This window comes from Eleutherodactylus coqui, chromosome 1, assembly GCF_035609145.1.
Source record: "Eleutherodactylus coqui strain aEleCoq1 chromosome 1, aEleCoq1.hap1, whole genome shotgun sequence".
NCBI classification, from domain to species: Eukaryota; Metazoa; Chordata; class Amphibia; order Anura; family Eleutherodactylidae; genus Eleutherodactylus; species Eleutherodactylus coqui.
The window spans coordinates 496035263-496161793 of NC_089837.1; the positions used below are offsets into that span (position 1 = coordinate 496035263).

The following is a 126531-nucleotide window of genomic DNA, read 5'->3' on the forward strand; positions in this document are numbered from 1 at the left end:
TGAGGTACCTCCATCTGATGTGAAGATGGAGTAGTGTGATTCGTCACTCTGTCCAATGATGATGCTCCTTGCACCATTGTAGACAGGCTTGATACATCTTCTTTGAGAGAACTTGCCAGATATTTGTAGGATGAATGGAGGGAAATACCAACTGAAGTGTATCCGATATTAGTGGAAAGTATGCCATGGGGAATATGCAATGTCATTAGGGCCAAAGGAGGCCCCACTATGTATTAAATACTACTTTTGATTCTTGCTCAATTGTGCAAATACTTTTGGTAGGATAGTGCAAGATTATCTCATATAATTATATGAAATAACGGTAATTATTGCATGTTGCTGTACTATGTGACATAATGGAGGTGAAAACATCAATACAATATACAAAACACAGATAAGCAATAACAGACCTAATATTAACGGATACAATAAGACAGGGCCCTGGCCAAACTCATACTCTATAGAGACCAGAAATAGAGGCAGTTAATGGGGGAGGGGGTGTAAACTATATAAAGAAATAATGATGTGGCAGTGACATATATCAGCTTGTCTAAACAGGTGGTTCAGGTTTTAGTTGAGGAGTAGAAGCAGTATCTGATATTTTGTGGTAGAGAATTCCAGAGGAGGGGAGAAGCACAGGAGAAGTTGGAGGTTAAAGTGAGAGATAAGCAAAGAGAAGGTTGTGTGTGGTGCAGCAAGGGTTTTGCTTGGAATGGTATTTGGAATATAGCGCAGAGATGTATCTATGAGCCATATTGCAGATTTCCAAAATTGTGATCCCTGGGTGAATGAGAATCAATGAAGGGTGAAGGAAAGGAGGATGTGCTGCTTTTATGGGAAAAAATAGTTCCCTGGTTAACTAGGAAAGTAGTCCCTTCACTTGCCATTTTTTACAATAGTTTTTCTCATAATTTCAGCCCATACAATACAGCTATAGAGCAGAAAAATAATACTGGCATATACATCACAGCATTAGTGACTATGATGAGGGAATTTTAGGACACAATACAGCTTTAGATCATCAGTGACTGTGATGAAGGTGAGTTGGAAGTGAGCCAAGTGGTTGATAGATGGTTTCTTGATTGTAGGCGTTATGGTGTGTGACATATTGGGATGAGATGAAGACTGTCTACTTCACGTATATGAATGTAACAGATACGAGTTTCCCATTTAGCTTCCCTAGAACCATTAACCACATTTAAATGAGTTGTATAGAATTAGTAAAAGGTCTAATCTTGCAGAAACAGTGCCACACCTGTTCACAGATTTTTGTGGAATTTGTAACTCAATTCAACCACATCGACAGGTGTAGTGTCATTTTTGGAAAAAGGCTGCCATGTTTTACTTATCCTCTACAACCCCTTTATACATAGTTTACAACTGGACAACCCCTTTAGTATATCTGGTATTAGTGTACTATGTCTCCACTGGAAGTATGGGTTGGCCAGGCTCACCTAAAGGTAACGCCCAGAGCTGTCAAAAATGCCATACTACACTAGTACCACTCAGTACTAGCAGGTGGCTCCCAGCTCCGGCATTACTACAGCCAGGAAGCTCCTTGACACTTATCCCGACCGATGCCAGCCTGTATCACCTGCTGTCACCATCCCTCGTGATCTCCCGTCTCTGACTTTATTACCTGTGCCCACTCGAGCGGGCGCTGTGCTGCCCAGAGCCGCCACACTTGTCCCCCTGCTTGCTCCCCGGCTGCAGTGATGAGGGTAGGTCCCGCTGTGTACCACGTGAGGTGAGCCGACATGAGGGACGGATTCTCGGGGCTGATCGCTCAGAGGAGCTTGGGAATCTGTGAAGGTGTGTGTGGGAGCTTTTAGCAGCTTTGGGCGTTAATTGGACGTTACCTGTAGGTGAGCCCGGCCAACCCATACTTCAGGTGGACACATACTACACTAATACAGGCTTGTCCTTAGGATAGGTCATCAACAGTAGATTGATTGAAGTGTGCTGCCAGGGTACCCTGACGATCAGCTATGTGTCGAGCCACTGCGTTCATGTAGTGAGCTGATTTTTGCAGGAAACAGACAGCTCTGTCCTCACTGCAGTGACTAGCTTTGGTATTAAAGATCATTCACTTTAGTGGGAACTTTGCCTGTAATACCAAGCCTGGCCACTGTAGTGAGAATAGAGCTGTCTGCTTCCTGCATAATGAATCAGCTCCGTGCATAAACACACCAGCCAGGGGTCCAGTGAAGGAGACCCCTGCTGATCAATAGTTTACAAATAGACAATCCCTTTAAGGGTATGTTCACATAGTGAAATACGACGTGGATTTTTCTGTGTGGACTCGGCCTCTAAAAACCATATCAGAAATCTGTCGCTGAGTTGCAGTTTTCTGCCTCAGATATGGCCACAATTCTTCACACAGATTTAGCTCTTTTCACTTAGCAAATCTGCAGGTAAATTGATGCGGTTTCTGTGCGAATACGGTGGCGAATCCACAGCATGAATTGAAATGTCACTTTTTTTTTTTCTATCTGTGGATTAAGAAGCTGCCGAAAAAACCTGCGCTGTATAGACTGCAGCGTGGATCCCTATTGAAGGTAACGGGATGCAGATTTGCTGCAGAATAGACACAGGCTCTACACGGATTCTGCATCAAACTACTGCAAAATTGAGCCAAGTGAACCCACCCTAAAACTAGCTACTTTCCCAAGTGGTTACAGCTAATCATAGGGGGTTATCGCTTCTCTTTGGGGGTGTGGGAGGGAAGGAGTACAGGGTTACAAATAGATGGGGTTGCTTTTTTGAACAAATGTTAGGATAAAGATGGGGAATAAGATGGGATGGAATGTGATCAAGCGAGCGAGTAGTGAGGTGAACCCTAAAGGAGCATTCCAGTAATATCAAATTACCCCTCATATATAGGATAGGGGATGACGATCTGATTAATTGGGGTCAGACCACTGGGCCCTCCATCGATCTCCAAAACAGGGGTCTCATGTCCCTTTGTGTGAAGGAATAGAGGAGCAGAAGTGTACATGCTTGGACACAGTTCCATTCATTAAAATGAAGCACTTCAAGGACTCTGCAACTCCATTAACCCTTTCCAATCCAATTTGCATCCTGGTTTTCCTAGGGGGCTTACTCTTTTTCTGCCGTTATACAATGGCGCTATATGCTGGCTAAAGCCAGTACTGCATGAGGTGACATGTTGGATAGGCTCCGACAGCAGAGAGGCTGGCAATATACAGTAAGAGAATGCAGACGGACGTCTTCCAACATCAGAGCTGTACAACCTTAAATCATAATGTCTTAAGACGTCAGACAGTGGATTGGAAAGGGTTAAAGTACGTACTGCCACTTCATTCATTGCCCGTCACACAGGTAGACATGGGGCCCTATTCTGGCATTCAGTGGGGGTTCCAGCGGTTGGACCCCAACTAATCAGTTGGATACCCCTTCTCCTGTATATTGGGATAACTTGATACAAGCAGAATGCCCCTTTAAATACACACAAAAAATTAATTGCAGGTTTTGTTAAAGGGATTGTTCAAGATTCAAGTAAGATGGCTGTTTTCTTCCAAAAACAGCACCACTCCAGTCCACAGGTTGTGTGTGGGATTGCAGCCAAGCTCCGTTCATTTCGATGTAGTTTAGCTCTAATACTAAACACAACCTGTGGACAGAAGCGGCACTGTTTTAGAAAAAAAAGCAGCCATATTGTTCTTATCCTCGATATCCCTTTTAAATCTTACAAATTATGTTTCTTGCCTCTGCTTTAGTAATAAGGAGAACAAATACCATCTAAGACCCAGTACATAATCTGTCATACAGCCAACCAGAGCCCTCCTCCAGCAACAACTCCGAAACACTTCAGTATCTGCCGTTGGCTGATAACACCAGTCAGGGTTCAACGCTCTGACATTGATTTATAGGGTTCTTCTTCTGGAGGAGAGCCATTTTGCATAAAAAGTCCAAGTTACAATCTAAAGTTCTTTAGAATGAGTTAAATCAACAGCGCCACCTGTAGGAACTAGTTCTAACTGCAGATGAAAGTTCTTCACAATGAACTAAAGTAATAGTGCCACCTGTAGGTACCATACAAAAATACATCACTATCATAAAATGTTTTCGGACTAGTGCAGATACATTCAAATACTTATAAAATGTCTTTTTTTGTTTGTGCAGTCCCATAAAATAATAAAGCTCAGATAATAATGGTAAAATAGGCTCAAGTTCTTTGTCCCTTCTACATTCATCAGTGAAGAGTCACCTCCTCAAGAACTTCCGGCCTTCTCAGTACATAATCAAGTCTTCTCCTTGATCCGGGGGCTCCGACCCTCTCCAGTGTAAGAGATATTGTGCTTGTAAACATAGAACTGTAAAGTGCAAATGCACACTCGATCCCAAGGCACTTCTTGAGGTACCAGAGATGCCAGTGATCTTCTCATATGCTGTTCATTGGGATGGAACCATTGTTGATTGTGCTATAATTCATTTTGTTCTTTCGGCAATTGAGAATAAAAAGGACTATGACCAGAACTAAGAGAAGGACCACGCCAATGCCCAACAGGGAGTGTAGGGCGGTATGTGCCTGGCTGACCGTAAGGACTCTTCCTAGGAAGCTCACTCCAATATGGCCATCGACATCTACAAACAAGATAAGTAATGAAAATGTGGAGGCCAGAAAGAAAATAGTAATATACAGTATTTTTGACTTGAAGGACTCTTACCTGGTGGAACACGGTCTTCTCCTTGGTCTAAAAATGAAAGAAGATATATAAAATACAGTAAGTTATATGCAGCACATAGGAGTTCATCTTTACTAGGACCTTCACTGCTTTGAAGGGGTAATGATAGACGAGACATAGGTCCTTTGATCACTGGACGAAGGGGGGATGATGTAATCCAGCAGAGATGAGGAGCCTCATTTTGCTATTCTTGTAGAGGACTCACCATTCCATGGTTCTCCTCCACATAAATAGCTGAGCACTGAATGGCTATCTAGTAGCACATCGGCCCTCCATTAGCCTTCAGAACTGCAACAATTCATCGTGGCATAGATTCCACTAGCTATTGAAATCATTCTGCAGGAATATTGGCCCCTGCGGACAGGAAGCTTTTTGTAAGTAGCTGGAGGTGCTGACATGTTCTGACCAGCTACAGAAACAATCTCTTGCAGCACTCAATTCGTATGCAGATCTTGCAGAGGTGAAAATATCAAAGTCCATGCAAAGCCACTATCACTGAGACCACGGACCTCCAGTCTCATCCAAAGTCTACCAAGAAACGTGGCAGCATCAAAGGTGTTTTTAAAAGAACAGATTTCTTTATTGCTCCATGTTAGTAAACGGACAGGCAACGTTTCGACACTCCAGTCTTTGTCAACCTAGTCAGAGACCAGAAGAGCTGGTCTTAAATACAGACATTCATCAAGTCATGCCCAATCAAAACATTCGAAAACATATACTCCCCTTCCAGAATCAGCATTAAAACCCCTCAGCTGGCATGCATAAAAGGATCCAGGTGCGGTCCATGCGTCATCCAGCTTCAGCTCCATGTCACCCTTAGCGTCCTAGACCTATAGCACCGGTTGGCGTCCTGTGTCAGCAACTGCGCATGCGCGAGATAACTTCAATTCCCACAAGATCACTCTCGTCATACAGGCGCTGAGGGGCCATACACAAGATGGCGTCCGCCAGCCTTATCATGAACATGCGCAGTCTGTAAAAATGGATCAGACTGCAAACCTAAGACAACCACAAGATCGCCACGCCAACCATTAACCCGCATGCGTCCAACCAATATGCATTGTTACCACTATAAAAGCGTCCATCCAGACAACTATAGTTATTCTAAGTAGGCGCAATAGGTATTAAGACACTTATTATAGGGGCCAAGCGGGATATCCATGATCTCGGCTGGCATCAATCATCAATCTACCAGACCCGCATAACTCAAATCCAAAGAAAGTATAAAACAATAATATATACTTAAATTCTATCATAAATACATTAAATAGATAAATGTTAATTCATGGAGACCCCCATTAACCCCTACCGTGCTAACGTATATGATAACCTAGATGGCTATTACTAAAAAAATGCAAATCCATCATATTAATATATTTTATTGTGCAAAACTTTGTTGTAATTTTTTTTTTCTTAAAAACATCCTTCTAAATTATTTACCACCTGACATAAATATAAAAAAAAAGGTTTACAGAAAAATATTTACCGATAAAAATCACCATAAATACATCAATGCCGATAAAATCACCATAAATACATCAGTGCCGATACATATTATCCCAAACTGCATCCCTTACAAAACGGAATAAAAATATTTTTTATATATATTTTTTTAAAACCAAATCCCACTAACCATTTCCACATATATATATTTTATAAACAAACCAAAAAATTCATCAAATAATCAAAAATATTTTATGTAAATATCATACAGTGATATCGTTAACCCCTCTGGCACGTCCTGTAATATTTTACTGAAGAAAGTCTTATTTTTGCAAGAAAAGGGGGATTTTTTATGTCAATAATTCATGATAGCAGCCATTATGTATAAATACACGTAAGGTATCAGCGACATGGCGGATGAGGATGGACCAGGCATCGGACCTAAAAACAACAAAAACATAACAAAAATTAATTAAAAGCCTAATGACAAAGAATACTATAAACAAGAAGAACAGCCGATATGGGTTACATGAACGGCAGATAATTGTACTCCATATTCAATCCATGGGGATACATAGTATTAGGGTGAAGATCCAGTGCAGCCCCCCGTTTTTTAAGGAGAGCCTCCCTGTCTCCCCCTTTCCCCAATGGTGGCACCCCGCAGCATAGTGACCAACAGCGGCCAACCCCTCCTAGTGTTGAATAGAGGTGTGGAATGACACCACATCAAACGGTGCAAGTATGACCTGACCTGTCACGCTCACCTGTTAAAGTTTCTGCAAAAAATCGCCGGTATCACGGATGTACGAGGCCGCCCCCTCCGCAAAGGGGCGAAACAACCTATCAAGGAATTTAGCAGCATTGCTAAATATTGAATCGAGAAGTTTTTCTTTGTGCTACGAGCAGTGGCAGGGCACCGCCATGGGGTCCAATGTCGCGCCTACGTATGCAAATATAGTTATGCATCTTTTTGAGGACACTCATGTGTACCCCTCTGCATATTGGGCTGATTTAGGAGTCTGGTTTTGTTTTATTGACGACATTTTCATCTTGTGGAAACGCTCCGAGGCTGGCTTAGTGGAGTTTCAGCAATTCTTGAATACACGGTGTACCGGGCTACAGTTCACCTTGAATTCGTCTATCCAGAGTATTCAATTTTTGGACACTCTAGTTTTCCGTGATGGTGACAATTTAAATATATTGTGTTGATTTATACACCAAGGTGACCAATAGAAACAGCATCCTCCACTACAGCAGCCAACATCCGAGGAGCATTGTTAACTCCTTGCCCTGGAGTCAATTCCTACTGGTGAGGAGAATTACACATGAACCTTTTGTGGATACGAGACTTGATCAAATGGCCTCTAGGTTCTTATCTAGAGGATACCCTGCGCCCCTCGTATTTGAGGCAGCCAATAAGGCTCGCACACTTGATCGGGATGCACTGTTGACCCCTAAGACAATGACATTTGAATCTAAAAGAATTCCGTTTATAGCATATAGCACATATAGTGGGAAGGCATCATCTATCATTAATAGGCATTGGCTTGTATTGTCTAGGGGGATCAATAGTGTACCCAAGTTCAAGGAACGCCTGATGATGGCATATAGGAGGCCACCGAACCTACGAGACAGGTTGGTGAAATCCTATATTCCTGTTAAAAAATCAACACAGAGACTTCTGGCAACATTGAGGCTTGGGAATAGCCCATGCCTGGATTGTTCCTGTTGCGGAAATTTGGCGAAAGGAGATTCTTTTTCTCATCCATCTACGGGCAAGAGGTATAAGATCAAAAGGCACTACACATCTTCTTCCACCCATGTTGTTTATTTGGTTACTTGCCCATGCGGATTGTGCTATGTGGGCGAGACAATTATGGAGATCAGGAGCCGCATTACAAAACATAAGAGCACAAGACCAACAAAATGTCTTGATTTGCCGATCCCAAAGCATTTTCACGAGAGAAAACACAATATTAGTCAACTGCATTTTCGTGTCATTGATGATGTGTCACCATTGGGGAGAGGGGGAGACAGAGGGAGGCTCTCCTTAAAAAACGAGAGCTCCACTGGATCTTCACCCTAATACTATGTATCCCCATGGATTGAATATGGAGTACAATTATCTGCCATTTATGTACCCATATCACCGGTTCTTCTTGTTTATAGTATTCTTTGTCATTATGCTTTTAATTAATTTTTGCTATGTTTTTGTTGTTTTTAGGTCCGATGCCTGGTCCATCCTCATCCGCCATGTCGCTGATACCTTACGTGTATTTATACATAATGGCTGCTATCATGAATTATTGACAGAAAAAATCCCCTTTTTCTTGCAAAAATAAGCCTTTCTTCAGTAAAATATTACGGGACGAGCCAGAGGGGTTAACAAGAACATTTTTTTGAAAGAATCAAATATTGTTGTTTATGTTCCTTCATTGTATTTTAGTTACATAAAATATTTTCGATCATTTGATGAATTTTTTGGTTTGTTTATAAAATATATAAATGTGGAAATAGTGGGATTTTGTTTTGTAAGGGATGCAGTTTGGGATGATGTGTATCGGTATTGATGTATTTATGGTGATTTTATCGGTATTGATGTATTTATGGTGATTTTATCGGGATTGATGTATTTATGGTGATTTTTATCGGTAAATATTTTTCTGTAAACCTTTTTTTGATATTTATGTCAGGTGGTAAATAATTTAGAAGGTTGTTTTTGCGAAAAAAAATTTTACAACAAAGTTTTGCACAATAAAATATATTAATATGATGGATTTGCATTTTTTTAGTAGTAGACATCAGTATAGGTTAGCACGGTAGGGGTTAATGGGGATCTGTATGAATTACCATTTATCTATTTAATGTATTTATGATAGAATTTAAGTATATGTCATTGTTTTATACTTTCTTTGGATTTGAGTTCTGCGGGTTTGGTAGATTGATGATTGATGCCAGCCGGGTGTTGATCATCATGGATATCCCGCTTGGCCCCTATAATAAGTGTCTTAATACCTATTGCACCTACTTAGAATAACTATAGTTGTCTGGATGGACGCTTTTATAGTGGTAACAATGCATATTGGTTGGACGCATGCGGGTTAATGGTTGGCGTGGCCATCTAGTGGTTGTCTTAGGTTTGCAGTCTGATCCATTTTTACAGACTGCGCATGTTCATGATAAGGCTGGCGGACGCCATCTTGTGTATGGCCCCTCAGCGCCTGTATGACGAGAGTGATCTTGTGGGAATTGAAGTTATCTCGCGCATGCGCAGTTGCTGACACAGGACGCCAACCGGTGCTATAGGTCTAGGACGCTAAGGGTGACATGGAGCTGAAGCTGGATGACGCATGGACCGCACCTGGATCCTTTTATGCATGCCAGCTGAGGGGTTTTAATGCTGATTCTGGAAGGGGAGTATATGTTTTCGAATGTTTTGATTGGGCATGACTTGATGAATGTCTGTATTTAAGACCAGCTCTTCTGGTCTCTGACTAGGTTGACAAAGACTGGAGTGTCGAAACGTTGCCTGTCCGTTTACTAACATGGAGCAATAAAGAAGTCTGTTCTTTTAAAAACACCTTTGATGCTGCCACGTTTCTCTATTACTTGGTGGACGTTCTGCCCAGCTGACAGGAAGGGGTCATGGATTCATGCTGCTTGTGCCAAACCCTGAGCCTCCCATCAGTATCATAAATCTAAATTCAGTCGACCAGGTGATGTTTTTCCACTGCTCAGGGATACAATTTTTGCACTTCTTTGCTCATTCTGTTTTTCTTAGACTGCCATGACGCTGGAACTGGTCATCTGCTGTCATAGTCCATTTGTGCTGTGGAACAACGCGTTGTGCATTCAGATATGTTAGTTGGAGAGCCAGCATTGAATTTGGCTGCAATTTCCATGACTGTGCAGCACCTGTTCGCAGGAACAATTCTTGACATCCTCCTCTGACCCCTTTCGGCAATGAGTTGTTTATGTCCACATGATCCCCTTTCGCTAGATGTTCTTCCTTGATCATGCCATTCTCGGCATACTCTCCACACCAATGCATGAGTAAACCTCACTGGGCTGGCAGTGAAATCCATCCGGGTCCAGTTCGTCTATCACCGATGACCCAGCCTCGTTGGAAGTCGCTCAGATCGCTGCATTTTCCCATCTAATGTGGATTCACACTGAAACTGACCCACGGAAATCTTGTCACATGATTTTATGCTGCACTCTGGGGTCACGGTTCTAATTCCTATACAGGGAACGTCCAATTGTGAAAGGGGCCATTCAGTATATATACATTGTTAATGGGGTTGTCTGGTTTAGAAAACCCATGTTCAAATACTCTATTAGGAAATTCTGAACTACTAAATTGGATCGCCCTTCGGAATGCTTATCGAGCAGCCAGAAGAAAAAAAAAAAGCTACAAAGAGTATCTCTCGTTGTGGAGGACCCAACACGACCATTCAATACATAGACAGTCCATTGATTTAAACGTACACTGTGTAATACCTCATTCCCCCTGTGGTGGTGCTGCAGGAGAACTGAACATGTGCTGTCAGGTTTCTCCACAGATTACAGCTGATCAATTGAGTTTCAGTGATCAACTTTTAACAGAGAAGCATTATGTGAAGCAGACAATCCCTTTATCTGCTTCCACCCATTCATCGAATATCCTCAGTAATCTATCAATTCGACTAACACTCTACTGGGATACTACCAAACATCTACTGCCTCCTAGTGCAACTGAAACATTGGCAGTAGGGCTGCGGAGGTTGTTGCAGTCATGCCCAGGCCCTAGTGGGGCCCAAACACCCCTCTGTCATATAAAGGCCCAGGGGCGTAACTATAGAGGGTGCAGGGGATGCGGTTGCACCCGGGCCCAGGAGCCTTAGGGGGTCCATAAGGCCTCTCTTCATAGAGGGAGCCTAGTACTATGAATAAAGCATTATAGTTGGGGGCCCTGTTACAGGTTTTGCATTGGGGCCCAGAAGCTTCAAGCTATGTCTCTGTGCAGCATGGTTTAGGTATGGGTACGGGTACAGATAGAGGGGGTGGGGGCCCCAGCTCACATTTTGCATCAGGGCCCCTGAGCCTTTAGTTACACCCCTGTAAAGGCCCACAACATTTACACTTCTACAATGCTTACCAGATTTCTTCTTCACAGTAAAAGTTGTCTCCATGCCAGCATGAATGTGATCTGACACGTGACAGTGGAGCAACCAGGTCCCGGGATTACCAGCAACCAGTTCTATTGTCTGAAACGTCCCAGGAAAAAGGTCAAAAACATCCGCTCGGTGGGTCTTGTCTTTCTAAAAAGCAAAAATTTAATATATTAGGGAGCGAGTTTGACTACGCTGCTCCATTGGAAAACATTGAAAATGGTATTAAGATAGAACCCCTGCATGGAACCATCCACTTGCATTAGTCAAACAGATGCTTAGGATTCCATTTGCTTCTATCATAATTGGAGTATAGAACAGAACAGTCAAGTACAGCCAAGACAGTGGTGCACTTATGGAAAAAGGAACCTTTGGGCTGGTCAATCATGCTTGGCTTAAATGGTTACCACACTTTGAGTTAATATGATAGCCAATGAGAGAACTAGCAGAAGTGCAAGCAATTTTCTTTATCATGACATATATGTGCTGAAAATGCCCACTAAAAGTTTTCTCTCCTTCTAACTTTCTGTCCACTCCTTGTTATTAAGTCCATCTCTAGTAATAGACACCGGGATGAATAACAGGAAGTGTGGTGGGTGTTCTCTCATGCTATCCATAGAAGTCTACGGAGAGAAGAGGAGGATGAAAATATTTAGCTGCTGCTAAAAGTGAGTTATTTGCTCGGTCAAAGCTACAAGAATCACATCTACACTGCACAGTACTGCTGTATAATGTCCTTCATGTTGCTTTTCTTTCTGTGTTTGTGTTACAGAGAGTCAGGGCTCAGAATTTGCTGATTTCTCCACGTGCAGTGTATGGAGGCTTCATACAGATATAGCATCATCAACACAAACCTTTGTGCCACCAAAAATGTATTTGGCATGGCGAATGTACATATGTAATTTGTGTAGCATGACCACTGCTATTCAGTTCGATTGTCTAGACCCGCTATACAAATAGCGTAGCCGTGCCATGCTATCACTGTAGCGCAAAATACGTTGGTAGCAGCAGTCTCCTCCCAGCTGCTCAAAGACACAGGTGAGCAGGATCTTTTCTCTGTATGCAGTATGTGGGAGACATCATAGCAGCTAGTCTCCACCACCAGCTCAGGGCAAACTGAGAATTAGAGATGAAACCTCCAGAGGGGAAATCTGGTGATAAATGCCAGATAGAAGTCATAGAATGGCCAGATATAGCGTTATTCCTCATGTACACACAGCAGCTTATTCTGAGAAGTCATCTGAAAGAGCAGGTATGCTTTCAATATATATTCAAGATGGTAGCGATTATACCAGTAATACCATTTTGTGATAATTAGCAAAGGATTTAGTAATATTTCTCCAATTCACTTCTTAATAAAGCATGATAGGTTCTCTGTAAGGGCACACACAACAAAATAACCCGCATTGTATCCCCCGCACAGCAGATCACTGCTGCAGGCTACATAAAGTCAGTTCACAAATTCCTTGTATGTCCAATCTGTACAAACTGGTAAAACAGGTAAACCAGGAATAAAGGAGACGTGACCTGAACTCACTCATAACCTTAAACTGCCTCATGTAATAATTAAATGCAGATCACTACAAGTTGAGAAAACATGGACATTAACCCCTTAACACCACAGGATGTAAGTTTATGTCCTAGGAGCATGGTACTTAATGAAACCGCATGTAAACGTACAACCTGTGGGTTGCACAGGCTCAGAAGTGAGCCCATGTCATCCCATAGTGGGGGCAAGCTGTAACTAACAGCTGGCCTCCCGCTGCAACAGCGAGGATCGGTGAGAACACAAAACCCTATGGTTAACTCCTTACACACTGTGATCAACGTAGATAGCAGTAGGTAAAAGGAATGTGGCATGGTCTCAGTCCGTTGGTTGTAGTGACAAGAACCATGAACACGGAGGTGACCCTGACATACTAGACAATAATGTGCTGCCGACAATGTGACAATACTCTGGGAATGGTCGGTCATACTTCCGACAAGGCAACGCATTGTCACAAATCCAACACTGTTTTATATTGGTTTGAGGATATAGATGTTCCATGATTGGACCGGCTGCACAGAGTCCCGACCTGAACCCTACTGAACATTTCAGGGATGTCGGGTCAGAAATTATGAACAGTGTCCACCTTTTTTGAGAGAACTCATCAGACGTTTGCAGGATGAATGAAGGGAAATACTAGCTGAAGTTCATCAGACATTAGCAGAAAGTATATCATGGAGAGTATTTAATGTCATTGGGGCCAAAGGAGCCCAACTAAGTGTTAATATATGGAAATAAATACTACTTGTGATTCTTATAAATCATATAAAAATGTCAGTGCTGGTGATTATGATGCTGGAGCTGACAACGAGTGAACAATGGGGTTATACCATTGTGATTGGAGCTCTCTCTATTCAGCTGTTAGGCCATATTCACATCGCTGTGTGTAAATTGTGCATTTAAGAAACGAGCGCAAAAACATCCCACTGCACACGGACATTGACCCTTTGCTACGTGGTGTTCACAGACGCCATTTGCAGCATGCAGTACTCTCTGCCATGAAAACAGATGAGACTAGGACATAAATAGCCTAATTGGAGATTACGGATCCTTGTGCTGCTCATGGATCGTGTGAATGGGCCACTACCCTGGGTATGTGACTAGTAATCATAGCCATTCTCATGTGGAGCATTTGGGAACAGAGGTCTGTAGCAATACCATTTAGTAATTTTTAGGGGTCATTGAGGTGTGTACAGGGTGCATAAGACTGTATGTACCTTATCACTATATGAGAGTAGATTAGAAAGGCACTCACCTTATAAAGGAAGCTCTGAGCATGGAAATGAACTGTATGCATGTCAATTTCATTCCCCATTCCCAGAAGATACCAGTTGGTCTTTTCACCTTCAACCATTGTCAGGCCATGGAGATTTCCATAGATCTTCCCGTTTATAGCTGGAATACCACAAATGTATAAGTAGCAAAAAAGTAATACATGATTTGTGAAAACACTGAACATGCAACAGATGTTATTAACGCTGAATAGTGAGTACAGCTCTGGAGTATAATACAGGATGTAACTCAGGAGCAGTACAGTATAAGTAATGTATGTACACAATGCCTCCACCAGCAGAATAGTGAGTGCAGCTCTGGAGTAAGGTGTGGTGTGTTGGAGCTCCTCAGAGAACCAGGGTGGGGTTGCAGTCCCAGCTGGAAGCTTGTTTTGGATCCCAGGATTAGAGCACATAGCTAGGCTTCCTTTTCTATGGAGTCCTGCAACTCCCCCCCCCCCCCCCACTCTGCGCTTCGGTCGGAGGGGGGAAGTGCTGTGAAGGCAGCGTCAACACCATCAGCGGCGCTGGCGGCATACGTGGTTTCAGCAGCAACAACCAGGAAAGCCGGAGGAGCTAGTAAAGCTGCGAAGAGAGAGGGTCCGGGTCGCAGGCGCAGTGACATGGCCCAGCAGGTTGGTGCAGCCGCATCTGACAGCACCGGAAGCGAGAGGATGACCCGCAGTCAAACTCGCAGCCAAATGCTCGGCAAAGGAGGTAACCACAGTGGAGTGATCGTCGGAAAGGGGAGTCTGTGGTAGAGCTGGCCTCACGTCTAGCCACGAACATGGCGGATTATGAGCGTGCAGGGAGAGAAATCCTCCTGCAGAAGGAGAAGCTGCGGTCAGCCAGGTCACTGAAGGACCAGACCGCCGCTAAAGGGAAAAGAGATGCAATCAGCAAGTCCATACAGGACTGTAAAGACTGCATACAAAGGTGCACGGAAGAGAGGGACAGGATTTTGGAGCAAAGTGGTCCCTTTAAGGAAAAGTTACTTAACAGTGATAGATTTTCCAAAATGGCGGGAGGACACAGTGGTCACAAGGAGGCGGATCACTCCAGCGATGGAGACAGCAGTGGTGACTGTTCTGATGAGGACACCTACCAGGACAGTCTGAGGGAGCAGCCCGTCTGCTCAGGAGAGCAGACCCAGAGTGGCACTACAACCACCAGCAGCCTCCGCCTGGAGCAGGTTGCGCTGCCTGCAACTTCCGGGGGTTCGGATGCGGAGGAAGATAAAAGCGATGGGGGTGCTTTGATAATGCAGCAGATACGGCTGTTGGAATCCCCCCCTAATATGAGCGGTCTTCAGTTTGGTGGTGATTTACCAGAGGAGCATGTGAAGATCAAGGGAAAAAAAAAGAATTTGGTGCAGGAGAAATATGTGTATGTGACGGGGGGCGCTGGTTTGGCTGCAAAGTCGGATCGGGGCACCCCCACCCTGAGAACCCCGGTTTCTGACTCTGCAGTGGGTTTTGAACATGGAAACAGGGATAAAGGAGTTAAACTGGCCGGGTCCTCTGTCCCTGTTTCAGTTAGTGTAGTGACAGAAACAGCCAGCAGGGCGGCCAGCACAGGACAAGGCAAGGTGGCAAAAGAGTTTGACAGTGGCGGAACTGCCAGCGCCAGTAAGGCCAGTGATGCGGAGGGTGCTGCGGGGTCGGGATCGGGGGTCCCTCAGTCTAGGTCCCAGTCTAGGTCCCAGACACCCAGTGATGTGGAGGCTGCTGGCAAAAGTAAAGGAAAAAGCAAAAATAAAAATACTAATAGTGCCGGAATACAGAGTGCTGACCATGGGGGGGTCATTACGGTGGTTGCAGCTGCACAAGATGGGGCAGCAGTGCCACCCCCTAGGTCTACCAAGGCCCAAAATAAAAAAGCTGCTTCTAACCCCAAGTCTGGTCCAGAGGGTCTTGGTATGAAAGGTGTGGATGTGGCTGGTGCGGCCCGTGTGTCTGATACTCCGACGCACTCGGAGGCACGGGCTGCAGCTACTGTTCCCAGCACAGGGGCACCTACTGTAAATATAGGCACAGGTTCTGGGGATAGTCAGGGTGTATCACAGGTTCCAGTCGCCCCTCCGGCAGCGACCACAGCTGGTAGGAGTTATGCCAGTGTCGTCGCTGGAGGGGAGGGGTCCTTCTTGTCTCCAGGCTCTAGAGAGGGCGTATTGCAACAGCGCCTCCTGGGGGCTCTACGGAAGGGGGAGAGTTCAATCACAGTTGGAGGAAGAGAGGTGAACCTATATCTTTGGACAGAGAGACACGGCTTAGGAGCCTTCCGAGAGCAAAGGAGGGAGACCGTATGGTCCCTACAAACACCCGGGCAGGACGCAGGTCGTGGGAATGCGGTCCGTCTTCGTTGGAGGGGCAATGATACATGCTCCCCGAGGGCGAGGGTAGTGGAGCTTCTACTGAAGATGGGCTTTAGGGCGGTTGACATCTTTGCCCTGATCCATCCCTTCGGCACGTCTGAGTTTGACATCAGTTTCGTTCGCCCAGAGGGTCTAGAACTCTTCTGGGGGAATTACGAGCTGATGAGAAGTGAGCCCGGCTGGCAAAACTTTGCCGTCCAGGTGGTGTCTCGCCAGAATGAAGTCAAGAAGGTGACCGTTTTGACTCGTAACGAGTCGCTTTCTTGTTTTGATATAATGACGTGGCTCGGTCGATACGGAGAGGTGACAGACATGCCCAGAAAGAATAGGGACGAGCACGGCATCTGGTCCGGGGCCTGGACGTTTATGGTCAAGCTTAAGCGTTCAGGAAACTCAGTAGCACACATACCATCTGCAGCCTTCCTCGGCAGGGATCGTCTCCTGGCCTTTTACCAGGAGCAGCCGAAGCTCTGCCACAGGTGCGGCGACCCCTCACACTTGAGCGCCGCTTGTAAGACCTTGAAGTGCGCTCTGTGTGGGGGTGTGGGTCATCTAGCTGCCTCCTGTGCGGAGATTAGGTGTAACCTGTGTGGTGATCTCGGTCACCCATTCAGTCGCTGTCCACGCTCCTTTGCCAATGCGGTGTCAGCCCCTACGGATGGGGGCCATGGTGCGGCCTCCGCTGGTGAGGGGACTAGCAGAGGTAGAGGAGCTCAGGAGCAAGGAAAGAACCAGCAAAAGACGCCTGCTGAGCAGAGGCGTCAGGACAATCGCAGACGGAGCAGGGAGCTGACAGGAGCGCCCACAGCAGGTGGGTCAATGGTGGCCTGTGTTCCTGAAGCAAATTTTGCGGCTGAGGCCTTGAGGGACAGCGAAGTAGATGAAGAGGACAGGAGGATCCAGAGGGAGGAGGGAAAGACCAACTCTTCAGATTCCTCCCACTATGAGAGTGTGGATGAGGAAGGAAATAGGTGGTTAGAGAAATGGCGTAATCTAGGTGCCACTAGGAGAAAGCGAAGGGGGAGGATTCAAGATCTTCTCCCACCCCGGGCCAAGTACTGGAAGGAGAAGCCTGCCCGCCTCCAGTTGGACTCTCCAATAGGTACCGGGCCCTTCAAGACATCTCTTCCTCCTCTGAGGGGGAAGCGAAGGGCAAGGTGCCTGGGGCAAAGAAAGGGTCAACGGGGGGCGATGAGTCTCCTCCTCATGGAGGCATAGTTCCTTCCGGGGAGGGGGCTACTCTGGAGCCTGGAAACAAGGACGATGGGGTCGGGGGATCCCCTGCTATGGACACATCTGTGTCCAAAAAAAGAAGCAAGGGGCTTTTCTCCGACCCCGAAGAAGCAGGTGTGAGGAAGAAAGCCATCTAATTGAATCACTCATGATGGTGGCACCCACTCCTCTGACTCTGGCATCAATTAACGTTGCCAGCATTAAATCAGATACAGCTAGATTTGCGGCCTTTGATGTTCTCGGCCGCGTTGAAGCCGACATTTTATTTTTGCAGGAGACCAGGCTGTCTGATTTAGCAGCCATACATAAGGCAAAAAGGGAGTGGAGGTCAGGCCCTTCCTACTGGTCTCTTGCGGCCGAGCCGTATAGTGGAGTGGCGGTACTTTTTACCGCAGCGGTCGAATGCCAACGAGTAATTGAATTAGAAATGGGAAGGTGCCTGCTCTTAGGTGTCCTCATGAAAGGACAAGAATTGAGACTTGTAAACATCTATGGTCCCCAGTCAAAAAAGGACAGGAAGAGTCTCTTTATGAGGATCAAGCCCTACCTTTTTACCAGCCACCAATTTTTCTTTGGAGGTGACTTTAATACAGTCACGAGAGCCCGTGATAGGGGAGGCTCTGGAGACAGGCGGTAGGCTTTTGATGGCGTCGTACTTAATAGTGTAGCTAGCGAGGCTCACCTGGTGGATGTCCACATCCGGCATACCCCAGGCCACGAGGGATTCACCTTTTATAGGGGTCAGAGCAGGTCTAGAATAGACAGGTTTTATTTGAAGGAGGAAGCCATCTCTTCACCAGTGTCCGTTGTTGAGGTGGAATTCTCTGACCACTGTCTGATTTTGTTTTCTCTGAATGTTGCAGAGACCACCCGGATGGGCAGAGGTTTGTGGAGACTAAATTCATCACTCCTGGAGGAAGCAGAGATAAGACAGTCCTTTGAGGATTTTCTGCAGAGCCAGGTACCATTACTGGATCTCTGTAGCAGTAAGTCAGAGTGGTGAGAGATGTTCAAGAGGAGGGCGGCGAGGTTCTTCCGAGAGCTCTCCAACCTCAGATGCCTGGACAGGTACCGCCTGTACAACGGCCTGAGGAGGAAACTCGAACATCTCGTTTCGACTGGAGGTAGCCGCGAGGAGATCTCCAGAGTGAAATCTTTACTCAAGACGTGCCAGTATGACAGACACGCATCCTTGGTTTTTGAGAGGGATTTCGGGAAGTACCACTCGCCCGACCCTTACAGAAACTGTAGGATGTCAGTAAATAGTAAAGTGGTCACTGGACTGATTGACAGTACGGGGTCCCTGAATCGATGCAGATCAGGGATTCTGGAGGTCGTCAGATCCTACTACTCGCAACTCTTGGGAAAGTGGGATCTTGATTCGGAAGTGATGTCGGCTTTCCTGGCTGAAACTGTCCCTGAGCCGGGGGTAGACACCTCTCTTGGCGTTTTGACAGAAGAGATTAGAGAAGAGGAAGTTAGACTGGTGATTGATGGGCTCCGGCTCAAAAAGTCCCCTCTTGACGGAGGTATTCAATGAGTGTCTTTCCTCGGGCACTCTGCCAAAGTCAATGAGGAGGTCGGCCTTGATCATTCTGTCAAAAGGTAAAGACTCGAGCTGTATTGAGAACTGGCATCCCATAGCGCTTCTCAATACAGACAGGAAGGTTCTGGCAAAAGTGCTGTTTAATCGGCTGGTCAAGTTTGCACCCCGGCTCCTCTCGGGGGCCAAGCATTGCTCTATTCCAGGCCGTAGCACCTTTAGCGCTGTTCTCGGTGTCCGGGAGGCAGTGGAGCAGGGTAGGGCTGGTCACTGGGAGGCATACTTGCTGTCCTTAGATCAGGCCAAAGCGTTTGATCGGGTTAAGCACAAGTACCTCTGGTCAGTCCTTGTGAGATATGGCCTGCCAGTGGGTTTTGTTGATTGGCTGCGAACATTGTATGCAGGGGCTGAGACTTTCCCGCTGGTGAACGGTTGGCCCGGCCGCCCTTTTGAGGTGGGGTCCGGCGTCCATCAGGGCTGTCCTCTAAGTCCCCTGTTGTATGCGTTTGCGATAGATCCCTTCCTTAGGAGGGTTGATTGTGGACCTATAGCAGGAGTTGGGATGGACCAGGCGATGCCGGAGGCTACTCTGAGGGCAGTGGCATATGCCGATGTCACGCTCTTCGTGTCCTCGAGAGAGAGAGGAGGCGGAGTTTGTGGTGTCAGAGGTGGACCGCTACTCGGAAGCTTCCGGGTCTATGGCCAACTGGGATAAGTGGAATAAGTGTGAAAGTCTCTGGTTAGGAAGGGGGGATCCTACGTTTGATCTCCCGGACACCCTTCCGGTGCCCCAAACTTCAGTAAAAGTACTTGGCATCAAATTCTGCCAGAGGGGTTACCCCCTGCAAAATTGGGTGGACAGGCTAGATGGTGCAACTCACAAGGTTAATCAGTGGAAGGGTTGGTCTTTGACCCTTCGGGAAAAAATTAGCCTGATCAAAACATACCTGCTCCCGTTATTCATCTACCTTGGCAGCGTATGCATTTTGCCAGAACCTCTCTGGACTCGGGTCTACAACCTGTTCTTCCTAATGTTGTGGGGGAACAGGTTGAACCTGATCAAGAGAGATGTTACATATCGCACGAGGAGACTAGGGGGGTTATCTATGGTCAACCCTGTGGTGTTTCTTGTAAACACCTTTTTTAAGATCAACATAGGCAACCTCTGGCAAGGGAGGGCTCCTCCGTGGGTCTACTCTTGCCGGGGATGGCTTCAGCCTTTCTTCCAGGAATGGGAGACAGGAGGGCGAGTGAAGGACCTTCGCACGCAGCACGGACATCTCCCGGCTTACGCTACCTTGGTTCTGAAGGTGATACGCCGGTGGGGTCTGGGGATGTGGGAGATCAGGACTCTGACGAGGAGGCTCCACGATGAAAGAATCCTGTTGACCCATTTCCAGAAGCCCGTGGCACTCAAGGACTGCCCAAGTCGAGACCTGGAGGGAGGGTTACGTTTACTGAATTCAACCCGGGTCCCCTTGAAGTTTTGGGACTTGACTTGGCGCTGCTTTCACGGGAGACTGTATGTAAGGGGTAACTTGAAGAGCAGGCCTCTGATTGACAGGGGTTGCCCCCGTCAGGAGTGCAGCGACGTGCTGGAAAGCATGGAGCATTTCCTGCTTCAGTGCCCCTTTAATACAGAGGTATACCAACGGGTAGGGGTCTCCATAGGCTGGCATCAGCTGGCACACCTCTCCTATGCAGAGGGGGCTTATGGAGCCTTCAGAGGTCTTGGTGGCAGGGTCCGCTGCACTTTATTTCTAGTTAGCCTAGTGGTCAGGTTCCACATCTGGAGTGCACGGTGTTTAATCTCGACGGAGCTGAAAGTCCTCCCCGTGGATACGGTCTGTAGGAACATCCTGGGTGACCTGGTGAAGGTACGTTCTGTGGAGTATGAGAGGCTGGGCACATCTAAGGCTTCTCTCCTATGGAGAGGGCTTGTATTTCGTTAGGGACATTCTTTTCTTAATCTTCTAGGGGCAGAGTAGGGAGAGAATAGGGACAGGATAGGGAGAGAGGAGGGATAGGGCAGGGACAGTTTTTTATGAAGGGTCAGACTGAGGGGCAGATTGAGGACAGTCTAGGGCAAATTAGGGAGAGAATAGGGAAACCTTTTTTTTTCAAAAATGCAAGGGATAGTACATTATGATATCTGTGCCCGGTTTATCACCTCCAATCCCGGTGGAGGGCTGTGAGTGCACCATAAAGCTTTTTGTTTTGATTTGGGCAAGATGGAGTGAAGTAGGGCTGCAGGTGAGCCGACCTTAGGCTTTCGGGTTATGTTAATATATATCGTGTATGTCATGTATATTGGTTAATGTATGTTTATATGTATATATTCACGTTCTGGGTGGTAGTTAGGTTGGGTGGGGTGTTGGGGGAGTGGTTTCACGCCTTGAGCCGTAGCTTGGCATGTCCTGAACTTTAGAACTCTGGGCACGGACTGGTGGAACAGGCATGGACCCCGAGCTGCACTGGGGACCCAAAAAATAAAAAAAAATTCTTTAGTTATTTTTGTATGCCGGATGGCTTGGTCTTTATTTTCATATTTAGTTAATTATTGGTATCTATGTTATGTTTATGTTATTGCCTAATTTTGTTTATGATGGGGTTTCAGTGCGGTACAGCTGGACCTGGAGTTTTAGTTTTATTTTCTGGATAGCTGGATGTTCTTCTTTTAGGTATATTGTGTTTTGTGTTGAGTGTGGTGCGAGTGTACGGCAGGGGGGACGGGGGAGTACAGACATGGGGTTTTCTTTTGTTTGTGGACCATGGACTCTGGGTGAAGGGCCTTATCTCTGTATACGGTTGTATTATTATTATTTACTATTGTTACAGTTTGCTTTTATTGTTAATGTTTGGTTGTGTTTTATACTTTTATAATAAAAGATCTACAGGATGTAACTCAGGATCAGTACATGATAAGAAATGTATATACACAGTGACTCCACAAGCAGAATAGTGAGTGCAGCTCTGGGGTATAATACAGGATGTAACTCAGGAGCAGTACAGGATAAGTAATGTATGTACACAGTGACTCCAGCAGCAGAACAGTGAGTACAGCTCTGCAGTATAATATAGGATGTAACTCAGGATCAGTACAGGATAAGTAATGTATGTACACAGTGACTCCACCAGCAGAATAGTGAGTGCTGCTCTGGAGTCTAATACAGGATGTATCTCAGGATCAGTACAGGATAAGTAATGTATGTACACAGTGACTCCACCAGCAGAATAGTGAGTGCTGCTCTGGAATATAATTCAGGATGTAACTCAGAAGCAGTACAGGATAAGTAATGTATGTACACAGTAACTCCACCAGCAGAATAGTCAGTGCTGCTCTGGAGTATAATACAGAATGTATCTCAGGATCAGTATAAAATGAATTACTGAACATTTTATGGAGATTCATTGAGTAATTCCGTAAAGTGTAACAAGATTATTTTAAGGTGGAGGACTACCTACCATGCATTTTATTGCTTTCTTCAAATTCCTCTGTCATATTAATAGCAGCATGGTCTTTATGAATATAATTCTTAATATTGTCATCCAAATACCATGAGAGGTTTTCATCAAATATGAAGAACAACAATGCAAATTCCCGGGCCACATCCTTCCTCAGGCCATTCCCATTTAGTACTCCTTTCCTACAAGTCAGCAGTGGGCCCACCAGACCACTGTACATGTCCTGCAGAATGGGAGACACACAACATTATTAATCAAGAAGGCAAAATAAGACCATAAGAAGAGTCCAAAACAGACGTACAGTCCCTGACACGGTCACTGTGCAGCCAAAAACGGCACCAGCCTGCAAGTTGGCGCATTCTTTGAAAGGATTAGTACTATTAGATTGTTGAATGATTGTTGATCGTTAATGGCAATGAACAATCAGGTGCACCTAGGCCGCGATGTGGGAATGTCACCGTGCCTTTAAAGGTACATAACTGTAGATGAGCAACAACAAAAGGTATGAGAAAAGAAATCAAAACTTTGTAAAGTCACCTTCATATAGTCCTGATTGGAATAGTAAGCCCATGTTAAGCAGTCTGGATCATTACTTCCTGGTCCCGATCGTACTGGAACATTCCATTGATAAGTGCTTGTACCTCCTGGGAACAAAAAACACAAAACATAAAATGAATGAAAAAAATAAACTCATTCTTTTATAATCCAGTTTTAGCAATCCTCATTAGGGATCCATATTTGTAATATTTTTTAGTCCCATTGTTCGCAAGGCTAATAGGCAGCCTCTTAAAATGCAGCATAATACAATACCATAGTATTGCATTGCACTGTATAAGCAATCAAACTACCAGAAGTTCAAGTCCCCTATAGGGACTATTAAAAGTAGCAAAAATACGTGAAATACAGGCATGTAATATTTTAGATTTTTTTAAATAATTAATACGGTAGTAAAAACGTTTTCACAGTCGTCACATCCCAAAAAATAAAAAAATGGTATTGCTACAGCCGTAAAAGGTCCAATTTATTAAAATATCCAATTATTAATCCTGTATGGTTAACTCCATCAAAAAGTATTACAAACCCTAAATCCAAACAAGTTGGGACACTGAAATCTAAATAAAAGGTTAAGAAAAAAAAAGGATGCAATGATTTGGAAATCCCATATAACCCTATTTTATTGAAAGGGGGACATTTTTCCATTTCATTTTAAAAAATTAACTCATTTAGAAATTTATGGCAGCAACACATCTCAAAAAAGTTGGGACAGGGTAATAAAAGTCTGTAAAAGTAAGTTGTGCTAAGGAAAAGCAGGGTGAATATGCTACTACATAACATGACTGTGTATAAAAAAAAGTATGTTAGAGAGGGAGGGTTTCTAAGAAGCAAAGGTTGCCAGAGGTTCACCAATCTGTGGAAGAATTTCAAAAAAATGTTCCTCAACATAAAATTGCAAAGACTTTGGATATACCACCATCTACAGTACATAATATCATCAAAAGATTCAGAGAATCTGAGGAAATTAATGTGCACAAGGGCCAGGATTGACGGCCAATATTGGATGCTGGAGATCTACGGACCCTCAGATGTAACTGCATTGATATCAGGCATGATTCTGTAATGCAGATCAGTGTGGGCTCAGGAATACTTCCAGAAATCATTGTCTGTGAACACAGTGTGCTATGCAATCCACAAATGCAAGATAAAGCCGTATCATGCAAAGAAGAGGCCATAGATCAACACAATCCCAAAATATTGGCATCTTCTTTGGGCCAAATGGAAAACTGTTCTGTGGTCAGATGAATCAAAATTTGAAATTCTTTTTGGAAACCACAGATGCCGTGTGCTGTAGACTCAAGAGGAGAGGGACCATCCAGCTTGTCATCAGTGCACAGTTAAGCCTGCATCTCGCATAGTATGGGGTTGTATTAGTGCCTACGGCATGAGCAGCTTACAGATCTTGAAAGGCACTATCAATGCTGAGCAGTATATAGAGGTTGTAGAAGAATATATGTTCCCATAAAGACAACGTCTCTTTCAGGGAAGTCCTTGCCTATTTCAGCAAGACAATACTAAACCACATACTGCATCCATCACAACAGCATGGCTTTATAGAAGAGTCCCGGGACTGAACCGGCCGCCTGCAGTCCAGATCGTCCACCAATAGAGAACATTTGGCACATTATGGAATAAAAAATCCAACAAAGAAGACCAAGGACTGTTGAGCAGCTAGAATCCTACATACCTCTCCCAAAACTCCCAGCAGTTGGTCTCTTAATTTACCAGACATTTACAGACTGTTGTAAAAAGATCAACTTCTAAAAGGAGGGTTTTTTTTGGTTTTATTTCTTTTTTTTGTTTTTTTAGGAAATGGAAACATGTCTCACTTTCCCCTTCTGATATGTGCTCCATGTTATACTGTTAATAAAATATGGTAATAAGAGATTTCCAGAACATTGCATTTTTTTTCTTTATATTTAGTCACATTTTACACAGCATCCCGACTTTTTTGAAATTGGGATGGTACTATATGAAAAATATTAAAATTTAGTATATTGTCCCACACAATAAAGACAACATGTTATTTTTACTGCATTGTGAACACCGGCTTTCATGTGGTTATGTCAAAAAAATCATTACTTTTTCAATTTTCCAGTGAAAGTAGGGATAGGGATACCGAAACTGCGGAATGTGACCTGGATGGCATGTCAATGACCTCTGGTCATGAAAGGGTTGAAGGTGGAAATCTAATGAAAGGGATCTTTTCTTAGGTACACTGTTGATATGGGATTTCAGTCTGCCTCTGATTTCCAGAATCAAAGAGCTCTATAGATTGATCGAACCTCTTTCTCAGTGCTCAGAAATTTCTATTACTGGAAATCTGACACAACATTGTAAGCAAAGAGTCAATGATTTGGATGGAACTTTGCTTAAGTTGGCCTTTTTCAATCCACTGTCTGACATCTGAAGACATTCTGATTGAAGGCTGTACAGCTCCGATGTCAAAAGACGTCCAGCAGGGTATTCTTACTGTATATTACTGGCCGCTCTGTTGTCGGGGGCCTCTCCAGCATGTCCGATACCGCAGTACTGGCTTTAGTCAGCAGATGGCGCCAATGTATAATGGCAGAAAGAGAAAGCCCCCTAGGAAACCCTGAATCCAAAATTGGATTGCAAAGGGTTAATACACTTTAGGTAATTTTCTGCCGAGCTTTGCACTTTTTCATGACCTGAAGGAATGTGACAAATGTTGACAAACAGCAGATATTTGTGGAAAGGTTGGCCTGCCATGTTGTATTTTTTCAGTCGTTGTCACGTATTGTAGTTGAAATGTCATCTCACCTGGAAGGGTATCTTGAATCACATTTCCACCATTAAGATTCGCCACTTGAACACCATGTGCATAGATGGAGTAGGGTCGCGATGCTTTGTTTTTAAATACAATTAGTATACTGTCCCCAACTTCTCCTCTTATGAATGGGCCTACAATAACAATACAGTGTTAATAAAGGGAATGTATCATCAGAAAATGATATAATTAAAGACTGTTTTTTATTATAAACATGATCAATTTTTGTGTGACCCTCTATAAAAATAAAATCTCAGAATATTCCAGTTTTTAGAGTGACCACATTGCCACACATAATAGGCTAAGATTGCTCGTTTTCCGCAATTCATTTGTTAGCTTTGCTGTGTAGAGTGGAGTATTCTTAGCAGAGTCATCTCAATATCATTAGAGGATGAGAGCTTTAACAACAGCTCTGTTGTACTGATGGAGGCCTAAATAAGGCAGAGAAGTAACACTGTACAAAAATACAGCTCTGTATGCTGCTCCTGTGTTACTCTGGGGGTCTCCAAAGGAGGAGGTATATTCCATCACTTCCTGTAGACTATTAACATTCATTTCAGTTGTCATAAACCACACATATGAGCTCTACTGAATATACCAGCGATACAGGTAGGAAGTGCGGGTCCAATATGGTCAGCCCCAGGGAAATTTGTAAAAAGATAATAAACCCAATGGGGCATATTTAGTATACTATCTACAATTTCTGGCATACAAAATTGCAGCTTTTTGGCGTTTACATCAGGCCCCACAGTTTTTTCAAAAAGTGGGTGGGGCCTAGCATCAGGGGTCGTAGCTTGTGCCTTTTATGTCGCACTGATACTGGCACATACAGTATTTTAGTTAGACCAGTGTATGATATGCCAGTCTAAGTACACATGCCCAAGTATATCTCTTTTATACATAAAAACCTAATTAATATAACTAAAATTAAATACTCTTCATGAAACCTTCCCTTTAACACAGGAGAACACATCAATATATTAGATAAACCTATGGATATAGATGTAGAACAGAAAACCTTGCTAAAAGCATTTGCCATTAATCCATTCTCCCATTTAGCTCTATAGATGTGAAGGCATTAATTTTTCCACCTCTAACGTTATTGGGACATTGGGTTTTCCATCTTTTGCTTTTCACATTGAACTCAGTGGGACGATGGATAGAAACAGTCCATTGATGTCTTTGACAGAGAAGACAGATCAGACGATGGATGTCATTAGCAGTGAACAGGAAGAGCCTGCATGTTAATGATATCCATCACTATGCTATTTGGAGACAGATAAAAATGAATCGTACTGGAATCAATGAGATGTGTTTCTGTGTCCATTTGCAAACATCGTTTTGACATAAAATCCAACGTTAATTGATTTTTGGGGGCATTCCTAGTTGGAGATTACAAATAGAGATGAGCGAACGCGTTCGTCCGAGCTTGATATTCGTGCGAATATTAGGGTGTTCGGGATGTTCGTTATTCGTAACGAACACCATGCGGTGTTCTGGTTACTTTCACTTCCTTCCCTGAGACGTTAGCGCGCTTTTCTGGCCAATTGAAAGACAGGGAAGGCATTACAACTTCCCCCTGTGACGTTCAAGCCCTATACCACCCCCCTGCTGTGAGTGGCTGGGAAGATCAGGTGTTCGCCTAATATAAAAGTCGGCCCCTCCCGCGGCTCGCCTCAGATGCCTGGTGAGTTAGATGAGGGACAGTGCTGTTTGTACCGGAGCTGCTGTAGGGAAAGAATTGGTAGTTAGTGTAGGCTTCAAGACCCCCCAAAGGTCCTTATTAGGGCCACTGATAGCTGTGTGTTGGCTGCTGTTAGCAGTGGCATTTTTTTTTCTTCTCAAAATCGGCTCTGCAGAGCGTTGCACCTGGCATTAGGGACAGAAGTGCTGCATAGGCAGGGAGAGTGTTAGGAGTGAGTGTAGCCTTCAAGAACCTCAACGGTCCTTTCTAGGGCCATATTTATCCGTGTGCAGTTCTGTTCAGGCTGCTGTTAGCTGTGCTGCATTTTTTTTGGGCTTCTCAAAATCGCCTCTGCAGAGCATTCCACCCTCCATTGATACTGCAGGGAAAGAATTGTATAGGCAGGGCCACAACACAGTTATTATTCATTGAATATACGCAGTGCTGCCTTTTGCTTGTAAAACAAGTGAAAATAATTCTATTTGTCCTGCCTCTGTCCGTCCTAACGCCTGTGGACACGTGTGAGCTGCGTGAAAAACATTGCTAAATCATACGCACCCAGCTACGCTTTACTGCTGGCTTCGCCATTTGCTTTCCTTAATTGGGAAAAAAAATACCTGCTCTGCCAGAGTTATAATAACTCTGCTACCCTCACGTTCTGTGACACATAAGCAGGGACACAGCACAGTTATTAAACTTCTCATGTTCATTGAATATACGCAGTGCTGCCTTTTGGTGGGAAAAAACTGAAAACAAATCTATTTGTCCAGCCTCTGTCCGTCCTTACGGGCGGTGGACACGTGTGAGCTGCGTGAAAAACATTGCTAAATCATACGCACCCAGCTACGCTTTACTGCTGGCTTCGCCATTTGCTTTCCTTAATTGGGAAAAAAAATACCTGCTCTGCCAGAGTTATAATAACTCTGCTACCCTCACGTTCTGTGACACATAAGCAGGGACACAGCACAGTTATTAAACTTCTCATGTTCATTGAATATACGCGGTGCTGCCTTTTGGTGGGAAAAAACTGAAAACAAATCTATTTGTCCAGCCTCTGTCCGTCCTAACGCCTGTGGACACGTGTGAGCTGCGTGAAAAACATTGCTAAATCATACGCACCCAGCTACGCTTTACTGCTGGCTTCGCCATTTGCTTTCCTTAATTGGGAAAAAAAATACCTGCTCTGCCAGAGTTATAATAACTCTGCTACCCTCACGTTCTGTGACACATAAGCAGGGACACAGCACAGTTATTAAACTTCTCATGTTCATTGAATATACGCAGTGCTGCCTTTTGGTGGGAAAAAACTGAAAACAAATCTATTTGTCCAGCCTCTGTCCGTCCTAACGCCTGTGGACACGTGTGAGCTGCGTGAAATACATTGCTAAATCATACGCACCCAGCTACGCTTTACTGCTGGCTTCGCCATTTGCTTTCCTTAATTGGGAAAAAAAATACCTGCTCTGCCAGAGTTATAATAACTCTGCTACCCTCACGTTCTGTGACACATTAGCAGGGACACAGCACAGTTATTTTTTTAAATTCGTTTTTTTTATTAACATGTGCATTGCAAAATACAGATTACAGAAAAATAATAAGAGCATTGTTAGATACATGGTATAGATATGTAATTCGCTATTAGTACATCAATGCTACTTTATTACTGTATTTCTCAAATTGTATGGATCATTTCAACAGTAAACTTTTAACTTTTTAAACAACTTTGCTCTGTTTTGTTCTTGTTTCGATAAAGGTAGAGTGCAGGACTGTAGGCGCTTCTTATTGAGTGAGAGGAGTGTAAGAAGGGGGAAAGGAAAAGAAGGAGGAGAGGGGGGGGTAGGGAGGGTTTGTGGTTGGTTAGGGGGTGGTGGGGAATGGTTTGTGTAGTGGGGGTTCAGGGTTTACTCCGTTGACAGGGTGGAGTGGGCGTCTAGCCAGTTCCCCCATATTTTGTGAAATTTGGCTGGGCAACCTCGGTTTTGGTAGATTATTTTTTCGTAGGAAATGACGGTGTTCACCAGCTGGATCCAGTGTGGGATCGAAGGGGCCTCTATGGCCATCCATCTCATGGCTATTGCTTTTCGTGCCAGGAATAATGCTTTTTCAAGAAAGCTACGAATGTAGTGCGGCCACATCTCCTCTTCCAACAGGCCGAACAATGCTACTTTGGGGTCTAGGTCGACAGCTAATGGAGACGGTAATAGTGAATTTATAAAGTCGGTTATTTTTGACCAGTAGTCGTTGACTAGTGGGCATTCCCAAATTAAGTGCCAGAAGTTCGCCTCAGGTTGGCGGCATCTGTGACAGGAGCTTGAGGATGTATTGCCCATTTGGTGTAGACGACTGGGGGTGAGATAGGCTTGGTGGATTATATATAGCTGAATTAATTTATTGTTTATAGCTGGGGAAACTGACAGGTGGGATTCAGAGATGTCCTGCCATTCCTCAGATGTAAGAGATGGGATGGCTTGTTTCCATTTGTCGTACGCTGGAGGCGGGTTGGGGTCTATTTTAGCCGAGAGAAGGTGCGTGTATAGGGCAGAGATTAGTCCCTTAGGTCCTTGGGACTTGAGAATACCGATTGTGGGGAATTTGGATATGCGGGTTGAAGTGGGCGGGAATTGGGAGTTTAGTGCGTGTCTTAGCTGGAAATACCTGAATAGCTGAAGCTGCGGAGATTGTAGCCTGTCGCGTAATTGTGTGAATGTAGGAAGTATTTCTTCCGTATATATGTCACCCAGTGTGTGTATTCCCTGAGTCGTCCAATATTGTGGGTCTGGGACTGAGTGTAATGCGGTAAGGCCCGGGTTATCCCAAAGAGGGAGCTCAGGTATTGTGTTTTTATATTGCTGTAGCGTCTTTACTTCCCTCCATACGCCAAGAGCTAATTTATGGAGCGGGACTGTGTCAGCGGGGTTGGTGCACTCTGGAAATTCCAAATAATTCAGAAGATTATTGCCTTTTACTTGTTTTGCAAGCTGTTTATCTGCTATAGGCAGTTCCCCGTCCAGCACCCAAGCCCGTATGTTTCTCAGTTGTCCTGCCAGATAGTAGAGTCGAAGGTCCGGGAGGGCCATTCCTGCTTGTTTTTTGGGCCTTTGTAAAGTGGTCAGACCTAGCTTGGAGCGGGAGGAGTTCCATATAAATGTAATAATAAGAGAATTTAAGGATTGGAAATAGCGCTTGGGGACTCGTACCGGCATGTGTTGTAGTGTGTATAAACATTTGGGCTGGATAGTCATTTTAATGAGATTTATGCGTCCGGCTACAGAGAGCGGTAGCTTGGCCCATCTCTTCAGTTTGTGTTTGACATTGTCTAGAAGTGGGGTTATGTTTTCTGCTATGGCGTTGTTATGGTCGTGTGGCATGAATATCCCTAGGTATTTAAATGATGAGACCGGTTTTAGTCCGTACCTGGTGACACAGGGGTCATTTTTTGGGTTGAGGTCGGTGTAGAGGAGTGTTGATTTGGACCAATTGACATATAATCCCGAAAAGTAGGAGAATCTGTCTATGTGAACCATAGCTTGGGAGAAGGAGTGTATTGGGTCCGATAGGAAGAGTATTGTGTCATCCGCATACATTCCCACTTTACTTTCGAGGTCTGCCCATTTAATGCCCTTCACTTCCGGGGTGTTTCTCAGGCGGATCGCTAGAGCTTCAATAGCTATGGCGAACAGGGCCGGGGACAGAGGACATCCCTGTCGGGTGCCTCTTGCCAGTTGAAATTCAGTCGACGGGATGCCATTTACGATTACATTCGCACTCGGGGATTTATATATAATTTTAATCCATTGTTGAAATACAGGTCCAAATCCAAACCGGACCAGACAGGCCTCCAAAAAGACCCACTCCAGCGAGTCAAAAGCCTTTGCCATGTCTAATGAGACCAGAGCCCAGGGCATATTGTATTGCTTTCCCAGCTGGATAGCCGTTTGGACTCTGCGGATATTTATCGTCGTGGACTTCCCTGGCATGAATCCCGTCTGGTCCGGATGGATAATGGAGAGGATTACCCGATTCAGCCTGGTAGCCAGGATTTTAGTTAAGATCTTATAGTCTGTGTTTACCAATGAGATTGGGCGATAGGAACTACAGTCTATAGGGTCCTTCCCGGGTTTCAGTATCACCACTATGGAGGCTTTATAGAATGAGGGCGGGAGTGACTTGTCTGTTTGGGCCTGGTTTAGCGTTTCCAATAATAGCGGGGCTAATTGTTCGCTATATTTGCGGTACGTCTCTATCGGGAGGCCGTCAGGGCCGGGTGACTTGTTGAGGGCCATGTCCTGAATTGTCTGTTGAATCTCTTCTAATGTGATTGGGGCCTCCAGGAGTTCAACCTGTTCCGTGGAGAGGGTTGGGAAGTTTAAGTCCTCTAGGTAACTTAGAATGTCTGTCAGGGTGTTCTGGGAGGAGGAGCTATATAGGTTAGTATAGAATTCCCTGAAACAATTTGTAATGGATAGGGCATCGGTCAGCTCCGCTCCGTGTTGGTTCCTAATTTTAAGGACCGTGTTAGTGTTGTTTTCGCGTCTGATGAGATTAGCAAGTAAGTGGCTGGATTGGTTTCCCAATTCAAAATAGTGTTGTTTGGTAAAAAATAATTTACGCTTGGTTTTGACATGTATCTGGTGTTTGTGGAGGCGGAGCAGTCCAAGCCAGGCCATTTGGTTGGCGTCTGTGGGATTAGCTATATATGTTTTTTCGGCCTCCATTGTCTGATCTTCCAGCTCTTTGTCGGTTTGGGATGTCGACTTTTTAATATGTGAAATAGCTGACTTAAGAAACCCTCTAATGTAAGCTTTGAGAGTGTCCCACTTCAGGGCAGGGTGAGTATTGTCGTTGTGGGCATCTAGAAATAGGGATATATGAAAGGGTGTTTGATCATCTGATCCAATCAGCTTCAGCCAGAATGGGTGGAGTCTCCAGGTAGGGACTATGTTTTGTTGGGGAAATTTCAATGTTAGTAATATAGGGCTGTGGTCGGAGATGCCTCTCGGGCAGTGAGTAATGTTAGAGAGGGATAATGCCAGTTCTGCGGAGCTAAACACATAATCTATCCTCGCCAGCGCGTTATAACCCGGGGAATGACAAGTAAACTCCCGTGTATCGTTGTGTTGGTGCCGCCAAAGGTCGATCCAGCCGACACTTTCGGTTAACTGCTTCAGGGAGGAGCTTGGAGTTGGGGCTATGTTGGGAGGTGTGTGAAATCTGTCTATGTTAGGGTCCATTACCTTATTGAAGTCGCCCATACATATTACTCCTGCCAGCGGGTATTGATGCGCGTATGTTATAGCGGTTTGGAGAAGATGGAGGTTGCTGTGTGGGGGGTTGTAAATAGACAGGATCACATAGGGTTTGGAATCTATTTCGCCATATATAAATATGAATCTCCCCTCGGGATCTCTGCGGACATTAATAGGGTTCCAGCGTAGCGACCTATGTACTAGGACGGAGACGCCTCTGGAAAAGGAGGTGTGAAAGGAGTGGGCTATCCACTGTACCCATGGTTTCGCCAGGGTGTCAGCCCTTTCTTTAGTGAGATGGGTCTCTTGTAGGCTTACAATATGTGGATTGATTTGCTTGATGTATGAAAAGACTGCCCTTCGTTTAAGTGCAGTTCCCAGGCCCCGAACGTTCCAACTAAGGCATTTTAGGGACATATCTAATTACGTGGGCAGGTTCTATAAGTGTTACATCTATACCCATAGGATGGGGAGGGGGAAAGGTTGTTGGCATGTATGGGGGAAAGAGTTGTGTTAGCGCAGACCTGCAAAAAATATTAATACAGAGCAGTGAACAACAGTTTAAACTTTTAACTTTTGGCATCCCGCTTAAATTTCAGCGTGGATGTCAAAACCAATATATGAAAAATTTACAAAACAGTTTAGCTACAATCTATTTAGAAGTAGCAGATGTTATATTGTTGGGGGGGGGGGAAAGAAAGAAGTATCCCGGTGGCCTATAGAGGTTGGTATCTATTCGCTAGGTCCCAAAGGCGGTTTGGAGATGCCTTGGTCCTGCATTTCACCATCTATAAGTCAGAGGGTTATCAGCCGCTTGGATTGTGATTAGGCTCAAGTCTTACTATAAATGCGGCAGGATCAGTTATCCTTCAGTGGCTCTGGGTGCATATCCAGCCATTCCTTAGCTTCAGTGGGGGATTGGAGGAAGATCACTTTCCCTTGGGCTACGATGCGTAAGCGGGCTGGATACGCCATTGAGTATGGGATGTTTCTTCCCTTGAGTATTCTTTTGGCTTCTATGAAGGTGGCTCTTTGTTTTTGTAGTTCAGCGGAGAAGTCCGGGAATATAGAAATTGTTGTATTGTTGTATCTTAATGGACCTTTTAGCCTAGCCTGGCGCAATGCGGTGTCTCTATCTCTGCAGTTTAAAATCCTTGCTAGGAATGGACGCGGGGGAGCTCCCGGTTGTGGCGGTTTTGTTGGGACCCGGTGGGCTCTTTCCACTGTGAAATGAGCGGAGAAAGTGTCGTCGCCCAATAGGGTTTTTAGCAAATTTTCAGTGAATGTTTCTGGGTGGGATCCTTCTGATCTTTCGGGTAGGCCTATTATGCGGAGATTATTGCGGCGTGACCGGTTTTCCAAGTCGTCCATTTTGGACTGGCAAAATTCTGTAGCTCGTGTGGTTTTTTTGACGGCCGCGGAGAGCGGGCGTAGGGAGTCTTCTGCATTGGATATGCGGTCTTCCATCTCCTGCATTCTGCCTCGCATGTTCTGTAGGTCTTGCCGTAGCAGGGAGACATCAGATTTTATTTCTTCTATTTTATTGGCAAGCGAGGACTTGCAGGTGTTGATTGCGTCTAGGAGTTGTCGCATGGTCGGTTCTGAGGGGTGTCCCGTTTCGCCCTCGGGTTCTCTCATCTGAGCGGGTCGTGTCGCTCTGGGGGTATGCTCGGGGGTCTCAGTACGGACATACTCTTTCAACTTATCGGTTGCCGACCCGCTTTTAGCCCGAGTGCTCATAATGAAGGATATTGAGTCGACTGTGAGGAAATGAGGGTCTTTATCTTTTCCTGATTTGTACGATTCTAGTAGCACTTGGAGGGTAAGGGACTTTGTCTCCTCTCCGTCAGCTGCAGTGTGACATAAGCGGTGCCGGGGACTTTGGTGTGTGAGGTAGACTAGTTGACTGTTTTAGCAAGATAATGATGCTTTTTCTTATGGAGTTTAGATGTTTTTGGCTGCAAGGTCCATATGGGTATACGGTTGCAATTGCTGTTAGAAAATATGGATCTTTGTCCTCTCCTGACTGATGTAGTGTAATATAAGAGATATCAAGACTGCTGTTGGTAGTAAAGGCCGGGTGGCGGTTTTAGCGGTTTAATACGGTTTTTAGAGTCTTAGATGTTGTTAACTATAGAGCCTTTGCGGATTAGATAGTTGCAATGTCTGTTAGAGAGTAGTGGTCCCGCAGTTTGGGCTGCAATTGTACAGGATTTATCCGGTTTGGGGTCGTTAGAGAGGCAGGGGACAGCGCTGATCCCGCGTGGCAACACCGCTCATCAAAGATGGCACTGTTCCGTCCAGGTGCCTCTGGCGCACAATTTGAGCCACCGTATGGGAGCTAAGGTGTTAAAGCAGGCCTCTCCTCCTCTCCAGGGCGCCAATATATATGTGGCAGTGTGCGCAACTAAGGTTAAGGCGGATTGTAACGTCCTGAGTTATTTACCCGGTTTATCGTTCCGGGGGGGGGCCACGATAATGGGTGGGTATGTTGTCCCCCAGCCCCCACGGCTACTCACGTTTCTGCCGCCGGCTCCGCTGGGCCGGGTCCAAAGGAGTGGGTCCTCAAGTGTTTTGAAGTCTTTGGAGGTGCCGAGCGCCGCGGTCCGGCCGTCAATCAGCGCTCCCCAAGGTGTTTAATGTCGCTGGCAAGTGGTGACACGGTGTTTTGGGGCAGCAGGACGGCCGGCTGAGCCGCGGCCCCCCACGCAGTTGTTATGGTGGATAGCGAGGTCCGGAGGTCGGTTACACTCCCCGTTCAGGGGGGGGGGGCGATCTCCCGTCGGCCGCAGAGGGTCCCCACGCAGTCCGGAGATGGGCGGCCGCAAAGCCCGTGGCTCCGGTCAGGATCCGGCAACAGGAGCCTCTTACGTTAGGGCAAGAGGGCGGGCCCCGCGGCCGCAGGGAGAGCGGGCACGGCTCGGTTTGTCACCAGGCGCGGGGCGCCGACAGCAGGCGGCAGAGGACTGGAAGCGGCGGGGCGGCCGGCGCGCCGCGGCCACCGCTCGAACTGTAATGCGGCGGCTCGGCTCCCGATGTGAGGAGGTGGGTCGCGCGGCCCCGCGGGTCAAGGTCCGGAGCAGCGGCTTTCACCCCGCCAGGATCGCGGGCAGTCGGCGGCAGCAGAGGAGGAAGGGAGAGAGGTCCGGAGCCTATGCACAGCACAGTTATTAAACTTCGATTATTCATTCACTAAAGGCAGTGGGGCCGTTCGTTTTCCAAAAAGTGCAAAAATTATATTTGGCCTGCAGTCTTGCGCCAATTTATTTCCTGCCTGTGAAATCAAATCACTGGTAATACAGCATGCTGAGGGGTAGGGGTAGGCCTAGAGGACGTGGACGCGGCCGAGGACGCGGAGGGCCAAGTCAGGGTGTGGGCACAGGCCGAGCTCCTGATCCCGGTGTGTCGCAGCCGACTGCTGCGCGATTAGGAGAGAGGCACGTTTCTGGCGTCCCCACATTCATCGCCCAATTAATGGGTCCACGCGGGAGACGGTTATTAGAAAATGAGCAGTGTGAGCAGGTCCTGTCCTGGATGGCAGAAAGTGCTTCGAGCAACCTATCGTCAACACGCAGTTCTGCGCCGTCCACTGCTGCAAATCCGAATCCTCTGTCTGCTGCTCCTTCTTCCTCCCAGCCTCCTCACTCCACTACAATGACACCTGCTCAGGAGCGGGAACACTCCCAGGAACTGTTCTCGGGCCCCTGCTCAGATTGGGCAGCAGCGGTTCCTCTCCCACCAGAGGAGTTTATAGTCACTGATGCCCAACCATTCGAAAGTTCCCGGGGTCCGGGGGATGAGGCTGGGGACTTCCGCCAACTGTCTCAACAACTTTCTGTGGGTGAGGAGGACGATGACGATCAGACACAGTTGTCTTGCAGTGAGGTAGTAGTAAGGGCAGTAAGTCCGAGGGAGCAGCGCACAGAGGATTCGGAGGAAGAGCAGCAGGACGATGAGGTGACTGACCCCACCTGGTGTGCAACGCTTACTCAGGAGGACAGGTCTTCAGAGGGGGAGTCAAGGGCATCAGCAGGGCAGGTTGCAAGAGGCAGTGCGGTGGCCAGGGCCAGGGGTAGAGGCAGGGCCAGACCGAATAATCCACCAAGTGTTTCCCAAAGCGCCCCCTCGCGCCATGCCACCCTGCAGAGGCCGAGGTGCTCTAAGGTCTGGCAGTTTTTCACCGAGACGCCTGACGACCGACGAACAGTGGTGTGCAACCTTTGTTGCGCAAAGCTCAGCCGGGGAGCCAACACCAACAGCCTCACCACCACCACCATGCGCAGGCATATGATGGCCAAGCACCCCACAAGGTGGGACGAAGGCCGTTCAGCGCCTCCGGTTTGCACCCCTGCCTCTCCCCCTGTGCCCCAACCTGCCACTGAGATGCAACCCCCCTCTCAGGACACAGGCACTACCGCCTCATGGCCTGCACCCACACCCTCATCTCCGCTGTCCTCGGCCCCATCCAGCAGTGTAGTTCAGCGCACCGTCCAGCCGTCGCTTGCGCAAGTGTTCGAGCGCAAGCGCAAGTACGCCGCCACGCACCCGCACGCTCAAACGTTAACCGTCCGCATCGCAAAATTCATCAGCCTTGAGATGCTGCCGTATAGGGTTGTGGAAACGGAGTCCTTCAAAAGTATCATGGAGGCGGCGGCCCCGCGCTACTCAGTTCCCAGTCGCCACTACTTTTCCCGATGTGCCGTCCCAGCCCTGCACGACCACGTCTCCCGCAACATTGTACGCGCCCTCACCAACGCGGTTACTGCCACGGTCCACTTAACTACGGACACGTGGACAAGCACAGGCGGGCAGGGCCACTACATCTCCCTGACGGCACATTGGGTGAATTTAGTGGAGGCTGGGACCGAGTCAGAGCCTGGGACCGCTCACGTCCTACCCACCCCCAGAATTGCGGGCCCCAGCTCGGTGCTGGTATCTGCGGAGGTGTATGCTTCCTCCACTAAAGCACCCTCCTCCTCCTCCTCCTCCTCCTCTGTCTCGCAATCAAGATGTGTTAGCAGCAGCATGTCGCCAGCAGTCGGTGTCGCGCGGTGTGGCAGCACAGCGGTGGGCAAGCGTCAGCAGGCCGTGCTGAAACTACTCAGCTTAGGCGATAAGAGGCACACGGCCCACGAACTGCTGCAGGGTCTGACACAGCAGACCGACCGCTGGCTTGCGCCGCTGAGCCTCCAACCGGGCATGGTCGTGTGTGACAACGGCCGTAACCTGGTGGCGGCTCTGCAGCTCGGCAGCCTCACGCACGTGCCATGCCTGGCCCACGTCTTTAATTTGGTGGTTCAGCGCTTTCTGAAAAGCTACCCACGCTTGTCAGACCTGCTCGTAAAGGCGCGCCGGCTCTGCGCACATTTCCGCAAGTCCCACACGGACGCTGCCACCCTGCGCACCCTGCAACATCACTTTAAGCTGCCAGTGCACCGACTGCTGTGCGACGTGCCCACACGGTGGAACTCTACGCTCCACATGTTGGCCAGGCTCTATGAACAACGGAGAGCTATAGTCGAATACCAACTCCAACATGGGCGGCGCAGTGGGAGTCAGCCTCCTCAATTCCTTTCAGAAGAGTGGGCCTGGTTGGCAGACATCTGCCATGTCCTTGGTAATTTTGAGGAGTCTACCCAGGTGGTGAGCGGCGATGCTACAATCATTAGCGTCACCATTCCTCTGCTATGCATCTTGAGAAATTCCCTGCAAACCATAAAGGCAGCTGCTTTGCGCTCGGAAACGGGGGCGGGGGAAGACAGTATGCCGCTGGATAGTCAGGGCACCCTCCTGTCTATTTCTCAGCGCGTACAGGAGGAGGAGGAGGAGCATGAGGAGGATGAGGAGGAGGGGGAAGAGACAGCTTGGGCCGCTGCTGACGGTACACCGGCTGATTGCCTGTCATCCTTTCAGCGTGTATGGCCTGAGGAGGAGGAGGAGGAGGAGGAGGATCCTGAAAGTGATCTTCCTAGTGAGGACAGCCATGTGTTGCGTACTGGTACCCTGGCACACATGGCTGACTTCATGTTAGGATGCCTTTCTCGTGACCCTCGCGTTGCACGCATTCTGGCCACGACGGATTACTGGGTGTACACACTGCTCGATCCACGGTATAAGGAGAACCTGCCCACTCTGATTCCCGAAGAGGAAAGGGGTTCGAGAGTGTTGCTATACCACAGGACCCTTGCGGACAAGCTGATGGTAAAATTCCCAGCCGACAGCGCTAGTGGCAGAAGGCGCAGTACCGAGGGCAAGGTAGCAGGGGATGTGCGTAGATCGAGCAGCATGTACATCCCAGGCAGTGCAACAGTCTTTAAGGGCCTGGCCAGCTTTATGGCTCCCCACCAAGACTGTGTCACCGCTCCCCAGTCACGGCTGAGTCGGCGGGAGCACTGTAAAAGGATGGTGAGGGAGTACGTAGCGGATCGCACGACCATCCTTGGTGACGCCTCTGCCCCCTACAACTACTGGGTGTCGAAGCTGGACACGTGGCCTGAACTCGCGCTGTATGCCCTGGAGGTGCTTGCTTGTCCTGCGGCTAGCGTCTTGTCGGAAAGGGTGTTTAGTGCGGCTGGGGGAATCATCACAGATAAGCGTAGCCGCTTGTCAACCGACAGTGCCGACAGGCTAACACTCATCAAGATGAACAAAGGCTGGATTTCCCCAGACTTCAGTTCTCCACCAGCGGACAGCAGCGATACGTAAGCAATACGTAGGCTGCACCCGCGGATGGAAGCTACGTTCTCTCTCACCATCCAAAACGGGGACATTTCTGCTTCATCAATCTGTGTCTAATATTCCTCCTCCTCCTCCTCCTGCTCCTCCTCCTGAAACCTCACGTAATCACGCTGAACGGGCAATTTTTCTTAGGGCCACAAGGCTCAGTCAAATAATTTTTCAGAACAATTTTTAAAAGTTTCAATGCGCTTAAAAGCGTTGGAACTTTAACTTGAACCAATTTTTCGTTACACTGGGCTGCCTCCAGGCCTAGTTACCACTTAAGCCACATTAACCAAAGCGATTAATGTGTTTCACCTGCCCTCTTGGCTGGCCATGGCCAATTTTTGGGATGTACATTAGTACTGTTGATACAGCAATTTTTGTGGGCCCTCGCCTACAGTGTAATCAAATTAATTTTTAGCCCACCTGCATTACAGCTGACGTAACCTCAGCTGTGTTGGGCAATGCAATGGGATATTTTTATGTACCGCCGGTGGGTTCCAGGGAGCCACCCATGCTGTAGGTGCACACGGAGTTTTTAATACATCTGTACACTTCTAAAGAACCCCAGTCTGACTGGGGCATGCAGTGTGGGCCGAAGCCCACCTGTATTACGCACGACATTACTACCTCAGCTGTGTTGGGCAATGCAATGGGATATTTCTATGTACCGCCGGTGGCTTCCTGGCACCCACCCAGGCAGTGGGTCCACAGGGAGTTTAACCTACATGTGTCCACTTGTAAAGAACCCCAGTCTGACTGGGGCATGCAGTGTGGGCCGAAGCCCACCTGCATTAAGCACGACATTACTACCTCAGCTGTGTTGGGCAATGCAATGGGATATTTTTGTGTACCGCCGGTGGGTTCCAGGGAGCCACCCATGCTGTAGGTGCACACAGAGTTTTTAATACATCTGTACACTTCTAAAGAACCCCAGTCTGACTGGGGCATGCAGTGTGGGCCGAAGCCCACCTGTATTACGCACAACATTACTACCTCAGCTGTGTTGGGCAATGCAATGGGATATTTCTATGTACCGCCGGTGGCTTCCTGGCACCCACCCAGGCAGTGGGTCCACAGGGAATTATAAATGCATCTGTTTCCACTTATTAAGAAACCCAGTCTGACTGGGGCATGCAGTGTGGGCCGAAACCCACCTGCATTAACCCTTTCCAGTCCACTGTGTGACCTGTGAAGACATTAGGGTTTAAGGCTGTACAGCTCCGTTGTTGGTAGACGTCCGTCGGGGTTCTCTTACTGTATATTGCCAGCCTCTCTGCTGTCGGAGCCTATCCTACGTGTCAGCTCATGCAGTACTGGCTTTAGCCAGCATATAGCGCCGTTGTATAACGGCAGAAAAAGAGTAAGCCCCCTAGGAAAACCATATACAAATTGGATTGGAAAGGGTTAAGCACAACATTACTACCTCAGCTGTGTTGGGCAATGCAATGGGATATTTCTATGTACCGCCGGTGGCTTCCTGGCACCCACCCATGCTGTAGGTGCACACGGAGTTTTTACTACATCTGTCCACTTGTAAAGAACCCCAGTCTGACTGGGGCATGCAGTGTGGGCCGAAGCCCACCTGCATTAAGCACGACATTACTACCTCAGCTGTGTTGGGCAATGCAATGGGATATTTCTGTGTACCACCGGTGGGTTCCAGGGAGCCACCCATGCTGTGGATCGACAGGGACTTCACAATAGGGAGTTGTACCTGCCTGTGTCTATGAATTAAAAAGCCCGGTCTGACTGGGGCATGCAGACACCTTGACAGAATGAATAGTGTGTGGCACATAGGTTCCCCATTGCTATGCCCACGTGTGCAGCTCCTGATGGCGGTGGCACAGGATTCTATTTCTCATTGCTTCTGTACAGCATTGTGGGCTATCGCTCCGCCACTTTTAAAGAGGGTCGCTGCCTAGCCGTGCCAACCTCTGCAGTGTGTGCCTGCGGTCCCTCGTCATGGCAGACGCAATTCTAAATAGACATGAGCGTGGTGTGGCATGAGGGCAGCTGAAGGCTGCCCAGGGACACTTTGGTGTGCGCTGTGGGGGGGAGGGGGGGCGGTTGGTCAGCATGTAACCCAGGAGAAGTGTCAGTGGAGTGTCATGCAGGCAGTGATTGTGCTTTGTTGGAGGTAGTGTGGTGCTTAGCAAAGGTATGCCATGCTAATGAGGGCTTTTCAGAAGTAAAAGTTGTTGGGAGGGGGGGGGGCCCACTCTTGCCGGTATTGTGGCTTAATAGTGGGACCTGTGAACTTGAGATGCAGCCCAACATGTAGCCCCTCGCCTGCCCTATCCGTCACTGTGTCATTCCCATCACTTTCTTGAATTGCCCAGATTTTCACACATGAAAACCTTAGCGAGCATCGGCGAAATACAAAAATGTTCTGGTCGCCCATTGACTTCAATGGGGTTCGTTGTTCGAAACGAACCCTCGAGCATCACGGGAAGTTCGTTCCGAATAACGAACACCCGAACATTTTGGTGTTCGCTCATCTCTAATTACAAATGTTCCATTATTCGGGATTCATAGAATGATACAGTTAGAAGGGACCTCCAGGGTCATTGGGTCCAACCCCCTGCTCAGTGCAGATTCACTAAATCATCCCAGACACAGGTCTATCCAGCCTTTGCTTGAAGACTTCCATTGAAGAACTCACCATCTCCAGTGGTAACCTGTTCCACTCATTCATCACCCTCACTATCTAATATCTAATCTGTGTCTCCTCCCTTTTAGTTTCATCCCATTGCTTCTAGTCTTTCCTTGTGCAGATGAGAATAGGGCTGATCCCTCTGCAGTGTGACAACTCTTAATTCTAAGGAAAGGCTCATTTAAAAAAAAAATCTGGTTATTTGTATAGCGCCAACAGGTAATTTATTTATTACCTCTCCACCAAGCTAGGTACTCATTTTACCGACCTCGGAAGGATGGAAGGCTGAGTCAACCTTGAGTCGGCTACCTGAACCATGCCCCTTTAGGAACTTTTCAAGTTCATGCCCTTTAGAAGATTATTTTGTTTTACCGAGGATTTCTAGGTGTTCCTCTTCTGCAGATCTTTTCTTTGGCTCAGTGAAGTGTCCATCTGTATATTCCCTGTAAACCGCTTTCTTGTATTTAGATCCTATGTGATCGTCATCAGAACTAACAAATATGTGGCCCGGACTAAAAGCAAAGACAACATGTTATGATGTAATGTGTTAGAATGTACAATCAGTAACAAACATACATTTATTAAACTAGTATGGATAAAAATAAAAACGTTTTGAAATGCACAAATCGTTTTCTTCCCCCATATACAATGCTATAAGTCCCTGCAGTTCTGTATGAGCAAGCCAAGTTAGGGCCTTTGCTTGAAACCTAAAATGACCAGACTGAAGCTTTCTCTTATTCTGAACATATTATAGACCCAACTCAATGGAAGAGGCAACTATGTTCGGAGGAGATAAAAGAAAATGGAAAAGAGGATGACCAACAACAAGATGGATGGACAGAAGAGATAACCAACAACAAGATGGATGGATAAGAGAATATAGCCAACAACAAAATAGATGGTGAGAATGAGCGACCAGCAACAAGATGGATGGAGAAAAGAGGACAACCATCAACAAAAAGAATGATGTGACAACTTGCAGATTAGTCAACTCCCCGATCCCCAGCTCTGCGCTGCTACAACGTATCGAAGAGGATGAACAAAAAGATAGATGGAAAGAAGAGGATGACCAACCACAACGCGGATGGAGAGAAGGGAATGACCAATGAGATGAATGAAGAGAAGGGGATGACCAACAACAACACGGATGGAGAGAAGGGAATGACCAACAAGATGAACAGAGAAAAGAGGACAACCAACAACTAAAAGAATGATGTGACAACTTTCAGATTAGTCAACTCACCGATCCCCAGCTGCGCTGCTACAATGGATCGAAGAGGATGAACAAAAAGATAGATGGAAAGAAGAGGATGACCAACCACAATATGGATGGAGAGGAGGGAATGACCAACAGGATGGATGGAGAGAAGGGAATGACCAACGAGATGAATGAAGAGAAGGGGATGACCAACAACAACACGGATGGAGAGAAGGGAATGACCAACGAGATGAATGAAGAGAAGGGAATGACCAACAGCAACACGGATGGAGAGAGGGGAAGGACCAACGAGATGAATGAAGAGAAGGGGATGACCCACAACAACACGGATGGAGAGAAGGGAATGACCAAGAAGATGAATGGAGCTAACAGGATGACCAACAAAAGATGGATGGAGAAAAGGGGATGAAGAGAAAAGGTCAACCAATAACAAGATGGACTGAGAACCATCAACAGGAAGAATGATATGACAACTTGGAGGTTAGTCAACTTCCTGATCTCCATCTCCAGGGTAAAATGGTTGGGGCACACACCAATGTTCAACACAATGGACTCTCTTTCGCTCTAGCTTCAGCTAGCTTTATTCCTTATCCTGCCGTTTTCGTAGCTGCGCTGCTACAGTGGATAGAAGAGGATGACCAATAAAAATATCGATAGTGAGAAGAGGACCACTAACAACCAAGAACTAGATGGATGGAGAGATGAGAATGCCTAACAAGATGATGAAAATTTAATTTCACAACTACAGGAAGATGTGAGCGAGAAGCCTGAAGTTCCTAATAGAAAGCCGAACACTGATGGAACACTGGCCAATATCACCAGGAGTTGACATCGACTTGATAGCCTCTGGTTGTACTCATAACATACCTCTCATGTTCATTTTCTGTGATGTTGTGTTTTTCAAATTCCCAGGATCTATCAGGGGAGTAATCCCACTCCACTTCCTCTGCAGCAATAAAGTAAGTTCTCATTGTGCCATACTGGTGCTCCTCTGCAATGGATCGGTCACATGCCTGGACTGTATATTTATGTTTCATTCCACTTATATAGTGATCCATTGTCAGACAGCCAACTTCAAATATTCCTGAAAAATAAGGACAGGAATCTTTAAGATTCACAGCATAATTATTCACAGAACCCCCACTGATCTCAAAACAGGGCCCTTGTTTCCCCTGTTTGATTGGAACAGTGGTTTCCAATATGCATGCTACTGCTCCATTCAAACTCCATGGGGCAACCGAAGACAGCGGAGTACAGGGCTGGTCTGCCTTAGGCTACGCTCAGACTAGCGTTTTTTTCGGCTGATTCAGCATTCTTAAAAATGGAAATGGGGAGTAAAATGGAAGGCATCTGTAAGATTTTTGCTTACATCTGTTTTTTTTTAGCATTTAAAACAAGGTGGTGCTGGTTCAGTGTATACAACTCCATGGTTAGCACCGTTGCCTTGCAATGCTGGGGTCCTAGGTTCAAATCTCATCAAGGGTAACATCTACTTTGAAAAACTCCACACAGCCATCATCCTTGGCCAGATTTGAATCTACAACTTCAGCACTACAAGGCAATGACTAAGCCATCATACTAGCAAAGAAAATCCCCAATGAGAACATACAACCTCCATGCAGATGTTATCCATCGTCAGACCTGAAGCTAGAGCCCCAGTGTTAGAAGGTGCGGTCGCTCAGTTGTTAGCACTTCTGCCTTGCAGTGCTGGAGCTGTAGGCTCAAACCTGACCAAAGGTGACGGCTGTATAGAGTTTTTCAAATTGATGTTGCCTCAATGAGATTTGAACCTTGGACCCCAACATTGCAAAGCAACAGTGCTAACCACTGAGGCACATTTATTGAAGAACCATCACCGCCACGATGCAGAAAACAGACTTAACTGGAAATGAAAAATGGATTGTCTTTGAGTTCCAACAAAAGAGCAGCAGTCTGAGCTTTTGATCCAATGTAAAACTGTAAACGATGGATCAGAAAAATGGAAAACAAAAAAGGCCCTAATTATGGTATTACAGCTCAGTCCATTGAGGTGAATGTGTGGTTGAGCTGCAGTACTATACGCAACTGCATGGAAACAGGTTGCGGTGTTGATAATGCAGTATATTGGCAGCGGTGCTCCAATCAGCATCACTGCCCCTTCAGTCTGCTGATTGGTGGGATGGGTAATCAATGTTAAATCCCATAAGAACTCCATACATCTCTTCTGCATCCCCAGCCCTGCTCTTTATTTACTTGTCCCGATGACGTCACATACCTGCTTGATCTGGTTGCATGTAAGCGGTGACCGTTGTGTGCGGGAATAGACTGATGGTGTCTCTTGTCATTCCTTCCAGGTTAAGAGTATTTCCTTGAAAATAAGTCCCATGTATGTCAATCTCTGTGCCCAGACCTAGAAGGTGCCAGGATACATTGTCTCCCCGACACATTTCAAGACCCGGTAAGTTCCCGAACATGTAGCCATTGATAGCTGTGAGGAGAAGAAAATCCATAGTCATGTACAGTAACTGATAAATGGACACTCCTCTCCCGCTATGTATATTAAAGGGTTGTCCCACTAAATGAAGTTATCCACTATACACATGGTAGAGGATAACTATCTGATTAGTTGGGGTTAGAAGACTCTTGGCTTCTCTTCAATCAGAAGAATAGGGGTCTAAAAAGGCTGAATGAATGGAGCACTAGTCACACCCACCCACCACCACTTCATTCATCTCAATGGGACTGCCAGAGATAACCAAGATAAAGTGCTACACTACTATCTCCAGACGTCACATTGAAATGAATGGAGCAGTGGTGTGCATGTGTGACCAGGGCTCAATTCATTCAGGGACCTTTAGGGCCCCTGTTTTTGTAATTGGTGGGAGTCAGATCCCCACTAATCAGATATGTAACGGACAATGAGTGTGGACCCACTGTGCCAACTAACTGGTTTGGCTCTGGGCTAATCCTAAGGACATTATCCTGATGGTATCCCGGTTTTCACCCTTTAACCACTGTACAGGGATCTGGACTTTTCTGCTAGAAACCAAGCAGGCCGCCATCTCATGGAGTAGTCCCAGTGAAATTGGCAGCTGACCACGGGAGTCAGACACTGATGCAACGCACCATGAAACAGTCTGGACTACAATCGGAATCCGGTCCAATGTTGGGGTAGGCAGAGTACAAATGTAATCCAGCTAATAAGTCCCAGAATCAGGGCAGACACAGGAGTCAGAAGCAGAAGACAAACGCCAATATTTAGGAAAGAAGGAGGATCCCCAGCTCAGCTAAATATGAGAGCAATAGCATATAACCCTGCAGCTAGGCTGAGAGCATCGGGGAGGATTAACTCCTACAGTGCTGATGAGAAGAACACAGCTATAAACCCACTCATATAGGAAGAGCAGAGCGACGCCCGCATCTGCCCGGAATAGCAAGAGGGCGGCAGACATGGGTAGCCGACCTATCAAGATAGTTATTCCCTATTCTGTGAATAAACTGCATTTGGTGGGAAAAACCCTTTACTTTACTGTAAACTCATTTAAAAAGTTTCCCCAGTTTCATATCTTTTGTGTTTCAATTTGGCACCATTTCAAGATTTCTGCTTGATGTCAGTGAATAAAAACATCATTGTTGACATCCAAGATCTGGAAACTCACAGAGACCTAATACTTTAGGTTATGTTAGGTTTCTTCCACATATAATGAGATATTCTGTAAGACACTGAGGAATATTCTACGCCGGAATTCTCATGTCTGACATATAGATTTTGACACGGATTTAAAAATGGCGTAAATCAGCCTGCAAGTCCACGTCAAAATACGCATTTAGAAATGATTTTGACAGCATTACCTTTAATGAGAACCCACACCGTAGGCCGCTTTACAGGAGCGTAACTGTGTCTGCACATCTGAGCGTTGCATTTTTGTGGAATGAACGATGCCTCTTTGCGCACACGTGGGGGTATTTTATTATACTTTTTGCCCAGCTCCAGATGTGTTCTTTTCCCAGGGGAATTACGCTGTGTTTGGTTATTGCGCGCACGCATTTGCACATTCCCTATTAACGTCTATGGGGATTTATGGTGTGCAGGTTCGAGTTTTTTGGTTTTTTTTGTATGAATGAAATGCACATGAAAAATACGGAAATGTGAGCAAATGGGGTCTATTCTCTGCGTATTGTGCACGCTAATTTGTGGTGCGCAAATCCACGTGGGGAAAAAGAGGTGCCATGATGCCTCGTGACGCGGATTCCGCAAATGACATTCAAGTGGAATTTGTGTTGGGAATTCCACACACAGATTTGCGCATTAAACAGGGCTAATCCACAAGAGCATTCACGGTCATACATTTTAATAGCCATGGCAGATATTGACGCTCAGTTGTGGGTTTCTGCTACGGTTCTTAGAGCCGAAATCCATGTGGAAAAATCAGTGTCAGATTCCGCTGTGTGAACATATCCTAACTGCTGCGTTGTGGAAAAAAAATGTAATATGTTGCAATACCGAATAATTACAGCAGGTGGCGGTAAAGTAAACTTTATGGAAAGATGAATCTTATCATATATAGTAGAAGCCAATGTTTGCAAATAACAGTATGTTTAATTAATTAAGGGGGCTGCACAGGGTTGCAAAAAACATGGCTGTTTTCTTCCAGAAACAGCGCCATACCTGTCCATGTGTTGTATCTAATACTCAGCTTTAATTAAATGAATAGGGATGAGTGGTGATACCCCACACAACCTGTGGAAAAGTGTGGCGCTGTTTTGGAAAAAAAAGAAGAGCCTATGTTTTAATTTAATCTTTAAACCCCTTCCACCCCAATGAACACAATAGCAGAAATGCAGTTCCCTCCCCTTTACGTCCTGTGGATGGCATGGGCTTAGAGGCTGCGCCATTCGTAGGGAAAGTCGGCTGTGACAGAGAGCCGACCTCACACTGCAACAGTAGGGATCGATGAGATCATCAAGTACACCTGCTGTAGCAGCCAATGACAACACTCAGCCGTGATCACTGACCGCTGTCATTGGCTGCTGCAGAATGTTTGTAGATGGCTCAGCCTGCAAAGTGACATCACATAGAGACCAGCGGCGGAGGACAAGCGGCGCAGCGGGGAGAGGTGACTAACTGCTGATTTGTTACTTTAAGGCATTGGGGGACCCGGTGACGGGTTTCTTTAACTCAGACAGCCCCTTTAAATCTTGGATACCCAATTAAATATGCAGTATATGACTCTGTAAACCTTATTAGATGGACACAAACATTTGTTATAAGGCCATATACATATATACATTTTTTTCTATGGTCCATATAGGTTACCGTGCATTTTGTTTGATTCTTGAAAACCTTCATCTTCTACATCAACAGCAGACGAATCCGGAGAAACTGCGTCAATGTTTTCCTCCAAGTACCAGCTCAGGTTTTCGTCAAAGACGGTAAACAGCAGGTAGAACTCTTTCTCCGTCCGCACCTGAGCAATTACAACATCAGGATCAACCATGGTGGGAATATAATCTGCTATAGAAAGTTGGGGGACAAACAAATTCCCGCACTCACACTGTTGTCACCGAGACCCTTACGGTCCCTTACATGGGGCGACTATCAGTCGAATAATTGCTTGATAGAGTGAATTCAAAGGATGGCCGTTCAGTGTAAAGACGGCCACTGACAGGGTGACGAGCGATGAGTCACTAGTCGTTTGCTTTCAACTTACCAAAAAATAGTCACAGGTTGATCAAAAGTTGTCTGCTGTACAGTCAGTCGTTCGTATTTGAATGACTTGCAAACAACTTTGCATTGCGATCCCCTCTATGACCGATTCCTCAGCGAACAACTAATGAACAGTCATTGCTCGGTGTAAAAACAACCGTCATATGTACGCTTCAACGACGTTTCTGAGCGACTATCTGAAGGATGGCTGCTCCGTGTAAAGGTACCTTTAGATATCATATATTGAAGAACAATAAAAAGTTCTGCAACTTTCCAATATGCTTTTTGCCTTAATTGATCACGGATTCCGCATACTGTCAGTGAATGAGATCATATCTTGACCTTATACTTCTCATACAGTACGTTTGCTACAGTTGTATACATCCTAGACAATCTCTATGAGCAAAGCAGACCGATACAATGTAGCAGTGCAGGTAAAATGTAACAGGGAGAGAGATTTGTGCTGATGATGTATTTAGCTCACAGAGGATTGTCTAGACTGGACAGAACTGTAGTAAACTCCCAGCAGTAAGGCCCAATATTCATGAGCGGATTTGATTTGTGGAACCCATGTGAAAGATCCGCAAATCAAGCCGCCCATAGGGATGCATTAGAGATTACTTGAGAACGCTCACTGTGACGAAGCCCATAGGGATGCATTAGCATCCGCAAAACAATTTAAAGAATGCAGATGTGATTTTTTTTTTCCCCCAGCGTGCGGATCGAACACGCAGGAAGAAATGGCAGCATGCTCCATTTTTCTGCGGATCCCTCAGGAATGGCTTCCATTGAAGTCAATGGAAGCTGTCTGATCCATGGCACAGCCGCAGCTGTCACTTTGGATGTGCCGCAGATCCACAAGGAAGCAGGAGATTTTTTTAAAAGTTGCTCTGCGCATGCTTCCAACATGGATGGTATACAATAAGGATGAAATGAAATGGTATAAGGAGGTGTTATTGAAATGAATATGACTCCATGTTCTATCCTATGTGTAGCCATTGTTGTGTCTGGTAGCCACCTTGTATGCCTCTTTTCATTATATTCATTTGTCCTCTTTCTTGAGGATTTATAGATATTAAATAGTTACTCAAAAAGCCTTGAGTGAAGAACCAAGGCCAGAGCTGCAGGAGATAGCTATGTAGCATTTAGACTGGCTGGCAGGTCGAGATGACATGTTCCTAACTGTTCACATATGTTCCAAAACATTCTCTAAACCCATTGTTTACCATTACTGTACTTTTGTGGTCTGAGAAGCTAATCATGTATGGTTCTGCTGTATCTGTGCTGCATTTGTTTGCCATTTTAGATGTAAAATTCTTTATCTTGCATATTCATATTGTGTTCATGTTTTATCCACCAATGGTAATAAATAAACTATAATAAATTTGAATTATTGTAATCGAAGCATGTGCCTCTATAAAAACTGCTGCCTGTCAATCAATAAACAGATAACTTTAATCCCGCTATTTGGTGTTGTGGTGAAAATTATTTTCCAAGCTTGGCCTATCCTCTAACTGAATTTGGATCCCCGAAGCATATCATATAGCAAATAGTTTTGTTTGCACTAACAGAGGTGTCCTCTGGCAGAAATACCTATATTGTGTACCACCTATACAAGTGGTAACAATTCCTTTTTAAGCAATATTTAGCAAGAGAAGTAGCAGATTTGAGTGGTACCATAGGAATATTGATAAACCTTAGATATGTGTACTACAATTGCATTCTGTACCTCTGTGTTGCTGGAGCTTAGTGAACTTTTATTGCAGACCAGCAGTGGACCCACCAGTCCAGAATTGGTGTCCTTCACTGGGTCGGCTGCTGAGTAGTACAGATAGGTCAAGCATTGTGGATCAGTATCTGTAGGTCCATCCTTCTCTAGGATGTTCCAGGTGTATGTGAATGTGTCTCCAGGTGCCACGTGAGCTCCAAGTTTCTCTACATCTCCTATCAGAAAAATACAGTCATGTTAATGTCAACCTCACAATGGAAGATAAAAATTGGTCTGCACGATCATATGACTCCATTGTTCAATGTGTTTCCTAGTTTTACATTGATGAAGATCAATGGTTTCACTTCATCAGTTTTTCATTTTTACTGTCAGTGAATAGAAACATTCTCATTTACATTTACAGGCTGAAAGACTGTACGGGCCTAAACAGGGACGTAGCACAAAGGGGTTTTAGGTGACTAAACTATTGTTAACCTATCCTTAGGGATTCCTGACGATCACTTGATTCCAGTGAGCATGGTGGCCTCTTTTCAGGCCAGTGGCATCACGTTAATTCGTCACATGGCCCGAGAGCAGCCCTGCCCCATTCAAGTGAATGAGATGGAGCTGCAATACTGACTACACAATGTATGGCGCTGTGCCTGGTATGGACTGAAGGGATAGCAGGCCTCACTCAAGTGCCGCTGTCACTTCAGTCACCTGATTAGTAGGGGTCTAACACTCGGGATCCCAACCAATAAACTATTAATGACCTATCCTGATATTGGGTCATCAGTAGTTTAGTACCGGAAAACCCCTTTAATGCTCCTTGGCCCAGGTGTAAAAGTTCAGCTTGGGTTGGTCCACCCCCCCCCCCCCCCCCCACAACCGCCAGCCAAGGCCCCACCAGCTGCATCATTGGCAATGATCCCTCTAAGATAATGAGTGGGCAGTTAGGTACCTTGGCATTGTTCCCGTTAAGCCGGGCAACACTGAGCCACATCAAATAACTATGAACATTCAGTTATCTAAAGATTAGCTTAAAAAAGCAGCTAGATAAAAAGGGCCACATAGCATGGTGGTCGAAGAGAGTGAAATGGTTTCGGTCTGAATTCACGGTGATCCAGGGTAGAGAAAAGGTCACCTCTAGCGGTGGTTTATCTCTCAGGTACAAAAAGATCCGTAGTGTTGAAATTCCACTGCCCAACTTTTCCTTCCCCTGATATTTGCTGTTCAGGAGAGTTAGGATACCCCCATGTACATTAGATAGTCCGCCGATCCTGCTGAAATCGGCAAGTTTGGCCAACATTCATCTAATGTATATGGCCACCTTAACACTTACTTCACATCTGACACTAGCAGATAATGTCATCACATTACATTTTACACATTGGAAAGAGACCACTGAGGTCATGTACCATCGACATAGGGGGCGCCCTCTGATTCCTTGCCAAAGGACAGTCCATGAGGCATCATGCTGTAGTTCCTGTCAGCCATATTGGAAAACACAACCACAATGGCATCGCCCACTTCAGCTTTGATGACTGGACCTAAAATAAAATTACAATGACATCAACTACTAGGCCCAGCTTTGAGTAGTCCATATTTTGACATTTATTCAATAATTTATAGATTTGATTACAAACTGTAAGTAATTTTATTTTTAAGAAGGCGAATACAGTCGACAATGGATTTACATCCAGTAATGGGATGTGGATTTGTTGCAGAATTGGCGTAGTTCTGTATCAAATCTGCGGCAAATATTTGTTGCGTGAACATACAGAAACGCAACATTGAAATGCACAATATACTGTTATATACAAGTATCGCAATATATGTTAAAGGGCTATTCTGCACTTTTTACACTGATGACCTATCCCTTGCCGCTTGGGACCCTCGTCCATCAGCCAATCGTCCATCAGCCAATCGTCCTGCTCGCTATCAGTGCAGTGGGCAGGACGTGTGTCATCCGTGGTCAGAGCAATGCTAGTCCCAACCCACTTCTTAAAAAGTGTTGGGGGGGTCAGTGTAAATGTTTAAAAAATTGGAATTTTACAACATATCTTTATAGCGTTTGAAGTGCTGAAAAAGACGTAAAACATTTTCACCACTAGAGGCAATGTGGTGGCTATGGATAAACAGTGTGCTATAAGCTTCCCCAAGTAGTGGCTGCAGGCAGCCAGGACGTTATCATTTGACTCTAGTGGGGAAGATATTGAACCACTTGCGCCAATTTTCTAGGATGAAAAGCCGCAAATTATGGTGCATGCAATAGTTGCGCAAAAAGTTGTGACTTTATGGGGTTTTCCTCGCTCGTGACTTTTTTTTTTAATCATGCAGCTTATTGAAAGGGGGCCTAGGCTCCCACTGACCAGGAGGTATAAGTTAGAGCATAAATCGATGCTAACTCATAGCTGGCCTAGATTCCCTTTTCTTTGCTGCACAGACAGACTTCAGTTTTGATGACTGGACCTAAAATTAAAATTACAATGACATCAACTATAGTATTTTTTTTTTTTTAAAAGCGGGATCAAAAATAACACTGCCGTTCTTACCCAGAATTCCAAGATGTTCCTCAGCTTTAGATGGAGTCTTTTTAGTACTAAATGATTCATCAGTATATTCTGTGTAATGTACCTTCCAATAAGAACCTCCAATCCTCTCACTGCTTTTTGCAAAAAACGTTGCAGAATGGCTGAAAAAGAAAAATGTGAATTTATAATTGTTATTTACCTAAAATATTCAGTCTGTTTGGATAAAATTAACCTCTTTACAACTGCTGACAGTAAGGCCTCATGTCCACGGGGGAAATCAGGCCCGCTCCGGATTCTCCATGTAGAATCTGCAGCGGGTCCCTCCTGCCCCGCGGACACGAGCGCTAAAAATAAGAATAAATCAGAATTAACTCACCTCTCGCACGCTCCGGATACTTCCTTCGCTGCCGCGTCATCTTCTCTGCGTCGCGGCCGGATCTTCTTTCTTCGGCCCGGCGGATGCGCAGGATGACGTCGGTGACGTGCCCGCGCATGCGCCGTCCCGAAGCAAAATGATCCGGCCGCGACTGAGAGAAGATGACGCGGCGGCGAAGAGAAGAAACAGAGCGGGTGAGTAAAATCGGATTTTTGTCTCCCGCGGATCCGGACGGCTTCCATAGGCTTCAATAGAAGCCCGTGGGAGACTCGCATGAAAATGGAGCATGGTCCAGATTTTTTCATGCTCCATTTTTTTTTAAATCACTTTTATTGACCATCCGCGGGTATTTATCTACCCCGCGGGTGGTCAATGCATCCCTATGGGGTGCGGATCCGCATGCAGGAGAAGAGTTAAAATCTGCTGCGGATTTTAATTCTTCTTTTGCCCGTGGACATGAGCCCTAAATTTACGTATTTTTACGAGTAAAAATATATATTTGATTAAAAATAATCAGTACAGTATGTATTACATGTTTTACATACTACAATTTTAAAAAAAGGAACAAAACAACAAATTTTTAAAAAATGTTTCCTAATTTCGGCATTTTTAATAAATGTATGCAAATCGTATCGGTTTACTTTTACCCACCTAAGTAAAGTATAACGTGATGAAAAAAAAAAAGATCATTTTGTCCCCCTTGAAAGCTGAAAAGCATATGCCAGCAAACCTCTATCTCCAGTTATATGTTCTTTCTACCAGCTGGTGGTGCTATAGTAAACTGAGCTTCTAGGACATGTACACATTTCATGACAATAGCACACCATGTGGTCAGATAAGGTATTACAAAGCTAAACATTATTATGATAATTAGGTTATTAAAAACACTGGATATAACAGTATACATCTGCTTAGTGATCAGCAGATATTCGGTATGCAGAATAGAGAGTCCTACCTGTCTGGATCATCTAAAGCCTTATGTGTAAACTCGTCGTAATTAGTAGGAGCGTAATTCCACATGACTTTCTCAGCAGCAATAAAGTATTTTCTCACATTAGCAGGTGTAAAAGCTGCAGCATGGTATTCACAGCCATAAACATTGTACAGCCCCATCATTCCAGCTATAAAAAAAATATCCAAAAATTAATCAGCACAGAATTTTACATTTAGATTTTAAAAAAGTACTCCAATTCCTGCGGGGGGGGGGTTGAAAAGTAAAGCCTACTACACTTTTCTGTCCCAGAAAAAGAAGTATGGAAACGTGTACATTTTTTTTTTAACATTGCAGTCAATGGAAAACGTATGTGAAAGTGCCAGCGACGACGGACCCTCGTTGTGATTTAAAGAGCAATCAGACCATTTCACAATGAATCCACGTTATTTCTTAAAGGAGTTGTCCACTATGGACAATATCTTAAAGGGATTAACTCAAAATCGGCTGTTATCATCTATCCATAGAATAGGTGCTATAGGTTTGAATGGTGGGGGTCTCTCTGCCCAATCCTGAGAAAGGGATTCCTAGGTCCCTGTCTCATCCTGACTGAGTGAATGGAGTCACACATGTGCGGCATCACTATAATCATTTCCACGGGTTTGATTGACATAGCTGGGTACAAAGGCTTGCCTATTTTGGATAGCCCCATTCAAGTTGAATGGAGTGGCACTGCTCATGCGTGGCCACCGCTTCATTCAATCTCTTCATCACTGTAGGGGTACATTGAGCACACAGTGAGGAGGATGGGGGACTCCTATTCTCAGGATTGGTGTGGGTCTCAGTGATAAGCCCCTCACTGATCAAACTTTTAGCACCTATGTTATGGATAGGTGATAAAAGTTGCTTTTGGTACAACGACTTTATTGTTAGAAAGGTCCCTAGACAATAAGCTGATTGTAGGGAGCCCCCCCGTGATTGAACCCCTAGTGATCAGCTATAATTTGGCAGTGAGATAGGCAGTAAGGGTACTTTTACATAGTCTCCCAAATAATCGCTAAAATGAGCTGTAATGGGCCACATGTTGGCCTTCGTATAAACAGCACCAGACGGGTTATCAAGTGAGAAGTCAATCAGTAGGAGATCCATCTCAGTGAGCTAAAACGGAATGACCAGTGAGCGACTTCTGGCTCAGTGTGAACAGGCAGTTGTGTATCTTTGAGTGACTGCCTGTTTGCAGTGAATGGAGGCGGGTGGATGGAAGAGATCTCTGGTTCCCTCCGCCTTCATGCTCTGAATGCAGAAGAGTGATTATCACTTGGATGAGTGTCGGGGGCTTAACCCCTCAGTGACCACACTTTTTTGCTTTTTTCCATTTTTGTTTTTTCCTCCCCCTTTTAAAAAAATCGTAACTCCTTTATTTATCCATTGATGTCGCTGTATGAAGGTCTGTTTTTTGCGAGTTGTATTTTTCAATGGTACTATTTAATGTATCATATAATGTACTGAAAAACTTTTACAAAATTCTAAGTGGGGAGAAATCGGAAAAAAAACGCCATTCCGCCATTTTTCTGTGCGTCTTGTTTCTACGGCGCAAAAACTGCAACAAAAATGACATGATAGCTTTATTTTTATAAAGATATTTAATTTTTTAAAATAATTTTCTGTTTCCATCTTCTGCGCACAATAACTTTTTTATTTTTCTGTCAATATAGTTGTGTTAGGGCTCATTTTGTGCCGTACGTCCTGCAGATTCTGTTGGTACCATTGGTTGGAATACATAGAACTTTTTGGTCACTTTTTATTAGATTTTTTCTTGGCAACAATGTGATCCAAAAAGTGCATTTTTTGGCGTTTTTTTTTTTTTTCAGACGACGTTCACCATGCGCGGTAAATAATGCATTACTTTGATAGAACTGATGTTTACGAACGCAGTGATACCAAATATGTATTTTTGTTTTATTACTTAGATTTTTTTATTGTAAATATGGCAAAAGGTTTTTTTTAACTTTATTACTTAAAAAAAAAAATATATATTAATGAAACTTTATTTTTCTTATTTTTACTTTTTCTTTCAGTCCTCCTGGGGGACCAGAACTAGCGATGCTTAGATCGCATATGCAGTATGATGTAATGCCATAGCATTACATCATACTTCATTCTGACAGGCAGCCTATCAAGCCACCCCACGGGGATGGCTTGACAGGCAATCTGCCACCACAGCCCTGGCGTCTTTCAGAAGCAGCACTATCTCCCTTCATACACGTCCTGCAACAGCAGGACGTAAAAGGACTATAGCGTCGTCACTAAGGGGTTAAACCCGACAGTCATCCCATCTAAAACTACCCTAATAGCCCCATTTACACGACACGAGCTGTTGGGCAAACTATGCAAGTATAGCTACGGAAATCTGACTGATTCTGAACGCTAATCATCCCGTGTAAATTTCCCTTAACCCCTTAGTGACCAAGCCTGTTTGCGCCTTAATGACCAGGCCAAATTTTGCAAATCTGACATGTGTCACTTTAACATGGAAAAACACCAGAAAGGTTTTGCATATCCAAGCGATTCTGACATTGTTTTTTCGCCACATGTTGTGCTTCATTTAGGCGGAAAAAATAGACCGATAGAAATTGTGTTTATTTATTAAAAGCGCCAAAATTGGGAAAATTTCGAAAAAATCGTCATTTTTTCACATTTCCAACTGCAATATCTTAAATATGTGCAAACATAATATAGAAATTTTTGCTAAGATTTATATTTCCACCCGTTTACTTTATTTTGGGCGCACATTGGAAAAACTTTCGTTTTTTTTTAACTATTTAGGAGACGTACAAATTTAACATTACTTTTTAGCATTTTGAGGAACACTTTGTTTTCCTATACCAAGCCGAGATTGGAAAGGCTCATGAGTGTCAGAATAATAGATACCCCCCCAAATGACCTCATTTTAAAAACTACACCCCTTAATGTATTCACTGAGGGGTGTCATGAGTATTTTGACCCCACAGTTTTTTTTCAGGAATTAATTCAATTTAGAGGAGAAAAAGTAAAATTTCATATTTTTGCAAATCTGTCATTTTAAAGACATATTTTTTTCCTATAGTTTACATGAAAATCAGGATTTACACCCCAAAATGGATACCCCTATTTCTCCCGTGTTCAGAAATATACCCATTGTGGCCCTATTGTTATATCTGAGTCCACAACGGGGCCCAAAATGAAAGGAGTAGTCAGTGTCTTTCAAAACAGAAATTTTGCTTGAAGTCCTTTTAGGCCCCATAGCACACATGTAGAGTTCTTGAGCGCCCAAAACCATAGAAAACCCCCACAAATGACCCCATTTTGAAAACTAGACCCCTTAAGGAATTTATCTAGGGGTGTACTGCATATTTTGACCCCACAGTTTTTGAATGAATTCAAATCAAGCAAAAGGAAAAAATTGTGATTTTCGTTTTTTCGGCAATTCTGTCATTTTAAAAACAGCTTTTTTTGTACAGCACACATATGAAGGAAGACTTGCACCCAAAAATGGATACCCCTGTTTGTCCCGTGTTCAGAGACATACCCATTGTGGCCCTAATCTTATGTCTGGATACACAACGGAGCCCAAAATGAAAGGAGCGACATGTGGCTTTCGGAACACAAATTTTGCTTGAAGTCCTTTTAGGCCCCATTGCCCACTTGTAGAGTTCTTGAGCGCCCAAAACCATAGAGAACCCCCACAAATGACCCCATTTTGAAAACTAGACTCCTTAACGAATTTATCTAGGGGTGTACTGCGCATTTTGACCCCACAGTTTTTGAATAAATTCAAGCAAAGCAAAAGGAAAAAATTTGGATTTTTGTTTTTTTGGCAATTTTGTCATTTTAAAAACAGCTTTTTTTGTACAGCACACATATGAAGGAAGACTTACACCCCAAAATGGATACCCCTGTTTGTGCTGTTTTCAGAAATATACCCATTGTGGCCCTAATCTTATGTCCGCATGCACAACGGGGCCCAAAATAAAAGGAGTAATCGGTGGCTTTCAGAACATAGATTTTGCTTGAAGTCCTTTTAGGCCCCATTGCCCACTTGTAGAGTTCTTGAGCGCCCAAAACCATATAGAACCCCCACAAATGACCCCATTTTGAAAACTAGACCCCTTAACGAATTTATCTAGGGATGTACTGCATATTTTGACCCCACAGTTTTTGAATAAATTCAAGCAAAGCAAAAGGAAAAAAATAGGATTTTCATTTTTTGGGCTATTGTGTCAATTTAAAAACAGTTTTTTTTGTACAGCACACATATAAATGAAGGCTTTCACCCCAAAATGGATACCCCTGTTTGTCCCGTGTTCAGAAACATACCCATTGTGGCCCTAATAGACTTACAGGACCCATGGCTAGGCCTACAATGAAAGGAATACCCGTTGGATTTCAGGGTACCACTGAATAAATTTCAGGCCCCATTGCCCACTTATCGAGCCATTGAGCGGCCAAAACTATAAAGAACCCCCTCAAATGACCCCATTTTGAAAACTAGACCCCTTAACGAATTCATCTAGGGGTGTACTGCGTATTTTGACCCCACAGTATTTGAATGAATCTAAGCAAAGCAGAAGGAAAAAGTTACGATTTTCAATTTTTTTGGCAATTTTTTCAATTTAAAAACAGTTTTTTTGTACAGTGTACATAGGAATGAAAACGTTCACCCCAAAATGGATACCCCCGTTTGTCCCGAGTTCAGAAACATACCCATTGTGGCCCTAATCTACTTACAGGACGCATGGCAAGGCCTATAAAGGACGGAACACCCGTTGGATTTTAGGGCACAACTGAATACATTCCAGGCCCCATTGCTTATTTGTACAGAATAAAGATTGACTCCCTAAAAATTCCCCCCCTCCCCCTCCACGCCCTTTTTGGCGTTCGCAAATCTTAGATAAAAGTAAAAATGTGAACTGTGTAGTATTTCCGAAGACAGGGGTAATTACGGAGGCTGGTTGGAATGGGCCCATGGGGCAATAAAACCGGGTATCCCCCCCCCCCCTCTCATGCTTTTTGGGGGTATTTCATGACCTCAGTGGCGGGTATGGGGTGTAAAAAGTGGCGTTCCGTGAGTCTCCGTAAGCTTGATGAGGTGCGGCGGTCTCACACAGAAGGCGCTCAACAAGGTGCTCCTGGAACTGCAGGAAAGCGAGCGTTCCCAGGGCTTCTTGTAAAATACGTATCACAGGTAGCTGTCTGAATAACGCCGGGTTCACGCGGGTGCAGGCGGAATCCGCTTGCGGAGGCCCACAGCGGATCCCATCTGTGAGCCCGGCTGTGACCCTGCGTACGGCTGCGTAATGTACTGCGCATAACTGCCTACTCACACAGGCGGTCATGCACGGTACACCTTTGTTTGTATTTCCCGCACCGTCGCTTAGCGATGACACGGGTACCCGCAGCCCGTATACAAGGTAGTTGCGTATGGGCAGCGGGTATATCCGCGACCATGGAGCACAATGGGCTCTATGTTGCCGATTCCGCAGTAAAATAGAACCTGCTGCGTTCTCTTTTCTGCGAGTGGATTACGCAATTCTGACCCGCTAATGTGAGCGGAATTGTGTAATCCAATGCGATTGATCTGCGTAATACCGTGGATCAGAAGCATGCGGAATCCGTCATTCCTATCCGGTCATGTGAGACCGGCCTATGGTAGATCGCTACCTTTTTATCACGTGACCGGGGACCGCTCAACGAGGCCACCCGTCACTGCTCCAGACTCTCGGTGACTGTTGGTCGCTGGGAGCAAGGAGATTTTAAGTTTCCTGGGCTCCCTGACTCCTGCACATGTGTCCGGCTTTTTGCCGGCAATCGCATGTGCAGAATCCTGGAAGGTCCACGGAGGAAGATCGCGTCGGGATTCAAATACGCAGGCCTCCGGTAAAAAGATTCATCTCCTCTCACCGATCGCATCAGTGAGGGGAGATGAAACTTCAAATTTTTTTTTTACTTTTACGTGATCGCCATTATTGGATAATGGCGAACACGTGACCAGGAACCGCTCACCGCGGACCCCCATTAAATCTCCATGCTCTTGGCTACGTTTTGTAGCCAGGAGCAGGGAGAATTTAAATTATCCTGGCAATCCACAGCTTTTGCGCATGCGCCCGCCATTTTGGCGACGGGCGCGTGTGCAGAAGCTGTGGTAAGGTCCGCGGATAAATCTGGGGGCCTTAGGTACGTACTTTCATCCTCCCTCACGGATATGATCCATGAGGGGAGATGAAACATACGCTTTTTAAACGTTTAAAAACTTTTTTTTACTTTTTTTTTTTTTACTTTTTTACACTTTTTTTTCACTTTACATGATCACTGTCATCCATTGGATGACAGTGATCATGTCCCCGGTATAATCTCTCTGCTCCTAGCTACACATGGCAGCCAGAAGCAGAGGGATTTTAAATTCCCCGGGGCTCGAGCCCGTCTGTGCACGCGCCCGATGTCAATCATCGGGCGCGCATGCGCAGACGGGGATTCGGGTCCCGGGACATCGGGACACCGCTGAGGACTGGGGGTGAGTATTTTCACCTCCCCTCATGGATCCGATCCATGAGGGGAGGTGAAACTGACTTTTTTAAAACTTTTTTTTAACTTTTTCGCGATCGCCGCTAACCATTGGATAACGGCGATCGCGGTACCGGGGACCGCTCACCGCAGTCCCCGCTGACATCTCCTGCCTCCCGGCTACCTACAGGAGCCGGGAGCCAGGAGATTTTAAATCTCCCGCGCCGCCGGGCCTTCTGCGCATGCGGCTGACGTAATGCCGCCTGGCGCGCATGCGCAGAAGACCGGCTTCGGGCCCCGGAGCGGCAGGAGAGCGGGGAGCAGCGTGCAGGACCTGGGTGAGTAATTTCAGCTGCTCCGATGGATCCGATCCATCAGAGCAGCTGAATCTTTAACTTTTATGTACTTTCATTTACTTTTTTTGCGATCGGCGCTATACATTGCATAGCGCCGATCGCAATGCCGGGGGGGGCTCCGAACAGCCCGGGATGACAGCTCCATGCTGTCAGCTACCTGCGGACACCGACAGCATGGAGCTGTCACGTCCACAGCCCGAGGGGCACTATTCTCTGCAGGAAGCATGTTTTTACGTCCTCAGAGAATAGAGCCCACTTCGGGAGGACGTAAAAACACTATGGGCTGGTCGTTAAGGGGTTAAGTGTTCGTTTCCTCGCCAACACCGCCATACGGGAAATTAAGCAAAGGCTTCATTCTCACAGATTTTTGCCGCATTGAGATGAAACCCCTGAATGGAACCATTCACTGGTATTAATCAATTGGATATCATTTCGGTGTCCATTTGAGAAGGATTCCTTTAATGGAAAGCCCAAAAGCTCTGTTCCCACCACCTGTTGGAAAGACTGAATGCTTAGAACAGAGCTGTTTCTGTAGTTCTCATTGAAGTGAATGGGTGATACGGAAGCCATGTAAAACTAAATGCTACACTGTCCCCATTACACCTCCCTCAGGTTACGGACACAGTGTAGCCAGAGCTCCATTCACTTCAATGAGAGCTACAGAAACAGTGCTGCCCTAAACCCTGTTGGCTCCGGCTGGGTGGCCAGTAAGCATGGCATTGGTTTCCCATTTCAGCTATGATAATCCAAGATGCGTATTCACCTTTAACTTTCGCTATATTCGGAGTATAGAATAGCGTAGTCTACTATACTATTCTATACTAATGGAATCCCTGTTAAACGGACACCAAACTGCTGTTTTTTTGACTGACAGTAAATGGTTCCATTCAAGGGTTCCATCCCAATGGGGATTTTGGCGCTTGTCATAGACCCCTTGAGACGGAATCCCACAGTGTCATCAAAAAGGCTATCTTACGCAGTTCATTTTAGGCTGTGTTCACACCTGCGTTTTTCCTTTCTGTTTGTCTCTTCCGTTATGAAAGGAGAAAAACTAAAAGCCTCGTGTCCATTTTTCCCCTTATTGAAATGTATTGGGCTTCAGTACTGCTCCGTTTGCATCCAGTGCATTAGGATTCCGTACTTTTTACGCAATAATTAATGCAGGCTGCAGAACTTTTTCTTCCGTCCAATCTGTTTTTTTTTTTTAACATTGAAGTCTGTGTATAGCGGAAGGTATTCCGTTAGCATCTGTCAGCTTTTCCGCTAAAACGGATCTGGTTTTTTTGTTTGTGCTTGTGCAGAGCAGGATAGATGACATTTCTGGTCCCAGAAAAGAGAGAGATTGAAAAATTTTGACATTTGAAAACAGATCTGTTAAAAACGAACAGAAATGGACAGTAAAACAGCTAAAAACGAAAAAAAGCATAAATTTTGACGGATCAGGGGTAAACATCTGTTAAATTATTTTCCGTTTGCTTCCGTTTTTATCATTTGTACTCTTAAAACTTTAAAGGGGTTGTCTCGCGGCAGCAAGTGGGGTTATACACTTCTGTATGGCCATATTAATGCACTTTGTAATGTACATTGTGCATTAATTATGAGCCGTACAGAAGTTATTCACTTACCTGCTCCGTTGCTAGCGTCCCCGTCGCCATGGCTGCGTCTAATTCTGATGTCTTCCTGCTTTTTTAGACGCGCTTGCGCTGTGCGGTCTTCTTCCTGGTGAATTGGGCCGCTCGTGCCGGAGAGCTGGTCCTCGTAGCTCCGCCCCGTCACGTGTGCCGATTCCAGCCAATCAGGAGGCTGGAATCGGCAATGGACCGCACAGAGCCCACGGTGCACCATGGGAGAAGACCCGCGGTGCATCGTGGGTGAAGATCCCGGCGGCCATCTTGGTGAAGGAAGAAGAAGGAAGAAGGAAGACATCGCAGAGCGGGGATTCGGGTAAGTAATAAAATTTATTTTTTTTAACACATCCTTTGGGGTTGTCCTGCGCCAAACGGGGGGCCTATGGGAAAAAAAAAAGAAAACGTTTCGGCGCGAGACAACCCCTTTAATGTATCCGCTAAAAACGGAAAACAAACTCAGGTGTGAACATAGCCTTAGACGGTTCAGCAAGACCATTGCTACTTTTAGCTGTATGAGTCAGGGGTTGGAAAGTAGAAATGACTTCCTACTGATATCCACGAGTAAACAGAACTATTAGTGCAGATACGGGAAAACTAGATATATCACTTTCTGATGACTAGTAAGTTGACCCGGCCTGACCCTTGTTCCTGACTCCGCGCTGTGACCATTGCTCCTCTTATACTCCAGTCAGCACCCACTCAACTACTAATCTCTCCATGAATCATCATCATACTGCCCCGTGCTGTGTCATGATACATGATGATGGTCATGGAATCAAGTATGTCAACAAAGAGCAAGAGTTTTAAGTTGGGCTACATGCACACAGGCAAGAATCTAGCTCGAGTCTTGTGAGTTGCGAGATACCGCACTTGCCTGTGTGAGTGTAGCCTAAAGCGACCCTTTACACAGGAGCAATGGCCGTTCTGTATTTGGAGGCGGAGCACCCTGGATCCTTCTGGTCCGCTCCGCCTCCATTCAGAGTAAACAGGAGTCACTTAAAAATTAAGCAGCCCGATAGTTGCTTGGTCTTTAGTTCTACTAAAAGCGTAGGTGGCGAGAATATACGGCATAGTTGTATGTAGACAATCAAACAGACAACCTGTTGGATCAGATACATCAAGTAGAACAAGAACCTGGGCATTCTGGAGGAAGAAGTCACATGGGCCCTGAAGAAACTACCAAAGAGGAAAGCTCCAGGAGTTGATCACCTACCAGCCAAACTGCTCAAACCAGAGTCAGTCAAGATCCTAACCGACCTATGTCAAAAGATTTGGAGCTCAACATTGTGGCCCCAAGATGGGACAAGATCAGTCTTCATCACACTTCCATAAAAAAAAGCTGATGCTCAAGAATGTTCCAATTACCACACCATCGACGCAAAATTTTTCTAAAGATCATACAGAATTGCTATTTTTTTAATCACCTTGTCTCCCAAAAAATAGACCAAAAAGCCAGCAAATAGCTGTGCATACCCCACAATGGAACTAATAAAAATTACAGCTCGCCCCATTAAAAAAAAATCAAGCTCTCATCTTATGTCATCGTTGGAAAAATCTAAAAAATATATATGTATATGGGGATCAAAATATGGCAAAAAGTAAACAATTTTTTGTTTTAATTTAAGATTTTTGGTTATTTTCACGAAAAAATAAACACTTTATGTCCCTAGAAAGGCAGGGATGAAAAAATGGCTATGATGCCGGATTAAGGCCTCCTTCACACAGGCTACAAAATCTCACTACAAGTCGCATGTACGTGAAGCTCATGGTTTCCAATGGGTTCTTTAAGGCTACAAAACATCTCTCATATGAAAGAACCCATTGGAAACCATGGGCTTCACATACATACAATTTGTAGTGATGATTTTGTAGTCCGTGTGAAAGAGGCCTAAACGGAACAACTATATAATGTCCTATACCCAACATATAATCATACATAGATATATAGAAACATGGGATTACTTCTAGGGTTAGCTTTGACCTATATTTAAGAACCTTACTCTATCTCTACACTACTTTTAGGCACACAACTAATTTGTCTGCAGCACCCTGTTTTTACCTTGAATGTGGTCATTTACTTGACAGCTCAGCATCCACAATCCGAGTGTTGATGTGGTCATTTTCACGGTGACAAATGTGGCAGGGAACAGGTTGATGACATCGGTTCTGTGTCCTTGTTTGGTGACTGTCTGACCATAGAAAAAGGCAGAGTGGATATCTACTTCGTTACCCATTCCAAATAAATGCCAGGACACCGAGTCTCCCTGACAGATGTCCACGGCTGGAAGGTTCCCGAAAAGAAAGCCGTTGATAGCTGGAAAGAAGACGAGGTACATCATGAGACTTAAGCAATGGTACATCCCATGCATTGAGTTGTGCTATGTTTGCTCTACAGGGCTGTAATCTGAAGTAACTCTTGAGTTCGGCCTAATAGCTATTCAAAGAGCCCAAATGTAGTCAGATAAAGCCTTACAAGGTGGCCAAAATACAAGAACATGTGGGCCTAGTGCCTACCATGGTCCCTTTTACCAAATGCATTTCTGCTTATGTATTTTGGCGTAGTCGACAGGATCATATTGCAGGCTTCAGGGTGGAAATAAGCCTTGTACCAGATCCAAGGCTGCACAAGACGTAGAGGCTGCCGCAACAACTTCTGTGACCTGACAGCACCAACCCTTTATGTTGCCTCCACCTGGATCCTGGCTATCTCTAACATTCGGCCTGTTCTACAGCCTTCATCCCACAGGTGTACCTTCTTCCGGCTGGACCTTGTACCTTGTTCTCTGCTCCCAAACACAGACAGCCCTCTTAATGTATACCACAATGTGCCCAATACTCTGCCAGTGTGTCCCACCATCACCATGGTTCGCTGCAGGGAAACATTTTGCCTTGCATAATAAGCACCGATCAACGAGATCAGCGCTCATTTAAAACACCTTTACACAGGCCGGTGCACCTTGTATGGTGGACAAACCACTGTTAATCCAATCACTAATCCCCAATGCAGTATTATTCCCCATTCACAAAGGTAGAGGTACTATCAACTGATGATTTTTTTTTGGCAGCGCAAAAGATGCGATCAGCCAACGAAAAGCTTTTTCTTATTTATTGGCTGATCGGGTGCAGCTTCACACGGCCCGATGATCGGGCAAACAGACATCCCTACAAACGTTCTTGCCCTGACGTCACCCTGTGTAAATGGTCCTTTATCCTAGGTTTACATGAAGGTATTTTTTAATATAATCACCAGAACTGAATAATCCAAAAATATCTGAGATCTACATTGCTTATTCTTGTGACATTTTGGGGGAACTCACAATGCATCTTGTTGCTTTCCTGGAAGTCTTCATTATCCACATCTACCGTGTCCGGCTCGGAGCAATAGGTCTGAATATTTTCCTCCAGGTACCAGCTCATATTTTCATCAATGACGCTGAACATCATCACAAAGTCTTTATCAACATCCATCCGATTCAATGAACTGTCCAACGTGCCTAGAACATGGCAACACAAAAGCAGGCTATGAGCAATAGGAGGAGGCTGTCTGAAACGCGTAAGTGGTTAGCATTACCACAATCAAGTGTATTGTGTCTTTATCTGTCTTGCTACTATTGGCGATGACTGGGTGAATTTTTAACTGATTCGAAATAAAGTATCCATTTTTTATCACAAATCCTTGACTTAGAACTAGTTCTATCTATTGGAAGGCTTGGATGTCCCAGGTAAGCTGACTGCCTCTGTGTCAATTTACTTGTCAACATGATGTGTACCTGTAGGAGGCGAGAGCGCTGCTTTGCTCCCCTTTTACTGAAAACAGCGGCTCCATGATAAACCCTGCCCCTTCCGGTCTGTGATGCAGCTAAGAGGTAGACAGCGAGTGGCAGAAGAGTAAGCTCTGTAGTAGAAGCCTTGTGTCCATGCAGGACAGTTACAGGGCGGAGAGAGTATTGGTAGGAAAGAAGGCCCCTCCCCCTTGACTGATGCAGCAGTGACATGGCTACTGTGTCACCGCCCATGAAGCAGCTTTCATGATAACAAATAATGAGTACTTAATGCCCCCGCCCCCAAAAGGTCCTCAAATGTTCTTGCTGTTACTAACACCATATAGAAAGACTAATTCTAGCTGTGCCACATAAGAAAGTGCAGCGACTATGTATGTGAGCAGAAGTGCTGCTGGAGAGCTAAGATGCTGTTGGAACATCATTAGAGAAAGGTGCGATGGTCTGCAGAGCTGCTGTGGAGCTGTCGTCACAGGTACAACGGTCGGCAATAGAGCGGCGCTGAAGAGAGCGCCCAAAAGGAGGAGGAGAGAGCCTGTGCGACAGCACCAAACTGGTACAGCCTGTCAAAAGTCAAAATCACTCCTGCGCAACGAATCGTAAGTGGGGCCGACCTCCAACAAATAGGTGTGCACAGCAGCAGGGACAGAAATAGTTAAAAAGCAGGCCTGTTTTAAGTTCTGGACCCAAGTACTGGAGTGGGCTGAGATAGTTATACTAATAGTAGTTCAGCATGAGCTCTCAGAGACACTGTTATTGGAGTTTGTGTAAATTGTGTTCCTGATTTACAGCAACACGGGGGGTGAAGTGCGAATCCGTGGAGTACGAACTGTGCGTTACATTACCTAGGTGTATTTCTGTTCTTCTGACCCTTGAACTTCAGATGTGAAACTGGCTTCAGTTAGCCATAGCTAGCGATACGTGATTCTACGGTAATAGTCTAAATGCTTATGTGACAATATAGTACTTGTTTTCATTCCTTTGTTGATAAATAAAAATTGTCTATCAGTTGTAACTCCATCTGCTGCATCGTATCCCGAATCCTGCATCGCACCACACCTTGCGATAAACCTACAGAGCCTGTCACTGTTAGCTTTGATGGAATAGTGCTAGACTGTAGAGGGACACACACCATTAACAAGGGGAATGATAAGGTTTATATGTCAAATTATTTATACATTTCCAGGAGGGATAACAAAGAGACAAATTTGCGGCTTTCACGCACCAAATTTTGGCTTCATAAATGCCACCCTATGAGCCAGTGCTATTATGCATACATTGAAAATAAATGCCCTGCTTGTAAGGACAGAACACTACATTGCTCCATAGTATGTACCATTCTTGCATGTTAGCAGCGCCCCAATCAATCCACTTGCTATATCTCTAGGAGCATCAATATGGGAGTGATAGACCCAGGTCAGGCAGTTGGGGTCTTCAGGGGTTGGCGCATATTCCTGTTTAACAATCCAGGTGTAGGTGTAACGCCCACCAGGAGGGACCGCATCGTCAAGCTTGTCAGACTGACTGGTTCCATCTGGATATAAAGCTCCTGCAATATAAAGCATATTAACAAATTATTGTAAAATAAAGCCGTATTGTGGTCCAGAAAAATGCATGTCTTCATCCAGTTCTACAGTGCTGTACAAGGGAGGGGATTTTATCCTTGTTGATCCAGAGGAAGGCAAAAAACCCTACCTATGGTAGCAAGAGCCAAGAAATATAAATATTCTTTGCTAACCCCATGTGGTGATCATTTCGATGAAATCAAGACATCAGGAAGTTTGCAGTGATTGACTTAGATTAAATGGGTAGCTCTGTGGGTGGCAATGTTACTTTGTACCAGTTCAGTGGTTAGTACTCTTAGCCATACAATGCTGGGGTCCTGGGTTAATATCTAATTATGGAGGTTGAATGATTCCCTGTGTTCATTTTTTTTTCTACAACTCTTAGCAATGGTCCTTATTTTTTTATCCCCATTGGCTTGAATTGTTGAGTCTCATCTGCAAATTGTATCGGAATAATGCATGTTACAATTTTTTTTTTGGATTTCTGTGTCTATGTGAAAAAGCTGATGTCTGTGTGATTTGGTACACTGAGTACTATGGGCCAGGGAGCTATCAGAGTCTAATTGATTGTAGACTCAAACAGCACATGGTTGTGTGCATTAGACCCAATAGGTAAATTTAATTTGTGAGCCCCAATGGAGATAAGGACCAATGTAAGTGATAATTATATAGCGCTGTAGAACAATTATGTGCTGTATAAATCAATAACATAAATAAAAATAAAATAGATATATTAGAATATTATAGCTATTTCCTAATATACTTCTATTACTAGGATACTAGAATGGCTCCCATTGATGACAACCACCATGCTCCAAAATCAAATTCCCCATAGTTACCCTCCATATCACCATTAGTAAATTGCAAAATCCCCTCTGCTTTGTTGATTGACAGAGTACAAGCATCAAAATGTACAATATGTGGCTGATAGTTATGACAGCAAGGCTGTTGTGGGGCGTACGCAAACCCCATGGCTGTCCTCTTATTTCCTTAATAATTCTTGCTCATAAAGTCTATGGGTAATAAAAGTATATCATCAACCATTAATTAAATGGAACGGAGGAGAGCAAATGTTCTTCAGGTCAACTGACACAGATGTAGGTGACTAATCAACATGGAGTATAAATGAGTCATCTGCTCTCAAGTAACTGGTAAATAAGGGGAAAGTGAACACCCAAATCTATACAATATGAAGTGCTTCCAATAGTGTCCTCAGTACATGGCCCAGTTTTTACCCAACCATTGTGTTTTCCAGGACCTCCTAGTGGAACAGTCTGTCAGGATCCTCAGATAAAGTCCCGCTGTGCCACACGCTGGTTTGGCTTAGTGCCAAATCCTAAGGCGATACCTAAGGTACCCCGGTCTTCACCCTTTAGCCCCAGCAGTCATTATCTGAGCTACACTGTGAGGTCCTCAGGCCATTACTCTGTAAGTAGTCCCAGTAATGTGGCAGCTGACACTACTATAGATAAGGCTCTGTATATGAGGGTGTGAACAGGAACATAGTCAGAAAATCCAAATTGGGACAGGAAGCACAACTTTATGATGAGGAGCAAGCCAGAGGTCAGCATATACAGAATGGTTTCAGCATAGTCCAACAGGCCAGCGGGCGAGGCAGGCAGTAAAAAGGAGCATAGTCAGTATAACGGCTGGGCATAGTCAGCTGGGGTTAGGAGGATAGATGGAAACAAAGTCAAGAGTAGCCAAAGTCCGGAACCAAGGAAGCGGAACACACTTGAATAGCACCTTAGTCAGGACCAGAAGCCTGCAAACTCATGAACCCTTCATAGGAGAAGGGTGTCTGATATAGAAAGGGATAACACATGATTGGCAGGGGAAGATTTTGTGGTGTGCATGTTGGCACTTTAAGAGAGTGGCGATGTTCCTGCACCCTACAGGCCGCAGGGAGGGAATGTGCAGATGCCACAGCATGGCATGTGCTGAGAACTTTAGCAGGACACGTGGTGCGACTGCCAGTGGAGGTAAACTAGTGGCTACAGCCGTTAACTGTAACACAACCTGGAACAATAGTGGAACAATCTCTAATATCACATTGGAGGGCAAACACCTTTACCTTCTGAATCCTTTTTGTAGAAAACTCCATGTGGATGAAGAGTATATGATCGGGAAGCAAAATTCTTTAGATGTACAATGATGGTATCTTCAACTTCTGCTTTGATGATTGGGCCAAGCAATCCTAGCCAGGCGGGTTTACTGACCTCTTCAGTGTACCGCTCATCAGTAAATTGTCTATATATGGCTTTCTTGTAAACTCGTCCTATTCTGTCTTTGCCGCCTTCCAGAAAAACTGACGCAAGTCTGAAAAAATACAAAAATAACATACTAAGTATTATAAGCTGAAATACTAAATTGCAGTGTACAGTAAAATAAAAAAACACTTGTATAATTTTGCATATGATTAAAATAAAAAAATGTTGTGATCGTAATGCATATATTGCCCCCATAGCAAGTTATTGGCGATTACTAGATAAAGTCACACTCCCCTTTTATTTAAAGGGATGGTTCACTTTGGACAATCCTTTCTTTTTTTTAAACATGTTCCTTGAAAATAAGCTGATCACAGGGTGTCCTGCTGCTGGGACCTTCAAACATCAGCTGTAATCGATGACAGAAACCGGCACCAAGCATTCAGTTCTCAACGCCACAATGGGGGAAATGAAGCATTACTGAGTTCTTAATAAGGAAGATGGAGCAATACCTCTACAGCGCCACCTATAAGATGACAGCATTTCTTCAAATCAATGTCAGACCCTTTAGACAAGTCTTTATAACAATGATTTGGAATTGAAAACCAAGCCAGAATCCATACACAGACAGCTGTTTCGGGTTTTTTGCCTCTCGTCAGTGTGCGGCCTGTGATGTGGGTCAGGAGGGGTATCGTATCTCCTTAAGGAAAGAACCCAGGTGGTGTGTGAAAACACCTAGGAGGTAGGTGAGGAGACTTATGAAGCCACCCATGCTCCTCTGGAAAATATATGCAAATAAGGGCTTTTTCACACGAGCGACAGCGATTGGGGATAAAAGTCTATCTTGGTACAAGCCCTTTAAACTAACAGATGTAGCGCACCAAAGATTTGTTTGGCTATCAAATCTGTGGATGGCTACTGCCAACAATAATACCGTGAGCAGGAATGAATGTGTTAGGCTGCCTTCACATCTGCGCTGGAACATCCGTCCAGAGGTTCCATCACAGATGCAGCTCAAAATACCGGAAGAAATAGTAGAAATAGTGCCACATGCAGCGCTTTTTCTTCTGGTAAAACGCTGAGCAGCTGAGGGGAAACCGAACGGGCTCTATTATAATCAATGGGGTCCATTCAACGCTGTTCGGTTCCGACATAAGACAGACCCGTTCGGCCAGGAGATTCCCCTTTCGTGCTCCCCGAATCGATTAGGTAAACGGAACACACGATGCAGATGTGAAAGCTCTTTTACTCTATTCCACTAGTCTCTACTTTATCCTTATGTATATTCAGAAGTTTAGCAAGAAATAGGGTACAGATGGAAGACAGGATCAGACAACACAGTGCTTGTTTGTAGTCTGTAACCATGGAGACACATAAATCTGCACAGCTGCTGTGTACACAAAATGGGTAGATATTTTTTTTTTGTTAAAGCACTTTTTGCTTGGTTTTTCAGTTTAGATTCATTGGAGAGAAGAAGAAAAAAGATTGTGAAAGTATCATGTATCATCTATCATGATTTCTGTCTACCTACTGTATTTAATTACAGTTCATTATTTCTCACCTGCACTGCCCATAAGGAGGCAGCTTTCCCTTTTATTATCTGCAGTCATTAAGCTGTTCCAGGAAAAGCGCTGTAAGCAATATTACCAGTGCTTGATGCAATTTTATTCCAAAGCCACAACCCAGTGGGAATAATGCATAGATAGGTAGCTTTCAAAGGGACGGTACTTTGACGACAATTATATGCAAATCAGCTCTATTCCATGAGAAAGGTTAATGCTAGTATTAAGGTCCATTTAGACACAACGATTATTGCTCAAAATTCATTTAAAAGCCATCTTTTGAGCAATAAGCGTTCTGTCTAAATGTGCGGCCATTGTGCACTGTTCGTGCACTATTCGTTCATCGCTCATTTCTAGCTTGCTAGAAATGAGCAACGAGCCTTATCAGTGCGGCACGCTGATTTTTATCAGCGGGCGACACTCATAGCATTCTTTCAGCTGGTATCTGATTCAATTTTCATTGGCACTAGGGCATCATATGAAGGACATTATTCCTATTGATGGGGCAAAATATCAGAGGCCTTATTACTACTAAGACATTATATAAGAGGCAGTATTACTATTGATGGGGCATTTTATATTATTTATTGGAAGCCCAAGGGGGTATTATTGTTATATTTTGGGGTCAGCATTATTACTGTATATGGGGGCTGCAGAATGGGGGTGCTGTTACTATCTCTTGAGGCAGCACAAGGGGGTACATTACCACTGTGAGGGAGGCTCAATTACTATGTGAGCACACAAAGTAGGATACTATTACTGTGAAGGACAATTGAAATGGATATTAATACTGCCTGCAGCACTATGGATAAAGAGTTTGTGTAGATGGGGAAAATGTGGAGCAGATGCTGGAAATGTGAGGAGCCAAAGATGTCTGTGTGTTAAATTCTGTATAAAAGAGTTCTGGCTGGAAGAAATGTGCATGGCGATGTGGACCAAATGGAGAAGAAAAGGGAAAGTGAATGACTCAAGTGAGAGAAGATGTTGCCTATGATCACTGAATTTATTGGTATTGTAATCTTTTATGTGGTCTGCAAAGTGCCGATGTAGAGCTGGTATCTAACAGTATATGGCCACTTTATGGGGGTCTTTGGACAGTGGTTTTATACAGTAACACTATGGTGCTATTATTCAGTTATTATGTAGTGTTAATGGCAATTACCATAGTGTGGCGGATTTTCTGTCTTGTATCGTGGTATTGTTGGTAATGTTGGTCTTGTTATACTGGGATTTGTTCAGTAACTGCATAGAGGTAATAGTTGTTTCTTGTATAGTAGTTTGGTAAATATATGGCTGAATTATTTATAGGTATAACTACAAACAAAATTGTCGGCACTCACAATTGGCCTATAGGGTGTTATGGCCTTCTTGGCTCAGAGGACGCAGAATCACGCTTCCTTTCGTGGACGCACGTTGCCCAACTTGACGTCACCGCACTTCCCCTGCTAATCCAATCAGCATAACTTAAAACAAGAATGTAACAATTCAACCTAAAGCCACTAGGTGGCAGAGTCTCCCCGGTAATACCTTTTACCACAGGCTACTGAATTAACAGTGCAGAGGGGCTACCCCTCTACACCTATATGGAAATTAGATCGTGATGCCGGAGTTCAGCATAAAATCACATGACAAGTTTTCTGTGGATCAGTTTCAGTGGGAATCCATATTAGGTGGATTAGCCTAGGCCAGGATTTCACTGCCAATTTTTAGGTGTTTTATTGTGCAGTGGTGTGGAGAGTATATCAATAATGGTGTGACTGAGGAAAAACATTTAGTGAAAGGAGATCCCGTGGATTGTAATAACTCGCCGATGACAGGGGTCAGAGGAGGATGTCAGGAATCGTTCTGATGAGCAGGTGGTGCACAGTCAAGTAACCAGTCAAGCTTCAATTAAGGTATCCAAGTGCTCAACTCTCCGTTCCTTAGCATGGATGGGCTATAACAGCAGATGCCCAGTTCCAGCACTATTGCTGTCTAAGAGAAGCAAAAAGATCAGACTCCAGTGGATAAAAGACAGCAAAAATTTGACCACAAAGCAGTGGAAAAACCTTGTCAGGTCAGATGGATCCAGATTTCTGTGGCACCATGTGGATGGGAGGTCAGAATTTAGTGCAACCGGCATGAATCCAGGAACCCTTCCTGTCAGGCTGGTGCAGGTAGAGTAATGGTGTGGAGAATGGTTTCTTGGCAAACTCTGTGTCCTCTGATATCTGGGGATGGACACAACTATCACTACCAGGAATTGCTAAAGGTCCGAAGGCCCAAAAGGAGGTCCAATGCAATACTAGATAGGGGGATATAGATAGATAGATAGATAGATATGAGATAGATAGATAGATAAATAGATAGATAGATAGATAGATATGAGATATATAGATAGATAGATATGAGATAGATAGATAGATAGATAGATAGATATACTGCTGTTACACGGGAGCTAGTATAGCTGGCTCGCTCACAGAGCGACCCGGGGGGGGGGGGGGGGCGGGGAGGCTGCAGGAGCTTTCTCTCCTCGCTCTCCCCTGCACCTCTTCATTGCCTTAACATAACGGCCATTCAGTACTGAACGGCTGCTATCTACACTGAGCGATCAGCAATCAGCTCATCGTCCATTGGTTATGCAGCATAAGCGATGAGCTGATCGCTCAGTGTAAATAGCGGCCATTCAGTATTGAACGGCCGCTATGTTAAGGTAAAAGAAAGGAGCGGGGGAAAGGGAGGAGAGAAATCTCCTCCTGCCGCCCCAATGTGAGCCAGCGACACTAGCTTCCATGCAGCAGCACGAGGGCGAGTATGTGCAGGAACGAGTGTCGGGCATTGTTTGCCCGACACTCGTCCCGTCTAAATGGACTCATAAATAGATAGATAGATAGATAGATAGATAGATAGATAGATAGATAGATAGATAGGAGATAGATAGACAGACAGAAACAGACAGACAGACAGATAGATAGATATGAGATAGATAGATAGGAGATAGATAGATGTGAGATAGATAGATAGATATGAGATAGATAGATAGATAGATAGATAGATAGATAGATAGATAGATAGATAGATAGATAGATAGATAGATAGGTGATAGATATGAGATAGATAGGAGATAGATAGATATGAGATAGATAGATATATAGATATGAGATAGATAGATAGGAGATAGATAGATATGAGACAGACAGAGACAGACAGACAGATAGATATGAGATAGATAGATAGGAGATAGATAGATAGATATTAGATAGATAGATAGATAGGAGATAGATAGATAGATAGATAGATAGATAGATAGATAGATAGATAGATAGATAGATATGAGGTAGATAGATAGATATGAGATAGATAGATAGATAGATAGATAGATAGATAGATATGAGATAGATAGATATGAGATAGATAGATAGATAGGAGATAGATAGATAGATAGATAGATAGATAGATAGATAGATAGATAGATAGATAGATGATAGATATGAGATAGAGAGATAGATAGATATGAGATAGATAGATAGATAGATAGATAGATAGATAGATAGATAGATATGAGATAGATAGATAGATAGATAGATGATAGATATGAGATAGAGATAGATAGATAGATAGATATGAGATAGATAGATAGATAGATAGATATGAGATAGATAGATAGATAGATAGATAGATAGATAGATAGATATGAGATAGATAGATAGATAGATAGATGATAGATATGAGATAGAGATAGATAGATAGATAGATAGATATGAGATAGATAGATAGATAGATAGATAGACAGATAGATAGATATGAGATATATAGATTGAACTAGTAGTGTATGGGACCTCCTCTTGAGCCTTCAGAACGCCAGCAATTCATGGTGTATATTTAGACCCCTATCTGCCATAGACATTTGGATCCATCTGACCAGCCAGTGTTTTTCCACTGCTTGGTGGTCACATTTCTGTCCTCTCTTGCCCGCTGGAGTCTCCTCTTCTTGCTTCTGTTAGACAATGGTGCTGGAACTGGTCATCTGCTGTTGTAACACACAAAGTTTTTCTGAAGGGAAATGTCACCCTTTTACTCCCTTTACATTCCCCTGACCTCCAGACCATGACCTTTGATTTATAGAGATCAGTGATATTCCTGAGCACATTAATGAGCTGGCGGCCTGCACCGTCAGTAATAATAACTGCAGTCCCAGATATTACTGTACGCTTGTGCTGAGCAGACACATCAGATGCTGCATACTGTACATTTCCTATCACAGCCTCCAATTCAAGCACATATGGCTGTGATATCATTAGTTTGTTTAGGGGGTATGTTCTAAGGCCTGAATTTCTTGAAGCAGTTTGGTTTGAAGTAATTTCGGGAGACCGGCGTGGGGTCTGTGTTTATTCGGGGGCTTGGTTTGGCATGTGCATTTGTTTAGGAGATATGTAAGTATTTAGTAGATCAGATCTGGGGCCTGTCAGTATTTAGAGGGTCAATGACGCAGGAAAAGCAGAGGTTTAAAAAAAAAAAATCTGTAGTCTGCAGGTCTGACGGCTTGCCGTGCGGACCCTCCACAGTACAGAGAAAATAAAAGGAAAGCAGGTACGCACGGATGCCAGCGGGGCACAGGGTCATGCAGCCGACCTAAGGGATCTGTCTCTGGAGACTGCAAGTTTAGGGGTCTGCTCAGTCTACATACACATGTTTAGGGGGATCTGGTTTGGGGGTCTGTATTTGTTTAGGGGTCAAATTTAGGATCTGTATTTCTTTAGGGATTCAGGTCTGGGGTCTTCATATCTTTAGAGGTCTGGTCCGGAGTCTGCATTTGTTTAGGAGTCTCATCTGGGTCTGCATTTGTTAACGGTGTGGTTTGCGGGTCTCCATATATTTATAATTCTGGTCTGGGGTACTGCATTTGTGTAGGGGATCTGCTCTGGTATCTGCATATGTATAACCCTTTGCATTCCAATTTTGGATTCAGGATTTCCTAGGGGGCTCTCTCTTTCTGCCATTCTACAATGGCGCCATCTGCTGGCTAGAGCTAGTACTGCAGTATGTGACATGCCGGAGAGGCCCTCGACAACAGAGCGGCCAGTAATATACAGTAAGAATACCCTGCTGAATGTCTTCCGACATCGGAGCTGTACAGCCTTCAATCAGAATGTCTGCAGACGTCAGACAGTGGATTGGAAAGGGTTAAGGATCTAGTCTGGAAGTCTGTATTTGTTTAGGGGATCTGGTTTAGGCTCTGCATTTATTTGGGAGTCTCATGTGGGTCTGGATTTGATTACGGAATCTGGTTAGGGGTCTGCATTTCTTTAGGGGTCTGGTCTGAGTTCTAAAAATGTTTTTTAATATTGGCCTCGGGGCTACATTTGCTTACAGCATCTCATAAGGGGTCTGTATTTATTTTGGCTATGAAGAAGGGGTCATATGTATAACTTGTGATTCAAATGTGCTAAGTTGGGCCATATCCTACAAAAACGGGAGGTCAGAAGGTAAAAAAATGTGCATCTTCACAATCGTCCTGCACTTAAATGGCTGTATTTACCACTATATTTTCCCTGTAAGCCCCCATGTGTGTCATGTCCAGGGGCCCCCATGCCCTGGGAAGTTTTGCAGTAACGCACCTTCCTCAAGCGGGAAATTCCTTGCAGCTCAGAAGGACAGACTTGGCATTTCCCGTAGATGTGGCTGTCCAGCAGTCTGGAAATAACGTGTCTGCAGCAGCCAAAGGGAAAACAAAGGCCGCTCTGAGTCTGCAGTACTGACTGACCGGTGACAGATCCCGCCACATGGACGGCGGGTAAACAGCTTAATAGCATAGTAAGCCAGTCTCCTTCAAGGCTGGAGCTGATACAAGTGGGGGTGCTGATGAGATGCCAGAGATAAAAATCCCATAGAAAGAGGTTTTTCTGGTAATCCTTGCATTTTGAAAACTGATGTAAATATCTAATATACTCTCTCATAAGAATCCTCTGATTTCTATTCACTGACAGCATGCAGAGATCTTAAATCTCTGAGATCTTACTCATAAGCTGTACACTTGTATCAGTAGTGCCCAGTTATAAAGTTATCCCCAATCCACAAACTTTATGGTCGGTGAGGATCCGACTGCTGGGATCCCTACTGATCCCGAAAAGAAGGGTCTTGAAGCTTCCGGCATGAAGGAAGCAGTAGTCGTGCATGCTCACCGCCATTCCATTCATTTTTTTCTATGCAAGCACTGGAAATTGTTGAGCATGAGCTGCTGTATTGGCTCAACTGCGGCTTCCTTCCTTTGGGACTCCCTTTCTGAAGATTGGTAGGGGTCCCAGAGGTTGGATCCCCACCAATCATAAATTTATCCGACTAATGACCAGTTGGGAGTGGCCTGACGAATGTGACTTCCACCAATTGCTAGGAAAGTGCCGTCGCTTCTGCCCAGCTTTTTCCTAGAGCATATGACCATTAGGGCGGCTGCAGACCAGCGTATTCCACAATACGCTCGTTCCTGCGCAACGTTTTGTGCAGAGCACGGCAGTATTATGCCTATTTATGCAGGCACCGCTAGTTCACATGGGAGGGGGAATTACCCCACCTGATTTAAATGGCTAATAACCTAACAGAGGTGCAGGTATTCTTAGGGATGAGCAGCATTTTGCACATTCATGTGTGCACATTTGTGCATCTCCCATAGACCTTTATGGGGCTTTTTGATGCGCAAATAGGGCCGCTCCTATTTTTTTGTACCGGTGAGAACTGCGCACAAAAAAAAAAAAAAAAAGAACTCAATGGGTTCTATTCTCTCCATTTTGCACCCTGGATTTTCCTGGGTGCAAAAACATTCTAAATAAGGGAGATGGAATAAAACCTCCACAGTGCCACCTATTGGAAGGCAGCATTCCTTCAAGCCTTGTAACAATGACTGGGAATTAAAAGCAAAGCTAGACCCCATGTACAGACAGCTGTTTCAGGGTATTTGCCCTTCACCAGTGTACAGTAGGAGTCTGGCTTTGCTAGTGAGAGGCTTGGAAAGGGCAAATACCTTGAAACAGCTGTCTGTACATGGAGTCTGGCTTTGCTTTTAATTCCCAGTCATTGTTACAGGGCTTGTATAAAGAGTCTGACTTTGGCTTGAAGGAATGCTGCCTTCCAATAGGTGGCACAATGGAGGTTTTATTTCATCTCCCTTATTTGCATATTACCCAGAGGAGCGTGCATGGCCGTTTGAGTCTCCTCACTCACAGTCTAGGTGCTCTCCCTAAGGAGAAAAGATAGCGTTTCTAAAACATTCTAAAACACGGCCGTTTGAAGGAGCCCTTATAGTCAATGACATAAAAGTACAACTGAGCAGATTTACTATATGGGAATTTGGGGGAGCTGAGCATCGGTGGCAGTGGGATCAGTAATGGCGGCCATATTGCTTGTCAACTAGCTTCTCCAGACGCATATAGAAAAACTGCTGGATCTTGAGACAGGAACAGTGACCCTATTTATCAAAGCAGAAAGGAATGCAGTATGGTAATGGTCAATAAAGGGTGAATTCCTATGCCATCTCAACCCCTGGCGTCTTACAAAGCCCAAAACACATGTGTTATTTCACCTCACACCCATGGCAGAAGCTCCAGGTGCTTTGAAGACAAACGTGATACATCTCAGTGGTGAGACGTGAATGTTAACATGAAGCAGATGCCGCAGGATCGTCTCACGCATATTAGATAGCATATATGGGGGTTACTGCAGCTTTGATGCGGACGTCCAGCGATTAGACCATAAAGCTATGTATGCCTTACAGGGTAGATAATAAAATGCTTGCTTAGAGAAAATTCTGCAATTGTGTTTTTCGGTGTGTCCACACATAGCGGAATTGCAGAAAATCTGCGTCAAATTTCGGAACAGATCCACAAAAGAATTTACCTTTTCAAATGAAAGAATTAAATCTGCTGCGGATCCACAGCAAAAAATCCGGATTTTGGTGCGGAATTTGATGCGGATTTCTGAAGCGGATCCACAGCAAAATCCGTACCCTTTAATAGCTTTCACTCCAGGATGTGATGTCCGATTTCTGCAGATATTATGAAAGGGGATATCTATCTACTGCCCTGCCTAGACCTTCCTCACCACAGAACTACAATGCATACTTTCCTGCACGTTGCCGGCACTTAGTTAGATGGCACCCTGGGTTTAATTTTTTTGGCGCCCCCCACCATAAATAAAAAAATTATCTATACTGCACTGATAGGCAGTCTGCCTTTATTCTCTTTGTGCAGAAAGCAGCAAGATCGCAAAAGCCACACCAGAACAGTTCAGTGAGTAAATACAGCGCCAGAACCAAGCTCATAACATAAATACAGCACCAGAACTAAACTCATAATGTAAATACTTTACCAGAACCAGCTCATAAGATAAATATAGCACCAGAACCAAGCTCATAACATAAATACAGCACCAGAACCAAGCTCATAACATAGAGTACCAGAATCAAGTGTGTACCATGAATACAGTAGCAGAACTAAGGGTTTAGTTGCAGATTTGCTGATGGGCTGACTGTGGCACTGCAAAACATCAAAAGGTGTGGAGAAAGAACCAGGAGAAGCATGATTGACATAGCTTCACAAGATGCTGCCACGCAGAGGCATCTGCCCGAATGGGCCTAAGCCAGGCGGTCCAGACCTGAGCAGAAGCCAAACATCGTCATCATAGACAAGAGTAGAAAATGGACCATCAAATGTATCCCATTGACTGTAATGGGGGCAATTTGGCATCCGGCATACTGTCGGAAATTTTCCCGGGTGAAAGGCGCAGTTTGCTGCACTATTTCTGCTATGCTGTTTCTTCCAGGACTTCGTGCAAGATCTGCACCAAGGGCTTCGAACATAGCCTCTGGAGCAGATATGGAAGGGGCCTTAGGAGCTTAACTTGATCCCACATCCTGGAAACTACCAATATGCTCCACAGGTCAAATCCTTTTTATGGGCAGAGCAAATTATCCTGAATTCAAAGCCTACTAAACCTCTAGGTATTAAAGGGATTACCCAGGACTTCGGGACTTTTACTATTGTTGACCACTCCTCAGGATAGGTCATTAGTAGTTGATCGCGGGGTCTTGCATTTGGGATCCCCGCTAATTGGCTGCTGATTGCTGAGTCTGCTGTCAAGTCAATGTGGACAATGCTGGAAGCAGATAGCACTGTCAACATTGCAACATCCCGATTTGGTACTACAGGCACAACTCACACTGAATTCAGTGGAAGCTGTGCCTGCAGTAACCCATTGGGCCACTTGCAATATGGACAGGGCTATCTGCTTTTAGTGCTGTCCACATTTTCAGCAGGCCTGGCAAGCAGCAGCTAATTGTTGGGTTCCCAAGCTGCAGACCCCACAATCCATTATTGATGACCTATCCCAAGGATAAGTCGTCAATAGAAAATGCCCCAAATGTCTCGGACAACCCCTTTAACCCTCTAGTCTAGTACACCCTAGACCACCAGGGAACTAAATATTAACCTTAATTCCCCTTATACACTATAGAAAACCAAATATTCACTCCAGTTTTACCATAGATCACCAGGAAATAAAATGTATACACCCCACATGTATCCTAGACTACCAGGGGAAAAAATTATGATCCCTCTATTCTACACTAGACCATCAGAACTATTAACATGATCCCCTTCACTCCCCTAGACCACCAAGGAAATTTTGATTAGTATTTTTATAGCACAATTTCCATTGTCTATACCAAGGTGCGCCCCGTAGTCCCGTGCATCCTGTAGTTAAAAAATACCTTGATTTTAAGGAAGAAATGAGTGACATGAAGAACCTACAGAAGGACAATACAACAATAAGGGATTACAATCTATAAACCACCTAATGGGGTATTACGCTGAGCGGGAATCTCAGCATGCTCCACTAGAGAATAACATCCTCTTAGTCCTAATTGATAATTGCAATCCATTTATGACTAATCTGACTTCTCATTCATCCAAATATAACATCCAATTAAGGAATTGGTTCCAGAAAAGTCAACACAACCGGGAAAACAAAGATTTTGGCCCAGCTCAAAGTCCCCACATCGGTGCCAGCTTTTTTTTGTCACCGTTGTACTTGGATTGCCATCCAAACCAAGTTAAACAGTAAACAGCCAAAAAGGTTTCCAGGAAATTCTCAATAATAAAAAAAGGTAAAAGTTTAAAGAGAAATTTCACCTTTATGTGATAAAAATAAATAAATTGTGTATATATATATATATATATATATATATATATATAATAAAACTCCAAAACCATTTGAAAGGATTATAGAAGGTTATAGAGGGTCACTGCTGTGGCCACTGATTGGTTGCTGCAGTCACATGTCCCGATTAGCAGCAACCAGGAAGGACAGAGTTCTTGTGAAACAATTTAAAATCACGGGAAAACCCCTTTAATAAGGTCTTGAAGACTGTGATTGTTTACCAGATGGAGAACAATTACTTAAACACAAATCGAGCAGAATGAAATCCTGCAGCGGTGCGAGGAGAAGAGAAGTCATAGCTTTTATTAATTCTATTATAATAGTATCCAACAACAGAGCATAGGCAACCTGCTAAGGTATATCGGCAGTTACGCCTTACTCATTACCTGGGAAGGTGTGCGCAAACCAGGCCTTTGTACATAAATCTATTGTAAAAGTAAGGGTGTTTCCACACCTGCAGCCGGGGTTCTGCTTCCCTGCTCCATACTTGGAGCAGGAAAGGAGAATTCCCGTGGCCAAATGGTTCTGCCTTAGGACAGAACCGAATGAACCCCATTGACTATATATGTATTTAGTCAATGGAGTCCGTCCACTTTACGTTCAGCTTTTAGCTGGAAGAAAAAGTGCTGCATGCAACATGCTTTCTTCGAGTATTTTGTGCTGGATTTGCGACGGAACCTCCAACTGGAAGTTCCAACGCAGATGTGAAACCACCCTAAAAGAAGGACCTCTCTAAAGACAGTGACCATTATTTCATTTCATTTCCAAGTGAGAGAAATGTAAAGGGTCCCTTCACAATCAGATTTTAACAGGGAGTCCTGCTTCTAGCATCTCCAGTGATCAGCTGTGGTCTATAGCTGAATCTGTGAAGTGGTCCGTTTCCCTGCAGTGTCCCCAGAGGTGGAATGAAGCATTACAAAGTACCAATTGATATCAACGGGCCGTTTGTATAATGTATATCATGCTGGATCCACGAAAGCGAGACATGATTTTTGTAGTTACTCTGTACTATATGGTTCTGAACAGAGGACACCTCCCCATGCCCCTCTATTAGAAGTATTTACCATAATTTGACTTTTATGCCCTATCCATGGGATATGGGATAAAAGTCTGTTCGGTGGGGGTCTCACCTCTGAGACTCTCACTGATCCCTAGAACACGGGTCCGATGTCCCCCACTTCTGCTTACTGTGAGATCTCTGCACTCACCCACATTGGAGATTAAATGGAGCAGCAGTTGCGCATGCACAACGCCGCTCCAAGTATAAGCACTCGGCTATCTTTGGCAGTCCCATTGAAAATGAATTGAGCAGTGCTGCACATGCATGACCACTCCTCCATTCAATCTCCTCTTCACTACAGGGGTTCAGCGAGCTCACAATGAGGAGGGATAGGGGAACAGGACCCCAATTCTCAAGATTGGTGGGTGATATCAATGGTGAGACACCAGCATGAAGGGAGAACTGGCGGAGTATGCGCAGTCAGCACTCCATTCATTTCAAAGGGGCTAATGGAAATCCCAGGGTAAATGTCACTGTGGTTTCTCGGCAGGTCCATTGAAAGTGTATGGAGTGCTCGTGCATTGCCAACGCTCCATTCAGTCACTATTCAGATGCAGTAACTCCGCATTGAGGAGGACGGGGGGGGGGGGCGGTGATGGGACCCATTTCTCGAGATCGGTAGCGGTAAGACCCCCACCGAACAGCAAGTTAGGGGATAACTTGCAATTGTGATGCGATCCCTCCAAAGGAGTTGTCTGGGACATTTACTATTGATGACTTAATCTCAGCATAGGTCATCGATAGCTCATCGGTAGGGGTCTGTCACTTGGGATCCCCAACTATCAGTTGATTGGCCAGGCCAGTTGTCAGTGCTGCAAGCAGATAGCACTGTCTGTACTGCGGCAGCCGATTTTAGTACTGCAGGCATTGAATTCAGTGGGAGCTGTGCCTGTAATACCAAACTGAGTCACTTCAATGCTGACAGCACTATCTGCTTCCAGCACTGTCCACACTAGCAATCGGCTGATCAGCGGTGATCCTGATCCCTGCCGATCAACTATTGATGACCTATCCTGCCTGTAGGTCATCAATAGTAATAAGAACTTGTCCAGGATAAGTCATTTAACAGCTTATGAACACTTCATTCATTAGCAAGCCATATGGACTTCCATGACCGTCAGTATTGTTGACCGCGTCCCAACTGCACGGTTACTGCTACATAGGACTGTCCCCTTATGGTGTTAATATGGAATCAATATCAACTTGGCTCAGGGCTACTTATGATTACGGTAAGTGTTAACCCTAACACCACTAATACCATCTTAAGTCTATGAATAAAGCCATAGTAGATTGTGTTACATAGACCCATGACTAATACATTGCGGGTGACTATGACCTATGAATATGGTGAAGATGCGATCAGGGGGGTAGGATCATTGTTCATTCTTCAAATCAGCCATCGCAGGGTATCTCTGCAGAAACTGCATAATTCTTCCTCCAAAATTCCTGATCAGCACAACAGGGACACGGCACACCATCTCCTGACGCATCTGCAAAGCTGAAGGTTAATGCAATGGCCAAGTCGTAGCAAAAGTTGCAGCACGGTGCAGCCCCCGGCAATGCAGACAGTCCCATTCATTAGAAGGCAGCTTCCTTCCAAGAAGCAATGATAGTAGTGTTCAGTTTCCATGGAGAAGAGGGTAAAAAAAAATTTGCAGGAACGAAACGGATTGCGAACGGCATCGTGTTAATCGATTCTATACATAATGTACATGAATACGTGACAAGAACAAATGCACTTACTCGTCATCAGATATATTGCGCCCGGAGATGAGATTTTGCCCGCTTGGTGCATAGTCCCAGGGTTCCTCCACAATGCCAATATAATAGGTTCTTGTAAGCGATTGCCCCAGTCCAGACAAAGAGGCGAGGAGCAGCAGGGTTCCAATGGTCACACAGTATACAGAAGGCATTTGTGTGTCCGTCTGCAGCCAGACAGGATGAAAGACTTCCAGCTTTCCCTGCTAGGAGAACTGACTAAATAACAGAAGACACTCCCCTGCCATCCAGGGCTGGACACAGGGAAAATTGTGCAAGGAGGATTAGTAGAAGTGCCACTCATAGGTTACTATAGTCACAAGACTTACCTAGGGAAGGATGAGCCGCAGACACAATGCAGCACCAGCCTCCTGCATAAACACTTCAACAAGCTGAGAGTGTTGCAAAACAGCAGTGTGCTATGGGAGGCCGGATTATACAAGGCTGCGGGAGGAGGGGGGTCATTTACAGACTCTATCACTTCATAGAGGTTGCAATATGTTTATTGTTGCATGGTGAAAAGTTTTGCAACATTGTACATTGTTGTGTTCAAACTTCCCACATTGTATCAGTTTGCAGAGCGGAAAGTATAAGTGGTAGGAAAATAAATAGGAAATGTAAGAAAAACTTGAATTATTATTTTTTTGCTGCATACTAATACACCATCCTACCAAAAACAGAAGAACAATAAGTAGTAGTTATTTCCATATGATAATACTTAGTGGGGCTTCTTGATCCCTAGTGACATCGGATACTCTGCACAGCATACTTTCTATTAACGTCTGATACACTTTAGCTGGTATTTCCCTCCATCCATCCTGCAAATGTCTGACAGCACATGGACGCTGTTCAAATTTTCTGACCCGACATTCCAGTTCATACCAGAGATGTTTAGTAGCGTTCAGGTTCTTCTGTTGCTTAACTGTCCAATGGTGACGCTCTTTGCACCATTGTAGATGAGTGATGCATTGCACTTAGTGATGGATGGCTTATGTGCAGTGGTATAACCCGTATATCTAATAGCATGTAGTTTCTATTACAAACTACAGCTGACACCTCCAAGGATCTGCATCATATATAATATGGTTTCAGACATGTGACATGCTAATAAGACGAATTCCATTCTACTGACAGTGGTGTCCAAATACTTTTGCTAGGACAGTGTAACCCTCTACATGTTGAGACATCCTAAGGGCTCAGTTACGTGGGCGCATCTGGGGGCGCCGTTGCGCCCATGTTACTGCACGATGAAGACGGCCGCACTGCAGGTGCGGACGACTCTCTGCACCGCCGGAAGAAAGAACACATGACCGGCAATAGAGCCGGTCATGTGTTCTTTCTTTCGGCGGTGCGAAGAGTCATCCTGCTGGAACACGGGCACATTGGCTGCGGATGCGCCAGTATGACTGAGCCCTAAGACTAAGGCCAGCAAGCATTCACAACAGGACAACCTCTTTCATTCTGCTGGGAATTCCACATCAAAATCTGCATTTAGACGTATGGATTTTAGGGATGATTTCTATGACAGCAAATTCCACTGTGGAGAAATGTGCATCCATGTGAAAAGTCCCAAACATGGCCCCCAGCTTCCATGTGTCATTTATAATACTGGTGCCTTCCTATGTGGTGGAGGGGCCTTTGGGCCCCCTATTGATGAAAAGAATCCAATATGACTGAGCAAAGTGTCACCAGATTGTCTGTTGGTTATTGATCATTTGCAATAAAAAACCGTGTCTGATAATTATGCACTGGTTGGGAAGTACGCTAGGTATTGTATATCTCGGGCAACACCCATGTAATGCCTACTGCCAAAAAGTCAGAACATGCCCTATCTTTCAGGTCCCCACAGAAGTCAATGAAGGGTGCACAAATGCGCGTGAATGTGCAAGGGGATGCGTGCAACACTGATGAGTGGCGCGACTTCTACACTGCTGACGATTTATAATATCGGTCTGTGGCTGAGAATGCCGAGCAGCGCCGGTTACTGGTGACAGCAGAACCTTGCACTTTACTTTGGAAGCTCCCCGGAGACTTGTGGTTCTGCGCAGGGGGAGGGCAGCGCCTCATCTCCTGTAACTTGGGCGCAGGGTGTCTTATGTTGTGCTTACATTTGCAATCTCTGCCATTTCTCAATCAGATCAGTGCTCCACATCAGCAGTGGATGAATCATACAAGACAAGGGTCATGGACCGGCTGCCATCCCACACTTCCCCTTCTCAGAATAGACGCAGAGCATGAAGCTGTATATCTAGTGCAACGGTGTGGGAGCTGCCCATATAGCCGGTCGTTATTACATACAGCGACAAACTTAGTGGATAAGTAACGCCATCCGGGACATCCACACTAGGCTGCTGGACTGGAGTGATGTTTAACCCCTTAAGGACTGGGTGATTCAGTTCTAAAGGACCAGACACTTTTTCGGGATTTTACCCATGTGGTGTTTTTTTTTATTAGGGGTAAAAGGCTAAAAAAAAGTTTTTTAAATTTATAGTTGTTTATGTTTAAAATTAGTATATTTACCCTAAAATAAAGTTCAGGAAGGGGTTCCTCATTTTGTTTTGGGCAGTTTGATATATAATTTGTATAGTCTCGGATTACAGGGAGTATATGGTGACAGGTTTGGTTAGCTCCGGCGGTTTTCCTTTTATATATATTTTTTATTTTATTCTGTAATTTTTTTAAACTTATTTTTGTAACTACTTTTTTTCAACTTCTATGTCCCCCATGACATCATATAAAACCTCTGGGGGTCATTCAAGTTTTTTTTTGTTGTTTTTTTTAAATTTCAGACTTTTCCACTGTAGCTGGGGAATCCATGGGAGCCGCATCCATAAGAGTCCCAGATACAGGGGAAAACAATGATGCTAAGACCCTGCAGCTCTGCTGTGGCAGGGGGCACTCAGGGATCACGTGATCGCCGGGTTGAATGGCAAAAGCCGCACTTCCGCTTTCTCCATTTACTAAAAAGCACTGATTGTGCGCTATGTAGTCTGCCAGAGAGAAGGCAGAAGTGGTTTAAAACCCAGTACATCGCAGGAGCTTTATTCCAATGCTGTATGTTTACTATGGCGCGGGATTAAAGCCCAGGACCCAGCGTTAGAAATAGTTAAAAAGTACCTGCAGTTTTACTTTGAAGTACTCCAGTCCGTCAGCCATGTTCGCTCCTTCCAGCAGCTGAAGATGGCCCCATATAGTGCTATTTAAGTGCTATAGGGGGCTGTCTTCAATTGCCGGAAGGAGATGAAAATGGCCAACAGAGCAGGAGTGCTCTGAAGGCAAAGTGCAGGTACTCCTTAAAGGGGCGGGGTGCTCTTTAAAGGGTTTGAATAAACCTTTGAAGGAAAAGTGTCACAATACACATCTGGTTTTTCCACATTACAGTTTGCAGAAATTAAGACAACTCCTATTTAATCCTTGTCAGACTGGTGTAAGATTAATTAACTAGTTTGACAAGGCTCTGCTTGCTGTGGTTGAATGAGAGACTCTTGTTTATATCCGAAGGCTGAAAAATAGGTATATACAAATTATACATACAGCTTATCAGTAGCTGATCAGTGGGGTTCCCTGGTCAATTACTTGTTTGCCAACAAATTGTGTCAGCGTATGAAGCAGAAAGCGCCGTACATTGTGCAGTGGCCTGTCATGGTATTGCAACACACAGCTCCCATTCACTCCCGGCTGCAACATCTGGCCTCCACCCTCTGCATATGCCCCACGTCTCCTGTAGTGCATGCACCAGGTTTACAAAGGTGCATGCAGTTGTGACCCATCACACATGCATTTGATTGGAGAGGAGGATCCAGCCCCGACCCATCATGCCACCAAGTGGCTGATGCTGAGTCTTTATGGTTGTGACTGGAAAAATAGTGAGTGATCGGTGGTCATGACATCAGCAGTAGAGGTGAAATCATAGGTCAGGAGGGGTATCGTCTCTCCTTAGAAGGTGAGTGAGGAAACTTATAAGGCTATGCATACTCCTCTGGGAGCTATGTGCAAATAAGCAAGCTGGAACAATACCTCTGCAGCACCACCTATTGGATGGCAGTATTCCTGCAAATCAATGTCCGACCCTTTATACAGGTCTTTGGAACAATTATTGGGAATTGAAAAGCAACTAAGCCAGAATCCTACTGCACACTGATGAGGGGCAAAACCCTGAAACAGCTGTCTGTGTATGGATTCAGACTTCATTTTCAATTCCCAATCGTTGTTCTAAAGGCCTGTATAAAGGGTCGGACATGGATCTGCAGGAATGCTGCCATCCAATAGGTGGTGCTGCAGAGGTATTTTTACATTTTCCTTATTTGCATATTTCTCAGAAGAGCATGCATGGCCTTATAAGTCTCCTCACTCACCTTCTATGTGTTCTCCTTAAGGAGAGACGATACCCCTTCAGACTCACGTCACAGGCCTCTCACTAGCCAAGCCAGGATCCTACTGCATCTTCCTTAGATAAAATCATGGCACGGACAGAACACATGTGGCTGAAAGCAGGGAATTGTAGCAGGTAAAGGATATTACTAAGTTGACTGCTTGTCGTATCTTATTATGAACAGATAAATGTGGAAAAGTTCCTGGAAAACCCCTTTAATTCCCCCTCCAGCTAGAGCTTTACTCCCGGGATTACCGGACGTGCCGCCGCACGCGCTCCCTGTAATGTAGTCCTTGGCTTCTGTAAACTGTTACATAAAGTCAGAGCTCTGTCTGCGCAAACCTGGGGAACATGTGGGGATTTCCAGGTTGAAGTCTCTGGATACGTTTCTGGAGTGATCTAACAAGCAGCTGACTGTAAAGGCATGTGGAGGGAGTCCAAGAACGACGAAGGAGAAAGTCCAGGCTGCAGCCATAGTGCCCGCCGCACTCTTGTGTCCACACTTATTGCCCCCTGAATATCATTTACACCGTGTGAATAAATATGTCATGTGATAAAGCATTTAGTGACCTTCTTTGGATGTAGAGTGCATATTAGTGCCATTAATTAGTCTTATTTCATGCCCGTGGCCGCGCTTTTTTAATGTACGTTTTCCAGTTAAAGGCCTGTTGTTTTGCGCACGGGACACATCAACATCGCGGTTTAAGTGGCTATTTAGTCTAAGTTCCAGATGTGTTCTTTTTCCAGCAGAATTGCGCAGCGTATTGCACACCTCCCATAGACTTCCTATACAAATGTGTAGCAAGGTAGAGCAAGCTGCGTTTTTTTGAACATGCGAAATACGGGAACACATATGAGCCCATTGAAATGGGTTTTATTCTCTGCATATTACGTGGGTACATTTTGCACGTAAATACGCCCGTGTGAAGGAGGCTTTACAGTCACTATAAACATGATTAAAGTCCCCATTCGCAAGGGAGTAATTGCGCAGTATTTGTGTACACAATGCGCAGTGAATAGAACCCATTGATTTCAAAGGGTTCGTTCCCATTTCCATATTTTGTGCGCATGCTCTACTTTTGTGGACAAAGGGTCCCCATAGAAGTCTATGGGGGGTGCGCAAAAGCGAATGCAATACGCCAGGAGATGCACAATATGCTGAGCAATTCTGCTGGAAAAAGAACCCATCTGTAAGTCAGACTAAATAGCCACTTAAATTGAGGCTGTGTCCTGCGCACAAAAAATAAATCTGCCTCGTGTGCGGAAGAAGTACACGGCACAGGTACATTGCGCTGAAGTATGCGCAAACCTGCATACACCCGTGTGTTGCTGCCCTACGGCTTCACACAAGAGCAAGCGCTTGAGTTCAGCATTTTGTGGAATAAACAATGCTTTTTTTTTACGCGGGCTTCAGCGTAGTTTACTGTACTTTCTGCGCCCGTAAGGCATGTTTATGCGCACGCAACAAAGACACCTGATTGCAATGACTAATTAGTCCTAATGTGGTCCAGGTGTGATCTTTTTCCACCACAATTACGCAGTGTTTCACACATCTCCTTCCGAATTGACCGTGCATTTGCGCTCCCGCCATTGACTTCTATGGGATCTTTGGTGCACAAATATACAACCGGTTCTGTTTTTTTTAGCTAACTAATAGAGATGAGCGAGCATTGCCCTTAGCGAGTACCTGCCCGCTCAGGAGCAAAGATTCGGCTGCCGGCGGGGAGCGGCGGGGGAGAGCAGGGAGGAACGGAGGGGAGATCTCTCTCTCCCTCTCTCCCCCCCAGTCCCCCCTGCTCATGGCCGCAACTCAACTGTCACCTGCGCCGGCAGCCGAACCTTCTCTGCCGAGCGGGGAGATACTCGCTAAGGACAATGCTCGCTCATCTCTACTAACTAACTAAATCAACGGGGTTTATTCTCTGCGTATTGTGCTTGCAAATTTTACACGTACAAAAACGCCGATGTGAAGCCGGCCTAAATAAAGAGCCAAGAGGCACTATAAGGCAGCTTCACACGGGTGTAGGTACAATTGCGTGTGCCCCTGCACAACATACTTGCACAGTGAATAAAGCCCCATTTACATGCAACGATTATTGCTCAAAATTCGTTCAAATGATGGCATATGAGCAATAATCGTTGTGTGTAAACGCTGCCATCGTTTACTCTTCTCTTTGACTGAACAATGATTTTAAGTTGAGCTTAAAATCCATCGTTCAGGTGGAGAGTAGATAGCAGGGATTGCACGCTGTATTCTGCACAGAAGCAACTGATTACATTGTGTTCAGCTGACAGCACATGTGAATACAAAGGAGTGGATTGCAGAGCTCAGACCACATGCTACTTTCTGCAAGCACCTCCAAGGAGGCTCATTTACACGCAAATGAAGCTGATAAAGTGCCCATTAGCACTTTATGCAAAATGATCAATGAAACGGTCAACCTTTTTAATCGTTTGAAAGATTGCCTTTGCGTGTAAATGAGCCTTAAGACTTTTTGTGCACGTATTAACGTATTTCACTGCTCTTTTTTCATCTGCTGGGCATGTTTTTTTGAGCATGGGACACAACTATGGCCACACTTAAATGCTTTTAAGCTTAAAAAGTTGTAGATGTGTTCTTTTTATTGTGTAGCGTATTGCGCATTGTGTGTACATTTGCCCCGCCTCCCTACAGACTTCTATGGGAACTAAATGATGACTGAATGCCACCAGAAAGAAAAAAACACACAATGCTACGATTGCACTTTTTGGTCACCCCATCTCCAAGAAAAAAGTGATTGAAAAGTTATATGAGCTCCAAAATGGTACCAATAAAAAACTACAGGACGTTCCGAAAAAAACGAGCCCTCGCACAACTATATCAACGGTAAAAAAAGTTCTGGCTGTGAGAAGGTGGCGGCAGAAAATGATTTTTTTTTTTTTTTAAAGTAATACAGCAAAATAAAAAACTATATAAATTTGGCATCGTACTGACCCCTAGAATAACGTTATTGTGCCAATTTTCTGTAGTCTGTACGCCACAAAAACAAGAAACCCCACCCACCCTCCAAAGATGGTGGAATTCTGTTTTTTTTCCATTCAACGTTTATTTAGTACATTAAATATTGCTATTGAACAATACAACTTGTCCTGCAAAAAACAACAACAAACAGGCCCTCAGATAAGCCCCAACTAAAAAGGAAAAAACAAGGGCAGCATCATTAAGGGGTTAAAGAATTATCCCCCCTGTGTGCGGCCCCCTGCATTAATATCTATGACAATTATGAAAACAGCTGAGCTAATGTGGAGAAAGGACTGATCAGATCCAGTATGACCCTCGGACGTTGTGTGTAGAGAGACCATCCAAGATATACGCCGCACAGCACATAAATGTAGAAGAATGTTCTCACTCGGGAGATGCAGCACTTTCTGCGCTGTTGTCTTCTGGATTTGACAGGAGTGAGAACTAACAAATCTATGAAAGAGGTACACGTCACCACCTGCTGGTCACTGGTGGTATCACACTCTCCTAGCCCAGGTTAGTGCGAAATGCCACACAGTAAAGGAGATATTTTCTAGGAAAGCCAAAATCAACTAATATCCTAAACTCTTTGCAGGGAAGATGGGGATAGAGTTGAAGACAAAACTGCTACCAGGGGGTCTGCTCTGACCCGTGGTCAATGTGTGCTGATGGCAACTTGTGTTTTTAACAGTTTACCAAAAATGTCCATACAGAAAAATGTAACTATGCAGAACACAAAATATTTGTCTGAGAGCGAGAATATAACCCACCCCCCTGCACCAAATTATACGTACATTACTAATACTGCATATCCACATCCAGAAACACACCTCAGCTGCTGCAGGATGTCATAATACACACCTCAGCTGCTGCAGGACATCATAATACACACCTCAGCTGCTGCAAAACTTCATAATACACACCTCAGCTGCTGCAGGACATCATAATACACACCTCAGCTGCTGCAGAACCTCATAATACACACCTCAGCTGCTGCAGGACATCATAATACACACCTCAGCTGCTGCAAAACCTCATAATACACACCTCAGCTGCTGCAGAACATCATAATACACACCTCAGCTGCTGCAGAACATCATAATACACACCTCAGCTGCTGCAGAACATCATAATACACACCTCAGTTGCTGCAGGACATCATAATACACACCTCAGCTGCTGCAGAACCTCATAATACACACCTCAGCTGCTGCAGAACATCATAATACACACCTCAGTTGCTGCAGGACATCATAATACACATCTCAGCTGCTGCAGGACATCATAATACACACCTCAGCTGCTGCAAAACCTCATAATACACATCTCAGCTGCTGCAGGACATTATAATACACACCTCAGCTGCTGCAAAACCTCATAATACACACCTCAGCTGCTGCAGAACATCATAATACACACCTCAGTTGCTGCAGGACATCATAATACACACCTCAGCTGCTGCAGAACCTCATAATACACACCTCAGCTGCTGCAGAACCTCATAATACACACCTCAGCTGCTGCAGGACATCATAATACACACCTCAGCTGCTGCAAAACCTCATAATACACACCTCAGCTGCTGCAGAACATCATAATACACACCTCAGCTGCTGCAGAACATCATAATACACACCTCAGCTGCTGCAGAACATCATAATACACACCTCAGCTGCTGCAGGACATCATAATACACAGTTCAGCTGCTGCCGAACATCATAATACACACCTCAGCTGCTGCAGAAGATCATAATACACACTTCAGCTGCTGCCGAACATCATAATACACACCTCAGCTGCTGCCGAACATCATAATACACACCTCAGCTGCTGCCGAACATCATAATACACACCTCAGCTGCTGCAGAACACCATAATACACACCTCAGCTGCTGCAGAACATCATAATACACACCTCAGCTGCTGCAGAACCTCCTAATACACATCTCAGCTGCTGTGGGGCATCATAATACACACCTCAGCTGCTGCAGGACACCATAATACACACTTCAGCTGCTGCAGAACATCATAATACACACCTCAGCTGCTGCAGGACATCATAATACACACTTCAGCTGCTGCCGAACATCATAATACACACGTCAGCTGCTGCAGGACATCATAATACACACCTCAGCTGCTGTAGGACATCATAATACACACCCCAGCTGCTGCAGGACATCATGATACACACCTCAGCTGCTGCCAAACATCATACTACACCGTAGGTGCTGTACGACATCATAATACACACCTCAGCTGCTGTAGGACATCATAATACACACCTCAGCTGCTGGAGCACATCATAATACACACCTCAGCTGCTGCAGAACATCATAATACACACCTCAGCTGCTGCAGAACATCATAATACACACCTCAGCTGCTGCAGAACATCATAATACACACCTCAGCTGCTGCAGGACATCATAATACACAGTTCAGCTGCTGCCGAACATCATAATACACACCTCAGCTGCTGCAGAAGATCATAATACACACTTCAGCTGCTGCCGAACATCATAATACACACCTCAGCTGCTGCCGAACATCATAATACACACCTCAGCTGCTGCCGAACATCATAATACACACTTCAGCTGCTGCAGAACACCATAATACACACCTCAGCTGCTGCAGAACACCATAATACACACCTCAGCTGCTGCAGAACATCATAATACACACCTCAGCTGCTGCAGAACCTCCTAATACACATCTCAGCTGCTGTGGGGCATCATAATACACACCTCAGCTGCTGCAGGACACCATAATACACACTTCAGCTGCTGCAGAACATCATAATACACACCTCAGCTGCTGCAGGACATCATAATACACACTTCAGCTGCTGCCGAACATCATAATACACACGTCAGCTGCTGCAGGACATCATAATACACACCTCAGCTGCTGTAGGACATCATAATACACACCCCAGCTGCTGCAGGACATCATGATACACACCTCAGCTGCTGCCAAACATCATACTACACCGTAGGTGCTGTACGACATCATAATACACACCTCAGCTGCTGTAGGACATCATAATACACACCTCAGCTGCTGGAGCACATCATAATACACACCTCAGCTGCTGCAGAACATCATAATACACACCGTAGGTGCTGTAGGACATTATACATATTTTACTGTATTTCTCCATTTCCTAGTAGCCTATGTCCGGGGAGTAACACAGCCGGTCGGTGCAAAAAATGGCCCTGTAACCATGCAATCCAAAGTTGTTCCCCCTCTTTCATCAATGAGAGCCATTCCTGACAAAACCAGTAGAAAACTGATGCTGTATGTTCACCAGTATAGAAACCAAAAATTATTAGTAGTATTGATGAAAGAATTTTTGAACAGTTCGGTCTGGTTGGTTCACTGAACTTTTGCGAAAAGCTCGGATTCACCCAAATTAGTTCAAACTGAACCAGAAGTTCCCTAAACCAGCTAAAATTGGTGTATAATAAGAAGTCCCGTATAACTCTCTGAGTGTTTATGGCTCTCAGTGTTATACATCAGTCTTCAGGACTAGTGTGGAGCGAAGTGAAGCGGTAAAGCCCTGCTTCAGATAGGACTTTGCTAAAAGCTAGGCTTAGGTTCGACCCAAAATTCCTGTCTTTTCTTTCTGCTCAGCTCTGTTCCTCTGTTCCCATCCCCTCATAAAAAGACAGCAGCATTACAAAAGAAAACATGATGCTATCAAACAACGATAAATAATACCCCCTTACAGAAACAGCCAAGACCTAGTAACGATAAATCCAATAAGCGTTATGCTACTTTGCCTACAACATAAAGATAAGTTCTGTAAGGACTAGCGGTTCGCGGGTCCGTCGTGTCCACACGCCGGTCCTGTCACACGTGCGGCTGCTGTGCGGCCAGGGGGGCCCCGGTCCTCGTCACCTCCCCTGGCCGCCGAGCTCCTCCTCGCCGCCGGGTTGCTAGGGTCACGGTGGATGTTGCCCCGCGTCGCGTCCTCGGTATCATAGCAACTAGGCATGTGTCTCCTTCCCTGCCTCCTGCAGGGCTGGGGGCAGGTTCCCCAGTGCTGCTGGGTGCACGCAGTTGCTGTCAGACTCCCCGCCCCAATCAGCTGCTGGGGCGAGAGCTCTGACAGCATTTAAACCTGCTGGTGTCTGCAGACCAGTGCCAGTGTTAGTTTGGTCTTCCTGCTACACCAGCGTACTTCGTGTTTTGACTCCTGATATTGACTCCCTGTTTTTGAACCTGACGTTGCCTTTGCCTGACCCTCCTGTACCGCGTACCCTCTCGTTGCTGACCCAGATTGTCTGACCCGCCTTGCTGTTGTTTTGTTCCAGTGTCTGTCTGTTCATTAGTCCCAGTGTCCCCCTTCCTTAGTGAGTGTAAGGACTGTCACCCAGTTGTCGCCCTGGGGCTTAGCCCAGGGGGGCAAGTAGGTAGGGACAGGGGTTGCGGGTATTTTCAGGGACTTCCAGTTTCCCGGACCCTGAGTCCTGACAGTAACACTGGCCGAAAGGAAGTCGGATCCCTACATCCAACCAGCAACCTTGAACCCCGCTGTGGCGGCCTTAGCCAACCAGGTCCAGGTTCTGACGGACCAGGTCCAGGATCTGACTGCTCGCCTGCAGAATCAGGAGCAGCGAGGTGCTTCTAATATGGTGCAGCTCCCCCCCCCCCCCCCCCCCACTCCTGGTACGGTTTCTGAACCCCGAGCAACACCTCCTGACTTCTTTTCCGGGAAGAGAAGTCAGTTTTTTGTGTTCAGAGAAGGCTGCAAGCTTTATTTTGACCTCCGACCCCATACCTCTGGCACAGAATACCAGAAGATGGGTTTCGTGATAACTCGCCTGAGGGGAGAACCCCAAAACTGGGCCTTCACCTTACCAGCTGACTCCCCCACCCGACAGTCACTAGACGCCTTTTTTGCTGCTTTGGGCCAGCTGTATGACGAACCTGGACCGTGCTGCCTTCGCAGTCTCTAAACTCCTGGCCTTGCGACTATTGTTCACATTTCACCAACACTGCATGGAGTCTGGGTGGAATGACGCTGCCTTAATCTGTTTTGGGCCGGTCTGTCGGAGGGCCTCAAGGACCTCTTGGTGGCACACCTGGAGCCTAGGACTTTGGAGCAAGCCACGTCCCTGGCCATCCGGGCTGACCGACGCTTGAGGGCCAGACGCTCGACTCAGACCAGTCCTGTCCGTATGTCTACATCTTCGGTGGTTCCGACCTTAACCCCTCCCTCCACAGAACCCATGCAGCTGGGAACCATGACCCCGAAGCAACGTCGGGAATATCGTCTCAGGATGAACCTCTGTCTCTACTGTGGAGCCAGGTCATCGCATCGTGACCTGCGAGAAAAAGCAGCGGCAGGAAAACTTCTGCTCCTAGGCAGTTGTCAGGAGGACTGTCTAGGAGCTAAGGTACTCCCTGAAAGGTCTAAAATGTTGTTGCCCTGCACCTTAGAATTCCGGTCTTTCTACCATGCTGGGCAAGCGTTTCTGGATTCTTGAGCTGCTGCTAATTTTGTTAATTTCGATTTTTGTTGCTAAACTGTCTTTGTATTTTTTCCGTGTAGACCCCCCTATTCTGGTGTCGACTCTACTCCCTTGCAGGCTGGTCTTGTAAATCTGGTTACCCCGGAGTTACAGTTCACTATTGGGGCTCTACATACAGAGTCCTGTACACTTTTGATTATGAAGAACCTGTCTGTGGATGTTGTGCTAGGGCTACCCTGGCTAAGGGAACACAACCCTGTAATTAACTGGGACACGTTGGAACTGGTCAAGTGAGGTTCTCGCTGTGACAGCCACGTGCGCCCAGTGGGGGTGGATGTCTCCACCTGCGAGGGAGTTGAACTACCTGACTACCTCTCCGAGTTTTCGGACGTCTTTTCTAAACAGCTATCAAAAGCCTTGCCTCTCCATAGAGAATGGGATTGTAAGATAGAGTTGATTCCAGGGGCCAAACTTCCTAAAGGTCACATCTATAATGTTACGGTTCCGGAGAGGGAGTCTATGAAGGATTATATCCAGGATAGTTTGACCCGGGGGCACATCCGGCCCTCCGAGTCTCCAGTAGGGGCTGGTTTCTTCTTTGTGGAGAAAAAGGATGGGGGTCTCAGACCCTGTATTGATTACAGGGAGCTAAAGAAAATCACTGTCAGGAACCAGTATGCCCTTCCTCTCATCCCTGACCTCCTCAACCAGGTCACCGGTGCCCAGTGGTTCTCTAAACTCGACCTAAGGGGAGCTTACAACCTCATTTGTATTCAGGAGGGGGATGAGTGGAAGACGGCGTTCAATACGCCCCTCTGTCACTTTGAGTACCTGGTCATGCCTTTTGGGTTGTGTAATGCCCCTGCTATTTTTCAAGGTTTCATGAACTCAGTTTTTCAGGACATCATGAGGGTGTTCGTCATAGTGTATCTAGATGATATTCTGATTTTTTTCCTCCGACTGGGAGACACACCAGGTACATGTTCAAACTGTCCTGACTCGACTCCGGGCTAACCAGCTGTTTGCTAAGCTTGAAAAATGTGTTTTTGGGGTGCAGAAGATAACCTTTTTAGGGTATATCATTACTCCATGGGATATCCAGATGGATCCGGGGAAGGTGAAAGCCATCACAGAGTGGGCCCAACCAGTCACTCTAAAGGCCCTCCAGCACTTCTTGGGCTTCGCTAATTATTATCGGAAGTTCATTAAGAACTTCTCTGTGGTGGCTAAACCCTTAACGGATCTCACCAGGAAAGGGGCGGATGTGAGTACCTGGTCTCCAGATGCGCTGGCGGCCTTCGCTACCCTGAAGGCTGCCTTTTCCTCCGCACCTGTTCTTGTCCAACCAGACCTGTCGTGCCCGTTTGTGGTGGAGGTGGATGCCTCTGAGTTTGGAGTAGGGGCGGTACTTTCTCAGGGGCCGTCTACACTCACAAATCTTAGACCGTGCGCTTACTGTTCTAGAAAATTTTCCCCTACTGAACAAAATTATGATATAGGCAATCATGAGTTACTTGCTATAAAATGGGCGTTCGAGGAGTGGAGGCATTTTTTGGAGGGAGCACGCCATCAGATCATGGTACTCACAGACCATAAGAACCTTATATATTTAGATTCTGCTAAAAGGTTGAATGCTCGACAAGCTCGTTGGGCTCTTTTCTTTTCTCGTTTTAACTTTCTGGTTACCTACCGACCCAGTTCAAAAAATGTTAAGGCGGGTGCCTTATCTAGGAGTTTTAGTATTCCGGAACCTCCTGAGTCGGAGCCTGAGACTATCCTTTTCCCTGGGGTGGTTCTCGCAGCTGTCTCCTCTGACCTCTCGACGCTAATTCAGGCTGCGCAGCAATCAGCCCCTGAAGCACTTCCAGAAGGCAAACTGTTCCTTTACCATTAAGGTTGAAGGTGTTAGAAGAGACGCATGCCTCGGTCCTTGCTGGTCACCCCGGTATCCGGGGAACTCAGGAATTACTTTCCAGAACTTATTGGTGGCCTCATATGAGTAGGGATGTTTGGGCTTTTGTCACTGCTTGTCCGGTGTGCGCCAGGGGGAAGAGTGTCAGGAGACGTCCTGAGGGGCCTCTTCTTCCCTTGCCCATTCCGTCCAGGCCTTGGGCACATCTGTCCATGGACTTCATTACAGATTTGCCGCCGTCACAGGGGAATACGGTCATTTGGGTCATTGTAGATCGGTTCTCCAAAATGGCACATTTCGTTCCTCTGAGCAAGTTACCAAATGCCAAACTGCTATCTGACATGTTTATTAAGGAGGTGGTGCGGTTGCATGGGGTTCCTGAGGACGTGGTCTCAGATAGAGGTGTACAGTTTGTCGCTCGCTTCTGGCTAGCTTTCTGCAGTAAATTGAATATTGGGTTGTCCTTTTCGTCTGCTTTTCATCCCGAGTCAAATGGGCAAACTGAGAGGATGAATCAAGAATTAATCCAATACCTGCGACTGTTGGTTTCTGACAATCAACATCTGTGGGTTAACTTTCTACCTCTCGCCGAGTTTGCCATTAACAACCATGTGAATTCGTCTTCTCATGTGTCGCCCCGTTCTTTTCTAATTATGGTTTCCATCCTCGATTTTTCTTTTTCTGCGCCCTCAGTTTCTGACACGCCGTCTGTGGACTCTGCCATTAATGAACTGTGCACACTTTGGGCCCAGGTTCGTAAGAACCTTCAGGGTTCCCAGGATAAACTTCTTGGTCAAGCTAATAAAAGACGCACGATCTCTGCACCGTTCGTGGTTGGGGAGCAGGTGTTACTGGCCTCAAAAAATTTGAGACTCAAGGTCCCATCCCTAAAGCTGGCTCCCCGCTTTGTTGGTCCGTTCACCATCTGCCAGGTGGTCAATCCTGTTGCGTACAGACTATCTCTTCCACAGTCGTGGAAGATTCATGACGTCTTCCACAAGGGGCTGCTGAAGAAATATGTACCCCAGTTCTGCCCGCCCTCTCCTACTCTTGTACAGGGGGAACTGGAGTATGAGGTAGAGCGTTTGATTGATGCTCGGCGTGTGAGAGGTATTTTACAATATCTGGTACATTGGAAGGGTTTTGGCCCTGAGGACCGTACATGGATTCCTACCCAGGACGTACATGCACCACTGTTGGTTCGACGGTTCCACAGGGCCTTTCCCCTCAAGCCTGCTCCGGCCCATGGGGGTCCAGTGTCCCCCCCGTAGAAGGGGGGGTACTGTAAGGACTGGCGGTTCGCGGGTCCGTCGTGCCCGCACCGCCGGTCCTGTCAGACGTGCGGCTGCTGTGACGAGGGGGGCCACGGTCCTCGTCACCTCCCCTGGCCGTCAAGCTCCTCCTCGCCGCCGGGTTGCTAGGGACGCGGTGGGTGTTGCCCCGCGTCGCGTCCTCGGTATCATAGCAACCAGGCATGTGTCTCCTTTCCTGCCTCCTGCAGCGCTGGGGGCGGGTTCCCCAGTGCTGCTGGGTGCACTCAGCTGCTGTCAGACTCCCCGCGCCCAATCAGCTGCTGGGGCGGGAGCTCTGACAGCATTTAAACCTGCTTGTGTCTCCAGACCAGTGCCAATGTTAGTTTGGTTCTCCTGCTACACCAGCGTACTTTGTGTTTTGACTCCTGATATTGACTCTCTGCTTTTGACCTGACGTTGCCTTTGCCTGACCCTCTTGTACTGCGTACCCTCTCATTGCTGACCCGGATTGTCTGACTCTCCTTGCTGTTGTTTGTTCCAGTGTCTGTCCGTTTGTTAGTCCCAGTGTCCCCCTTCCTTAGTGAGTGTAGGGACCGTCGCCCAGTTGTCACCCTGGGGCTTAGCCCGGGGGGGGCAAGTAGGTAGGGACAGGGGTTGCGGGTATTTTCAGGGACTTCCAGTTTCCTGGACCCCGAGTCCTGACAAGTTCAAGTAGCAGGATATAAGATCAGGAGAGGCAGAGATTGTGTACACACTGACTGCAGACCTGAGAGAAGTGAGTGCACGGGAGCTGAGCCTGCAAAGTTAGCCATTCCCCTACACCTAAAAAGAAAACATTGTCCCACTTGCTAAAGAAGCTGAGTGCCTACCAACAAGCAGTGGATTACAGAGGGGTTGCACTGCACACTTGGTTTACAGTGGTAACAAAAAGGAATAAATAATGAAAGTTTATTACAAGCTTGATGAGACACACAAGCTATTAGATAAGCAGACGTTGTCTGAAAAGTTAGGTATAATTTAGAGTTACTTTGTGATTGGTTGCCAAGAGCAACAAAACCAGTTTTTCTTTTAGACAGTTTTATAAATGTCGCCATGTGTTCATGCACTGATCGACTGCATACATACACACTTTTCTTCAAAGAGGAATTTCCTCCAAGGAGATCGAGAAATAGCCTAAGGAACAATTTCAAAGTCGTGGAACAGTAAAAAACGGGGTGGCAAAACCGGACACCATAATAGGGGCCCATTTACGTTTTTGCTATGGGGGCCCATCTCGTCACTGTACACTACTGCTTCATGGCCAATAACTTTTAGATGGGCAAACCATGTCACAAAAATGGTTAACTTATCACTCACGTTTTTCTGCAGTATTGATAACTCAACTCTGATGTATTTGGAGGCGGGAATGACATTTTCCCCAAAATGATACAATGGTTTTTTTGCCTTCCTCTGAATCAACATTGCAGGATAATGATTTGATTTTCACCCATTAAGGACCAAGCATGGAAATTTACAGCACTTGGTGCTGGGCTTTAATTTTGGCCAATAGTAAAAATATGGCGCTGGATTAAAGCTCCTGCTATCTAGCAAAAGCAGGTTGGGTCCTCGGCTGCTAGTCACAGGACCCAGAGGTAGAGGAAGAAGTGGTTACAAAAGTTTTTAGCCGCTTGTGCTTTGCAATGAGAGGTATGTAGTGAAAACAGAAAGTGGTATCACTTCTGCTATTCGAACCGGTGATCATATGACCGCCGGGTGTCCTCTGCCACAGCAGAGCTGCAGGGTCCTAACAGACCCTGATCAGCTCTGTTATTCATTACTGTCACACTAGGAGGATGTTTTCTACTAAAACTGGGGCTGCTGTGGATGCGTCTCCTGTGGATGCCCCAGCTACAGTAGATAAGTGTGAAATAAAAAAAAAAGACAATGTGAATGCCCCCCCCCCCCCCCCCCCCCCCGAAGTCTGTTATGATATCATGGGGGACATAGATGTTAAAATAAATAATTACAAAAATAAGTGGAAGAAATTACAGAATATATATATATATATATATATATATATGTAATATTTTTACAATATATTAAAATAAAAGAAAATGACCAACCGCCGACTCTAAACAAAACCGTATGCGCCCTGTAATCAGAGACTATACAAATTATATATCGAAATTATATAATGAAACGTGTGAAACAAAGTGAGAAACTCGTTCCTGTACTTTATTTTAGCGTAAATATACTAATTTTAAAAACAAACAACAACTAAATTTTAAATCATTTTAACAAAGGAAAAACAATTCAGTAAAGAAAGCTATAATAAAACAAGCCCTATATGTCATGGGGGGAAAAAAACGCAAAAATAATCTTGGAAGCTGAAGAAAACAAACATAGGGCAGTAAAACCAGCAGATGGGTAAAATCCCAAGTGTCTGGTCCTTTAGGACTGAACCTCCCTGGTCCTTAAGGGGTTAATGGATTAGTGCCCTCGTTTTACCAGGTTTCGATTTTATCAGTCCCAGGGTAATATGATTGCTATAGCATATTACATAGGATATTTGTACATTTCCTGCACGTTGCAATCTCCTGGCTGAATCAGTCGTTTGTTTGGCAACTTTTGTCATTAGTAACGAGCGTGACATCACTGGCGTTAGTTAATCAATAAGTGCGAAGGACACTGACCAGGAGAACAGCGCTGCATTCATCGCTCAGAGAATCAATACCGCTTTATTTGTTATACCTGCAACCTAGTGAGGCCGTTCAGGGTCCTTCCGAATTCTTCTCAGGCAGATCATCAGCGTCCGCCTACAACCGCTTGCTGTGTGCGCCTGGTAGCGGTCATACTACTCCTCTGCAGAACTCATCTCGCTGTGGTCTTCTGCGTCCATCTGTCTCCCCGAGGTCATCAGGTACGAGTGTTTTCTATATGAGCTAACTATGAAAGGACTGCCGGCATGCGGGTTTACACCAGATTGGGGTCACTTGGTGCAAATATGTAGAACAATGTTAGAATAGTAGTTTCTTTATAAAATGTTACTTCGGGAATAGCTGTTTGTAGATTTATTGTGAGTGTGCATTAGGAGCGTGCAAAAACAGATAGAGCATGTTCTATTCTTTTTGTGTATTTGCACACCAAAGGTCCCCATAGACGTCAATGGAGGTGCGCAACTGTGCACAGAATACAAAAGGCGATGGAAAAAGAACACATCCTGGGGTGTGCAAACGTATGAGCAATATGTAAGGAGGTGCACAAATACAATGCGCAATTCTGTGAAAAAAAGAACACAGGCTAAATAGCCATTTACATCAGGGCGTGGTCGTCTGCCGTGCGAATATGAACTTGCCCTGCGTGTACAGAAAGTACAGTGAAATACGCCCTTACACGCGCAGAAAATGTTGCGCTTGCGCCCGTGTGAATCTGCTCTAAGGCTGCACAGAATTACCTAATTGAAGTAAAATCCATCCATTTACACAAGCGTATGTGTTTTTGCGCAGGCTTCAGTGCAACAGATTTACGATATAAACGAGGCTTTATTACACTTGTGTCGCCGTATTTCACTGCACTCTTCGCGCCCGCAGGGCATGTTCACATGCACGCAGCAAGCAAATATGCCCCGATTTAAATGGCTATTTAGCCCAGTGAGTTTCATGGAATTGCGCAGCGTATTTGTGCATTTGCTTGTATATTGCATGTGTATTTGCGCAGCTCCCATAGACTTCTATGGGGACCTTTAGTGCGCAAATGTGCAGGAAAATAAAGCATGTCCTATTTTTTTTTGCACAGGTGGGACATGAGCGCGCAAAAACGGGAAATGTATACACACCCATTGACATCATTGGATTCTATTCTCTTCGTATTGCGCTTAAATTTTATGCGCACAAATACGCCCATGTGAAGGAGCCATTCGTTGCACTTAAATGAAGTGTGTTTGAATGGGAGCTCAATAATTAAAATAAGACTTTAAAATCCCCCCATAGTGTGACAGATAGAGACCCCCATAATCTCGGAGACAGATAGGGGCATTGCTGTATTGTGCAAAGGTAGCAGTGACACCTGTGCGCTTCTGACTGAGATAGCCTAAGACTTCCCTGCCAGATAAGAGTACAGTACACTAAGGCCGAGACCGGACAAGCGTGGTTTACACGCTTCTACAGCAGCATGTAAACCACGCTTTTATAGCAACCAATAGGTTCCTATGGGAGCGCTCACACGGACCCGTTTTAGAAGTGCAGAATGTGCCCTAAAAAAGAACGGTCAGCAAGTGCTGACTCGCCTGTCAGCTCTGTGATGCGCGCTGTCCAGGGTGCTTACCATAGGCTCCACGGATGTGTGACCAGGCTTCTTCATGGAGCTAAAGACAGCTCCGCTCATGCGCATAATCCCTGCATTGCATCAGCGTGGTTTACACGTTGCTTAGCAGTGTGTAAACCACGCTCGTCTGACTGAGCCCTAAGGGTGTATTTACATGATGATTTTTCTGGTTGGACTTCCCTTCGAATGTGATGTGAATAGAACAGGAAAATAACCCATCGATTTCAATAGGTTAATTTACATGAGCGACTCTTCGCTTGCACAGATTATTAATTTGGGATGCAAAAAAAAAAATTGCATCGCACTCAATTTTTTTTAAACTATTGAAATTACATGCAGTTTTAATGGGGATAAAAAGCACGTAAAAAAATGGGAAATACAGCGATGTAATGCCTTTTAGTCGCAAAATGCATTGTAATTGCTAAAAGATATTGCAGGTTTATGGTTTTAATACTTTGATTCACGTGGACATATTTTTCACCTCCACATTTACATACGAAGTGCTCATGCCTGACAACCACCCAGGATTCGAAGGGACGGTCCTGCTGTCACAAGTGGAAGATGGCATGTCCCAGGTCCCTACTACCACACCTTCGTCAAATAGCAAAATTTCATCCTGCAGCCAAGCCAAACAGGGTTTCTCTCTACACAGGCGACTCCAACCCGACTCCAGGTGCCCTGTGATTTAGGCTAAGCGGGGGAACTGAGCCAGTGTACACAACCGTGCTGTGTGGTTGCAGAATCCCTGTGTATAGATCAAGATGGACTTTTACTAATTGAGTGAGATGGGGGATCAGAGGGACAGCAGGGGGACAGGGAGTGGGGAGGGCACAATAATTAGAGCTAAAAGTGAGCACTATGACAAAGTGGAGGAACACTCTAATAATAATCTTTATTTGTATAGCGCCAACTTATTCCGCAGTGCAAGAGCTACATTTGGTATTCAATTATTTGGAAACAAAGGGGGCAGATGATACAGAATGATGGATGTTTTGGGGTAGAGTGTTCCAGAGGATTGGTGCTGCTCTAGAAAAGTTCTTGAGAATAGCATGCTAGGTTCGTATTAGAAGGGTGTTTATTTTGAGTGTGTTAGCAGATTGAAGTGTGCGGGCTGGGTGGTGTACGGACAGGAGGGAAGCGATGTATGGTGGCGTGGCGCCGTGGAGAGCTTTGTGGTTGAGGGTGATAAGTTTGAATTGAGTTCTGTAGTGTATTGGCAGCCAGTGCAGCGACTGGCACAGCGCAGAGGCATCTGAGAAACGGCTGGATAGGAAGAGGAGTCTAGCTGCTGCATTTAGTATGGATTGGAGAGGGAAGAGTCTGGTGCAGGGAAGGCAGATGAACAGAGTTGCAGTAGTTGAGTCGGGAGGGGAGGAGGGCAACAACGAGTGTCTTTAGCGTGTCTGTGGTGAGGAATGGATGGATTTTAGCAATATTTCTGAGGTGCAGGACTAGGGGGTGGAAGGTATCGAAGACTCGTTTGGGGTTGTGGGATAGTGAGGAGACAAGGGATGGAAAATAAACTTGTTTAGCATGGTGAAGGGTGAGGTTTTAAGCATAGTGGGTGAAGTCTGCAGGTTGTTTTGGATTTGCACCACAAACACTCAGCACACCTAGAGCATCGCCGGATGAAGCGCATTTGGGGCATGAGCCAAGGTTGTTGTGGTGTGTGGTGGACGGCTCAGGTCATGGTGGGGTTGCAGCATCATCCAGGGCGCATTTGAGGGTGGTGGAGTAGTGTTCGGCAGCCAGGCTGGGGCATGAGAGGAGAGAGATGGGGCACAGGGAAGACTGTAAGGTTTTGGCAAACTGCTGGGTGTGGACAGTCTGGAGGTTCCTAGAGTTACAATAGATAGTAGGGCCTAGGGAGATGCTAGGGTGCCTAATGGAGAAGGAAAGGGGGTTGTGGTCAGAGAGTGGGAGGGGGGAAAATTAGGTTGAGGGTGTTGCCATCTCTGTGAGTGAGTGAGTCTGAGAGTTGTGATGTGCCGAGGAAGGAGGTGATTTGTTAAAAGCTGGGAGGCAGATGGAGAAATGGGGTCATTAGTGGGGATGTTGAAGTCACTGAAGATAGGGAGGATAGGAAATGGGGGAGCCAGGTGGAGAAATTGTCTAGGAACAGGCGGGTGGGACCTGGGGGCCGGTAGATGACAGCGACACGTGTGGACACATGTAGCTACAGTGGACAGGTAGGGTAGGGACAGTGGACGGAACAGTCATTGGATATGGACTTCAAACGACAAGAAGGTGAGGGAGGGGCCCGGGGGAGTGACCTGGTGCAATTTGGCGAGAGGATAACACCTACTCCTCTACCATGCTTGACAAAGATCTGGTAACATCAGAGGTCGAAACGTTGCAACGATATTTTGGATGGAGGAATAAAGTTATTTTATTATCTTCCGCATCGTGGTGCTTGGATCTTCTTTTCATATGTATATCCTGTGGAACCAAGGTCTGGGTTCCTTTCACCATAGGCTTTGCACCACCAGATCCTGCCCTATTTGAAAATAAGTGAGTGCTGCTGGTATAAATCTTTTTTGTGATACTCCTCCACCATGGGTGTCGTCCGATCTGGGGGTGTGGGGGAACTGCAGGTCATCAAAGAACAATGCAGCAGGGGAGACTGAATCGGACTGCTGTATCCACGTCTCGGTGAGGGCGAGCAGGTTGAGACATTTGTAATGAAGAGGTCGTGGATGGTTGGGACTTTGTTGCACACGGAGTGGGGCCACAGATGGAGCACTATATCTAAATGGGGGCATTATTAGTAAGTGGGGCCACAAGGGGGCACTAATACCACGGGGGATTACTGAGCATTTAATTGTGAGTAGTGCTAGGATGGAGCTAGAGAAGAAAAATAAACAATGCCAATCAGAATTCACCTGTGATTACAGCAGGTAATTGCACTGTAATCACTATCACTCTGTAGAACTCATATGTAATGATTATTTCAAGGTATACCATGTCTGTGAGAGGCTTACTAATGGCCACTGTTACTGTAAGGGAGTCATTAACAGACACTATGGTAAACCCCTAGCTTCCTGGTGGTGTCAAGATACACCAGTACCCACTATAACTGTGAGGAGGCACAAATAGGGGCGATTTAGCAAAAAAGTTAGCAAAATTAGGAGGTATAACTTCCAAAAACCATGTATCGGGTATAAAACAGATCATCAAGCATAGGTGAGAACTTTAAAATTCCACATCATTGTTCAACTTACCCCTGAAGAAGCTGCAGTAGACGCAATACTCATGGGGCTGCCGTGGCATCTGCTTTGATAGATTATACTTTTCCCCACACTTATGTTTGGTGTTTATTCCTTACTGACTTTCTCTTTATGGATGTCACAGTTATTTCATCCATTCCCTAAACTATCTTATTGTATATCTCATGCACATTGCTACATGTTATGCACTCATATGTGAATAATGATAACAGCTCTGTATAGAGGAAAGGTGGACTTTCCAAATTATTTCCTCTGTTGAGAATAAAGTACCTCAGTTCTTCTGTCCATTACAGAAGTTAGTAGCTGGCTAATGGGCTATTCACACAATAAAACCTCTTCAAATGACCGCCTCTGTGGGGAAGGCCAACTCTGTGGGGAAGGCCAACTCTGTGGGGAAGGCCAACTCTGTGGGGAAAGCCAACTCTGTGGGGAAGGCCAACTCTGTGGGGAAGGCCAACTCTGTGGGGAAGGCCAACTCTGTGGGGAAGGCCAACTCTGTGGGGAAGGCCAACTCTGTGGGGAAGGCCAACTCTGTGGGGAAGGCCAACTCTGTGGGGAAGGCCAACTCTGTGGGGAAGGCCAACTCTGTGGGGAAGGCCAACTCTGTGGGGAAGGCCAACTCTGTGCGGAAGGCCAACTCTGTGCGGAAGGCCAACTCTGTGCGGAAGGCCAACTCTGTGCGGAAGGCCAACTCTGTGCGGAAGGCCAACTCCATGCGAAAGACGGCCTCTGTGAGAAGACCACCTCAGATCTAGACATAGATTTTTGTGACGGATTTTCAATTCTCTTTTATCCTCAGTATATTGACCTTCTCCTTTGAGAGAACCACTCTCTAGAAGACCAAATGGATTGTTCTCTCCAAGAGGCTTCAGATGTGGGGAAATTTAACTCGACATTTAAATGTTAAAGGGGTTTCTCCAGGACTTTTACTATTGATGACCTATCTTCAGGATTGTTGAAGGGCTGCTGCTCCGGATCCCCAATAATCAGCTGATCCCCAAGGCTGCTATCAGCGTATTCAGTGCTGTCAACATCGCAACAGCCCGGTTTGGTACTGCAGGCAGATTGAATTCAATGGGAGCTGTGCCTGCTGTACCAATACAGGACTCTGCAATATGGGCAGCGCTATTTGCTTCCAGTGATGTCCACATTGACAGCAAGCCCAATATCCCCCATGGTCAACTGTTGATCCCCTATCCTAAGGATAGGTTATGAATAGTAAAAGTCCCAGAATACTCTTTTATGTGATACTTATTTCAATATTCGAAAACATGTTTTACACACCAGCAAATGTGGTTATTATCATCCATGACATCCGTAAGGTATTCTCAATATATGAACCTTTGTCCTTGCAGCCCGGCCTCACCATGTGCACAGGGAAATGTGCTAAATTTATTGGCAAACTCCTATTCCCATTAGGAATCTGTGCTATCACTGCAAATCTTCTCCTGTACTTCCCCAATGGCAGGATCCTAGAAGTGGAACAGATTACAGATTTTGTCTGGTTTTTCCAAGGAATCGTTGGGGCTGGATTATTGGTGAGTCTGTATGACATATTCATAAACTGAATGGTATTACAGAACAGTATTGTACTATGACGTCTATATAACAATGCTCACATATGGCTTGTCAGTAATGCAGTGCCCGGATAACAGCGCCCGCATAACAACATCAGCGTCCTCTTATTGACCTCCAGTCCTCACCTATCAATGACATGCAGCGCCTCACTCACTCACTGACTTGCCACTAATTCTCTAACTTCCCGATGTCGTACAAACATAAAATTTGGCACAACCATTCTTTAGCTCCTACAAAGGAAAAGTAAAAGGGGTACAACTCAATTATTCAATGCTAAGTGCAAAAGTATTGGCACCCCTGTGTAATGTACGTAATCTAATTCTCTGACTTCCCGCTGTCATACAAACTTGAAATTTGGCATGACCAATCTTTAGGTAATAAATAGGAAAAGTAGAGGGAACACAACTTAATTTTTTAATGCTAAGTGCAAAAGTAAGTGTACTCCTATGTTATGTAACTTCCCGGTGTAGTACAAACTTGAAATTTGGCATGAGCATTCTTTAGGTCCTAAATAGGAAAAGTAACGGGGTCACAACTCGATTATTCAATGCTAAGTGCAAAAGTGTAAGCACCCCTATGTTATGTAATTAATCTAATTCTCTAACTTCCCGATGTCGTACAAACATGAATTTTGGCACAACCATTCTTTAGATCCTAACTAGAAAGATGAAAAAAAATATTTTTAGGGGTGTAGCTACCTGAATGGGTAATTTGGAAAAATTATAGGTAAAGGAACGTGCAGAAGATGTGATTCCTCTCTCTTGTTAAGGTGGTGGGTCGTGGAAAAGACCTAGTTGTTTGGGTGCAGCCAATGCTATGATAGTCACACTGGCAGGTGGGAATATTTTGATGGATTAGTGAAGAAAAAAATGTGATGGGTGTAGGCGCAGCTGATCGAAATATAAAGTTCATTACAATACAGGAAGTAAGCTCAGCTTCTCTGTTTTCAGATGGTTTAAAATAAAGCGGAGAAGCTGAGCTTACTTCCTGTGTTGTACTGAGCTTTATATTTCGGTCAGCTGCGCCTACACCCATCACATTTTTTTCTTCAATAATTCTTTATATCATAAATAGGAAAAGTATAGGGGTTGCAACTTGATTATTCAATGCCAAGTGCAAAAGTAAGTGAACCCTCGTGTTATGTACCTAATCTAATTCTCTAACTTCCTGATGTCGTACAAACTTGAAATTTGGCACGACCATTCTTTAGCTCTATGTGTATATACTAGGAAGAATCTAACTGACCTCTATGTGTATATACTAAAAAACTGTAAGCAGCAAGCGGCCATCGACCGCAGGGATGGATCATGCCTTTAAGACTAAAAAGGGTTTGCAACCTCCAGTCTGGGGGAAAATTTAAATAAAAAGGGGCATTACCTTAAAATAGAACATGCTGCAATTTTTTTCACATGTATAAAATATGCAGGTGAAAAATACATGTCAGAATATGACAATGGAAACCAATGTTTTCTGTGCTGCCCATATTATGCCAGTAAAAAATACAGACATAAGGAATCCGCATTACAAAATATTAACTAACATCTTGTATTTATCAAGAATTGTTGGCACATATTAGTAACAGGCAGTGCGGTTTTGAATGCTGGGGGAGCCCAGGGTGCCCGTGCCAGTGTGGTTCACCTGTGGGGGTGCAGGGCAGCCCGCTGGATTGAAATATGGCATCATTAAGAGGGTGTAAGCCTGCATGGTGCACTACATGTACCATGTGGCCTGACACCCTGTATACGCCCTCTTGTGGGCATGAATAGTACCTAGCAGTCGCCCCTCAATATAAGGAAGGTGTGTCAGTGGTTATTCACCAGTACCATCACCTATGCAATTACTCAGATAATCGCTCAAATAATGCACTGCAGTACTTGTGTTCTGCAGTGTATTATGTTTATTATTAATCATTGAAAGCCATGGCAGACCCAAAGGTCATTGTGGATGGTGGAGGGCTAAGGACATCAGAGAGAAGTGCCCTCTCTCTGTTAATCTCATACATGCTGCGATCAGCATTGATTGCATCATGTAAGAGCTTAACAGCAGAGACTGGACTTGTCTGCGATCCTCTCCATTGCTGCGAGACCCTAGCTGTTAGCTACAACGGCTCCCACTGCAGATGGCGTAGGCTCAGCTTCTGAGCTTGCCCCATCTACATGCTGTACATGTATGGCTTTTCACAGGAACCCCTTCTTTCTCATATACATAAATGTACATCATGGGGTGGGAAAGGTTTAAAATGTAGGAGCATAATGTTTAATAGAAAAATTTTATTTTTTTTTTTAAATGTATTGAAATATTGCAGTTTTCACCCTGAGCACTAGAACAGCCCTAAAGACTGACACTTAGGGCCCTCTTACACAGGCCAATTGTCTGCCCATTATAATGAACATATCAAAAAATAGCATGTTAGTTGGCACTTGTTATTGGCAATCACATGTGGCAGAGGATGGCCAATATAGAAATGAATGATCATTCATCCCCACTGACTGCATCCTTTGGCAGCAACTCGCCCTGTTTAAACAGGCAGATGTGCTGACAAGCAGGCATTTTTATGCCCACTTAAAGCATTCATCAGCCGACAAACAAGTGTTTGCTTGTTCATCAGGCAGTCACTGGCATATTCAAACAGGCCGATGATTGGAAAATGAACATATGTATGAAATCTCCTGCTCAATCATTGGCCCTAGTAAAAAAGGCCTTTACTGTTTCCTGATGCTCCCTTGCTAACTTAGCTGTGTACTGTAGACTGGGGCAGAATAAGCTGAGTCATCTCATTATCATTAGATGGCAGATTAGTTAAAGGGGATGTCCGGGACTTCATCAAAACGACCTAATCTCAGGATAGGTCATCAATAATTAATTGGTAGGTGTCCACCGCTTGGGATCCCCACCGATCAGCTGATATTGGACCAGATGTCATTGAGAAAGCTGGAGGCAGACAGCTCTGTAGTGCTGTGACCTGGATTGGTATTGCAGGCACATCACCCACTGAATTCACCTCTTCATTAGACAGCAGGACAGTATATGTGAGAGATAGTCCATTGTAGACAAAACCATAGTCCGATTCATATTGGTATATGATCATGTTATGGCATGATCATATACCAGTAGAGTCTAACATTGTCTACAGATTCTGGTGGCTATCAAGACTTCCTTTGGCTTCTACTGGTATGTGATTATGCTATGGATTGGGTTATGTTTTTGACTCTGATGGACTGACCAACATATACATTGTCCAGTTCTCTAAAGAAGAAGTGAAATACCTCGAAACGTGTTATCTGCTGGTTTTCAATAAGGTATTCTCTTATAATACACCACTGGTGATCTCCGTTCAGTAGCATCTCGCCACTAATAGGTCGCTCCAGAGCCCTAGCCTTTTGCTGTTACATCCTTCCTATGTTTACCGACGCTAACACAACTTCTGGTTGACCGGCGTAACAAGGCCAGCAGCATCAAAACTCACAACTTCTTTCAAGTGTTGCAGGTCCGTGCCCAGTTTTATATTCCTGGCCTTCCAGAAGCCTTCTGCCCACTACCCGCCTCTTGCAATAACCATGTATGTACTTTTGTTCTGCAGGTTTTCCTACCAGCATTTATGATGCTGAGTGCAGGCGGAGATGGATGCTGTGCAAACAGATGCGGGGTAAGAAATCTCATGTCTGGTGGCTGGATGAAGTATCTACAGCCTCAGTAATGGGTGGTTTCTGATTCGAGGTCCGTTGTTGAATGTGAGATTCTGTATTTTATATGTCAGGGCTCATAATAGTTCTGTACAGCAGAGGGTTTAGTTCAGCAGTACAAGGAACATGGGTCCAAGTCTTAGGAGGCCAATATTTTGCATCCCTTACTCTGCAAGATCCTGTGTATGCAAGGCGAATCAATGGGCATTGTGCAATACTGTATTTCTCAAGATTGGGATCAATACTAGCCTTAGGTTAGATGTCACCCTATGTGGAATTGTTTTGGGCCCATATCCTAAGAAAAAACTACATAAATTTGGACCGATAGGCCTTCTGCCTGTATTATGCTTTTGCAGAAAAAAACAGCTGAAAGTTTGTAAAGTTGAGAAATAAACCTATTTTGCAATAGGGGTTTAATAATTTTGATCACAACTGTTATTGCTAGAATCACACCATGAATACTAAGGTATTATATTCTATAGTGCCCTTTGAAATTTAAAAGCAGCTAGTGATTGCTGTAGACAACAGTGGTCCTCTACTTAACAAGGAAGTCAGGGCCACCTGAAAAAATGTTCTCAAACCCGGATGGTACAGCATTATCCAAAGGTGAATACATTGTAGATTCTCATGGGATGCTGTCGTATGTAAGCCTTTACTGTTACTGAAGAATTATGCAAATGAAAAGATGCCTCTGCAGTGCCTCCTATTGGAAGGCAGCACTCCTGCAAGTCAATGTTAGGCTTTCTAATACGGATTGTAACAATAACTGGGAATATGAGTCCAAACCAGAATCTTCTGCAGAAGGAAAAGATAAACCATACACGGTTTCAAAAATATAACCACTGTTGAGCTGGGACCTACGAATGACCCATAATTACAGTTATTAATTCTTTTTGTCCCATCTCAGTGGTGTGAAACCGCAGTCGGCAAGTCTAGGGGATGCGTATTTAGAGGGGCAAGGAGACAATGGGATCTACTGCAAATTGCTAATTTCATTTTCACTACAACAAAGGACTTCCTTGGTGGTCCAAAAGGAGCAAATGGGATCAAAGGCCCCTCTGGTACAGGTGTGCAAGGCAGTTGAGTGAATATTGATGAGCAATGCTTGGCCGGAAATACACTTAAAAATCTGACTAAATGCACTCAACTTTCTCCAGACCAGAAAGGTGGCAGATAGCAGGGAGATTTGCAGACAATTTACCAGCATCATTTCATTACACCTCCCCCTTTTAGAGATGGTTAATGAGAGGGTAATCCGCCAATAACCTCCCTTGCCTTGCCCATCAGCGTTAATATGCTTGCTGCCCTTCTTGTGCTGGATGGTGAAGTCATATTACTGTAAGGCTAGACTGCAGCGTAGTAACTTGCCATTTTAACTACTGCTACCTGATGCAACCAGCTAAGAGGATTGTGATGTGTCATTATGGCGAAGTTGCGCCCATAGAGATATGGATGAAGCTTCTACAGGGCCCACACATTGGCTAAGCACTCTTTCTCTACCGAGGCCTATGCCACCTCTCTGCACAGGGTTCTTTTCCCAGCTAGAGTTTAGTTAGCTGAGAGCAGCACCCAGGTCATATGCGCTAGGATCGGTCTGCACCACAAACCTCCTGGTGACGTCTGGGGCCTGCAGAACCGGGGCACTGGAGAGGGCAGTCTTAAGGACTGCTCACAGTTGGAGGGTCAGTTCACTATCTGAGGCAGTTTTTTCCTGATCACATCAGTGAGGGGCCTGGCTAGGGCAATGTAGTTGGGTACCAGCTTACGGTAGTACCCACCTGTACCCAAGAAGGACATTACTTGCTTCTTGGTTTTGGGGTGCGTCAGGCCATTATGGTGTCCGCTTTTCCAAGCCCTGGGTTTAGAGTTCCCCCACTGACTCGATGACTTAGGTACTGCACCTCCTACATGCCAATCTGGCATTTTCCAGGCTTGATGTTCAGGCCTGCGGTCTGGATCCGCTTGAGTACCCATGGTAGGGGCTCGAGGTGTTCACCCAAGTGGCGCTGAAGACAGCAATATCGTCCAAGTAAGCGACCACAAATTCTTCTAACCCCTCAAGAAGTGGATCAACCAAGCATTGAAAAATGGTTGGAGCATTTTTCATGCTGAAGTTTATCACCTTGGACTCATGGGGTACAAATGAGGTCATGAAAGCAGATTGCTCCAGTGCTTCCTTGGTTATGGGTATGTGCCAATACCCTTGAGCCAGATTCATAATTGTGATGTAATGGTCACTGGCCAGCTGGTCCAACAGCTCAGGGCATCAGATAAGCACTGTATATCGCAATGGCGTTCCACCTCCTGTAGTCTTCGCAGAATCGAATTGTCCAGTCTTTCTTGGGCATCAGGACTACAGGGAAGGCTCATATACTCTTGGGCTTCTGGATGACATAGCATGTCGTCAATCTCCCACTTCATATCTGCCTGCACCTCAAGGGAAACATGGTAGGGCAGGCTGCCTAACAGTGGGGCGCTCCATTAACATTAAGTTTAACATTAACTTGCAGGAATGCTGCTTTCCAATAGGTGGCACTGCAGAGGCATTATCCCATTTTTCCATTTGCATAAATTTCCCAGAGGAGTATGCATGGCCTTATAAGTCTCCTCACTAAGTGCTCTCTCAAAGGCGTATCCATACCCTTCCTGAAGAATTATGAACATATGCTATGTGTCTATGTGCACCATTCACAACACCAAGATAATGGTCTTTGTGGGTTACCATTTACCAGATGCTCCTGACTGTAATCCTCTCCGCACTGGGCACCATTGGAGGAGTGTACTGCATGGTCATGTCTGCTATGGGTTTGGTTCATGGACCTCTGTGTGACACAGGAAATGGTGAATACATCTATCCATTCAGGAACAATACAGAAGAGTAAGTGGCCTAATCATCACCGTGGAGTCGGACTAAGATTATACATCTGGGCTCACCATTTATAATGAGTAGGGACTATACAAGGTGGAGAACCCCTTTAAGATTACAAGTGTATTAGGAGAAGCTCCCTGCTGTGTCTTTCACCTTGCAGTCTTTGGGCTATCTCAAGCTTGCATCCTTCTGGACATCCCTTTCCTTGCAGGTCAGTTAGTCACTATTTATATGGGTAGTATACAGTGTTCATCTCTGGGACCCCCACCTCTCAGGAATACAAGAGACCCCTGAAGAATGTTTGCCTTCCTATCCAGCCAAGATGACCCAAAGAGGTGGCCAGACCACATGTGTGGTTCTTGTCATTGAAGTCTAGGGGAGTTTCTGGCTTCACTTTCCCCATTACTCCCATAGACTTCAATAGGGAGGGCAAGTTACATATGTAGCCATCTGGACTGTATTTGGTGGGGGGAGGCGAGATGCAGGTCTTGCATACTTCCTCAGTTACTGAATGCAGTTAAACATTATACTATTATATTGCTGCCTTATGAGGCAGATTTGGCATTAAAGGGGTATATGAATAATTACCCGTCCTCAGCCCCGGCAATCCAACGCTGCAGACCTACAATCCTCGTGATCCTATGGAAATCACTTGACCGCTGCAGCCAATAAGAGGCTGCAACGTCACCGTTCCAAACTCCTGGCATCCTTGAACCCAGAATGTGAATCCCGGTGGGGATGCTGCCATCTGATTGGCTGCAGCAGTCAGTTGGTTTCCCTTTGCAAACAAAGACTGAGAGGACCTGGGGCTGCAGGATGGGTAGATCCTGCTGGTTTTATTATTTTAACCCATATACACCAATAGAGATGAGCGAGTATGCTCGCTAAGACACATTACTCGAGCGAGTAGTGCCTTAGTCGAGTATCTGTCCGCTCGTCTCTAAAGATTCGGCTGCCGGCGGCGGGCGGGGAGTGGCGAGGAACGGAGGGGAGATCCCTCTCTCCCTCTCTCCCCCCTGCTCCACCCTGCTCACTCCCGCAACTCACCTGTCACCCGCACCGGCAGCCGAATCTTTAGAGACGAGCGGGCAGGTACTCGAATAAGGCACTACTCGCTCATCTCTATACACAAGTCATTAAAAATTCCTATAGTAACCGGACAACCCCTTTAACCCCTTAATGCCCTTACGTCCTGGCTGGGGGGCACTTAACGCAACAGGACGTAAACTTCCATCCTGTGAATGGTGCAGGAACCGGCTAAGATTGATAGCTGGTCTCCTGCTGCAACAGCGAGGATCCATGTGAACATCCATCCCAGTTCTTAACCCCTTCCATGTTGCCATCAATGTAGATCGCGGCATGTAAAAGGTTTCACAGAGGGAACACGCTCCCTCTGTGACGTCATTGGCATTCCATGATGTAATTACAGAAGGCTGATGGGTTGCTAAACACTGTGGTCCAGGCCTGCCATGGTCTGTGATCTCTTTTGTGAGTGATAATGCATTGCAGTATAGGAGTACTGCAATGCATCAACATAGCAATCAGAGCTATTATGGTTCAAGTCCCCATAGGGACATAAAAAAAGTAAAAAAAATAAAATAAAAAATAGTGTTAAAAAAAAACCCATATACATTCACCCCCACTGCTCACTTTGAAAATGTGTTTCAGAAAGCATGCATCGCCTGCTACGTGCCAGCAGATGGTGCTGCTGTACCATGTTGTGTAGCTACCTAATAAATGACTCATTGATGCCACCTACTGTAAAATCTCCTGTTTCATGCTCGCCTCATTTCTCTGATTGCAGGAACAATTATCTCTTCCATCATGAGACTTGGAGCACGTGTAAAGAACCAGAGAACGTCGTGTTGTGGAATGTTGTCTTATTCTCCATCCTCATAGGGATTGGCGCCATTGAAGCCATACTGTGCCTCATACAAGTAATCAATGGCATCATCGGGGTGATCTGCGGCACCTGCTTGAGGAAAAGAAAAATCAGTGTAAGTCGCCCTCGCTAATTCATTAATCCTAGGGAGTACTTTAAGGGCGCTCTCACACATGCGCTTTTTAGCGTGACTACCACAGTGTTTTGAACACCCTGGTAACTGCGGTATAACACTCCCATTCATTTCAAAGGATTAGCCCATGCAATGTCAATGGTCCACGGATGTTGGATAGCACATGGACAGCTATCTGTGTGCTGTCTGATCTGCGTTCCTAGGGTGCAACACTCACATGGCCAAGTATATCTAATGTGATGCTAGAATGAAACATATACAAATGTACACAAATGCCTAATAATTACTACCGACCTTCACATGCCCGCCCTGCCCGCTCTCCACATGCCCATACCATCACTAACCCTTATATAACACATGACACTACACCATTACACACTAAATGGGAAACACTGCCATGGAAAAAGACTTGGGGATTTTAGTTAACTGTCAACTTAACTGGAGCAACCAGTGTCAGGCAGCTGCTGCCAAAGCTTATAGCAGTCGTGGCGAAACTATGGCACGTATGCCATCGGCCGCTCACCACTTGTGAATGTCGGCAGGGGCTGCGGCTCCCCTGCTGGCATTCACTCAGCGCCGCTGCTCTCGGAGCACATTGTCCTCCGAGATCAGTACCAGTAGCAACGCCGAGCAGAGGAGGAGCGGGTAAGTATATGGGTCCCGGGGAAGGGGGGTGTTGCCGTGGGGGGGGTCGCTGTCACACTAATGGGCCGCTGTGGGGGGAGGGGGGTGCCGTTGTCACATTAATGGGCCACTGTGGGGTGGGGTCGCTGTCACACTAATGGGCCACTGTGGGGTGGGGTCGCTGTCACACAAATGGGCCGCTGTGGGGGGGTCGCTGTCACACTAATGGGCCGCTGTGGGGGGGTCGCTGTCACACTAATGAGTCGCTGTGGGGGTTGGGGGGGGGTTGCTGTCACACTAATGGGCCGCTGTGGGGGGTGTCCCTGTCACACTAATGAGCCGCTGTGGGGGAGGGATCACTGTCACACTGGGGGCCGCTGTAGGGGGGGGTGTCGCTGTCACACTAATGGGCCACTGTGGGGGGGGGGGGTCGCTGAACACTAATGGGCCGCAGTGGGGGAGTCACTGTCACACTAATGGGCCACTGCGGGATTGGGGGGGTATGCTGCCACACTAATGGGCCGCTGTGTTACTACAGATGTAGTAATCATTAACATGACTGGTGCATCATGATAACTCGATTTACAGCATTGTAGTAGATTGCAGTTGAGTTATAATGCATTTAAAGGGGGTAAGTGGCTGTACCGAGACTAACGTTACCCCCTCTCCACGGCCCTACTGTTACAGATCATTAGATGTATTTTTTAATAAATAGGTCTAGAACTCTTCTATAAGTTGGGGCTCTGCTTTTGGACCCTGCATCCATGTGTCCTTACCTTAAATATCACACTTACCATACCGCCACTACATGCAAAACTCACACATCTACTTTTGGTTTCGGGACATTTCGTACAATTTTTTTCGTCGAATCCAAATCTCATCCAATCCACAGATTTTGCTTTCCTCGTCCAGTAAGACATTTGACATTTCGCAAATGATTCTTTATGCCATACTTAAGAAATGAGACGTGTGTTCTCCTCTTGAACATATAGTCTAGATTAAAATCACTGTCCAGCCACAGGAATCCCCTCCCCTTTAATATAAATGAAGCACAATATGTGGTGAAAAACAATATCAGAATTTGCGGAATGATTCTATGTTAAATTGACGCATCTCAGATTTCTAAAATTTGGCTCCGTCATTCAGGCGCAAACAGGCCTGGTCACTAAGGGGTTAACGCAAGCGGCTCAGAATCACTTTTGCGTTTCCAATGCTAAGTGGATAAAATCTAGGTTGGACATAGTGATATATTGGACAAATTGAGATTGGACGAATTGTCCGCCCGGATGAGTTTCTCCTTGGACAAACTTATGAAAGGACAAGAAATCTTGGACCAACCGCCCTGAAACCATATTTTATGTACATTGAATATCTGTCATGCTTGTCCTCTTCTCTTCCAGACTACCGTAGAGTGAATATGAAGACAAACTGCTGGCAGTAACAGAAGACCTACAAGACTCCAGGCACAAAGGAAGCAAAGCAAGCCTAGAACATGTTAGATAGATGTAGCAGAGCTGGATGTGTTAGTGCAGCTGAACAGCATATAAGTTAGTGGTACCACAGAGGCGCACTGACCTACCAAGGGAATGTCTAGTCTTCTTCACACGGACATATTTGTGCGCGCATTAAGCAGAGAATAGAACCCATTGATATCAATATATTCGTACACCTTTCCATTTTTGGAAGCGCCAAAAAAAAAATACGACCTGCTTACCAAGGGTCTCCATAGAAGTCTATGGGAGGTTCGCAACTGCTCAAAAGAACACATCTGGACTTCATTAGGCTAAATAGCCATTTAAATTGTAGCGTGTTCATCTGCCATGCGCAAATGAACATGCCCTGTGCGAGCAAAACGTACATTAAAATGCAGTTGCTCACACAAATCTACTTAGTTCATATTGCAAATTCATTGCGCTGAAGCATGCACAATTGCGCATACACCCGTGTGAAGCCGCCCTGGGGCCCCTTCACATGAGTGTGTGTTAAAAAAGGCTCACCTTAGCGCAACGTATTTGCGGTATGAACTATGTAAATTTGCAAGCATAGCGGCACATTTTACGGTACTTTTGATGCACGCAGGGCAGGTTCTTGCACACCGGGACATCACCACGCAATGATTTAAAAGGCTATTTAGCCTAATGAGGTCCAGATGTGTTCTTTTCACTAAATTGCGCAGCGTATAGCGCCATCACACATGTATTGAGTGCACCTTTGCAATGCTATTTTGTGCATATTTTTTGTGTGTGCGTAAACACGCGGTGTACTTGTATACACAAATACATGCCGGAGTGGGCGAAATACGCGGGTGTAAGCGCATTTCAGTGCGTATTTGTGCGGCCAAAATCTGCTTACATCAATGGGAATGTAACCGTCTGCGGAATCCTTTGTGTTAGTGAAATACATTGTATCAGTCTGGAGTCCAGGAGATTGGCTGCACTGGATACACTGTAGCAAAATGTCAGCCATGATTCAGCTCTCCTACATCTCTATGCCCCCCTAAGGTCGGGCTCACACGAGCGTGTTGTAAAACGCAGCGTTTTGCTGCATTGTAAGATGGCAGAAAGAGAAAACCCCATAGGAAACCCTGAATCCAAAATTGGATTGCAAAGGGTTAAATCACACTTGACCGCAGGGTATCTTGCCATAGATTTTCACATAGATTCCACACCAAATTCTCATCCCGTTTATTTGAATAGGAATGCAGATTTTTTTTTCATCATAGATTTCGTAGGAGAAAAATGTATGACTTGTCACTTCTTAGGCCGCCTGCAGACGGGCGGGTCGGATCCAGCGGCAAGGATTCTCACCGCGGCACCCGACCCCAGCGCCTGCAGGGAGGAGCGCGTACTTACCCGCGCCCGGCGGCCCCGGCTCTTTCATGTGTCGGCTGCCGGCGCATGCGCAGACCGGAGCCGGCGGCCGGGTGAGTGACGTTTCTGTGCGGGGCTCGCAGAGCCCCGCACAGAAATAGGACATGCCGCGGTTTGTTTGCCGTGCGAGATTTCACGGAAATCCCGCTGCGGGATTTCCGCCCGTGTGCAGGCGGCCTTAAAGGGAATGTGTCTTCACCTTTGAGCCCTATAAACTATGTTATGTGGCTTAAAGGTGAGGGGACAGGGAATAGGGAGAGCTGATCTCCTTTGATCACTACTAGGGGTGACCAATTGTTGTATATGATGGCCCCCCCAGACCATCACACCAGCAGTGAGGACAGTGTCACTCCATAGCAAAGGCAAGCACAGAGAAGAAGACAGTGGGAGAATCTCCCTCTGCGTCCAGAGTGGAGGAGCATGGTCAGCTGCCCTCTTTCTATAGCTTACCCTACCTACGCATGCGCAGAGGCCAGTCATGGGGTCCCTGACAATGCTGCATGCAGGGGTGTAACCATAGGGGATGAAGATGATGCGGTTGCACCCAGGCCCATGAGGCCTCTCTTCTCCAAATAGGGAGGCTAGTAGTATGAATGAAGCGTTACAGTTGGGGGCCCTGTTACAGTTTTTATATTGGGGCCCAGAATCTTCACCTTACACCTCTGGGTGCATGCATACACCACTACTTCTTCCCATGCTGCACATCCATTTAACTCGCTCCAGCTAAGGCACACCAGTCCTTTGCCAATAATAGGCTTCGCCTCATACATCCCTTATTCTAGGTGGTACCCTCCAACCAACCAGGAAAATATGGAAAAATGATAGTCACCATCAGCAATAGTTGTACTTTTTCCCAGCTCAACTGAGGAAGAGGCCCTGGCCTCGAAACATGTTTTTTATTGCTGGCTTGAAACTTATTTAATAAAAAGGAATTGATATCTTCTATCTTGTCTCTTGTACATCTGAAGTGGTGGCACCTATAGCTGCTTTTTTACTACTTCTTGTGTGTAGTCGTCATCAGCGGGCAGGGGGGCAGGTGGCTGTGCTGGCTTCACTCCCATTGAAATCAATGGGAGCGCCACTCTTCTATTGCACTTGCTGCTCCTTGTTACGGACAGGCCAGTATGTCCATAACAGGAAGTGCAGTAGAAGCACGGTGCTCCTGCTGATTGTAAGCGGAGTGAAGCCGACGCTCCAACTTCCTCCTGCGTTCACTGATGAGGATGTCCGTCCTTGCTGCACTGACGGTAGGCCGGATGATCAGCTGATGTACGGTGATCCAGAGTGGCAGATCACTGTCCATCAACTACTAATGTCTTATCCAGAGGATAGGTCATCAGTTGAAAAAAAGGCTGAAATACCCCTTTAACGTATGATGCGATGAGCCAACAAACAAGCGTTTGCCCATTTGTTGGCTGATCCTTGGTCCATTTACATGGTCTGATGATCGAGGAAGCAAACATTCAGGCAAACGTTCTTGCCCAATCGTAGGCCCGTGTAAAAGGCACTTAACAAGTGTTTGCCCATTCAATCATAACTAGAGATGAGCGAGCATACTCGATCGAGCATTGTCCTTAGCGAGTATCTCCATGCTCGGAAGAAAAGATTCGGCTGCTGGCGGCCGACGGGGAGCGGTGGGGGAGAAAGGGGAAGAACAGAGAGGAGATCTCTCTCTCCCTCTCTCCCCACGCTTCCCCCTGCTCACCGCCGCAACTCACCTGTCACCAGCGCCGGCAGCCGAACCTTTTCTTCCAAGCGGGGAGATACTCGCTAAGGACTTGCTAATACTTCAGTTTAATTCCCAATTAATATCAACAAGCACTGTTGAATACTACTGGGAAATTTAGTTTGCTCATAAGTGTATGCAAAACACCTCGATCATAATAGTTGTCTAATAAGGATGGGGATACACACTTTTTGTAAACTCGGGTGCTTATTGGTGGAACGATTATCGTTTAAAAATCCTTCAAATGAATGAAAGTGAACGATAATCATTCAGTCTAAAAACGACAAATGGCGGATGAGAATCGTTCCCCTCTCACCCGTTGTTCATTTTATGGCTCGTTCGCTTATCGTTCGGTTTAAACACTGATTGTTCAAGGTTTCACGTAGGAAGTGTTAAACATTGAATGATACTGAACGGTTCTGGTTTGAACACCTGTCTAAACAGGCTGCACGAGAGTGGGTGATCTAGCCGTGGCGTCACTTGCTGGTCACTCATGCAAACAAGAATGGTCCATTCTAAAAGCACCCTAAAGTGTGGGGAAAGGAAAATTTTGCCATATCATATGAATACTAAGAAATCCTAAAAAGCAGGGCGATCAAGGCGATCCCACGTCCAGAACCTAGGGGTAACCTAGACCGTCCCAAGGTAGTATCAAGGGAGGAGACAACTGACACAACAGTACTAGGTAGCAGATGGTACTAAATCAGACAAATAAGTAAAGATACCAGGGATTTATCTGAAAGCGTGATGGCACCAGGAGGACACGAACCAAACCAGATCTCCACCATGAGGCTGGATAATTGGCACCCTCTGAGAGGAGAAGTCGGAATAAATATACTTCAATAACGACTGATTGGCCAGCTGAGGGAATCACCTCTCCACTGACCAATCATAACCCACACAAGCAGATATACTTTAGTTGGTGCCTAGTGCAGAATGACAGGGGTTACGCGCCAATGCTGCTGTTATATGGGCCAGGGCTGACATTGTAACGTCACCCCAGACCCAGTTTGTAGTTGCAGCCAGCACTTCGCAACAATGAGGTTCCTGTCCTCCGGGAACCGAAATAGGATGCCTTTGGGCAATTACCCAATTTGCCAGTCTCCAAAATACTAGCCCTGCGGGAGAAAGTTTGCCTCTATTTATCAGTCAGCAATATAATGTCTAAAGCTGCTTATACACTTATGGCTTCATTCAGACAACTGTTTTCAAGATTTTTGCCCCCGTCCCCCTTTTCTAGACTTTTATCTAAAATAATATGCACTAAATGCTTTTGCCAGAATTTTGGCACAACAAGAGTAGTAAAACTTCCCTGGTGTTCTTCAACTCAGTTGGTCAGGAAGGGTGTCGTGTCTCCTTATACTTCGTTATTGAAGTATATTTATCGATCGAGCATTGTCCTTAGCGAATATCTCCCCGCTCGGGAGAAAAGGTTCGGCTGCCGTGCCGGCGCGGGTGACAAGTGAGTTGTGGCAGTCAGTAGGGAGGAGCGGGGGGGGAGAGGGAGAGAGAGATCTCCCCTCCGTTCCTCCCCGCTCTCCCCCGCTGCTCCCTGCCTGCCGCCGGCAGCCAATTCTTTGCTCCCGAGCAGGCAGGTACTCGCTTATAAGGCCATTCATGGTCCTCTGGGTAAAGGAAGATGAAAAAATACCTCTGTGGCGCCACCTATTGGATGGCAGGATTCCTTCAAATCAATGTGTCTTTCTAACAAGTCTTAACAACGATTGGGAATAGGATGCCAGAGAACCATATACAGACAGCTGTTTCTGGCTTGGTTTCCTATTCCCAATCGTTGTTAAGACTTGTTAGAAAGTCACATTGATGTGAAGGAATGCTGCCATCCAATAGGTGGCGCTGCAGAGGTATTGTTCCATCTTCCTTATTTGTATCAACTCAATTGAGCATGCATGTTATGAGAAAAGAAATAAGTGCTGAACCCATATATTATTTTACTCTTGTAAATCCCAGATCAATCAATGAGGTCTGTTAACAAATATCTAATGTCTACGGCAGCTTTAGTTTTCAGACAGTTCCTGGAAGTCTATTTTTGGGGACGACATGGAACAAGTGAATCATGGCTTGAAGTTGCTTAGCTCCCGTGCAGAATCTGAGCCATGGCATCGGTCTGCAGCCTTT

At 45.3% G+C, this 126531-nt stretch overlaps 2 protein-coding genes across 3 annotated transcripts; one reads left to right on the top strand and one right to left on the bottom strand.

Moving 5' to 3' along the window:
* Positions 1-2093: 2093 nt before the first annotated feature.
* Positions 2094-88631, bottom strand: HEPHL1 (hephaestin like 1). Of its 2 annotated transcripts, XM_066586869.1 has the most exons (21): positions 88598-88631; positions 85466-85686; positions 70783-71027; positions 68480-68692; positions 66682-66858; positions 65424-65678; positions 54865-55030; positions 53555-53694; positions 52418-52549; positions 51021-51235; positions 48902-49052; positions 45860-46072; positions 44473-44689; positions 42759-42898; positions 26074-26214; positions 23272-23378; positions 22735-22957; positions 14104-14243; positions 11290-11452; positions 4692-4718; positions 2094-4608 (listed from the first exon to the last, which is right to left on the bottom strand). In XM_066586869.1, the coding sequence occupies exons 2-21, from the start codon at positions 85633-85635 to the stop codon at positions 4406-4408; spliced, it is 3438 nt and encodes a 1145-aa protein (XP_066442966.1). In that variant the 5' UTR covers positions 85636-85686; positions 88598-88631; the 3' UTR covers positions 2094-4405. The 2 variants fall into 2 exon arrangements, with proteins under 2 accessions (XP_066442966.1, XP_066442974.1); XM_066586877.1 differs by lacking the exons at positions 2094-4608; positions 4692-4718; positions 88598-88631 and adding an exon at positions 6073-6593 and having other exon boundaries at positions 85466-85755.
* Positions 88632-104280: 15649 nt separating this feature from the next.
* On the top strand, positions 104281-121456 carry LOC136613974 (transmembrane 4 L6 family member 1-like). Its single transcript, XM_066594088.1, has 6 exons — positions 104281-104400; positions 110386-110568; positions 114189-114254; positions 117024-117169; positions 118965-119157; positions 121200-121456. Exons 2-6 carry the CDS (start codon positions 110398-110400, stop codon positions 121212-121214), a joined length of 591 nt encoding a protein of 196 aa, XP_066450185.1. The 5' UTR covers positions 104281-104400; positions 110386-110397; the 3' UTR covers positions 121215-121456.
* Positions 121457-126531: the final 5075 nt, after the last annotated feature.

Coding starts and splice junctions, on each gene's coding strand:
- HEPHL1 (XM_066586869.1), bottom strand. CDS start 85,635: ATGCCTTCTGTATACTGTGTGACCATTGGAACCCTGCTGCTCCTCGCC. Junction 23,379..26,073: donor GATTCAAGATACCCTTCCAG/GTGAGATGACAT, acceptor TTTTGTTCCCAG/GAGGTACAAGCACTTATCAA. Junction 11,453..14,103: donor CTCAGAGCTTCCTTTATAAG/GTGAGTGCCTTT, acceptor TTTGCTTTTTAG/AAAGACAAGACCCACCGAGC.
- LOC136613974 (XM_066594088.1), top strand. CDS start 110,398: ATGTGCACAGGGAAATGTGCTAAATTTATTGGCAAACTCCTATTCCCA. Junction 114,255..117,023: donor GCTGTGCAAACAGATGCGGG/GTAAGAAATCTC, acceptor ACCATTTACCAG/ATGCTCCTGACTGTAATCCT. Junction 117,170..118,964: donor TTCAGGAACAATACAGAAGA/GTAAGTGGCCTA, acceptor CTCTGATTGCAG/GAACAATTATCTCTTCCATC.